This window comes from Cryptomeria japonica, chromosome 1 (assembly GCF_030272615.1).
Source record: "Cryptomeria japonica chromosome 1, Sugi_1.0, whole genome shotgun sequence".
NCBI lineage: Eukaryota > Viridiplantae > Streptophyta > Pinopsida > Cupressales > Cupressaceae > Cryptomeria > Cryptomeria japonica.
Window position 1 is genome coordinate 565294357 of NC_081405.1, and position 144179 is coordinate 565438535.

The following is a 144179-nucleotide window of genomic DNA, read 5'->3' on the forward strand; positions in this document are numbered from 1 at the left end:
TAGTTAAACATTAATTTAATGCAATAAAAGTTTTTATAATACAAAAACAAGTGGGAAATACTAAAATGAGTGCTAGGTGAGTGTGAATTTAGGCTCCATAATCAAAGGAGTATAATTTATGACACTAGATTTAGCCCTTACTTAAAGTGGTCATATTAGACTATGTGTAGATTCATGCTAAATTAAATAGGAAAGTAAAAAGTCTTATAAAAAGGATTTTTATAAATGTATCAATCGAAGCCCCTAATATAATATTACTTACAATACAATATTAGGAACCAAGTTCTATAAAACCACTTTATTAGTGAAAATAAAAAATCACATACAATGCTTAATAAGAGTGATTAAATTTGAGGATAGTTATATGCCTACCCTATTTTTTCTTTCTCATTAGGATGTAGACATAAGGTATAATGTTTACCACAACTAAATCACCAAACTATCAACAATACCAATTAACAATCAACATAGGCTAAAAATATTGAAATATGAATTTTTTTCATTCAAACTTCACAAATTTGGTAGAAATTTGCATAGAAAAAGCATAAAAATTTCACTATATTGTCTACATTAATAGTCGAACCCTTTCTTCAATCCAATGAAGGAAGGCTTTATATAGATTTCATAAGACCTAATTTCCAAACCTGAAACTAGGGTTTCTAAGAAAAATTTTATGTCACGATTTATTGACAAATAGAAATAAGAAGCTTAAAACTAGTCCAAAATGAAAGGCAAAACTGACGGATTTATGTGGCCAAACCTAAAGAAAATGAACCATTATTACATTGTACTATCTCTTACTTAGCTGCTATTTTATGTCTGACAAGTTTTTTTTCCAAACATGGGCAATATCTTCTCCTTCTTTTCCTGCATTTAACTAGAATTTGTTGAAGCTTATTGTTAATCTTGAGCTTGTCATCTAATAATGTATATGTTAACCCCTCAATGAATTATTCTTCTTGATAAAATAATGTATTATTGGAATTTATTTGTTTAATTATCCAATTCTTTTCTTTCTTGTATTCTCTAATCACCATCTCAATTTATCTAATCTATTCCATGTCTATACTTCTAACTGCATCTTCTACCAAAACACCCTTCCCAATCAATAATTTTTCATATATATTTTTTATAATGCATAGTATATAAAGCTATTCATCTCACATAAGGATGGAATCCTCAATACTTATAGCTTCTTTCGCTTCTCTAGATAACATCAAAGAACACAAGTGATCACTAAAAAGGGGGGTGAATCAGTGATATTAAAAAAACTTTATAAATCAACAGTGTGCAAATGCTAAAGATACTGATAAGGTAGAAACACAAACACAAGTCAAACTACAAGACATAAGATATATGAGGAAAACCCAATGTGGGAAAAACCTCGATGAGAATAGCTGCTAGAGTCTACTACTCCAATCCATCCCCAAAATAAATTGTTTGATTACAATATGTTTAGGGCACCAACCCAAGGAGCACCAACATAATGAGCACCAACCCCTTCTCTGAGCACCCACTCAGAGAATTACAATAATATTAGATTAAAACAATGCAATGAGCACCCTTGTTACAAATGTGTTTTGTAACCCTTACAATTTCTTTCTACCTTAAAAATTTTGTTCTTCCTTTGTTGAAAACCCTATCGTTGCTAAATGCTCTATTTTTTGTTTTTCAGAACTACTTTTTTTATTCGCCAAGAACAACAATTTTTCTCACATTTAACTAGTTTTTTTTAGTCACTCTTTTCTTATTTTTCAAATCTTTGAATCCACAAGTTTTCCCTCCAAAAGGGAAAATTAAAAAATAATTAGTTCCAACAATTACAAATCTTGTCTCATTATTACAAATCTGCAGTTTTCCATACTAATAGCTCTTTTCATCTTTGCTCAACAAATCTCAACATTATTAGTGTGCACTAGATTTTTCCCTTTGTCACCTTTTTTTTTTTTCATATAGATTTTTATTTTTAACGATCTCCAGCTGACTGAAAAGATTTGGTACCCTTCCTTTCTACATTCAAGCTCTATTTATGTTCCATCCGAAAGGAATTGATTTTTCCCATATGTTCCACATCCTCAGCATCCTTCTATGTCATCACATCAAACTTGGTCAGCAGCCCACATGCACCATTCAACAATAAACACCCATTGGTGATGACGAAGACATGTTGATTTGTTAATTTCTTCTATTTGTATAATTTTGGCTAGGCTCATCTTCCATTATAGTGAATAGTTTTTTTATCGCTATATCAAGGATGATTTCTACTAGTGGATCATATACCCTTCATTCATTCAAATTGTAATTTAATGCACATGCCAAAACCAAGTTTGAAGATGGCAGGGATACAAAAAAATCTAGCTACTTGCACTAATTCAAAGTGTTCTATAGATGTATTCCAACAAGTCGACCTGTTAGGTTTAGTCATTATCATTAGGAAGTGCTAAAGGTCCACATTTCCTAGATCAATATTTTTAATATCTTGGTGCAAAGATTGCAACTTAGTGGGAGGAAGATATCCAATGAATATATATACTTCATTGGAATGACATTTTGTTGAGACATTACAAGTTCTACACAAAACATGCTAAATTATCAATCTTTATTGAACAAGAATAAATGTACTATTGATGATGAAATATCTTATTTAAAGAAAAAGAAAAAAATAATTCTAAAATAATAGATTCTAAATGCCTTTTACATCATCAAAAAAACCTTCTACATTTTGGCGGTTGGGGATGCAAAGATCCTTTGTACTTGCATTATAGTACTAAAAAGAATAATTGGAGGTCGGGGATGTCCATCCTTGATCCCCACCATACAATTTTTTCTAAGTGAATAGGGCTTTGGGGTGTTAGCATCTTCGATCACTGTAAACTTGACTATTGAGGGTCGAGGATAGCAACATCCTCAATTCCCACCATATGGCTTCAAGCATCATTAGTATTAGGTATTAGAGGTTTGGGATGTTTCCATCGTCAACCCAATATTGAGTATCAGGGATAGGAACATCCTCGATCCCCACAAGGATCCTCTAATTATTTTGATTCTATTAGTTAAGGGTCAGAGATGGAAATATCCCTTATCTCGACTCATCTTATCTTGTTGGAACCTTTGGTAACTTTGAAAAATACAATCTTTGCCTTTCAAATATTCACACATAGGGATTACTAGATAAATCTTCAAGGGCATAAACAAAGGGATAAAAACCCTCACTTATTGAAAGCAACCAAAATTCAATCTTAGGTAACCTAAAAATTATGGAACACACCAAACAAAAAATAATTTAAGTTAAATATTAAAAAAAAGATAGCTTGAGCATATGCTCCAAAAATTGTTGGGATGAAAAGGGTTCCACCCATACATCACACCCAAAATCCAAGGGTACAAAGGGCCTATGGGGCAAAAACCCTAACACAAGATAAAAATATGAAAGAAGAAAGCAAGCAACAAAAAAAAAGGACATTGCTAAAACCCTACTTATGGCAAGAAAACCCTACTTAAACCACCTCACTGTCCTAGCAAAATCACCTATAACCTATTCTAACATGCATGAAATATCTTTCTATACTAGGTATGCCAAAGTGTCAACATCAATAGGGACAAATTGATAAATGGCTCAAAAGTTAGGCTTATATAGTCTAATAGGGACATGTAATGCAATCATTGGGTATGTGGAGAGACAACTGATTTAGGGATGGGGGTTGGCCGTGTCAAGTTTTCCTTAGAAGGTGGACCTGCACCCTCGATCCTTGATCTCTTCAAGGGTGCCTTTTGGGTTGCAGGTCAAGGATCACCCAACTCCAAAATGGAAGGAGGATCTCTAAACTCGAATCCTTAGAATCTTGAAAAAGAAAGTACAAAAAAGAAGAGAAACAAAATAAATAAAGAAAAGGAGAAGGAAAGAGAAAAAAGGAAACATGGAGAGAAGCAAAAAAAGGAATAAGGTAAAAATAGAAGATGAAAATGAGAAAAAGAAGTGAGAAAGGAGGTGTGAGTTGTAGAGACAGAATTATCATTAGTTATAATATTTGGGAAAAATAAATGTCAATATGTAAAAGAAGTTCATCAAGCTTTGGTATAGAAGGAAAAAATTACATTACATGATATTATGCACAAATAAATCCAAATAAAGTTCAAGGAAGAAAAATTTCAAGAATCTCATGAATATTTTAACAATTAGTAAGAGTAAAAGAAAGAGAATCAAGATGTTTAGAAAAATTAAGAGATAAGTAATTATACTAAGGAATCACTAAAACAAGTGGTGGAAAATGGTGAAGAATTAGCTAACATTTTAGTGATAGCAAAGGGTTGAGTATATGGGCATCTACATCATTCTGAGAAGAAAGAACCACGAAGGAATAGTATTACAAGAAATCAACAAGCCAATAATTATGGACCCAAATTGAAAAATGAATAATTATAACATTTAATGGTATCACAAAAGGAGTGGCTACTCAAAGGCGCAAAGGAGGACTTAATACATGATAAGGAATGTAATTTAATCGGTATGAAAGAATATTGATCAAGGAAGGAATCCAAATTGTATTATAAAAAAATTCCATAAAAAGAATAAAGTATGGATGGTTTGTCATAACTTGTGATAATGATACTATTCAACTTGTTCTCATGTTTGGAGGATGAAACATATCAAGGAGGGATGACATGCTATATAATTAGGCATATGATATTATCAAGTATTAAGGTGGATGGAAATGTTGGCATGGGGCACATATTCCTTAAGTTAGTTATATTGGGTCGTGTAAATAATGTGTGTAATCAACTATATCATGTATCGTGTAGGCCTTAATTAGGATTTACCCTTCCATTGTATTATTAAGAGGGGGTATATATTATAAGGAAGGTGATTACCATTGTAGGATATGTGTGTGAAGTATTATATTGTATTTGGGATCTCTTGGAGATATAATATGGAGTGACTTCTTTCATAAGAAGTATTGTATGGTGTTACCTACTTCAAGCGTTACTATATATCTACATATATTAGATATTAGGGTATCTTGGCCTACAAACATTTCTTGTGTTGTGTGAGATCTATCTTCTGTACAAATTATTTGTATTATTATATGTGTGCTTCCTATCATCTTTTTCCTATAACACCTATAACTTGTAAGATTAAATTAACTAGGAAAACTTTATAATTAATTTAGTAACTATAAACCTCAACTAACATTTCAACTAAGGCCATAAATAAATTAAAATTTAGCGTGGATGGAAGTAAGATCTACTAGGGTTTTGGGTGGTGGCTCTGAGGTGAGCATCCTAGAGGATCAAGACAAGGAAGAGGTGGATGGGGTGCATAGGTTGGCCTTGGTTCTTGTGTGTTGGTTTGTTTCCCCCTTCTCTATGACTCTAGTGTAGGGTGAGGGGCAACAAACTTTACAGGCATTGAAGGAGTTGGGCTTTTGTGCTCAAGCTTTTGACCTTCCTCTGAGGGTGTTGTATTTTGTGGATTCCCACTTGTGGGCTGGATCTTCTATGTGTGGATTAAGGCTTGTTGTCTGTGTCGTGTTCCTGGGCTACATGTTGGGGACACGTTTTGTTTTAGTCGTTCCTCACCCTTTCTATGGGTGGGTTTGGTATGGGCACTAGGGTTTTGACCCCTATATTTTCTTTGGATGATAAGAGCTTGTGGGTTGATGTGGATGTGCTCTTCTCTATGGAAGACAAAATTCCCTTATAAGTCGAATCTTTGTAGTTAGTTGTGGGTTGACTTTGGATGTGTGCTGAGGGTTGGTTACCCTACGAGTGATTAATCAGAGAGGGCTTTGCTTCCAACATGCCTATTTCTATGGTGATCTCTAGTTTCCTTTGGTGGATGCATTTTTCTTCTTGGATCTTTGCACTTGGTCCTTTCTCACCCTGTCCTCTTGTGAATCCTCTTGCGGGAATGCCCTCTTAGTCTCCCTTTGTGAGGTGGGGTAGGGTTCTTTTAAGATCTGGAGTTCCGAAGTCTCTTTTACGGCTTGTGATCACTAGTGTTACTATTGCTAGTGGGCCTATTGAGGTGGTCCATGATGTCTTTCTAAGCTCTTTAATTTTTGTTGTGCTAGGCCATTCTTTGAGTAGTGTTTCTCTAGAATGGCTAGATGATTCTATAGTCACAGGGCTGCTAAATGTCTCCAAATGCTTGTGGTCTCTCTCATTGACTAAGAAATCCTTTGTTCAAGGGGATCCATCTGGTAAAAGGTTGTGAGAAGCCTTTCAAAATCCACAGTTAGTTTTTTGAATCCTTGGCTGGTTTGTTTTTAGTTGAAGGGTTTTTGTCTGGATGATGGTTTGGGGTTCCATCTTAAACCCCTCCTCTCTTCTGATTATGTGATTTTGTTGGGCCGAGACCCTTGACCCCACCGATTTGTTCAAAAAAGGGTCTATCTTTTATTTTGGTTTTTGTGGTCTTGGTAGCCTCATTACTTGTCAGTTCCATCTTTGTACACCTATGTGGTGGTTTTGTAATGGTCCAAACCATTCCTAGTTTTATCTAATTAGAAATATCAACTAAAAATAAATATAAAATTCGATTAATAAGTAAATAATAATAAAAATGAGAGAATTCATTAAAAAGAAAAAATTATTTAATTTTTGTAGCATCATTTTTATAAACAGATAGACACTTCAAAACTAAGAATCAATGACATCACAAAAGAAGGAACCCATCCCATTTAAACATTTCGCAATAGCATCACTTTATGAGGAAAGGAGGACCACGTGAAGAGGATAGAAGAGGTCAGGAAAGTCGGTGAGAGTATATATTAAAGAAATCTGTTCTAGTGGAGTACCATGACCGGAGGATATAAACAAAACTCTTTTGTTGAGAAACCTTTAGAAACTTAAGTTAATGCAATCAAAAGGCATAAAAGCTACAGTCCGCCACCTTTGATAGCATCCTTCTTACCTGCACCGAAAGAAGAGCTTTCCAATAGGCTATGGACGTCCATTAAGCATAAAGGAAAAAGGAATTTTGTCACAAAAGTAGTGGGCACAGTATTTGGCATAATTTTGACGAATTCAGGAGGAAAGAATGGTAATGACTGTAAAGTGGCAATGGCGAAGTGCATCGTGACGGTGTAAGGAGAAATGTACTTTCTTTACTTTCTTCCACCCATCCGAATTGACTGATCTGACACAAAGTGTATGGGAGGCCTTCGAGGGCATAACTCTTTCTTTTGTATCTCATTTTTTATGTTTCAGAAAACCAATGGCGAAAATGGCTTCTACAATCTGTTTTCGATGGAATTTGCCTGTGGGTCCATTCTTAATGCATCTGACTAGGAGCTCATGCAGCGCATGATTTGGCATGTGTTTGTTCATATTTCATCATATTATCAGTGGTTCATTTAGAGAAAGAAAATACGGACCAAGATTCTTATAAATTATTGTTATCTTTGATCTTTATGGAAGTGGCTAAATTTCATACAAAACAGTAAGTTTATAGTTTTCAAAAATTTTAAAATATCATGGATTTCTATAAAAATTTCATTAGTTGAATCTTCATGTTCTGTATTTTCATTTCTGTTAAACCACAAAAAATCTGACAAAAAACAGTGTTTTTGCAGATATGAGAAGTATTTTGAAGTATAATTTTATGTGGAGATTAGCCTGTACTAACTTTTATCACCTTGCTAGCATGTCGTGATTAATTAGACTACAAGAAAAATGGTGCCGGGTTGAGATATTATAAAATGGCAAGTATGAGATTATTCATTGTTATTAGCCTAGTAATTTGTAACTTTTATGTCATCAATTTCATGTTTTAAATTAAAATAGAAAGTTATCCTATGAATAATGTGCTTTGTTAATATTTTGACTATATGAAAGTTATAAAGTCATTATATCTATATGCAAGTGAATTAATCTTTATTGATTATTGGTTGATAGGTAAATTATAATTATTCTTGCATATCATTACAATTTTTTTACTCTTTGATTCTCTATGAGATCCTTGTTGAGATTAATCTTCTCTAATATCTTTACAATTTAAAATATCATTATTTGTCATTATATGGGTTGATAACCTGCAGGAATCTCTAAGTACTATGTTCTAATATACAAGGGCTAAAAGATTATCATGTAGCGATCATAATTATACAATGTGTGTACCTTTTTTATTTAAGTGACAAAAAAATCCCATTTATTTTTGGAAATTATTGTAAAATATTCCTCGAAACAAATTATTAGCACATCTTTGAAGATGTCTAGGAATGTAAATGAGGCATTTGTCTAAATCCTCTAGAAAGGAGAAATTATAGAATCCATCTACAATATGACTCCCACACATCGATTTAGGTAAATTAATTGTCAATGACTTTCATTTAGATCATATTTTCAAAACTTATCAATAGATAAGGTTGAAAAATATTTGAAATTTTTAAAAAAATATTATATAATTTATTTAGATAGAGAATATTATCTTTAGCATGGTGTTGTCATTTGTAACCAAAACCTAACAATAGATTCGAGATATAGTGCAATAAATGGGTAAATGAAAATTAAAATAATTTATGTGAGAAAAAAATTATGGTTTTATATGAGTTTTTAATAAGGATCATATATAAATATATTTACTAATCCCTTTAAGAATCATCATTAATTACAATAAATTTTTTGCATTTACCATTTATTTTTCTTTATGGATAGAGTAATAGATTGTTTATAATTATTTTCTATTTCTTACAAACATTTCAAAGTTAATAGAATGAGTTCAAAGGCAATCCTATCAAGCAATGTGTGGCAACATCATTTTCCATATCAGGAATAGTATCTATTATTATCTTTTTATATTTTTGTTATAAGACTTAGTATAAAAAAAATGAAGTGTTAGTTTCAATTCATATATATTAAATAAAATAAGGAGTGAAACATTAGAATAGAAGAAATTGAAGAATATAAAAATATCAAGGTTGGAAGAAATAAGAAATATAAAGACTATATCTTTTATATTATGTTAGTATGCATAAAAAATGATTATAATATTATTTAATTTAGATATAGATACTTAATTATAGAAATTTATCTCTATATATAATGAGAAAATCTATGTAAAATTTATCAAATACTCATGAATGATTAATCAGAAATTAATCACATTACGAAGGCTATAAATTGAAATGAATATAGTAATGGCATCGTCAATTAAGATTGTGATAGTAGAAAGAAATGAAACATTAGTATTGAATTCAATGGTGTTGAATAGAACAAAAGTATGGAAAGTAATAAGAGTATTTGATATGAGCGAAATAAGTGAAAATTTATTTAAAAAATTTATTTGACTTTTAATATTGACTTGATATTTGTGTTTGGCTATTTAGAGAAGACATTTAGTACCTAATTTGTATTTCTTACATCCTAAACTTTGATGAATTAAGCCTTCTAACAAGAGAATTTCTAAAAAAATAGTGCAATAAGGAATGAAACTTTTTAATTAAAAAAAAATCAAGAGTTCTAAAAATATTTTAGGTGATAAGTTAGGCTATTTAGATATAGAAAAAAGTTTAATCATTATAGTTTTTGAGAAAAATAGAGAAAAAAATATTGTATTTATAATTATGATGTTTTAATATATTTTTACTATAATAAATAACTTTATTCAATATATCAATTATAAAATATTCAAACTCAATCTTTTTAGACTTTTTATGTGCAAAGTTCACTATAATGCTAGTAGAGGTAGGATGTGTTGATCATATAGTAAGATTGAGAGGGGGGGTACCTCAAAATACTTTTGATCAATCAAAACTTAAATATGTCAATTAATTTATTACTGCAATATTCAAAGATGAAATAACAAAGAAGAGAAAATGTAAAACCAATTTTATGTGGCTAACCCTAAATAGGGAAAAACCATGGTGTGAATTACACTCACAATATGAAATAATTGATTAAAATGTTTAGGCTCAAGGAAAAGGAGCTCACAACACTTGATAGGATTTGCAAGACAAAGGCACATAACCTTAGGGAAAGATACAAAAGACTTGCAATGCTGAGACTCAATGTCCTAGGGTAAGATAGAAGTGAATGCACTGAAAACCAAAAGGAATGCAACATCTTTTGAAATGTGTAAAGGGTCAATAAAATTAAATAAACAAGGTCTCCTAATCATGAAATTATCCTTGAACAATTGTGTCAAGTTACCAATATCATGGAAAAAACATATAGCTTCAAATATTGTCTTAAATCTCTTCACACACTGTCGTTTGCACTTTAAATGTACGAAATATTCTTGCATATCATTCATATCCATCCCATGCTCAACTAATACCTCCATACTCATATATATACAAAATAATCCTTAATTAGCTCGGCCATAGATAGATTATACAACATTACATACATTTAGTCACCTTGACCTATAACATCTATTTATTTCCACTCCAAGAGATAAAGAAGACTCAAAAATATCATAGACATCCTTTGCAAATTATTTAAACAAACTGCACATGCTAACACATCCTCTAAGGTCATCAACAAATGAGACATGTAGATAGACAATGTAGCACTCCATCCAATCTACTGAAAAACAATTCAACAATGCACAAAACTGAATGTGTCTCTATAGATTCCATGGTGCTCAAGACTCATATCAACATCAAAATCCAACCAAAATAGTATATACAAACCATAAGAAAATTATCTAGACAGAATACAATACCTTAATCAACCAGAAACCAACTGAATTGACAACACTAAACTTAGAACACAATAACTTCACTTGCTAGACAAAAAATCACTCAAAAATTGAACTAGAATAGTGCACAAACCAAATGAACATGTCCTCGAACCTGCTACACTAAAAACTACACATGAGAGAACTACCAAGCATTCTCTAGGCCAGTTTTGATAGACACCCCATTTTCAGAAACAACATCAACTAACTTAACCATCTGAGAAACATAGGACCTGTAAAGTTGACAGTACAACATACACAGATCATAAACATGATTTCTAGAAGTGCACTCCATAATTTCCAGAAGTTCACTCCATGATTTCCAGAAGTGCTTTCTTCCATTGGGATATTAAAAACTCTTTCCTATATAAATACTATTTCCTGCATATTGAAGCTTCCACTACAACAACCTTCTAGAAACATCTCAAACTTACTCAATATCACTACCACAGGACACAACAACATCAAAAAATATATTTCCAAACTATTTATAACATATAGTTACATCAATGACAACACAATACAACAACTCAATCTTTCAGCATGCCCCACCTTTGTTATTGATTGTAACACCTATGAACCACTGAAAAAATAGAAAACTAAACTCACAATGGATCTCTCTCCCAACCTTTATCTCTCTTCCCCTTTTACATCGAGGACAAGGAGAACTCTAGTAAATTCTCTCTCCCTTTCTAATAATCTCTTGTAACTACAACACTCTTTGCTCCCCTTGAAAGTAGACACCACATCAATACAAGAATAAAAGATGAACTTTAGAGCTCCCCTTGGATAGGCTCACCATATGAATGTATCTAGTTTAAAGGACAAGGGGCAATAACCCCCAACTTTTCTTGGAGATGCTCAAAGGTATCCTTTGCCAAATCCTTAGTAAAATATCTACAATTTTTTATTTATTAGGTACATACTACAATCTATCTTCCTTATCTACAACCTTCTCTCTTAATGATATTATATTGTAATGTGTTAAGTCCTTGAATGCATTACTAGATTCTTTGTGAAGGAACATAAATGGACCACTGAGAGGGGGGCTGAATCAATGGTAACACAAAATTCCTAAACTAATCAAAGCTTTAATAACTTTAAAAATAAACTAAGAATAGATATATAAAACATATCCATACACATGAACCAAACACATAACACAATATGTATGAGGAAAACCTACAATGGGAAAAACCTCGGTGACAAATGATGCTAGAATTTACTGCTCTAATCCAACCTGACAATGAAAACATTTTGATTACGAAGTTTTTGGGCACCAACCCAAAGGAGCACCAATCCTTGAAGTTTATGGGCACTAAACCAATGGAGCACCAATCCTTGAAGTTTATGGGAACCAAACCAAAGGAGCACCTACCCCCAAATCTAAGCACCTACTCAAATGATTACAATAAAGATAAAGATTACAATTACAAATTGAGTACCTTGTTACAAATGATTTATTTGTAACTCACGGGGTTATTTGTGCCTAAGAATGATTCTTCTTTGTTCAACTCACATGCTTCATCCACTGCTCTCTGGTATATATTCTTCTACTTTTTGGTACCAACCTTTGATTTATGCCTTTTGTTCTCTTTATCCCTCTGTTCACTTCTCTGCTTTGTGTTGTGTATATCTTCTTTCACTTTTTTTTCTCTCCACTATTTCTATAACTCCATACGCACTACTTCCCTTCTAATATATCTATACTTTGTTTTCTATTTCACTCTTTCTTATGCTCACTCTGTTCTCTCTCATAGATCTTCTCTTTCTTTTTCCTATTATTAACCTTCTCACTAGGAGCTGAATTTAATGCACATCATGGCATATAGGTTGATTTGATCTTCTGTCAATTCCTTTCAGACAGATAGATGCCATCATTAAATGCATCCTTTTAGTAATCTTCTGTGTTCAGATTATTCTTTTGTGTACTGATTACTATTATTAGTAATCTTAGGTCGGATATCTCATTTGTAGATCTTCTTGAGCCTCACAAATGGTCTTCGACTTGCTCTACAACTATAGGGATTAAATGTATCCACCTTCTGAGCTTTAGTCACAACAATCAAATTGTATTGGACTGATAACCACTACTTTCAGCATATCAATATGACTCTTCTTTGTCAACAATTTGGTCTCATTTTTTGATAGGTGGAATTTGATTTGTCCTATATAGGCCACCTCTTTGAATTATCCTTCTTCGTCATCTGTTCATCTTCACTCAATGACTATGGTAGGGCTCAAAATCACTGGTTTGATGATCCCTAAGAGTATGCCACTTTCTATGATTAGGATCAACAATTAATGTTGGCCAAATAGTGGAATGATCGATTTGATCTAACTTCCCTTCACTTCTAGCTCTGCCAGACCAAGGCGGGTATACCTTATCACCAACTTTTCTTTATATATAATACAATTAGCTGGTAATACTTAGGCAAATTATATTACAATACTCCTATCTTAGGTCATTCTCAAATGGCATGAAAGTGAGAATGACTTTATATTTTATTTCTTCTACTTCTACTGTGCAAAACTTAAACTTAAATGAAATTTATTTTATCAAATGAAAATATTTTCTTGACTTGGTTTCGATGGATACAATGCTGAGCATGCAATATAGACTAGTGTCTTTCTTCTCAATGGGCACAAGTCTTATGGAACTTTATCTCGCTCGGTCTCCTTACTAGACAATCTTACAACTATGGTAAATTTAATCAATAAGTCTTAAGGAACTTTATCTCTTTCGGTCTCCTTACTAGACAGTCTTACAACTATGGCGAATTTAATCAAGCCCTTATAACAACTTATCCAAGAATAGATGTCTTCCTGTTCATGAACTGAAAATAACAAGATAGAAATAATATATAGAAAGTAATCTTACTATAGTCTCCAAATTTCTCAGTATTGAAATAGCAAGTAGATTCGAAATAATGAAGCACATTAATCTAAATATCACATATACACAGAAAAAATACTAATTTTGTATTGCTTAAAATAAAATTACACCACAATAGTAATAATGCCCTTACAATATGTTATATTACAAAAATCCAATATCTCCCCTTCTATCTTCTAATGTTTTACATATTTATATTACATTTTAGGGCCATGTCTCTTCACGTCATCCCCCTCTTATCACCTCCATGTAAAAATATTTACCTTTTGGGTAAAACTACGCTTATTATATCATTATGTATAAAATAATTTTATCCTTCCTCATGCCTGTCATTTTTATTTTCCTTTTAACTCCAACTTTCTTTGGGATACCTTTACCCTTGAACAATTAATATTCCAAAGAGTGTTCTCATTCACTTGGGTGAAAATATTTATTTAGATAATTATTTTGTCTAATCTTCAATCTAGTCATTCACTTTCATTTATCTTTGTTAAATATTTTCACCTATGTGATAAAAATAAAATCTTCAATTATATTGCGGATTTTTTAGCAAATAAGGTTGTTGTTGAGGGTGTTGATTTCCTAGAGGTTTCTCCCTCGAATATTCTTGTATCTTACATGAAGATTCTTTTTTAGTAGGTGGTCCTCCTTGGAAACCTACTTCACTATCTATGCTTCGTTTGGTTCTTTCGTTAGTATCTGTTGTAAAGGCATTGGTCTTCATGACAATATCTGTGTTATTGATATCTCATGTTAGATTTTCATCATAGAGGAGGAAGATTGTTGGGGTTTCTTCTTTTGGATTGAGATGCCTATTGTGTTAGTGCCTTCTCATGTCTCTTTGCTTTATGTGGTTGTTAGTTCCCTATATGGCTATAGGGGGGATGATGTCCTACCTTATGGCAGCATTTCTATTGTAGTCATATTAGGTAGTACATCTGCACAAAGTTTGGGGGTAGGAGGGGTATCTTTTGGATTGGATGGTGTAGTTGTTTTTTCTCGATTACATGGTCAACTTTTGGTTATCCTGGTTGGTGGGCATTTTGAACTTCTTTCTTAAGTTTGGAATCTCTTTGGATTTCAGCAATTATTACATATTAGTCAGTATCTATATGGCAGGGGTACTTGAATAGTATCTATTTGATCCTCCATTTTTAGTAATATTTTTTTGTTGCAATTGGTTGTTTGATGCCTTTCCATGGGGTTTTCGTACCTTAAGAATTTGATTTTCTCTTCATTTCATATGGCATCATGGTTGATCTATGACTCAGGGAGTTGTTTTAATGATTGGGGTTATTTTGGTAACAACTATCTCTATCATTGCGTGATCAATTTTATGTTAGAAAATTTCTCTTATGATGGGATAATTATGATATGGTGATCTCGCTCTCTGTTATATTGTTGTTGGTGGGCACTTATGGCTTTCATTCGATCTTTGTCTTGCTTTTCACTCTAACATCATGTTCTATTTTCTATGGAGAATCCTTGCCAAATTCAGTGGATGGTGGCTTTTTCTGAGGAATTGGGAAGAGCCGTTAATGTGGTAGTGCAGAGGGTTTCTTATTCTGTTATTACTCCTTTGGTTTTTGCTTTGGATTATTCTTTGGATCGGTCTCATCTTTCTTCCTGAGGGTCTTCAATATCCTTCTCTGCTTCTTATTTGGATCAGTTTATGTTTGCTCACCATATTTGTGATGGCAGGATCTCTTATTCTTGGTTCTCTCATGGCTCTGAGTTTTGTTTTCTTAGAGCTTTGGATTCTTGTGGTGTTTAGATAGGTTGGACTTTGGGGTGATGGAACTAAATTTTGTTGGACAGTCTTGGCTCCATCTTCAGATGCTCTCTTCTAGACTGATTCCTACAACTTCCTTTATATCTAATGCGGATGGCAATGTATTGCAATGTATCTGGGGAGTTTGGTATGCCTATGGGCTTTTTGTAATGGGAAGATAGGCTTATGTTCTTTTGAGCAATACTGAAGGGTTTTCTTACTAGTTCTTTCCCTTCAGTGTTCTTTGACCCAGACACATGTAAAAAATATATATAATCAATATAATTTTAGTGGTCTCATCCACTTTTATCAAAAAAAATTTAAAAAAATCTTCAATTATTTTTCATTGGGGATAACTACTTTCGTTAGGGATAACTACTTTCTCATTTAACCCTCTTCTTTAATTCACTTGGCCCTTTATTCCTTTTTTAATCTTTAACTCTAAATCTTGCTTGTGTGTATAAGTAAGTTAGCTTGGTGAAATTATTATTATACATTCTTTATTTCACTCATCTCTATTTTATGTGAAGGTATTTCTCCCTCAACCATAAAAAGATAGAGATACTTACTCAATTACAACATTCAATCTTTAAATCTCTTTCTGATGAAAATAATCTCATTGTAATGACCTTTCATTTCAACAATATCTTATCTGCTTTTAAGTGCCTTGCTCGGCACTTTCACTTTTAACGTGAATCATTGATTTTGTTGTTCACAATATTTACCCTGTCGGTAAAAAATTAGCTCCCCTTCATATGGCATGTAATCAAAACTAATTCATTCTGAAAATATTTACCCTTTAGTGAAGATTCACCTGCATGGTAGTTTAGTGAAACAGATGATGTGCCTTCTACATTTCGCATGCATGACTAGTGAAATGTCTTGAATCACAATATGGAGGACTCTTTTGTTTTCTCCCTGTAGACCCTTCTTTCATTATATCGCATAAGGTTTTGTGGTAAAACTATGTTTGACTATGAAACTACGATAATCTTTCCCCTTTTTGTCCTTTTCTCTATGTCACAGTCAATTTTAGAGAAGTGGGGTTCACACTTGTGGGATGGCGATAAAAATTTTCATCTCATCATACTACCATCGATAAGTTGGTGATCATCAAATTTGCTGCCATATCTCAAGCAATTGGGTAGTCAATTGACCGTTGATTGCGAAATTGGGATAAGAATTTCTCTTATCTCTATATTGCAGGTGGCTTAGGCTAGGTGGGGACCATACTAGCAAAATAACAATAGCCTTCTTATCATAGCTAACTAATCTCCTTTCATGATATCGTAGCAACCCTAGCGACAACAAATGTTACACTCACGAAACTATGAAAACCTTAACGATCGCCTCTATTTAAAGTCGTAGTATCGCATAAGGCATGATGGTGAAATAGAGATGTATAGTGGAAAATTGGAAGCTTAGAAAAGTCTTCACATGGAAGGGAGCATTCACTTAGCTCAATTTTCAATTGGGGGACTTTACATTCAAAAGAGGGGGATGGATCTACTAGAGCCAATCCTAAATGAATGCAAGGATTGAATGCTAAGTAGATTGCTTGTGTTTGGAATGTAATTGACCCTCTTTTGTAAGTTGATTAGTTGAATTAAGAATAAGTGCTGGAAATGAAGACAAAGTATGAGAAAATAATGAGCTACAAATTCAGGATTTAGTCATGCATCTGGATTTGAGAAGTTTGAGATGATTCAGAGTTTCTCTCTGAAATCTGTCAAAAGTTGCAAGGACTGTGTCCAGACTAGGTGGCCCCAAATTTCGTCCTCCATACTATTTGTGCATCAAAAATGGGTTTTTCATCTCTACAAATAAAGCTCAATTGCAGAAGTACAGTAGTGCACCTGCTTCTTGCACACAAAAGGAAAAGGAAATATGTTGGGAATAGGGGTTTGCCTTCAAGTCAGACCCTAGTTTTAGAATTAACCAAGTGGTTAAAATAATGTAATTGAAATGACTAAAAGTAGAAATGCTCCTCTTTGAGGGGATGTTGAATTGACTGAAAATGAAATGCTTATACCTCCTTGCGAATTTTTTCTTGCCTCCACATGCAATTATGATTTCATGAATTAGAATGATGATCTCCTCTTCAATGCTTGAAATCTTGACTCTATTGTTTCTCCAAAGCTTGAAGGAAGACTGAAAATGCTCAATTTCTCTTGAATTCTTGAATGATTGATCTCATGAGTGCTCAGATGCTTGATTAAATTTCATTAGATGTCAAATGAGAGGGGAAATCCCTCTTATATACTTTCGCATAGGATTAATTGACTGATTTTTTGACTTGAGCTCACATAGGGGAGATTTTCCCACTTCAACTTTGAGTTAGGAAAGAGAGAGGGGTGCAAGATAGGTCTCCATTAAGGGGGACTAGAGCATCGCGCCCTAGTCCTAGTGAGGGCTAGGGTGCCATGCCCTAGTACTGCCCTAATTTGGGGTAGGATCAAGGTGCAGGCATGGTGCATCAATGAATTAAATAAATATTTTGATATGTATTAGCATAATTAGGTCTGTGATTAGGTTGAGGGGCATAAACACTAAGGAGAAGACCCAAATACAGTCAAAAATTGCAAAGGATGCAATTTTGGGATGTTACATTTAGCCCCCACTTTAGCGGGAGTATGAGCTTATGCAAATACTATTGGTAAAGTATAAGGAATACAGATTGAAAGACTTTGACCACAACAAAAATGTAAGATTCACCAAGCCCCCATTGGACTTTAGGATCTTACGATTTAAATGACAAGGTAAATGGGAAGATAATGAGAGAGAAATAGAGAACCATGACTTACAACTTGTAAGGTTCTCTTACTATGAGTCATGAAAAGGAGATACTAAAAATCACAAGGCAAAGGCAAAGTTCGCTAAGTAACTTTTAAGTATCAAGAGAGAGAACCATGAGCAGAGTGTATGCCCCCAAGTTAAAGTGATTGCATACGCCTTGCTAGGAGCAATTTCTTTAAGGTACGATATCACAATAATTTATCCCCCAAGAGAGGATAAATCAAAGGATAATGAATAGAAAACACAAGGTGGTTTCACCTAACTTTGGAGTCAGTATGCTTTTTATGATAACTCATGTATATCATGTATATATATGTATGCTTAGAATCATCCTCATCCCCCAAACATAAGAAAACATGATGGAGGAAGGGAACACATGTGTCTTTTGAGTCAACATGGGAGAGACAAAAAGAGATCTCAACACTTTGCATCATCCTCAAGTAGACAACACTAGGGACAACAAATAGAAGAATAGGGGAAACAAATAGAAGAATGTCACAAATAAGAAAGGGAGGAGAGTGAGAGAGAATCTACGGTGCTAATGAAGCTAATCAAGAATGTCATCCTCCCCCCAATCTTGCTAATCATTATTTTGGGAAGGTGGAAAACATGCAAGGGGAGCCACATCAAGCACAGTAGATGGATCTATCACAAGTTCCAAACAAGGACCATTCTCTAATGATAAGTTACTTTGTTCGTTACTAGGAGCCAGGATTAATTCTTTTGAAAATTTTGTAGATAAATAATTGTCAACATCAATATATTCATATTCATCATTAGAAATATTAGGATCAACATTTTCATCATTATCAACATTCTCACCTATTTCCTCATCAAGATTTATAAGAATAGGTGCTCTAATAGGAATAGAACTTGGACCATCGTTTGTTTTAATCATTTTGCGTCTTGGAGAATTAGGATGAACATCTTGTTTAGGAGAAAATGGAATCATGTCAACAGTTGGTGTTTTAGGAGAAGAAATGATTTCAGAAGAAGCTTCATGAGCTCTAGCATGACGTCTCCCTCTGCGTTCTCTCACACAACAGTTTTATCTAGTTTTGGCTAAAGGTTGAGGAGGGTTAGTTTTTTTAGGTATAGGCCTTGTCTCTTCTTTTAGGGAAGGATCAATGGGTTGATGTCTTTTAGGTTGGACAATAGGAGAGGGCAGTCATTTCTCTCTATAAGTTAAAGGAGGAGGAACCACACCATATAAAGGAGGAATGGGAGGTGTAGGAAGGAGATCGGGTCCATCATGAGGAGGAGGGCTAGGTCTAGCCTTAGGAGGAATAGTTTTATGTTTAGGAGGAAAATATTTTCTACCTTTAGGAGGAGGAGTGGACTCATCCATAGGAGAAGGAATAGATTCTTCTTTAGGAAGAAGAATACCTCTTTTCTTAGGAGAAAGGATACTTCTCTTTTTAGGAGAAGGAATAGGTGCCTCTTTGGGAAGAACAATATTTCTTTCCTTAGGAGGAAGAACAATCTTATCCTTGAGAAGGGATATATCATCATTATGAGGAATGCTAAGAGTGGTATTTATAGGTTTACTCAATGAAAAAATCATCTCATTTTTCCAATTATGATATGATCTAAAGAGAGCATCATTTCTAGGTTGAAGAGGATGGAATCATTCAGACCAAAAGTAATCAAGACAAACATCTCCATGCCTAATTGTAGGTTGAAATATGCTATGATTAACAATTATGATTTTATCATTATGAGTAAATTTCAAACATGTGTGAACAGTAAAAGCGATTGCTTTCATGGAAGATTTCCAAGGATATCCCAACTTCACACGAAATTGATCGGATGTATGAATGATAGAAAATTGAACATCTAAGAATTTAGTGCCAACATCAATAGGTGTTATATAACCAATAGTAGGACAAGAAAAATCATGAAAGACTTTAACTATCATATCAGTATCATCATATATCACTCAATGCAATTGTAAAGTATAAAGAAATTCTTCAGTTATCACATTAACCATGCAAGAAGGATCAATAAGAACTCCTCTAGCGGGTATGCCTTTGACTTTTGTACATTTGTATAATTGGCCATCAGGTGCTTTAATTGTCTCACTAGGATCAAATGTTATGCACAAGTCCTTAGGAGGTTCTTGTTGATCTACAAGATTCACCACATTATTAGATCCAAGGCCAACATCATTGGGAGAGAAAGTAAGATGATCAGTCTCAATCACATTAGTAGAATGGGATGGTAAAGGATCAATGAAAATTTGAAGGTTTTGATTAGGAGGAGCTACAGATTTATTTCCTTTATCATTCACACTTGCCACAAATATGGTATTGTTATCAATCAATTCTTGAATCTTACTTCTCAATGACATTTTTTTTAGTACCATGACCATGCTAATGATGGTATCGACAAAAGGATTTAGCATGAAAGTAAGGTTAAGCTATTTTATATGGATCAATCGATTTGATTTGAGGAAGTTTTAAGACATTCCTTTGTATTAACTAAGACATAATTCTATGCAATGATTCATTCAAACAAGTAAATTCTTTTTCTTATTTAAAGTATCTAGATAAAGGAGGCACACCTGTAGCGCCTACCAGTTGACTGTTGTTGAACTATTGTCATTGAATTTGATGAATCCTTTGTTTGTCTTGAACTTCGCAAATGGTTGTTGAGCACTATCACCCTTATCACTCAGAGCCATGGAAGGAGATGATTGTTCCAATTGAATCACAGTTAGTTGATAATTGTGAAGGACTATGCACAACTACGGAAAGGAAGTAAACTCAATCACGAGAAGTTTATCTCTAATGTATTTTTGTAAATTAGCAATAAAAATATTTTGAATCTCTTGATTAGGCACAAGAAAAGAAATCTGAGAATACAAATCCTTATATCTACCAATAAAACCAGTCACTTTTTCTGTAACACCTAGTTTACAATGCATCGAATTAGACAAAGTAACTTTAGGACCAATATTATTGTGGAATTGTTAAATAAAAGCATTAGCCAATTGTTGAAAAGAAGTAATAGAATAAGGAACAAAGAACAATACCATTTCAAATCTCTATCCCTTAATGTTCTAGTAAACAATTTTGCTAACAATCTTTGATCATGAGCAAAGTCACTACACAAAGTTTGGAATGCTTTAACATGAGCTAAGGGATCACCTTTTCCATTATAAAGCTCCAATTCAGGGACTTCTACATGTTTAGGAGGTATGACTCTAACAATTTCATTGGATAATGGGCTCTCTACATCAAATGTGGGCACATTATACTTGAATTCATTCATAGAAGCTATTTGTTTTTGTAAGGAAGACATTGTTTAGGATAGACTATTGATTGTAGCTTTAGTAGAAGGATTGAAATTAGACATTTTGGACTTAGAGGGAGGAGTAACATTGCTGAATGAGGGAAGAGATTATGAATAAGGTGGTTGGACACTATGATAAGTAGGTAATGGAGAAGATTGGGTAGCACATGGAAGACTTATGGGAGGGATAAAGGAATTGTTATTGAAGGAGTTGCCCCCTTGACTAACATTTATTGGTGATGAGTGTGATTGGGTAACGAGGGGAACTTCCATGGTAGGAGGAATGAAATAAGAGGTATTGTCCCCATGACAAACATTTGTAGGTATGAAATTTTGTGTAGAGGTAGCAATGATATTTAATGTGAAGGTAGGGACATTAGCCATGGAATGATTAACTTGACTAGGAGGTTGTGTATAACCTAGGTTTTCAGCACAACTCTTCATAGGATGATATTAGAATCACCAATATAAGTAATACCATACAAGATATCAAACCCATGTTTATCACTTTGAATCATTCTTTTTAATCCTTCAATAAATGGGAGAGCCTCACTTTCTAGGTATTCTTGACTCATCCATTGTTGAAGATTGTCAAATTGATTGTCCATGTTCGCCAATTGATCAACGGATACCCTAGTTAGTTATTCCTTCACATGATCAAAGTTATCAAGAGGATAAATGAGAATATATGTAGGATTGGAAGAAACACCAATATCCTCATTGAAAAAGCTAGCCAAATTAGGCTCCATCTCCTTGGTAATTAAACCTTTGGCAACCTTAATTCTACAACTTCTCCTAATGGGGATACTATAGGTAAGACTAATAGTAGTAAAACTCATGCAGTAAGGGAGGGAAATTTAAAATTAGGGTTTTGTCAAATAGCCTCTTAATTTAAATTTGAAATTATCCCCTAGAAAATAGAAATTCAAAATTAGGGCTAAAAATGACCTCTTAATTTTAGAAATTTGAAAGTTGAAAGAAGGGAAAATTAATATTTAGAATTAGAGTTGTCCAAATCTAACCTCTTAATTTTAAAATTTTGAAATTTTGGAATGTTGAAGAAATCAATTTAATTTTAAAAATTAGGGTATATGCAATTAACAACTTAATTTTGAAATTTAAATTGAAAGTTGAAATGTTGAAATTCACATTTGTTTTCAACTTTAGGGAGACCTAAAATCAATAAAATTTGACAAATCTTTGGAGTTGTGTAGTAAAATACAGTCGGATATGGTAATTGGAGATGTCGAGATATGTGAAAATAAACCTTGAAGGTCGAAATAAAACACACTTAGGATGTTTGATAATATGATAAACTGAAAGAACAATGAAAAGAGCACACTAAAGGGCCGACTTTTATGATGTTTAGAAGTAAGAGAAGAGTCTTTAGATCAATTGAATTCTTAAAGAAAATTTTGAATTTGCACAAGATTAATTCAATTTTAAAAATTAGGGATTGTTGCATAAGTCGCTTAATTTTAAAATATTTAAATTTAAAAATTTGAATGTTGCAAGGAAGGAAATTGAATTTTGATATTGAAGAGAGGACCTAAATCTAAACATTGATTCAAGATCTACACAATCAACAAGTTCAATTTTAAAATTAAAAAAATAGGGTTTTGTGATTTAACCACTTAATTTTTTTTGAAAATTTTAAAAATTGAACGTGTAAATGAAAATTTGAATTGTAAAATTCAAGAGTTCTCAAATCTAAAAAAATGAATCCAATTTAGACAAATGACTTTCTCAAATTTGAATCTAAAAATTAGGGTTTTTGTGAATTTAACCTCTGAATTTTTTAAAATTGCAAAGAAATTAATCTTGTAATTGAAATTTTGAATTTTAAATTGCATACACTTAAATCTGAAAATAAAAATTAGAATTAAGGGTGTAAGGAGTTGGGTTTACCAAAATGTAAACTGGAAAATTGGGAGCTTAGCAAATTCTCCACACGGAAGGGAGGATTCACTAAGCTCAATTTTCACTTGGGGGACTTTACATTCAAAAGAGGGGGATGAGTCTACTAGATCAAATCCTAAATGAATGCAATGATTGAATTCCAAGTAGATTGGTTGTGTTTGGAATGTAATTGACCCTTGTTTATAATTTGATTAGTTTAACTAAGGCTAAGTGTTGAAAATGAAGACAAAGTATGAGAAAATAGCGAGCTACAGATTCAGGATTCCGAGCTGCTTTGCAAAATATGTCAAAAGTTACAGGGATCATCTGTCCGGACCAAGTCGCCCACAACTTGTTCCTCTAAACTTTCCACGCATCAAAAAGGGTTTTTCCATCTCTGCGAATAAAGCTCAATTCTAGAAGTACAGCTGTGCACCTGCTTCCTGCACACAAAAAGAAAGGGAAATGTGTTGGGTATAGATGTTTTCCTTCAGGTCAAACCCCGATTTTGGAATTAACCAAGTGGTTGAAATAATGTAATTGAAATGACTAAAAGTAGAAATCCTCCCCTTTGAGGGGATATTGAATTGACTGAAAATGAAAAGCTTATACCTCATTGTGAATGTTTGCTTGCCTCCACATTGAATTATGATTTCATGAATTAGAATTATGATCTCCTTTGTAATGCTTGAAATGTTGACTCTATTGTTGCTCCAAAGCTTGAAGGAAGAATGAAAAAACTTAATTGTTATTGAATGCCTGAATGCTTGATCTCTTGAATACTCAGATGTTTGATTAAATTTCAATAGATGTCAAATGAGAAGGAAAATCCCTCTTATATACTTGCCTGTAGGATTAATTGATTGATTTTTTGACTTCAATAGACATAGGGGGATTTTCCTATTTCAAATTTAAGTTAGGAAAGGGAGAGGGTTCCAAGATAGGTCCCCATTAATAGGGACCAGGGTGCCACACCCTAGTCCTAGTGAGTACCTCGACACCATGCCCTGGCCCTACCCTAATTTGGGACAGGTAACGTGCATCAATGAATTAAATGAATATTTTGATATGTATAAGCATAATCAGGTCTCCGATCAGGCTGAGGGGCGCAAACACTGAGAGGAACACCCAAATGCAGTAAAAAATTGAAAGGGATGGAATTTTAGGATGTTACAAGAAATAATAGAAAAACAACAAAAAAACTTGTCTTCTTCCAGAAAGCGATAAACAAAACATTTTATCTAATATGTTAAAATCAGTGTGTGGGCTAACTCCATGCATGTTTTGCCTACTCAGCTCTTCATCTGTGTATATTGACATCAATGACAACTCAATGCTAGTTGACACTTTGAAATGTTAATAATAATTGTATTATCACACATAATAGGACTTTCCTCATCATACTTCACCTTAATATCGATCTAAGAGTTTTCTTCATCCACATAACCTAAGTATAGTTTGATGTTGCTATAATGTACTATGTTTCTCTGGTATATAATGACACAAAATCATGTTTCTTAGTCAACCAAGAGACCAATCTCTCCCCCAATAAAAATACACCACTACTTGTACTTCTTCTATCATCTACACATCTAGCCTAATCAACATTAGCATATGCTTTCAGTGTGAAATCATCATCCTTCTTATACCATAATCCATAGTTCAGAGTTCATTTAAAATATATGAATATCATTTTCACTTCTTGATCATGATATTACTTAGGATTATCTTGATATATTGCAACCAAACAGATAACCTGCATAATATCCAGTCTTGAAGTCATCAAATACAATAATCCTTCAATCATATATCTATATTTTTTATCAAGATCTGTAGGTCCATCATCCTACTTTAACTTACAACCATTAGCCACAGGGGTTGCAATTGATTTAGAATTATCCATCTTAGAATTCTTCAATATTTATTTCATATACTTGGTTTGAAAAATGAAAATGCCTTTATTTTTATTGAGTAACTTGAAGACCAAGGAAAAATGACATCTCACCTATAATAGACATATCAAATTCCTTCTACATTTATTCTACAAACTTTCTACATACACCATCACCTCCTCCAAATATTATATCATCGGCATACACAACAACAATCAATAGTTTGTCTCCTTCAACTTGGAAATAAATATTATTGTCTGTAGTACCATTCTTGAAGTTCCGCTTCAACAAATATCTATCCTACCTTGCATACCAAGCTCGAGGAGCTTGCTTGAGTCTATAAAGCACCTTCTTGAGTTTGCACACCATATACAGATCTTCTAACAACTTGAATCCATTTGGTTGTTCAATGTATACTTCTTCTTTAAATTCTCCATTCAATTATACTAACTTGACATTCATTTGATATAATTTAAAGTTCTTGTGAGTAGAAAATGCAAGAAACATCCTTATGGCCTCCTTTTTTTCCATTGGAGCAAATGTCTCTTCAGAGTATATGCCTTCAACCTGTGAATAACCCTTACATACCATTCTTGCCTTGTTTTTGGTAACATTTTCATCTTCATTTAGGTTATTCTGTTACACCCACTTAGCTCTTATCACATTCTTGTCTGCTTGTCTAGGTACTAGTTACCACATTTGATTCTTCTCTATCTGATTCAACTTCTCTTCCATTTCCTTAATTCATAATTCATTCTTGCTAGCTTCCACATAGGTCTTTGGTTCCATTTGAGATAAGAAATAATAGTTTGCTTGTTCATTGGTTTCTCAAGTCTTCTTCTTGTCTGAACTCCTTTATTCTTGTCTCCAATAATTTGTTATTCTAAATGATTCTTTCTCACATACTTTGATGGTGACTTAGGATTTTTATAATTTTCCTTTTCTTTTGCACTTGTCTTTTCTTTCTCTTGTAGATCAAGCTTCTCTTTCATAGCCACTGGAATAACCTCTACCTCAATCTCAAATTCAAGTACATAGTTTTACTTCGATTCCATTCATCACTAACTCTAACATTTGCACTTTTCACAATCTTGTTTATCCTTTTATTGTAATAATCGCAATCTTTACTCCTTATAGAATATCCCAATATTATTCCATCATATAATCTTTCATCAAACTTCCCTAGATCTTCCTCATCTATCCTTATGTAGAACTTGCTTCCAAAGATTTTGAAATAATAGACTTTAGGAGGTCTCTCATTCTATAGAACATAAGGTATTTTTGTGTGATTCACTCTTATTTGAATCTTATTATGAATATAAACTGCAATATGCACAACCTATTTCCAATACGCATTAGGTATGTTAGCATCCTTCGTCATAGATCTATCCATTTCAACAACAATCCTATTCTTTATTTATACTACTCCATTCTATTAAGGGGTCCTCGAAGAAAAATATATCTTCTAATACCATGCTCTTCACAAAATATATAATTTAAATTAAACTCTCCTCTTCTATTAGATCTTAAACAATTGATCCTAGCATCAACTTGATTCTCAAATATAGAATTGAAGATTTTAAACTTCTCTAATGATTCAAGATTTTTTGTTAATAAAGTAACCCACGTCATTCTAGAATGATCATATATAAGAAGCATTAAATACCTTTCACCATTAAGTCTTATTGTCCTTGTAGGTCCACATACATCTATGTGCACTAGCTCCAAAGGTTTTGAAGTTGAATACTCCTTGTCCTTGAATCTCCTCTTTGTTTGCTTTCCCAACTGACATTTCCTACACACGGTATCAAGAAGTTTGATAATCTTTGGTAAATCCCTTACAACATGAGTAGAACTAATCTTAACCATATTATCAAAATTGACATGTCAGATCCTCTTGTGCCACAACCAACATTCACTTCTCTGCACTAAAATACAACTGCTTCCACTGTCACCTTTCACATAGTAAACATTCCCATTAGTCCTTATACCTTCTGCAACTAATCTTTTAGAACATCATTTTCTAATCTCACATATAGACCCATTACTTATAAGCTTATAGCTCATACTGAACATCTAACTCACACTCAAAAGATTACATCTTAAACCCTTAGCGTAATAAACATCATAAGTCTTATGCTTACCATGTTAATTTAAATAGTACCTTTACCACATAGGTGCAAATTATATTGATACACCATCACGAATCTCAAAATCAATGGAATTTCCTTTATCACCTATCATGTGATTTGAGCATCCAAAATCAATTATCCATGCCTTAGGCTCAACTTTCACATGTAGTGTAGTCTTCACTTTCACTAGCTTTTCACTATTCTTCACTCCTTTTGGATTATCGAGTCTTTCATCACTCTTCTCTTGTATAGCTAAAAACAATAATTCTTCATTTAAGTTATTACCATCTTCTTCTTTAGACAAATAGGTCTTCTTTGAGAATAAGTTCTTCTTAGGTTTTTCTCTGTCATCTTTTCTCCGATGTTTATTATTCCATCTGTGATTATGTTTTACCTTGTTATCATCATTAGGTCTTCTACCATAATCTTCTTTATAGGTACATCCAGAAGCATAAGGAACAATTCTTCCATAGTTGAAAGATTTGAAGGATAACTTATCTTTGTACTTTCTAAGTTATTTCTTTAATCTTGTTACAAATTTTGCTTCTATCTCATCCATGTCATTACTTGATTCAAGTTCATCTTCAATTTTTCTACTAGATTTGAATCCAACATATTTTTTTACTTTCTGCAAATCATCTAGCTTAGCAATCTCAAAGGAAGAGAGCTAACCATATAATTGATCCAAGGTTTATTTGTCCATATCATGGATTTATTCAATAGAATACTTCTTAGGTCTATAGCATTTAGGCAATGTCAAGGTCACTTTTCTCACAACTTAACTTTCTTCTAACTTACCACCAATGCCCTTAATTGAACTCACAATCTCATTTACTCAATGTATTTATCTTTCAATTTTCTCATCATCCAACATTCTTAGATTTGTGAATTTGGAGTTCTTTGTCTTCTCATCACCTTCATATAGAGTACTCAATTTATCCTAAACCTCTGTAGCAGACTTCAACCCTATAGCCTTAGTAAATATGAAATCACTTAAACAGATGATGGTCGCAACTTTAGCCTTCACATTGTTCTCACGTGCCTTAATCTCATCTAGAATTTGAGGACCATTTAGTAGAGCACTATACCCATTCTTGAAACTTTCCCCTTATTAGATAGTCTATAGAGATTCCAAATGGCATTCCATCCTTTCCTTCAACTAAGAGTAACTTGTGCCATCAAACTTTGGTACTTTGAAATTAATTTCTTGCATCATTTTAGATCTTCCTCAAGTAGTTAATCTTCACAAAGATTAACCAATCTCTGATACTGATTGTTGAACACACCACAAGACTTGGAGGGAGTGAATCAATATAGACCTCAAAATACTTTACTTTTGATCAATCAAACCTTAAACACCAATTAACTTATTACCGCAATATTGGAAAATGAAAGCATAAAGCACAAAAAATACATGAACACCAAATTTATGTTGAAAACTCTAAATAGAGAAAAACCTTTGTGAGAACCACACTCACAATATAAAATAACTAATTAAAATGTTTAGGATCAAAGCCAAGGATCTCATGACACTTGAAAGGACTTGCAAGAATAGGGCGCACAACCATAGGGAAAGATACAAAAGACTTGCAATATGTATTGCAACTCATTATCTTAGGGAAAGATACTAATAAATGCATCGACTATCAAAAGGAACACACATTCTTTTAGCAATTTCAGAGGATAAAAGAGTCAAAATGATCAAGCTCTCCTAATTATGAAATAGTTCATGAACTACTATTTGAAGTGACCAATATCATGACAAACATATCTGACTTTAAATATTGTCTCAAGCTCTTCACACACTTCCTTTCATACTTCTTCTATACCAAATCTACTTGTGTATCATTCATATACACTTAAAAACAATGGACATCCATCCCATTCTCAAATCATGAATCCACACTCATATATATATATATATATATATATATATATATATATATATATTTCATTGAAATTCTTAACTAGGCTGACCATAGACAAAGTATACAATATTACATAAGTTAGGCGACCAGGACATATAACATCCATGGTGGTCCACTCTAGGAGACAAAGGGGACTAAAAAATATCACCACACATCCTTTCGAAATAATTCCAACGAGATCCACATGCTAACACATCCTCCAAGGTCATCAAGAAATGAAACATGTAGATAGACAATGTAGCGTGTCATCTAGTCGGCCCAAAACCATTCTCCAATGCACAAAACTTAATGCAAATCTACACATGCCATGGTATGACCCATATAAACATCAAAGATCAACCAACAAAGTATATCCAAATTAAAAGGTTGTGAACCAAATATAATTCATTGCCTTAGTCAACCAAAACCAACCCTGTTGACAGCGTTGAACTGAAAAACCATAACTTTACTTGCTAGACAAACAATCACTCAAAATTTGAATCAAAACTATGTAAAAACCAAATGAACATGTCTTCCAAGATACAATCACTAAAAACCACATACTAGAGAACTGACAAGCATTCTCCATGCCAGTTCTAATAGACACCCCTCTATTAGAAACAACAACAACTAATAAGAAACCATTTGAGGGAGATGAACAATAAACTTGATAGTAATGTTGGATATTAGAGTTGTTGGAATGTGTTGTCATTGATGTCAACATATTCCTGTGTTGTAGAAAATTGGTTTGTTGCATAGAGTTGGATTGGGTGATCTGTTGCAGATGTGCTGATGCAAATTAATGAGTTTTGAGATACTTATCTCTAGTTGATTTCGTACGAGTTTTAGTGTTTCGAAAGGTGATTTGGTTGAGTAATGTGATCTGGTGTGATGATTGTTTTTCTATTGGTTTTGTATTGCAGAGTTGTGATTTCTAGATTGTATTCCTCCAGAATTGATTTTTTATGTTGTGCATTTTTTGGAGAATGTTTGGGACATTCATGTGTGTCCTCAGTTCAGATGGTTCATGATTTTGAACTTCACAAGTTATTTAAGCACAAAATTGTGACACATTTCAAGCCAACTTATCAGTACAAGTAAATTTAATTAATTCTAACTATTTTTTTTTTTCAAACATATGGTCTATATAGATTCATAATAGTTAATTTATATACGGGCCACAACTTTTTCAATTGGAAGTGTCTACTAATTGTATATTTTATACCACTTTGGATCTAATTACCAAAAAAAACAAAAAATTTGAAAAAACTCGATGTTTCAACAACTCCTACTCTTATAAATAATATTTATTTTGAAATGTAAAAATAACCTTTTGTGGACATAGGAGTGAATTTTTCAAAATATATATCTTTTAATATTTTAATTATTTTTTTTTATATATATATATTTTTTTGAAAGTAGCTCATCAACACTAAAATATAAGGTTGATTATCTTGTCAAGGAAAAATATTAAAATTTATTTAAATTTTTTGAAAAAATATGATGTAGTAGAGAAAAGAATCTATGACAAAATGATATAATTGTTTTCTAATTTGGATAAATAATTAAGAAAAATTGTGGTGAGAATTAGAAAGAGTTATATTTCAGCATAGACAACTTTTCAAATTTATTGAAAAATATATATTTATAAACAATAGTAAAGAATATATTCATGCACTAAAGTTTCAAGTTATCATTATACACAAAAAAATTGAAGAAAAAAAGTTAAAATTTACTAAATAAAGTGTGGTGGCTTGCATAACTTCAACTTCAGCATTTTATCAGCAACTAAATTATAGTGTTTACTTTATAAAAAACTACATTCAAATAATTTTTTAATATTTTGTTAAAATTACAAACCTAAAATAGACAAAAGAATATAATTTTATTACTTTACATCATTTTAAAATTCAAGACATATATTTCACTTTCTATTGATTTAATTTAAAAAGTTGAATCAACATTGACCATTTCCTTTATAAAAGTGTGACACAACTTTGTATCTTTCAGTTTGTTAGTTGGTATTCTTGAGCTCCGGTGATGAAATTTTTTTGATTATTATTATCCAAAAGGTTGCGGTTATTGTGGTGGAATTCACGTTGCTTGTTGAAGTTCTTCGATGGTATCCAATGCATTTTGGTGGTGCGCGTTATTGAAGATTTAATTGGTTCGATAGTATTCATTGTGTTATGCGACATTTTCAGTGATTTAGCGAATTGTGGATGATCTTGGAAAAGTATTTGGTGGTGATGTGTATTCAAGGATTTAATTTGGGTCCATGCTATGTCCTTTCCGACATTGTATTGGTTTAGTTATTAATTTATGTATCATGTGGTATAATTTTGTGATATAATCATGTAAGTTGTGTGTCTGTAGTTGTATCTATGATCAGTGAGAGTATTGTATATGCAAACAAGTGAATTAATCTTTAGATAGTGGAAAAGAGCAGAGAAGTGATGCTGTGAAAATAGTGTGCTTATCTAGAATTGTGATCAGGTATTTGGAGATGTTATTCTTTCAGTTCATGTAATCTGGATTGGTGTCCGATCTTTGTAAGGCAGTGAGCCTTCCCTAGGTTGTTTCCCTTTGTTATTTTGAGAAGTGATCTCTAGACAGTGTGCCTGAATGCATGTGCATTCCCCATTGTAATATTTACACATACTATTGTAGAGTATCATCTTATTGTGGATAGGTTCCCACTGTGGTTTTTCCCTTAACAGGGTTTTCCATGCCCAAAATTTGTGTTATGTGTTTTTTTGATGTGGTGTTTGTGTTTACTATTGTTGTTCCTGATCAGATTTGAAAGTTGAGATTAATTTGTTTGAACTTGGTTAAAATTGATTCACCCCCCCCCCTCTCAGTTTTCCTGCATTGTTGCTGCTAACAATTGGTATCAGAGATAGATCCTCTAGAAGGAGCATGATCGCTTGAGGATATTTGGGATGGTAGTTGTTGTTTTCAAAAAGGAGAGTCCAATATTTGATGGAACTAATTACTCTATATGGAAGAACTGGATGGAAGTTCACTTCAATTGTCTTGGAGAAGATTATTGGAAGATTACAAAGTATGCATACATTGTTCCTCCAAATGATCATGTTATTGCAATTTAGATAAAAGATGTTGAACGTAATCTAAGAGATAAAGAAGCATTATTGAGTGTCATGACTGATGCAGAGATGACTAATGTGATGGGATTGTAGACTGCTCATGAGATTTGGGAGAAGCTAGAAACCCTGTATGAAGGAGATAAACATGTGAAGGTTGCTAAATTGAAAAGCTTGAAAGGAAAGTATGAGTTGCTAAGAATGGGAGAAGATGAGAATGTTTCATCCTTTATGGCTAAAGTGAATGATCTTATGTTGAACATCAGATGTGCCGGTGGAGATCTTGAAGAATATGAGATTGTAGCTAAAGTGTTGAGATCTTTGCCTCCTGCTCATAAACACAAAGTTGCTGCTATTGATGAGATCCTAATTGTGACAACTATGACAAGAGATATGTTGGTTGGTAAGATTTTTTCTTTTGAATTGAGAAAATTTGGTTAATCACATGGCAAAATTGAGATTGCATTTAAAGCTACTGTATCTGGGAAGCAAAAGTATGATTCAGGAGAGAGTTCAACTAGGGTGTCCAGATATGAAAGAGAAATGTGAGAGATGGAAGAATAGGAAAGAGAATTGGAAGAGCATGAAGCAATTAATTCCAAAATATTGCCTAAGGGAGCCGGTAAGTATGAAGAGAATTTACCTTTGAAATGTTTTTCATACAATAGGATTGGTCATTTTGCTTCTAGGTGTCCTGAAAGAGCAAAAAGAGTGTCAAAGTATGATAAGCCTTACAAGCCTAGTATAGATATCGGAAGGAGTGTTATTATGCAGTTGATGGAGGTGTAATAAATGATTAGTCTAAGAAAGAGAATTCAGAAGATGGATTTGTGTTCATTGCTATCAAGGAAGATGATCTAGTATATATTGATTCTACAAGCTGCATTGTTGAAGAGAAACCTTTGGCTACTAAAATTGATGAGAAAGAGGAATGGGTGATTGACATTGATTGTTCACATCACATGACAAGTGATAAAGGTAAATTTATGAATATGGAGAAGTATGATGGGGGTGTAGTGATATTTCGAGACAACAAAGCTTGTATAATCCATAGTAGAGGTTCTATTTCTCTTGATGATAAGCATAATGCTGATGATGTTTTATATGTTGAAGGAATGAAGCATAATCTTTTTCAAGTGTTAGATAAATGGTTGATAAGGGATATTATTTACAATTCAAGAATGGGAAATGTAATATATTGTAGCTCTGGTATAGAGATTGCATCAGGTACTAAAACTAAAGGTAATATCTTTCATCTGAATGCTGGTGAGAAAAGTTGTTTGATTGCTCAGATTGATGAGAGTTGGTTGTGGCATAGAAGAATGTGTCATGTTAACTTTGACTGCATGATTAAGATTAGTTGTACTCAAGTTGTTAGAGATCTTCTTAAGATAGTTTAGCCTACTAATCCGGTATGTAAAGAATGTCATTTGGGAAAGCAAACAAGAATTTTATTCAAGAGAAAACTGTAGACATCTAATAGCTTATTAGATCTTATTCATATTGATTTATGTGGTCCTTCTAGAGTGAGAATCTTGTAGGGAGATATATACTTTATGTTGCTAATTGATGACTATTCTAGGATGATGTGGGTCACTTTTCTAAGGGAGAAATCTAAAGCACTCGATAAATTCAAAATATTCAAAGCTAAAGTGGAGATAGAAATAGCATTGAAGCTGGAGTGTCTAAGGTCTAATAGAGGAGGATAATTCACCTCCGGTGAGTTTAATTCTTTTTGTGAGGAGCATGGAACTAGGAGACAGTTATCTGCTCTAAGAACCCCTCAACAGAATGGAGTTGTTGAAAGGAAGAACATAATTGTTTTGGATGCTGCTAGAACTATGATGATTGAAGAAAATGTTCCACATATATATTGGAGAGAATTTGTTAGTTCTACTGTATACACATTCAACTGAGTGTGCATTTAAAAGGTGATTCTGATAAGACCCCTTATGAGCTATGATTTGATCATGTTCCTATAGTTAGATATTTTAGAATCTCTGAAAGAATATATTATATCAAAAGAGATGAGGATAAAGGAAAATTTGATACAAAATGTGATGAAGGAATCTTTTTGGGATATTTTACTAAGAGCAAATCCTATCGGTGTTACAATAAAAGACTGAGGAAATTAGTCGAAAGTGTGAATGTGAAAGTTGATGAGAGTCATGAGAAGAGAATCGGAGCATGCAGATATGAATCTCATGATTGAGATGTTACTTCAAAGCAAGTATAGACTCCTAGCATGAAGCAAGTGATCCGAAAGAGTTAGTAAATCCAGATATTGCTAGCGGTGAAGAAGTTCAAGAGACATAAAATGAGAACAATCAAAAGACCCCTAGGTATGTAAGACTAAATCATTCAGAGAATCAAATTATTACTGATAAAATAAAGGTGTGATGACTCAGAGAAGAATTGTTGCTGAAGAGACATGTTTAATTTTCAATATTGAGCCTAAAAATGTTGCTAAAGCTTGTAAAGATGAAAATTGGGTAAAAGCTATGGAAGAAGAGTTACATCAGATTGAGCATAACAAAACATGGAAACTTGTTTCGAGACCTAAGGACAAGAATCCAATTGGTACTAAATGGGTAATCAGGAATAAGTTGAACGAAGATGGAGAAGTTGTTAGAAACAAAGCAAGACAAGTATGTAAGAGATATTCACAAATGGAAGGTATTATTTTGAAGATACTTCTGCTCCGGTAGCTATAATTGAAGTTGTTAGAATATTTCTTGCATAAGTTGTTCATAAGAAATTCAAGGTATATCAGATGGATGTGAAGTCAGCCTTTTTGAATGGCGAATTAGAAGAGAAAGTATATATTAAGAAACCAGATGGATTTTAATTGACATATGAAGAAGACATGGTATGGAGATTGAAGAAAGAAGTATATGGACTTAAACAAGCCCCTAGAGCTTGGTATGCTAGATTCGACATGTATTTGATGAATTTAGGATTTTATAAAGGTACTGGTGATAGTAATTTGTACTTCAAAATTGATAATGATAACATTTTGATTGTTTAAGTCTTTGTTGATGACATTATTTTTGGAGGAGATGATGATTTGAGTAAGAAGTTTGCTGATGACATGCAAAAAGAATTTGAGATGTATATGATAAGTGAGATAAAATTATTTATGGGATTGGAAATTACGTAGACTGATAAAAGCATTTTCATATCTCAATCTAAGTATGTGAAGGAATTTCTAAAGAAGTTTGGGTTAGATGAATCCAAACCTATTGGAACTCCTATGGTGACTGGATGTGAGATAACAAAAGATGATGAATCTTTGAAGGCCAACTAGACCCTGTATAGATCTATGATTAGTGGACTGCTATATATTTGACTCAAACTAAACCTGACATTATAAATGATGTATGTCTTGTTGCAAGATTTCAAGTTGATCCTAAGGAGAGTCATGTTACTGTTGTGAAGAGGATATTCAAATACTTGAAGGGAAACATTGATTATGGTCTATCATATCCAAAGGATGATGATTTCACTTTAAATGCTTATACTGATGTTGATTGGGTAGGTAATGTTGATGGCTGGAAGAGCACTATCGGTGGAGCATTCTTTTTGGGAAATAAGTTGATTTCTTGGACAAGTAAGAAGCAAGATGCTATTTCTTTATCTACTACAACAGTTGAATACATTGTTGTTGCTAGCAATTGTACTCAGGTACTTTGGATTCAAAGAAGATTGTGAAGGATATTAGAGTTGTTTATAATGAGCCTACTATTATATACTGTGATAATTCTAGTGCTATCAATATTTCTACAAGAATTTGATGTTGCATTCTAAGACAAAACATATATCAATAAAGCTTTATTTTTTGAGAAAGAAGGTGAATGAGAAAGAAGTTAGATTGGAGTATGTACCTACAAAGGAATAGATTTTATATATATTTACAAATCTTTACCTGCTGATACATTTGTATATCTAAGAGAGAACTTAGGGTTGATTGCCCCTCCTTTTGGGAACTAGATGCATTGAGTTGCATCTAGTGGACTTCATTGTCTTATCCTATTATCTGGATTGATGACTGGGTGTTGCTTCTCTGCGAGAGTAGTTAGTGTGTGGTTTTGTTGATCAAATTTGTGAATGTTTTTTCTAAAGGGGAGAGATTATCTGTAAGGGAGAAAATAATGACTTGTATGTGTCTTTGGCATTGTTGTCAAAGGAAGAGAGATGCATGTGAAAAATAGTCTTATCTATTTAAGGTAGTGAGCTATGTGTGTATGATCTTAGGCAGATATTGTTGGAGTTGATGTCTTTCTTTGAATTGATTGTTTTTTACATTCATATATTACTATCAATGTTGAAGGGGGAGATTGTTGGATTTTAGAGTTGTTGGAATGTGTTGTTGTCATTGATGTCAACATATTCCTGTGTTGCAGAGAGTTGGTTTGGGTGATCTGTTGTAGATGTGCTCATGTGGATTAATGGGTTTTGATATACTTATCTTTAGTTAATTTAGTATGAGTTTCAGTGTTCTGAAAGGTGATTTGGTTGAGTTATGTGATCCAGTGTGATGATTTGTTTTTTTGTTGGTTCTGTATTGCAAAGTTGTGATTTCTGGATTGTATTACTCCAAAATTGATTCTTTATGTTGTGTGGTTTTTGGAGAGTGATTGGGATGTTCATGTGTGTCCTCCTTTCGGATGGTTCATGATTTTGAACTTCACAAGCGTATCGTTCAGTTTGTCAGTTGGTGTTCTTAAGCTCTGGTGATGAAATAATGTTGATTCTTATTATTCGAGTTGTTGTGGTTATTGTGGTGGAATTCACATTGCTTGTTGATGTTCTTTGATTGTGTCCTATGTGTTTTGGTGGTCTGTGTTGATCTTGGTCCATGTTATTGAATATTTTATTGGTCTGGTGGTATTATTCATGTTATGTGACATATTCGGTGGTTTAACATGTTGCGGATGATCTTGGCAAATTATTTAGTGGTGTTGTGTGTTCGAGGATTTAATTTGGGTCCATGATATGTCCTTGTCGACATTGTATTGGTCTGATTATTAATTTATGTATCATGTGGTGTAATTTTATAATTAGGTCTTATGTGTTGAGTCGACCTTGAGTTCAAGGTTGATGATTTGTATAAATTAGTGTTGTAATAATATCAGAAGTGTGTCTACAGTTGAAACTATGATCTGTGAGAGTATTGTATGTGCAAATAAGAGAATTACTCTTTTGGTAGTGGAAAAGAGTAGAGAAGTGTTGTTGTGTGGACAATGTGCTTAACCGAAACTGTGATCACTCATTTGGAGATGCTATTCTTTCAATGCATGTAATTTGGATTGGTGTCCGTTCTTTGTAAGGTAGTGAGCCTTCCTAGGGTTGTTGCCCTTTATTGTTTTGAGTAGTGAGCTCTAGGCTGTGTACCTGAATGCATTTGTGTTCCCCATTGTAATTTTTACGCATACTACTGCAGAGTATCATGTTATTGTGGGTAGGTTCCCAGTGTGGTTTCTCCCTTAACTGAGTTTCTCCCTTAATCGAGTTTTCTAGATCAAAAAATTGTGTGTTGTTGATGTGGTGTTTGTCTTTAATATTGTTGTTCCTGATTAGATTTGAAAGTTGAGATTAATTTGTTTAAACTTGGTGAAAACTGATCCATCCCCCTCTTAGTTTTCCTGCATTGTTGCTACCATCAAGTAAAACATACAAGGATGATAAACATTATATCAAGAACTACACCACATAATCTTTACATACTAAAGGAATACAAAGTTGTCTTTCACTAGGACATTTAAAACTCTTTCCTCCATAGATATTGTTTCTTGCATATTGAATCTTCCTCTACACCAACCTTCCAGAAACACCTCAAAATTACTCAATATCACTACCAGACAACACCAAAATATTTGAACATTCATTTTTGTACCATCTATAACACGTAGCTCAATACCAATGACAACACAACACAACTCATGTTTGCAACATGATGTGCATGCAAGTACTCTTTAACTACCTCCTCGGTTATACTTGGAGAATTACGACAACCAAAAGGTATGTCACCTATCATAAATGGTTTCTATAGTTTGATTTTTTTGTCCACTTACTTACATATCTAGTTTTATTTGATTAAGTAATATTGCTATGGTTTCAACATTGAGAGCCAATTGTATTCAATTTTATTGTTAGTTTGTTTTGATTAATAAAAGAGAGATAGGCCCATACCATTGCATATTTTCAAAGTGACACCAAGAGCATATGAGGGATATGCAACTAGCAAAAAGAAACCCCACCAAAGCACAACAAAAACCTAGTAGGGAAAATAGAGAGCCAACAACTAAACTAAAGACCACCAAATAGAGAAAAACCAAGCACTCTGTGAATCTTCGTTTTTTTGCCCTTCTCCTTTCCATCTCATCACAAATGACCTTTAGGGAGGCATTGTGCTTGCTAGACACATTTTTGTAGGCAAAATTGACCTCCTCAATTTTATTTTTTAAGGTTCTCCTTGTTGAAAGGTGTGCGCCTTTGGTCTCCTTGTGTTGTAGAGTGCAATGCTCAAGTTTGTGACATGGCTTAACCACCTTTTGTGGATTCTATAAGTATAGTGGTTGTATAGGGCATTAACAAGTCAATCTTTTGGTGCAATGGCAACCACACTTCTAACAAGTGGTATCAAAGCTTGGTCACAAGTTCAAACCCCTCGCTTGCATTATGGGGGGATTTTTCCAAGGTGTGCGCCCTTGGTCTCCTTATGCTATGCAGTGCAACGCTCAGGTATGTGACATGGCTTAGCTACCTCCTATGGATTTTATAAGTCTAGTGGTTGTATCGAGCATTAACAAGTCAATCTTTTGGTGCAATGGCAACCACACTTCTAACAATCCTAGGTTTTATTGACCTCTTTTAGCTCAAGCTTGCTACCCGCCATCTTGATCCTCGAGTCCATATCATCAATCTTTCTAACCACCATTTCCCACTACCCCATCATGCCAACAAGATCATTGGTAGTTTTAAAAACCTTGTCCTCATCCAAGTCACCCACCCAAGTGTTAGCCTTGGCCTCAGCCTCGACCACCACGTCCAGCCAATTGATCTTCTTAATGCCCACATTCATCTATTTAAAGAGCCATTTAATCAATTCTTCCTGTCTTTGAATGTCTGCATGAGGGTCCTTTACAATCTGTTTTAGCAGGGGACCAATCTGACCCTAAAGTATCTAAGTATTATGAATCCTTCAAGGAAAAAGACTCTGATCTAGAATCATCAACAATCTCATTAACCACATTCTGTTACATTTTAGACTAAACACCCACATCTTTATCCTTTTTGGTTGCAGCAATGGCCTTCAATTTGGCCATTGTAGTAGAGTTTTTCATAGTGGGCATTTTAGAACTCAAGTGAGGCATAATTCTTTTCCTAGAATTAGAGGGAGTAATAATAAGGTGAACAAACAGATTGGGATCATAGGTATCCCCAACCACAATAGAAGGGACCCAACTAGAGGGGAATAAAGCTAGGTGGAAGTTATACATTATTTATATGAGACCGTAGTGGAGAGGGGGTTTACCCTTTTCAATGGCTTTGGAAATAGACTAATAAAAAGAAGACATAATCTAGAAGGGGAAATTCATTCTTACCCCATGTCAGAGATCATTCAACATGGAAAAAATATATATATGGAACCTTCTTTTCCTGCCATCCAAGGTGAAGTACCTCATTATCAACAAAGTTGCATTCTTCCAAATACTAGGGAGCTCCTCCCTATTGTGTCCACTTTGAAGCTTGTAAACTCCTTCTCCTGGTTGAAAAAACTATTCAAATTCATCCTTGTAATTCCCTTTGGGTTTTTTGGGAAAGGACACAGCATCAAGGGCTAGCCCTATCACCTTCACAATAGTCTCTACTGAAACCGTGCGTAAGTAGCATTGCCAATCTTCAAATTCCCATTGTCCCACGCATGAACGAAATTAGCAAAGAGCTTAGGATCATGTTTGATCATTCCTTCCACATAATTATCCAAATTTCCTTTAATCATCTTATCGCACAGCTCCCCATTATTCTTAAATTCAGAGCATTCGTCTGGTTCAGTTTGAATCAAATGACCACCCATAACCACAAAATAGGAAATTGGGTTGAGAAAGTGACAAGCCTATGGAATACAATGGTAGGTAGTCCCAACAATAATATTTAAGTTTCGTCACCTTAACCAGCAAGGAAAGGAAAGGGCGAGAAAGGCAAGTACAAAAAGGCTAATATTGGGATTTTTAATTTGTTTGATCTATTTACTTGTTGTAATTTCCCTAGCTCTAATTTGCCCATGTGTGGACACAGAGAAATAATATGCTTTAGTTAAATAGATATAAAAATATTTCTAATATGTTACCAAAGAAAAACTGTGGAAATTTTCAAACGAAAGGTGTAGAAATAAAAAAAAAAGAAAACAAAAGGAATCAGAAAAATAGAACAAGGTGCCTAACTTATGAGTTGCCCTAAAATTTTAAACCTTGGAATGAGTTGGGATATTAGGGTCTAGATGTGTGGGGACATCGATGATATGAGAATGAAAGACTAAAGAGTCGGGGTTTTCTGGTTTTGAGGAAAAATAGAACCATATGCACAATGTTCCTCAAAATCTAAAGTCTATAAAATAGAGTAACTTAGAGGGATGAATATTGAGGACTCGAGATTAAGAGTTGGAAGGGGTTAGCATTTTGGGACATGACGAAAGTTGGAAACTTTCGACAAATTGAAAATTTTATGAGTTCACTTAAATCATAAGATTTTAAGGGGGGTTGGGAATTGTCACGTTAGAGTTAGAAGCAAATGTTGACAATATATTTGAGGATTTATGATTTTGAGAGACATGAAATCATTGGACAAAGTGCAAAGGTTCTTAAACCCCATAAATTTTGGAGTTTAAGGAAACAATAACTAAGGTTCAAAGACATGGAGGAACTTTGAGATAGAGAGTATGAAGGCCAGGGTTCAAGGTTTTAAAATCCAATTTCAATACATAGGTGCCAAGTACCTCTAAAAGCATAAAACCTAACAGGGAAGACATATAATCCTCTCAAATACAAATACATATACAAACAAATATTTTTCCCACACCCAACCCAATCCAACTCCACTATGATGAATGTTCACCATGAATAATATGACCACCAAGGACTACTATAAGCTACACAAAAATATTTTCCACCTTTTGTAAGGACTTGAAAATTGAAGGGATTAGGAAACTAATGACGGGTTCCAATGTCCTTGAAAAGTTTGAAAATCCTAAAAGGCCTAATAATACCTAGGCAAGGGCCATATAATAGTTCTAATGGGTAAAGCTTGTCTTATATGCATCTCCATTTGTCCCAAAAGACCTCTAGGCACTAACCACTAAACTACCTACAAACAAGCTTTACAAATGATTTTTACAATTAAAACATTTTGAATATACATTTTCAGATAATATTTGAACACAAAGAAACCAACTAGAGATTTCTTAGATTGGTTATCAATAATAGGTAAATGGGTCAAATGCACTAAATGAAAATAGAACGTGGTGAAACAAAACACGTTAAAACAAGGTGCCAACAAGGCTGATACTATGTTCTTTGATACCATGCACCAAAATTCAAACCACAAGAAATGAGGCGAGATTATACTTCAAGAATTGATACCCTCACTCTTATTCTCTTAAACAAAGAGCTATCACATAGACTCATCCTCATGTATTGCATAAATTTAACAGAATAGATCTCTCTCTTTGAAGATCTTAACTTGTACTCTTATAACAAATAAGAGAACCATCTAGAAGAGAGTACCCAGCAGTTGTTGGGGGATCGCAGGAAATCACAAGATCTTAACTTGTACTGTTATAACAAATAAGAGAACCATCTAGGATCGCAGGAAATCACAAGATCTTAACTTGTACTCTTATAACAAATAAGAGAACCATCTAGAAGAGAGTACCCAGTAGTTGTTGGGGGATCGCAGGAAATCACACAGGACACGGCCAAGATATCGCTGGAGCAGATGAGGGATCCCATGATTGTTGTTTATATTTAATAATAATACACGTTTCAGTGTCTACAAATATCGAGCATTAAACTCGTAGGCAAGTGGGTTACATAATTGAACAGTTCCAAGGATATGATATATAATTAGATTAGGTTGTGTGGGTGTGATAGAGATTTTCGTGCGTAGGATCCGCATTACTAAATTTCTTCTGAGCCAGAGTGCAAATGATTCCTTCCTGTATATTCTGAAATGCCTTCCAGAGGTTTATTATATGGTAAGCTGCAGGGATGGCTAAATGCACGAGGTTGTAGAGAACGCATAAAAAACTCTCATCTTAGAAGCTTTCTTTTAAGAGAAACACTTAATAATAATTAAGAACTAACGTTCAAGACTCAGAAAACTGGCTTTTCTTTGTTAAGACTTCAAATCATAAGTGTAATACTAATCTAAAAACTTAATAAATTATATCTTATTATTTAGTATTGAACATTTTATGTGATTTTGGAGTTGTAAATTTGAGATGTTTGAATAGCTATTTTCTTTTGCAGGGCTAAGTAGTTGTTAAAAGTGACAACAGAGCTTATTATCAAGATTACAATCAAACCCTTCTTACTAGTTAAATGGTGTTTAAACAAGTTTGAATCATGCAAATAGAATGCAAATTTTTATTTATATGTCCTTATGATTGCTAGTGCTCTTGCAATGCTCTATAAATTCATGGGATAAAGGATATCTAAATGACCTAGGGCTTTATCCATCAAGTTACGCTTATAGTACCAAACTATGTAGAGAGCACAACTACTATCACGAGTCAACACTAAAAATAGGTAGATTAAGGATGAGATATAGATCTACTAGGGAATGAGACTTAGGTTCTTGTAGAGGATCAACCCTTGCATTAAGTGTCATATGAGGATTACAGTATTACACTAGGGGCAAAAGATTAAAAAAAGTAAAAATTATGTAGCAGAAAGTGTGAATATGTTTTACCCCAATGTGTGTTGTATGTGAGTTGACCATGAATCATGCATTTCAAAGTAAGTAGTTAGCAAACACAATTAAAGGACAAGGATAAATAAAAATGATATGGATATGAATGATCAAATTTTTGCACTCCAATTAATAATATATATATCCATAAATTAGCACATATAAATTCCCCTTGATAGAATTTGATAAAAATATTCAAATAATCAAGACCAACAATTACTAAGTAATGTAAAAGAGGGTGTGCTTGTGGAAGGGGGAAATGTTGTTGCAGAGGGATTTGTTCACTTTAGCTCTCATCTTGACCTTGTATTGAACAATGGTTGTTTCAAGGGGATTCAATGATCTTGTGTTTCTTTGTGTCATTGTGTTTAGGGTTGCCTCTGCCTAGATCTATCTCATTTGTACTTTTGGTGGGCTTGCTATGGTTCTTACCCTTCTTGAAACTATTATTTCTAACACTTGGCTGGCTATTTGTATCATTAGTTCTAGGGCTTTTGAGGTTGTTTGGGTGCTTGTTACTAGGCTCTTGGCCTTGTTATAGTAGGGGCATCCCTCCTCTACTTTTAGGTCCCCATTTGGCCTCTCCCCTATTTTTTGTTGGGAATTTTATGGAATTAGATGATGATGTTCCTATTTTTGCACTTGGTTTCAGTGCTTTTAAGGTGGTTGAGTTCCAACTTGGTGTGATTTTTTATTTCTATGATTTTTGTAGCTAGATGTTCTTTATGGGGTGTACAGCTTGCACTAGTTTTTAACCCTCCATGTCTTCATGGCTGATAATGGTTTTTTTGTTCCTAGAAAGAACGGTGACACTACCTAGACCATCTCTTGCCTATTTATCCTTGTTATTTTTGTGAGCCTTGATAAGGTTGACCTTGGAGAGGGTTGTGTCCTGCTCAAGATTGTGGCTAGGATGGGTTTTCTCTTATTATTTACACATTTTGCTACACCCATGTTCAACTTCATTTGGTTTCATCTAATTGTTGCCCACCACCGCCCCCCCCCACCCAAATTTGTATTTATTTTCATGATTTGGTGGAGTTCTTTGAGGTTGCTAATTTCTTAGGAGCTATTTGTGTTGTTTGTTTTTTATTAGAGGTTATTAATATTTATATACCTACTCCTAAGTTGTGGTTCTACTTAGAGGTGGTTATTTTTTCCATTTCAAGTATCCATACCACTTCTTATCCTATTGAGGTGTGTTATACACAACAAAATACTAAGAGGGGGGGTGAATTAATATTTAAGTAAAATTAAAACCCTATAGTATAAATAGTTGTCCAAACCTTCCCTAAAATAGATTTGTGGTAATGAAGTAGAGCATTCATCATAATTACACAAGTTTATGCTAGATTAATGAGGAAAACCCAAAAAGGGAAAAACCATGGTGAGCAAGGTGCTTGGAGCTACTTTCCAAATCTAGTCTCACAAGTAAAATAATAGGATTACACTGTTTTATGGGTTACAACCTAAAGAAAGCTACAACTCCCTAAAATACTATTTTCTGGCAATAACGAAAGGAATTTCAATAGTCCCTATAAATCAAAACACTTTCAAAAGGAGGCTATAGCTTCCAAATGGTGTGAATGTTGATTAAATTCCTCTACAAAACCTCTACAAAATAATATTAGTTGCCTTTGTCTCACTACCTCCATCACACTTCCTTATCCATGTGAACGATGCTACCTTTAGCTCACTGCTTCTAGTATATTGAAATTATTTATTCACAGTTCTCCTTTTACTCCCCCCATTTAAAATTATTTTATCTTTCATTTGTATCATTTATAAGCACCGAAAACATTTTTCCTAGTCTACAAAGATGAAATGTGTAGACATGAAACATGCACCATATAAAAGTTTAACCCAAATAATATTTAGGAAAGGGAAATAGTTGCAGTTGAATCCAAGAGTAAACAAGACCAAAATCACTTTAGCACTCATTACTATCCAGGTCCATACATCAAAGTAATTATGTAGAAGTTCCAAGTTGACCTAGAAAACATCTATCCTTATATTTTCTCCAGACCATAAATAGTATTGGAGATAATAGGAAACAATATGTGGAGCACATACAATCATTATATGAAATCAAAAAATGCTTCAAAGTGCCCCCTTTTACACTATCAAACAAAATTGAGTTGGTGCAAGGTAGAAATTATAAAAACCTATTAGCACGTCCATAGAAAACACAGTCTTGAGATAAATTATTTAAATCCATACTTTTTGTTCACTTGAACCCCTTAAACATGTTTAAGGTAATATACAGTCAATGTGAACAAGTCACTTGACCCACAAGAACAAATATTGAAGTGTTGATAAACAATGCAAAATATTATTCTAACCTGTACTATTAGGAAAGAATACTAGCTTCATTCTACAAACTCTAAAACTTATACCAAGTAAATTTTATGACCTAAAATAAGAATCATGCAAAATTAACATCTTCCTCTATCTTGTTTCTAAATTGTGAAGATATAGCTTCAAAAGTGAAGGAACATGGTACACTCTTTAGAACTTATGTGACACCTTTCGTGATTTAATCTTAACAAAATTTCTTCAATTTTATCTTCAAACTTCTTGGTAGCTTTGAATTCTTCTTCTTACTTTACTTTTCAAAAATCATCTGGCTCAACAATCTCAAAGGTAGAGAGCAAGTCATAGTGTTGATCCAATGTGTATTTTTCTATATCATGACTTTCTTCCATGGTATACTTCTTAGCTTTGTAGCATTTTGGTAGTGTTAACATCACTTTCCTAGCCACTTGACTTTCTTCTAATTTTCCACCAATGGCCCTAATAACACTCACAATCTCATTTACCGAGTGTAGTTAGCTTTCAATGTTCTCATCATCAAACATCCTTAGGTTTTTAAATTTGTGATTTAGATTTGTCAACTTGGCTTTCTTTGTCTTCAAATCACCTTCATACACACTACTCAGCTTCTCCTGGATTTATTTAGAGGGCTTCAACCCCATAACTTTGAAATTTTTTGAATCACTTAAGAAACTAATAACTACAATTATAGCCTTTGCATTATTCTAATGTTCCCTAACCTCATCCAAAGTCTGAGGACCATTTGTTAGAGAGGTATACCGAGCATTGATAATATCTCATATTTCAATTGGTAGAGACTCCAAATGATATTTCATCCTTTCCTTTCAATAGGAGTAATTTATGCTGACAAACTTCATTGCATTGTAATTAACTTCATGCATCATTCCAAATCTTCCTCAAGTGGTGAAACTTCTCTAAGAGAAACCAAGATTTGGTACCAATCATTGAACATGCCACAAGACTAAGAGGGGTGTGAATCAGTCTAGGCCTTAAATTACCTTAGTTTTGATCTATAAAACTTCAAACCATAATTGAATAATTACTGAAATTATGAAAAATGAAATGACAAAAAACAATGAACTCGTGAACATTAGATTTATGTAGAAAACCAAAAATAAGGAAAAACCACAGTGAGAATCACACTCACAATATGAACAACTGATTACAATGTTTTAGGCTCAAGGTCAAGGATCTCACTGCACCTAATAGAACTTGTAAGACTAAGGTGCACAACCTTAGAATAATATGCAAAGGACTATAACAACTCCCAAAGGAACACACCTTCTTCCAGTAGGTATAGGGAATAGATTAATTGAAATGAACAAAGATCTCTTGATCATGAAATTTTCCTTGAACCACTATTTCAAGTGAGCAACATTATGGAAAACACATCTAACATCAATCACTATCTTGAAACACTATTACCATGAAATCTCTTTACAAACTAACTTTCACACCAAATTTTCTTCCATTCCATTGACATTTTCTTCACATAAATTCATGCACATTCCATACATCAACTCATAAAACTGCACATCTCTATATACAAGATCATTCATTAAAACCCTCAACTAGGCCGACTATAGATAGAATATACAATAATACATAAATTAGGTGACCTGAACCAAAATTTTCAAATTTGGTCCACTCCAAGAGATAAAGGGGACCCTAATACATCACAAAACATCCTTCTAAAATGATCACAATGATCTACACATGCTAACAAATCCTCAAACGTTGGCATGAAACAAAACATGTAGATAAATAATAAAGCACATTAACTGGTTGACCCAAAAGTATCCTCCAATGCAAAATATGCAATGTGGATCTACACACGCAATAGTGATACCCATATCAATATCCAAATTCAACCTCCAATGCATATCCAAACCAAAAAATCATGATCCAAATAAGATACACCACTTTGAAATCAATCGAAAATCAAACAAACTGATGGTACTAAACTTAGAAAAACATAACTTCACTTGCCGATCAAACTAGCACTAGAAAATTGAACTAGAACACTAGAAAACCAAATGAACATCTCCGCCAAGATGCAATACTTGAATCAAAGAACCACCAATCATTAAATCTAGTCTAGTTTTGATGGACATCTCATTGCAAAAATAAACAATGACTAATTCTACCATCCAAATAACAAAGGACCTATAAATTTGATAGTGCAACATGTTGGATATTGTTGCTGCTAGGATATGTTGTTTTCATTGATGTCAACATGTTCCTATGTTTTGGTGTTGTGAAGAGTTGCTTTGATGATCTGGTGATTGCATTGAGTTGAACTCATTGGTTTATCTATTTGCTATGCTGAATCAACTAGAGATATTTCATTCTTTATTGATTTAATGATGCTATGTGGTAAATGGATTGAGTTGTGGATTCTGGTGTGAGGATTGGTTTTCAGTGTTCAATGTTGCAGTGTTCTTACTAGTACATTTGGAGCAGCTTTCCGATGAGCGTTCATCAGAACTCAAACAACTAAACGTCAAAATTTGGACGTATTCGGTGAGAAAATCCTCATCGCTATTTTTTTGTCGTTGATTCCGACGATGGGATTCACGTTGAAATTACGATGACCCCACGTCGGAAATTTTTATGCACCCGCAACATGTTTTTTTAACGAGGAGATGTCAAAATTCTGACCTTATTGAATCTTTTATCGTTGTAACCTTTTTCGATGACCCTTTATCACCGTAACCTTTGCCAATGCATTTTACTATTACCGGTGTCTATCAGGATAAGTCTTATCGATAGCCTCATCAGCTATCGGCAAGACATGATTTCTCCATTGTCGCTAGTGTGTGTTCTGCTGATGGACCGTCTTCAAGGAGATGTCAGAATTTTGATGATTACGACGACGGACGAGGCTGCATCATGCAACATTTTTGACATCATAGGTATGGAAACATCGTCGGTTATCTTGTGGTGTTCATCAAAATTTTGACCTTCCCCAACATTTAAAAAGTAATAATCTCGATTGCTTTTGTCTTCATTGATGACCCTTTATCACTGTAACCTTTGCCGATACATTTTACTTTTTGTTAGTGTCCACCAGGATAAGTCTTACCGATAGCCTCATCGGCTATCGGTAAGACAAGATTTCTCCATTGCTACTAGTATGTGTTCTATCGATGGACTTAAATGGTGTATGATATCCTAATCACATGCTTCTACTTGTCAGTGTTACCATCGGGTTGATTTTTTCCGATTACAAGGGATTAATAACAATAGCATTAATATTAGTGAGCTTAAAAAGGATTAAGCACAGTAGGTACTTCATTATCAAGAAGATAAAGATGAAATAGCTACAAGAATGCATGAAAAGACTTATCATAAGGAATCATAATAGTAAATCCCAAAAATATCTTGCAGCCAGTACATAAAGTATTCATAATTATTCATACAGATGGTCATATTGTTGTTTAAAAATACTATCAAAGGAGGATATTATAAAGATAGAGACCTAGAACTCAATATGCAGTCATGTATAGCAGTGTAGGGTTAGGTATAGTCCTAGACCTTGTTTAAAGGGAAACATGTGATAGTGCACATGCCTAAGGAAAACTACAAAATAGTGATCAGCAAGACTATCAAGAACAATATTTCAGTCTTAGGCATACATAGCTCAAGGAGATAATTATTAACAAAGAAAGAACTTACAAAGATATATCTAGTCATAAAATATAACCATCTAAGTTGGAGACATGAGAATATTGTAGAACACAAAGTAGACAGTGCCATCATAAGGCGTACACTCCATTTCAAGGCTCCAAACTTAAGGGAAATACAAGAAGATTCCATCAATGCCAATTGTAGTTCATAAAAGCCTTGTGGAAAAGCAAATCAAAGATAAAGTGCAGTCATAGAGAGATAAGAAGGTCAAGTCTATCAAAGAAAAAACAAAACTCAAAGGCATTCAAAGATGTAATAGTCATAAGGCATGAATAGAGGCTCGGTAAAATGGTGATACAGTGTTGCAGACCAGTAATGAGGAGTGAAGAATAAGGATTGTGATAGAAATCAGGTTCTAAATAAAGAGGCATGTGACAGTAAGTTTGAGATTAGACAATGCAACATGGAGATAAGATCACCTTCTATGAGAAATGAAAGTGTAGTGATGATAGTATTTTTTAGTAGATAGGACTACCATAAACATGCACATGGAAATGACTAAAGGGTGGGATATTCAGTTAAGTGAACTTCAAGTTAGAATGCAATTTCTTAGTATCATTCATTAGTTCAGACATTAGTTTTTAGAGAAAATGTGGATTTCTAAGTTCATCATCAGTTTGAGGCCTGAAAAGATGGAGTTTTGAGGACAATTTCATCAGTTCTACATTAGTTAGAAGCCCCTCATAGGTCATACATGAGACAAGATGGCTTTTAGATAATTTAATAGCTAAGTTACTGATTCGGGTACGCATACAGATACAAAATTGGGTATAGATTCACAAAATTGGAAAAAAAAAATCCTTGGGTATGGGTACGAGTACATCCATACACACACACACACACACATATATATGACATAAAATCTACTCCAATGATATTAAAGCAACTGAGAGAAAATTTAATCTTGAATTTATTTAGTTTTTGATAGACTGAAATGAAATCAAGTAAACACTCATACAGTGAATTGCATAGATGCAGAAACTGATTTGATTAATGATGCTCAATTAGGTCTTGAAACCCTAAGAAAAAATATTGACGATACCAAATCTAGTCATCAAGATAGTAGGATGGAAAAAATTAGTAATAAATAATGCCACTATAACTATTGGAAGATCTCAGAGCTGATTACTAATCACTATGATAACTAGTTGACCAATAAGAAATCACTAATAGCAGTTTTAGATCCTTATGACATTATGAAGAAATCAACAAAAATAGAAATATCGATCAGATTGCACCAATGATGACAGGCTGTGTATTTATGACAATTGCAATTTGAATAGTAGTTTGGGTCAGATCACACCCCTTACAAAAGGTTGCAGCGTATATGAGATAGCAATTTAAATTGTACACTTTGCAGCCATCACTACTTTATTAATTTGCCCCAAAATTAGGCACAATAGATGATGAATAATCACTAAGGACCCAACCACCTAAGAAGGACCTTGAAGGAATCCAAGGGGAATCAGGCTTAGACTAGCACCCAAGCAGAATCAGAATCAGGATCCAAAGGTTTTAGTGAAGAATTAGTAACTTAGTTTAATAGTCAGTTTCCAGTAGTTCCACCTCCTTTTATGCATGCTCTTTCTTCAAATTCGACCCAAAATAAATCCAAATGAACAGTGAATGAACAAAATGAGGCAGTGTATCTATTCCAAAACAAAATGAACAAATGTTAAGGAATGAATAGAGAAAGTATGTCTATTCTAGAACAATAAAAAGTCACAAAACCAATGAGGCATGCATTCACTTGTAATGGGGAATTGTCTCATAGAAGCATGTTCACAACCTGCAACACTGAATATGTAACCTACAAACAAGATGCTTAGCATCAATAAGATTAACAGTGGACATTAATGAAATATTGAAAAGTGCATTACCTTATTGAGCTTCTCTTAGTTTCAAGAATAGTTTAATATTTTGTACTTAACAGAGCCAACCACGCGAAGGTGGAAGCTCATTTGGCCCCTCCCAAACTAAGCAAAATGATATCGCAAGTACGAAAGTCTTCTTAGAACCAGTTATAAAGAAATTGAAATGTTAGTTATGAAATGATGTTTCAGTATAATATACCAATTTGAAATACTTAAACGTAGAAAAATTACACAACAAACCAAAACCATTGAACATTCAACACAGTAACATCATGAACAAGCGCCATTGACAAATCACAAGAGTAACAACTATATTACAACAATGTCAAAGCACTTTGATAAGATCAAAGTAGTAATAAGGTCAGGAAGGTTCACAAAGATTTGAGGGATCCTATAGCCTCTCTGCATCACTAGGATTCTCTAGAGTTTGCAAACTAGGCCAAGCAGTAAGTCAAGAGTAGCAACATTTAAAGGAGCTTGAAGGTGACCAACTCCCATCCATCTGTGATTTGGCTCCTGTAAACCAACCATCAGCTGGGCAGCTTGAAGAAACTAAAAGAGGATATAGAAGCATAATTGGTCATAATGACTCTACGGAGAGGGAGACAATTACTTACAAAGGCTGGAGTAATTATTTTTCCAGGATGGGACTTGAGTGCCTCTTTTATTTTTGATAGTTTATTGCACTCTAATAATAAGGAATTCAAATTGGATATTTAGGGAGTTAATGACATTTTTATTGGGTCAAGGTTTGATCTAGATGTGGAAGAACTAATGTTATGGGCACTATATCCAAAAAACAGGAGACCAAAAATCATAGATATGGATAGGGCTTTTGGACACATGATGAAATTAAAGGTGGGAGATATTGATCCTATTGTCTCAGCAGATATAAGAGTAGATATTTCCAAATTCAATAGGGCATAGACGATTAGACTGGTAAGGGAAAGGAATCAGTACAAAGCTATGTATGAGGAGGCCATTAGAAGAAGTGGAAAGTTTGAACCCATATTGCTTTCTCTTGAAAATTCAAAATGGAACAAGAAATGTGAGGAATTGCAGCAGGAAAATCAAAGAATTCTCAAACATATGCAAAGTGTAAGAATTGATACTGCTTCTTTCTTATTGAATAAAAGATTTGAAAAGTTGCAGGGTCACTTGAAAGACTTTTGGGTTATGTTTTAGAAAAATGTGGACAATTCAGTAAAACATAACAAGATCAAAAATAGACTGGGGATCAAGCTGCATGAGAAGAATTTGGAGGGAGCAGATGCCAAAGAGATTGAGAAAATTGAAAGTCTACTTGCAAAGCATGATAAATTCGATGCAGAATTACAAAATGAATATGATGAGTGTAAAGATGTAATCCAACATGGTATTCTTATGTTAGTTGACCAGAAAGGTGAAATTAAGGATAAGGATAAATATATTGCTGAATGCTAGAGTCTCCTCAGTGTTTACCTTGATGTTGCCCAGACAGATGCAATAGAGTTAAAGGAAACTGATGCATAGATGGAGCGGTTTGTCACATTGGAGATTGTTGTTAGGGACGTGATTTATGATGTGGATACCTATAAGTCAAAAAACTATTTGGAGCATATTAAGAATTATGGCGAAGTGCTTGGCAATTAACTCTTGTTCTGAATGTTTCAAATTGTTGTCTTTTAAAGTCTTATATAATATGTTTGCTATGTTGGTAGTTGTGTTAGGGTTAGTTAGTTGGTTTTTTTTAGTTAAGATATTAGTTAGTGTAATTCTGAATGAAGGGGTATTCCCTTTCATTTTGAAACTGAATCATCTGTATATAAAGGATCTTTTGATGAAATGAGAGATAGATTTGGAGATGCAATTATATACAGTACTCTCGGTGTTTATTTTTTGAAAATGCCATACTAGTGAAAAGATATTGTGCTATATGTAATCAGTTCATTATCTTATGTTTATTTTAATACATAGATCAAGTGTTTTTCATCTCTGATGGTATTTATCTTTTTGATTATTTGATTAGTTCTCTGTGATAAATCTATTCATTTAGATTGTTTCAATGTGTTATCCTATGTTATTATAGTCTGGGTTAAGTTTTAGTTTGATTATCAGTTTGAAGGATTGGATGTCAAGCTTCATTTTGTCTTATTGGTCTTTCAGAGAAAAGTTAAATTCAGTAAGACTAACTGCAACATTATGTCTATGGTGAAGGCACTGGTCTACTATTGTTTGAAGATAATTTAATCAGGTGTTTTGAGAGCAATCTCAATTGAGAATTCTATAATGTCCCCACTTTGAAATGGATGAATTTACAATGCTAGTTCATGTTGGCCATTTGGTAGAATTGATTATGTATTGCATTAATGTTTTGTCATTGATGCCAATAGATGCTTTACCGACACCCTTATGGTCCCGGTAGGTTGAGTGGATTCTAGTTGTTTTGGACCCAGCATGATTCGGTAGGCTCTGGTATAGTTGGTGATGGAATTGGCTTGTTCATGATAATCATGCACATATTCAGTCACTTATTTTTGGTCTGGTGATCAGATGATATCCTTCTTGCTTAAAAGCTTAGTATCTAGTTTCGGTGAGGGTTTCACTGACAAAGCCTTTGATGAAGATCTTTGATGAATTGCATAAGTGGTGTTGGTGCATCTTCTAGTGGAGTTTCAGAATGTTGTTGGTGATCATGTTCGAGACTTGGCGGATGGAGATCATTACTGTAGCGTGTGGACCGATAGCGGGTCCCAAATGATCTAGGTTATGGATCAGCTTTAATGTAATGTGTGAATTGGACCTCTCGATGTGTTTCCATGATGTCTTATGTGTTGGATATTATTTGTTTGGTTTAAGGCCGACATGGTTTATAATTATATAATTGGTTTATTATCGAGTGGTTGACCAAATTGTTTATGGTTGAGGGTTTGTACATATAGATGTATGATCTCATTGTAGATCATCATGGTTATGTTAGAGGTCATGGTCAAGGAATGTAATGAGTGAATAATGTAATATCATTCAGGTAGAGGATTTGGTTGATCATTGGAGATCTAATTGGGTTTATGTAAGGGGATTTAGTCCTCTAGTATTGAGCTTAACCAGAGCTGTACTCAGGCATAGGAGATGTTATCTGCTACAGTTCAACACTTCTCCAGATTGTAGTATGGATTTATATGTAGTAAGTGAGGCTCCTTTTGTGATGAGTAGTGTGCTCTAGGTTATTGGACTTCTTGCAAGTGCAGGCCCTTCAATTGTAATTCACATACTTATTGCAAAAGTATTATCTGATTGTGGGTAGGCTTCCCACCGTGGTTTTTCCCTTTACTAGGTTTTCCATGTATAAATCTTGGTGTCATCTGGATGGTTTTTATTCTATGATTATTTTTTATGCTTAATTAGTTTAAATCCTATTCCTGTATTAATTTTTAGGGTTCGAGTATTAAATTTTTAAATTGCTAATAGTTCCAGTAATCTGGGACAAGATATTCAACCCCCCCCCCTGTCCAAATATTGGTATTATAGCCTTGGTCCTGTTTGCAGAGGATTTGATCGATCATTGGAGATCGAATTGGGTTTATGTAAGAGGATTCAGTCCTCCAGTATTGAGCTTAACCGAAACTGTACTCAAGCATAGGAGATGCTATCTTTTGCAGTTCAACACTTGTCTGGATTGTAGTCTGGATTTCTATGTAGTCAGTGAGGCTCCTTTTGTGATGAGCAGTGCGCTCTAGGTTGTTGGCCTTCCTACAAGTGCAGGCCCCTTATTTATAATTCACATACTTACTCGAGAAGTATTATTTGACTGTGGGTAGGTTTCCCACCGTGGTTTTTCCCTTTATCGGGTTTTCCACATATAAATCTTGGTGTCATGTGGATGGTTTTTTTATTATTGTTTATGTTGTATTGGTTTAACTACTATTTCGGTATTAATGTTTTGGGTTCCAGTATTAAAGTTTTAAATTGCTAATAGTTTTGGTAATCTGTGACAGTTGATTCACCCCCCTCCCTCTCAGTTGTCTTTCGGTTATTTGAACTGTCTAACAATTGGTATTTGAGCTTTGGTCCTCTCTCTAGAAATCTTAACCGCTTGAGGAAGATCCTATGGCAACTAATAGTTCAAGTTCATCCAGTTCTTCTGGAGCTATCTAGCGGAGGGATATTCTGAGGCTTTATTTGAATAAAATTACATACTATTGAAGATTTGGATGGAGACTCATCTTAGATGTCTTGGCAAGGACATTTGGGAGATCACACAGAATGGTGTCATACCTTATAATCTAGGATCTGGCAATCCTTGTTCAACAAACCTAGACAAGGAGCTTGAGAATGATTGTAGAGAAAGAGAAGCCCTCTTGTGTGCACTTTCTGATTAGCAAATAATGGGATTAATCGACAAATCATCTGGAAAGGTTATATGGGATAAGTTGGAGACTCTTAATGAAGGTGACCCTACAGTGAAGATTACTAAACTTCATGGTTGTTGGGTGAGATATGAAAACCTGAAGATGGAAGAAGATGAAAGGATTACTACATTCATGGAAAGGGTAAATGATATTGTTATGGGAGTTCAATGTTGTGTGGAACTCTGAGCGAAGATGAAATTATTTCTAGAGTTCTGAGAGTCCTACCACCGGCTTACAAAATGAAAGTTACTGCTATTAATGAGTTGAGAAAAATGGCTAATACATCTGTCAACAAAGATACTTTGGTTGGGAAACTATCTGCTTTTGAGCTTGAAGAATTTGGACCTTCTAGAGCTGTGAAGTCTGAACATGCTTTTCATGCATCTACATCTACAACCGGTAAGCAAGATTGGAAAGCTTTATATGCAAAGGAATTAGAAGATATGAAGAGAGAAGATGATGAGTTTGAGCAACTTGAAGCATTATTTTCTAGAACAGTACCTAAAGGACCGGTAGGAAGTAAGTATGAAGGAAAATCATCTTTTAAATGTTTTGCATGTAATAAGATTGGTCATTTTGCATCTAGATGTCCTAAAAGGAATTCAAGATTTGAAGAAAGAGCTAGAAGATCATTTAAGCCTAACTCTGGATATCAGAACAAGTACAAGTACAAGAAAAATAGAGACAAATCATGCTACATAGTATATGAGGAAGGCATTGCTGATTCTGATGATGAGCCAACAGAAGACTCTACTAGTGGTTCCAACAATGGGAAGGAATGGGTGTTCCTGGCTATCAAGGAAGATGTTCTGGCACTGGAAGAGAATGTACCTAAAGAGAAGGCACTTGCTACTAAAATTGAAGACAAGGATGAATGGCTAATTGATAATGGTTGTTCACATCATATGACTAGAGATAAAGGGAATTTTCTATCTTTGCAAGAATTTGATGGCCGTCTAGTTAGATTTGGAGATGACAAAGCATGTATGATCAAAGGAAAAGAAACTATATCATTGGATGGTAAGAAATATACTAAAAATATTTATTATGTTGAAGGTTTAAGGCATAATCTTTTGAGTGTAGGATAGTTGGTAGATAAGGGATTTCAATTACAGTTCAAGGATGGAAAATGTAAAATCATTAACAGATCTGGTTTTGAGATTGCAACTAGTACACAAACAAAAGGTAACATATTTCATTTGAATTCCAGTGAGTAGGCATGTTTGATTACATCGATTGATGAGAGTTGGCTATGGCATAAAAGGTTATTTCATGTGATTTTGATTACATTATAAAGATCAGCTCAACTAAGGCAGTTAGGGATATACCTAAGATTATGAAGCCCTATAATTTGGTATGTCAAGAATGTCAAATGGGTAAAAAGGTCAGAACTTTTTTTAGGAGTATACAAGATAAATCAAATGATGTTCTTGATCTTATTCACACTGATTTGTGTGATCCTGCTAGAGTTAAAAAATTTCAAGGTGATAGATATTTCATGCTAATCATTGATGATTATTCTAGAATTATGTGGGTTACTTTTCTAAAACAAAACTCTAAGGCATTTGAAAAGTTTAAAATATTTAAGGCTAAAGTGGAAACTGAGACAAGATTGAATATTAAATGTTTGAGGTCAAATCATGGTGGATAATTTACATCCGGTGAGTTTAATAACTTTTGTGAGAAGCATGGTATAAGAAGACAATTTTCTGCTCCCCGGACACCTCAGTAGAATGGACTTGTGGAAAGGAAGAACACAACTATCTTGGAAGCTGATAGAACAATGATGATGGAAGCTATTCTACCTCATATCTACTGGAGAGAAGCAGTGAGCACAACAGTTTATACATTCAACAGAGTACATATCAAAGGAGAAACCAGTAAGACACCTTATGAATTATGGTTTGGCAATACACCTACAGTTAAGTATTTTGGAATTTTTGGTAGTAAATGTTATATCAGGAGAGATGATATCATTGGGAAATTTTATCCTATATGTGATGAAGGAATATTTCTTGGTTATTCTAATGAAAGCAAAGCATATAGATATTATAATAAGAGATTGCAGAGAATTGTGGAGAGTGCTAATGTTGAGTTGAATAGAAGTCAAATCAGAGTTTATGAGAAGGAACCGACAGTGGAAATGATTATATATGAACAGGTAGCACCCTTACTAGAATAAAGTGTTGAACCAGTTATTCCGGTAGTGTCAAAGAATTTTGCAGTAACTAAAGAACGCAGAAGAGGAACAAAAATTCAGAAGACTCCTAGGTATGTGAGATTGAATCATTTAGAAGATTAGATCATCGGGGATAAGAGCAATGGAGTGATGACAAGAAGAAGACTGGCAACTAATGAGGTATGTTTAATTTCACAAGGTTGAACCGGTATCAGTAATTGAGGCATGTAAAGATGAATATTGGTTCAAATCTATGGAAGAAGAATTAGATCAAATTGAGAAAAACAACACATGGACCTTGGTTCACCGACCTATAAATAAAAATGTTATTGGAACTAAATGGGTTTTTAGGAAAAAATAGAGTGAGGATGGTTAAGTTATAAGGAATAAGGATAGATTGGTTTGTAAAGGATATTCTCAGAAGGAAGGAATTAATTATGGAGAGAATTTTGCACCTATAGCTAGCATTGAAGCTGTAAGATTATTTCTTGCCCATGCTGCTTATAAAAACTACAAGGTTTATCAGATGGATTCTAAATGTGCATTTTTGAATGGGGATCTTGATGATGAAGTTTATATTGAGCAACCTGATAGTATTTCACTATCAGATGATACAAATATGGTTTGCAGGTTAAGGAAAGCTTTATATGGATTGAAACAAGCACCTAGAGCTTGGTATGCAAGGTTTGATAAATATCTTTTGAATCTTGATTTTACTAAGAGTAGTGCTGATAGTAATTTATATTATAAGATCATTGATGATGATATACTAATTATTGAGGTATTTGTTGATGACATTATTTTTGGAGGTGAAGATAAGTTATGCATATAGAGTTTTATAAGAATATGGAGAAAGAATTTGAGATGTCTATGATTGGTGAGATGAATTTTTTCTTAGGTTTATAGATTACTCAGACTGACAAAGGTATTTTCATCTGTCAAACTAAATATGCTAAGGAATTGTTGAAGAAATCTAGTATGGGAGATTCTAAACCGGTAAGTACTCCTATGGTTACAAGTGAGAAATTGACAAGAAAAGATGTCTCTACACCAGTAAATCCTACAAGATACAAATCTATGATTGGAGGTCTCCTTTATTTGACTCAGACTAGGCCTAACACTATGAATGTGGTTTATATTGTTTCAATATTTTAGAGTGATCCTAGAGAAAATCATGAGATTGTAGTGAAAATGATTTTTAGATACTTGCAAGGTACATCAAAATATGGTTTGTGGTACCCTAAGGATGATAACTTTACATTATGTGCATATACAGATGCTGATTAGGTTGGAGATATTGATGACCGAAAAAGCACTTCCGATGGAGCTTTCTTTCTTGGAAAGAAATTGGTTTCATGGATCAGCAAGAAACATCCATGTACTTCTTTATCTACTGCTAAAACTGAGTATGTTGTTGTTGCTACTAACTGTACACAAGTTTTATGGACGAAGCAAATGTTGAAGGATATAAAGGTGGATTTCTATACACCGGTAGTTATTCACTGTGATAACTCTACTGCTATTGATATATCAAAGAATCTGGTATTTCATTCTAAAAAAAAGGACATATCTATCAAGTATAACTTTTTGAAGGAAAAGGTGGAACCAAATGAAGTTAGACTGGTTTATGTGAACACTAAAGAGAAGATTGCAGATATTTTCACTAAATCTTTGCCTAAGGAATCATTTGAGTACCCGAGAGATAGATTGGGAGTTTTTGCCCCTCTGGTAGAGACCTGATTGATGTGGTTTGGCATCAGTCCAACATGCATTATCAGAGATACTATTCATTCTAGCGCTAATATGGGGTGCTACTGCTCAGGAGGGGTAGTCAGCTTTGTGATTCAGTGGTTTATGTTTATTCTTTAATATTTTTGTCATATTTCTGGCATTGATGTCAAAAGGAGAGAGATATTGATGTGAAAAAGACAAAGAAAGAAAAATAAAAAGTCAAAGGGGGAGATATATGAATAAGAAAAGTAAAGGGGAGAGATATTGACATTTAGAGATGTATATGGGAGATTTTTGGTTTTCTTCCATTGGGGGAGACTTGTTTGGCATTTCTTGGTACTTAGATGTTTTTCACATCTAGTGTTGCAATCAATGCCAAAGGGGGGTATTGTTGGCCATTTAGTGGAATTGACTATGTATTGCATTGATTATTTGTCATTGATGCCAACACTAGTTGTTTGGATGCTTTACCGACACCCTTCTAGTCCTGGTAGGTTGAGTGGATTCTAGTTGTTTTAGATCTGACATGATCTGGTAGTCTCCGGTATAGTTTTTGGTTGAGTGGATTCGGTCAGTTGTTTTTGGTCTGGTGATCGGATGCTATCCTCCTTGCTTAGAAGCTTAGTTTCTAGTTCCAGAAAGGGTTTCACCGATAGAGGTTTTGATGAAGATTTTTGAATGAATTGCATAAGTGGTGTTGGTGCTTCTTCTAGTGGATTTTTAGGATGTTGTTGGTGATCATGTTCAAGACTTGGCAGATGGAGATCATTTCTATAGCGTGTGGACCTATACTGGGTCCCGATTGATCTAGGTTATGGACTAGCTTTAATGTAATGTGTGAATTGGACCTCTCAATGTGTTTCCAGGATGTATTATATGTTGGATATTATTTATTTTGTATAAGGCTGACATGGTTTGTAAATATGTAATTGGTTTATTATCTGGTGGCCGACCTAATTGTTTATGGTCGACAGTTTGTATATATAGATGTAAGATCTCATTGTATATCATCATGGTTATGTTAGAGCTCATGGTCAAGGAATGTAATGTGAGAATAATGTAATATCATCTAGGGAGAGGATTTGGTCAATCATTGGAGATCGAATTGGGTTTATGTAAGAGGATTCAGTCCTTCGGTATTGAGCTTAACCAGGACTATACTTAGGAATAGGAGATGTTATCTTTTGCAGTTCAACACTTCTCTGGATTGTAGTCTGGATTTCTATGTAGTCAGTGAGGTTCCTTTTGTGATGAGCAGTGCACTCTAGGTTGTTGGCCTTCCTGTAAGTGCAGGCCCTTCAATTGTAGTTTACATGCTAACTACAAAAGTATTATCTGACTATGGGTAGGTTTACCATTGTGGTTTTTCCCTTTAACGGGTTTTCCACATATAAATCTTGGTGTCATGTGGATGGTTTTTATTTTGTGATTATTGTTTATTCTTAATTGGTTCAACTGCTATTCTGGTATTAATGTTTTGGGTTCTGGTATTAAATTTTTAAATTTTTAATAGTTCTGGTAATTCGTGACAACTGATTTAGCTTCCCCCCCTCTCAGTTGTCTTTTAGTTTTTTGAACTGTCTAATAGTTCCCACTTTTTGGTACATCCTGTTTTCTGCTGAAATCATACATTTTCAAGAGAATATAATGATTTAAGCTTTAAGAGGTCCCATTTGAAGTAATTAATTGAAGAGATTTATATCCAAGGCTCTTCGATCAATTTTTTTGGGGATTGAACCTCTCTACTTATAAATCATACATGCAATGGAGTCTCCTTTGCATCTATCAAATGTTGATAAAAAACCAATTTTAAATTAGCTTTTGGGGGGTCAAATGAAATCATTTAGAAGTTTTATTTTTTTAAGTATTTTGTCCTTATTATAAGCTTTCCAAATAGTATAATTTCTAATATATTTAATTTCATCAATATATTTTTATTTTATTTCTTATGAATCTAAGTTTTTCATCGAACATGAACTTCTTTGTTCGATGCATTGGGAAAAATAGTAAACTAATTCAAAAAAATTGTAAAAAATATCTATGCCCTAGGTATTGATGTCTTTTTTCTAACCAAAAAGTAAAAAAACTAATTTAGATATATATAGAACAAGTCGTGTTCAAACGTACACCTATATCTAAATTATAATTAGTCCAACTTCAATACTTAAGAAAATGAAAAATATACAACATATCACTATCAAACCAATTGCATGCCCTTGTTATTGATGCTACAAACCAAAATTCAAAATAATTAAGTTTTTATCATTTAGAGGAAAAAAGTTATGTGTTTCGGGATGCATATCACTCTTAAAAAACGTTGTTTGCTGTAGAAATCTACTTTTTGAGGGAGATGGAAAAATCAATAAAATTTTATTTAAAAAAAACTAGAAAAAATATATTTAGAATCTAAAAACAAGATGTTACAAATCAATAGTCTACATCATGTTCAAATTCTTAACAATTTAAAAGTTATATGTGTCGGAAAGTGAAGGTTTTTTTCAAAATGTTCATCTAAGTGTCAAAGTTGGTCAAAAAGTGGAAACTAGTATTGTGAGTTCACCCAAATAGGATTCAATAATATATAATAATAATAAAATTAAAATATAAAAGATTAAAAAAATAACATTTAAATAAAAATATAAATTAAATATAATTAAAATTTAATATTAAGTTAATGAATGATCAAAAGACATAAAATGAAAAGGTGTGACTCCCTCAAACATGAGATATAAAAGGGAGAAGAGACCCTCATTTGAAAGGGGCATAATTGGGAAATGAGAGGTGCAGATCTTATTTAAATAAGAAGTGCAGATCTGATTGTGAAAGGTTGTGTCCCTTTCAAAGGGCAGAAAGAATGAAGAGGTGTACTCTTTCAAAGGGTGCTAATGGTGAAAGGGTGTGTCTCTTGCCAAAAGGCATAAATGAATAGTATTTGATAGTAATATTAATATAGAACATGGAGGAAACTATAGGCAATTGCAATTTGGTCCGTGCACATGATAATTACATCCAAGCTTCCGCCCTTTTTCTGGTATGTATTTATGTTTAGCACTTGCATATACTACAACCCTCGTATTAATCTATGTATATTATTGGTTCAATACTTCTACAATAATAAGTTATTACAATTATAATAATAATAAACTTTATATATACATATATATTAGAACAATCATTGATATTCAGTGGTCAATATCACTTGAAGATAAAACTGGAAATAATCTAAAAAATTACAAATTCTCTGAAATTGTAAGTGTTGACAAATAAACTAGAATTTAATAACCATTCTAATTGTTGGTAATAGTTTAGATAACTGGTGATATTTTGAGCATTGGTAACAAAGTAAATAACTGGTAATAATTTGAGTATTGATAATAACTTCAACAATTGATAATAATTCAAACAACTAATAATAAATCTGAATGTTGGTTATGATTCAAATATAGATAATCTGAATAAACTAAATCAATTCATGTGGAGTAGGGAGAACTACTAAAGGGAACCCTACATGGTAATATGGGTAGGGAGAACTGCTAAAGGGCACCCTATAGGATCATTAAGTGGGGAGAACTGTTGAAGGGAACCCTACCTGATAAAAGGGTAGGGAGAACTACTATAGTGCACCCTATAGGATCACTAAGTCAGGAGAATCACTGAAGGAAACCCTACCTGATAAACGGGCAGGGAGAACTAATATATAGGGCACCCTACAAGATCATTGGGTAGGGATAAATGCAATAAGGCATCCTACATGACAATATTGGGTAGGGAGAAGTGTTGTGTAAGGCACCCTACATGGTTATATTGGATAAGGGGAAATGCTCAATCAAGACACCCCACCAAATCCTGTCTTTATAAATTTTGGTGGTTTATTAAGGGTTAGAGGGACCAGGCAAGTAGCTTCTAGGAACCATGTTATGGATCCATTGGATGATACTAGAATTCATCCAGTCATATGAACTAGCTAAGAAAATGGCTTAGGATGTATACTATGAAGATGTAGGATATGATATAGATGATATGAATGAGGAAGCACAAGAAATGGCAGTTCAACATGTCAAAAAATAGCCCCATGTGTTAAAGGTCGTTGATATTTATGAATATGCTATAAGTGTGGAACAACGGACATCCAATAAAAGTGGGAAACTCTTGCTGACATAAAGATTGAATTGGTACATGGATATAAGGATTGGCAAACCCTATATAAAGAGCCATCTTAGGATGAGGAATTTTATCTGCTAACTAGAGAAAATGAAGAGAAACTTTCAGTGGGTAAAATTGTACAAGCAACTGCCAGTAGAGTCCTAAATAATCGTATAAAAGTTGCTTCCATACAAAGGGCTATTTTGAGGAATGGAAGGGTTTATAGTTGCAAGGAATTGTTGAACCCTCTAGAAATTATGAAGCGACTTGTCTTTATAACTGGTAGCCACAAAATGGAGAGGTTAAGGAGGTTGAGGATCCATACCTTGCCAAAGTGGATACCATTAAAAAAGTGAACAAGAGAATGCAAGGAAAGAAAAGCAACCTGCAAAAAAATCTTGATGACAAGAACAAAATGACCAATCTCTTGTATAGTTGTTTCCGAGCATCTATCTATAGCAATTGTGCCTGCTTCCTCCCAATTTTTGCACCTTGAGCCCACGTATAATGATGGCATGTAATTACTCTTTTTTTTTTAAATACCATGTGTTCGTCGGAATTTCGACGTGAAATACAAAATCTACACTATCGACAAAAGTCAACCCGATGATAACACACAAGTAGAAGAATGTGATCAGGATAGAATACACCGATGAAGTCCATTGGCAGAATGCACACTAGAGGTAATGGAGAAATCTTGTATTGCCGATAGTCGATGATGCTATCGGTAAGACTTATCCCGCTGGACATTGGCACAAGTAAAACACATTAGCAAAGGTTACGACGATAAAGGGTCAAAACTTATGTTGAGGACACATAATGAATCGGGAGGAACTACACCGAGGGAAAAGACATCAGAGAAATTATGCCCATCACTTGAACATGTTTTAAGATATCCCGATTCTCGATGAAACTAGTGGGATAACTCGCACCGATCAACAGGAAAAGAGGTCATCGGCTTTTATTATCTCGATGAGTAAGAAGAAATCAAGAGGCTATGAAAATCATCGGCCCAACATATGTTGAACAATAGGTAAAATGCTTGTGTAATGCCCCTACCCTAATCGGACTTGTAAAACCCATTTGACCTTGATTGACTTCCTATGTGGCATTCTTGAATGGTAGGTTAACCATGATGCAATGTGTAGTTTAGATAATATAAATAATTGTGCATACGTATTATTGTGCTCTCGCATCGATTCTTGTGTAAATGTAATTGTTTCCTAACTCTTGTGATAAATCTTGAGCTAACACCCTTATTGAATATGTATATGTATATGTATGCTTGCGTGATTCATGGGTGCAGGAGATTGCAGGTACAACACCGCTTAGGGCGAGGTTCATCTCCTTTGGGATTTGCAAGGTTAAGTATGCCTCCTTCATCCTTAGAATTCGGATTTGGTGGTCATAAAACTCTTGTCTTGCCTTAGACATGGTTAGGTGAGCATCGCGAGTGTGGTTCGTGGGGCTTTCTTTTCATTGGGTTGCATGTCATGTGATTTGGTGGACTTCCTTGGTTTGCGTGCCTAGCGCAGGGTAAGTGGAGTTTGTTATCCCAAATATTCAATTCAATTTAATGTGTGGATGTGCGCATTTGTAATTTAGAAATTTAAAATAGGTAGTTTTCTTTTATACGATTAATCGTTAATTTAAAGAGATTGCTTTAATTATTATTGTAGCAAGCTTAAGGTATTTAACTTGGATTAATGTGCTCATTTACGCATTTGTAGTTGAGAAATTAGAATAAATAGGACTCTTTCATTAGATTAGTCATTTATTTAAAAAGATCGCTTTATTATGTGATAGCGAGTCAATCTAATAGTTAATTTTAATAATAACGAATTTAATGAGTTATGAGTTTTAGAAAGGAAAGATTTAAAGTCATTTGGGAAGTAGAAATAAATTAATCATTTTCGCATTTTGGAAGAGAAAGGGAGAAATTTATTATTTAAAGGAAATTATTCTTTTTTTTAAAGTTGATAAAGTATAACGGATTGATTTTTTAAATTTAAATTAATTTAAATATCCTAACCCTTATTAGTAATTCAAAATATAAAGTGTTGGCTAAAGTAATATGAAGAAATTTAAAATTAGAGTTAAATAAGAAAATGGAAGCTTTTTAATTTTAAAAGAAAAACGAAAAAAAAGAAGTATTGAATAATGGAAAGGAATGAATTCCATTTTTCATTTTCTTTATTTAAAAAAAAAATAAATGCCTAAATTCGAAATTGAAAAATTAGGTCAAAAATAGGGTTTCTCATTTTTAACCGAGTTTTTGAAATGTTTTGGGGGGGTTCTTTCTGGAGGGCTTTTTGATAAAAAAATGGAGATGGGGAAAATTTTGGAAAGAAGGGAGATTTGCTTTGAGTTGCAGGTGGAGCTCTTCATCAAAATTCTTGCCCAGAATGCGTTATGAGGTAGGATTCAAATCCACCCTTTTATTTATTTGTTGAATAAAAAAAAATGGTGTTTGAATGTTCTCCATGAAATGTTGAAGAAAAGAAAAGGAAGAAATGATATTAGCCATGAATGTTTTTGAGGTTTAGTTTCAGTTTTTCTTTAAAAAGCTTGGTTGTCCTTGAATCAAATTTTTGTTTCTTAATAGATTTTGTGGTTTTAAACTTGATGTGGAAATATTTTTCCCGTACTGGAGTTTTTGGTAAAATCTGGAAAATGAATGGGTCTATGAAATAAAATAAAAAACAAAAAAAACTAATGATGCAATAATGAGGGATTTCGTTTCTTGTCAAATCTTTATGCAAAAAATTTATGGTTTATTCGGACTGTAAATCGGATCAAAAAAAATAAAATAAAATTTAGGGTTTCTGGGGGGGAGCCGAAGCTCAACCCGTCCCCTTCCCCGCGGCGCCGCCGTAGTTCGCAGTTCTCCCCGTGACCACATTGTGGGCCGCAGGGACTGCGACCACAATGTGGGCCGCAGGCTGCGTCCACAATGTGGGCCGTAGGGCCTACGTCCACAGTGTGGGTCGCAGAACCTGCGTCCACATTGTGGGTCGCAGGGTCCTGCATCATAGTTTAGGGTTTACAAAAAAAAAGAAAATATAAAGTTTGTTTAATATTTTTTTTATATATTTTATTTGTTGTTAAAAAAAATATATATATATATATAATATTGACATATATAAAGTGAAAGAAAAATGTCATGGGGAAGTATAAAAGAAGTTGTAATAAATTTGTAGGAAGACCTATTTTATTTGAAATTAGATTTTAAATGTCATATATATATATATATATATGTATATACACGTTATATACATAGTTGCGTATATTTAAATTTGTGGATAAAAGAAAAAAGGGGGTATTCATTAATCATGGATTTTTAGATTTATATTAGTTAACATTAAATTTTGGGGACCAATTCTAATCGGGGAGTATTCTTTGGAAAAGAGAATAAATATGGTCTTACTTGGAGATCTTTGAAATAATTATACTCTGGTTAACGTTTGGTAACACATGTGAATGAGAAGTTTTCATGGAATATGAAAAAAAATTTATCTTCGTATATTTTGTTATTACTTCAACGATATGCTAGTAGGATGCATGTAAATTTAATATTGCATCAATTTAAAAAGAAAATGTTGTAAGTTTAAGTTCCGTATTTGCCTTGTTTAGGGTGGCGGCATACCTTGATGTATTTGTTTCAGACCCTGTCATCTAGTTACTTGTGTTGGCCATAGCCGGATTACACCCCTAGTCAGAGTATCGTCAGTCATTAGAACCTGTATTTGTTTTGAAGAGTTCAATTGGATCCGCTTTAGAAAGGGATCATTATGTAAATTCTGACCGAGGTGCCTATTGTATAATGGTTGTGTTCGCCTAAGAGGCAAAGATGTAAAAGTCTTATAAATCATGTATTCCTAACGATATAATATGAAAGGGGTCTTGCAGTTGAGCAGACCCGGAGATGTAGCCCTTTAGGGGTGAACTCCGAGATCATATCTGTGTTATGCGATGTTTTAGCTTCCTTTGTTTCATGCTTTAAGTTATCATGTATGGTGGATATCTTGTATAAGTGTATGGTGTGAATTTAATGAATTTAAATCAAAGTGCATAAAATTATTCATCTTGACAAATGTGGTAATCAGGTTCATAAAAGATTGTAATTAAGAATATGGAAAAGCATTTTGATAATGTTAATTAAAAGTAGTAATAGTGGAAAGAATCTTGTTGGGTTACAACATTGGATTAACTTGTTATTAAGCATGTAAATTGAACGAGTGTGAATGGAAAACAAAGTTAGAATTAATGTTATACTTCCTAGATTGAAACCTAATGGATGAACATCATGTAGTTATTTACTTTTTATCCTCTTAAATGAGTATCGCCATGTTAATCATACTTCACTATATTGGATAAATTTGTTTAGTTATTTATGTTTTAATCTTAACAAATAATCCTTACCAAAAAGATTGGGTTAACTCGCCATTTATCCATAATTGTAACCTTAATAAAAGAATCTCTTATGATTGCTAAAATTGAACTAAAAAGGGAAGTGTTTTTATAGTTGTTTACATCTCAATCTCAGTAAATGTATATTTTCATACTAACTTCATTTAACTAAAAGGAGCGGCATGCAATAAGATAGTTACATTCTAATCCTAATGAAAGAACGTCACTATGAAACTATATTTTAACCTTGTAATGATGAATAGCATCTTGCTAACTATATTTTAATTTAAAGTATGAACTCATGTGTCTTAATACATTTCCACCTTATTAAGTTGAGCTCCTTCTATTTGCATTATTAAAACTTCAATGAATGAACTCTATGGCTACTTGCATTCTATCCTCCATAAAGGAACTACGAATCTCTAGTTTGGTTATGCTTAAACCTTAATGAGGGAACTACACTCAATTAATGGGAGTTTAATCCTTAACGAACGAATCTCTTCTTATTAGCCGTACTTTTAATCATAAAGAAAGATATCAGTTTTGGGTGATTATCTTAAAACCAATGAATGAACTTCGTTATATTAATTGCATTGAACCTTAAGGGAGGCCTCTTAAATTAATTAGGTGCTAATGTGCATTGAGTAAATAACCTCACGACGGCCTCCTAATCACCCAAAGTAAATGAACGCTTCCTAACTATTATAAGACATCAATTCATTGAACATATATATAATCATGTCTAATGCATTATCTCACAATTAAGATATCCAGATTAATGGATCAATTGACACAAGTTGAGTTAGGTGTTAGGTTATGTAATCGCGTTGGGAAACTCCTTAGGATCATTTAGCCATCCGCTGTGCTACCTAAGTTTCAGATAACTCCAAATTATCTTAATGTTGTAACTTATCAATAATACTCTTAACTATTATTATAAAAAGAAAAATTCTATTTGAGTGTTTTTAACTTATACCCTTAGGGGTTTCCTGGCAGGGTATTACACTTGGTATCAGAGCCCATGTTGCAACACTGGGATCTCTTTTTTTGCTTGTGCCCTTAGTTGGTGTGTGTGTGTGTCTACCTTATGTTGTATGCTTGTCCACCTTGATGTGAGGGTGTGATTTAACAAAACCTACTTGTGTGTAATGTGTGTGTTCACACCTTGTTTTCACCTTATTGATGTGGGTGTTTTGGGAATAATTATAGGTGTTTTGTCTACTTATTGAGGCCTTGGTCTATGATTTCTCTTACTTTGAAAGGGAGTCGTATGTACCTTCGTTCTTAATTTGTTTTACTCTTTTGACTGATCCATTTGGGTTGGTTGTTAATGTCTTGAATCTAAAAGTACGGTATGTGCTTGTTTATGGTATTGATCGATTTTAATGATTGTCCACTTGAAAGACTAGTATGGCAAATGTTAATGCTTATTATGTAGTACATTGAGTGATTATGACTCGTCTTCTTCTCTCTCTCTAGTAAATTAAAAGGAATTGATATGTGTAGTTATCTCTTATTTAAGTTTCCTTATTGCAAGAGAAAGGATGATGTTTCTTGAGCCCTTGTGTGAGCCTCATAACGTTTTTGTGTTTTATATTGTGAAAGGGAATGATTTGGAAGTTAATTTCTGGTTAATGATAGAAAATTGTATGTTTGCATTAAGGACTCTCCATGTGCTTGGTAGGAGTAATATAATTAAATTCCATCTTAAGTAAGGTGCATTAAAATGTGCATAGTGATTTTGGGATAATTGCTTGATGTGAAAGGAATACCAAAAGACGACACGTTGTAGTAGCCTCAGGAGTGTATTAAGGTGCTCCTTGAAAGATTGTTTTATGTGCTTATTCAACTAGTGTGATTTAGGACCTATTAAGTGACGCACCATTTAACTTGCCTTGGATATGGGTAATTGTCTTATTATGATTCGAAAAGAGGAAATGAAAGACTTGTTAATTTGTATGCATTAAATGTGTAATATCTAGTAGATAGCTCTTCATTTACCTCCTTGTCGTATTATGAATTTTCAATGTTAGATTTGATGTGTTATTGTATTGTATTGTATTACGAATAGTGATTGTTCTCAAGAAGACTTGTATTACAAAAGAAAATTTGGTTGTCTTAAATTCTTGTTCGGAAAACTAGAACATTATAGTGCAACAATAATGATTAGAAATGTCATGTTAGGATGCTTTGGCACCTTCCTCAAAGATAGCGAAATGAAAACCATGCAACTAAAATGATAGACTTATATCCGAGCATATGGTGTGATCTTGAAAAAATTCTTGTGTATTCGTAGGAAATAATTGATTTTCCAACTCTCTCCCTCCTCTTGTCTAAAATATAGGAATTGTTGTTTTTGAAATACTATTTGGGATACAGTGGTTTAAGAAGAAATTTTGTTATAACGCATATGAAATGGTATGTTGCCTTGGGGCTTCTAATTAAAAAGGGGAAAAATTTTCGTCTTGAAAAGGGAAAATTGCATAGTTAGTAATGTGAATGAAAATGCTTAGGGGAAATTGAGAAAGATATCAGAATGATGCTAATTCTTTGTGTAAATTTGATTTGTTGAGAATTTCAGTATGTGGATCTAGAGTAAACTTTATTTAGTGATTCATGTGTAAAGCATAATTAAAACTTCCCTTAAGTATATGTTAGCATAATGTAAAGTACTCCCCGTAAATGTGACTAAACCAGTAATGGTGCTATTCTATGTGTGTTGTGAGAAAACCTGTTCTTGCTATGTGTGACCATGGGATGGTGAAGTAATCAACCATGGGGAATATGTTTGCTTATGGGTATGGGAAACCATACCTATCTATGTGATGTTGCTTATTTGTTTCCTTACTGAGTGCCAACCCACGGGTTGTTGATAAGTCAGTATGTGAAGGGGTAGTAGTAGAAGTCACCATTCCTTGAATAGTATGAACAGCGTACGAGTAATGTCGACGCGAAGCGACTTTAGCTTCCCTATTTTGAGGAAAAATATAGTTTTGTAATGAAGCTGTAACATAGGTGTACTCAATACTTCCCCTTATGATGAACCGATCTATGAGGTTCATGTGTGCCAACCTAATTCCTATCCTTTATTTTGAGCATATCGATGACAGTTCTTGAGCATATTGATGGATTTTATTGGAGCATCTTTTGCCTTGTCTTCAGGAGAGGCGTGTTATTTTTCTTACATAAGTTGCCAACTGACTAGTGTTGGTAGACTTGTGGGTAGACCTTAGCCATGTATACCTCTAGCTTACGGTGAGTATCCTGAGAGGAACATCGCTATGCGGAGTGTGACCGACGCGTGCCTTATCCGCGGGGTACACTGCCATGCGGGATACGTCCATTGCGTGCCCTGTCCGCTTGGAGTATTGCCATGTCGTGCTGAGACACGATGTGGGATGTAGTAGACATTTCCATGCAGCCTACTGCTAGGTATAGGGTAGAGCCATGCCACGTGACGACGTGATGCGGGGTGATGCCGAGGTGCACACTGCCATGCCATGCGGATGTGTGACTTGGCCACACCACATGATGAGCTACTAGGATAGCTAGACGATTGTTCCTTCCTTCCTCATTGGTGGCTAACTACTAGTCACGTAGTGATGTAATGTGCACTTATGAATTTCTTTTATTTATTTATTTATTTTCTTGTGGGCCAGCAATTTATTTTACCTTGACCTTGACAGTTTAGCCACGATCTTGCAATCTTGATTTTACTTGTTTTGATGTTGCAAATCCGGAAATTATTTTCTTGTCTTATTGTTGGAATTGATAATTATTACCTTTATTCTTTTGTACTTTGGTGGCTAAACCAGTTTATCATTGTTGTTTTTGTATGCTGGTCTTGTGTTGCAATGTGAATTCCTCTCCAAGAACGTAGGAGACGGTCTTGGATGAGTGTATATGAGGTAGTAGACGCAGGGAACCTTGAGGTTGGAGGTATGTGAGGCTGTGAGACAGCTAGGATCCACTACCTACCTATGAGTGGTGACTATCTCTTGGAGGCTAAACACCTTACACAACAAGGGATATTCACAAGGGACTTGTATGGAAGGTAGCACCGCTATGGTGTACCCTAGCACCATCAAGCCCTTGAGTGAGATGTTGGATATTTGTTGATCATGTATTTATTCTGTGAGCAGGCATAGAGATGTTGATCATATATGTTACCTTTGACCGAGCATTAGACATGCTCACATGTGGCCTATTGTGTTGTGCAAACGAGTCTTGTGAATGGATATTATGTGCAATCATGGAATAAATGGTATTAACTTGTCACTATGCTATGGGGCATAGTCATTGGAAAGGTTCTTGTATGTCTGAAAAGTGTAAACAATTGAGTTCTTACGTTGCTCTTATTTGTCGAAAGTAACTTGGTTGTAAAAAAAATTGATATTTGAAGCTAGTTCTATGCGATAAAGTTTTGTGAAAGAGATGAATTGGTGAAAGAAATTGACCTTGAGAGCATATTTTCTTGTCATGTTTGATAAATGAGTATGATAACTATGTCTATATATTTTAAATTGCTTTAATTTGGTGTAATAAAAAGGGAAAAAGTCTCGTTTCTCTACTATGATTGTGTAAATTATAGAATATTTGAAGATGTGAATGATGTTAGATGCATTTTTGTAAATGGATGACGAAACTCGTAGAGGATTTATGAATAATGATCTAAGATGATGACAAAATAGTTGGTTGTGCAAATTGGTAATTGTTAATTGAGTTTAAGGGCTAATGAGTGTTGCAGGATTTCCGTTTAGCTTTGCGACTTCTAGGAGTAAGTCAGAGCCTAGGGGGGGAGAATGTAATGCCCCTACCCTAGTCGGACTTGTAAAACCCATTTGACCTTGATTGACTTCCTATGTGGCATTCTTGAATGGTAGGTTAACCATGATGCAATGTGTAGTTTAGATAATATAAATACTTGTGCATACGTATTATTGTGCTCTCGCATCGATTCTTGTGTAAATGTAATTGTTTCCTAACTCTTGTGATAAATCTCGAGCTAACGCCCTCATTGAATATGTATATGTATATGTATATGTATGCTTGCGTGATTCATGGGTGCAGGAGATTGCAGGTACAACACCACTTAGGGCGAGGTTCATCTCCTTTGGGATTTGCAAGGTTGAGTATGCCTCCTTCATCCTTAGAATTCAGATTTGGAGGTCAAAAAACTCTTGTCTTGCCTTAGCCATGGTCAGGTGAGCATCGCGAGTGTGGTTCATGAGGCTTTATTTTTGTTGGGTTGCGTGTCATGTGATTTGGTGGACTTCATCGGTTTGCGTGCCTAGCGCGGGGTAAGTGGAGTTTGTTATCCCAAATATTCAATTCAATTTAATGTGTGGATGTGCGCATTTGTAATTCAGAAATTTAAAATAGGTAGTTTTCTTTTATATGATTAATTGTTAATTTAAAGAGATTGCTTTAATTATTATTGTAGCAAGCTTAAGGTATTTAACTTGGATTAATGTGCTCATTTACGCATTTGTAGTTGAGAAATTAGAATAAATAGGACTCTTTCATTAGATTAGTCATTTATTTAAAAAGATCGCTTTATTATGTGATAGCGAGTCAATCTAATAGTTAATTTTAATAATAACGAATTTAATGAGTTATGCATTTTAGAAAGGAAAGATTTAAAGTCATTTGGGAAGTAGAAATAAATTAATCATTTTCGCATTTTGGAAGAGAAAGGGAGAAATTTATTATTTAAAGGAAATTATTCTTTTTTTTAAAGTTGATAAAGTATAAAGGATTGATTTTTGAAATTTAAATTAATTTAAATATCCTAACCCTTGTTAGTAATTCAAAATATATAGTGTTGGCTAAAGTAATATGAAGAAATTTAAAATTAGAGTTAAATAAGAAAATGGAAGCTTTTTAATTTTAAAAGAAAAACGAAAAAAAAGAAGTATTGAATAATGGAAAGGAATGAATTCCATTTTTCGTTTTCTTTATTTTAAAAAAAAATAAATGCCTAAATTCAAAATTGAAAATTAGGTCAAAAATAGGGTTTCTCATTTTTAACCGAGTTTTTGAAATGTTTTGGGGGGGTTCTTTCTGGAGGGCTTTTTGGAAAAAAAATGGAGATGGGGAAAATTTTGGAAAGAAGGGAGATTTGCTTTGAGTTGCAGGTGGAGCTCTTCATCAAAATTCTTGCGCGGAATGCGTTATGAGGTAGGATTCAAATCCACCCTTTTATTTATTTGTTGAATAAAAAAAAATGGTGTTTGAATGTTCTCCATGAAATGCTGAAGAAAAGAAAAGGAAGAAATGATATTAGCCATGAATGTTTTTGAGGTTTAGTTTCAGTTTTTCTTTAAAAAGCTTGGTTGTTCTTGAATCAAATTTTTGTTTCTTAATAGATTTTGTGGTTTTAAACTTGATGTGGAAATATTTTTCCCGTACTGGAGTTTTTGGTAAAATCTGGAAAATGAATGGGTCTATGAAATAAAAATAAAAATAAAAAAAACTAATGATGCAATAATGAGGGATTTCATTTCTTGTCAAATCTTTATGCAAAAAATTCATGGTTTATTAAGACTGTAAATCAGATCAAAATAAAATAAAATAAAATTTAGGGTTTTGGGGGGGGAGCCGAAGCTCAACCCGTCCCCTTCCCCGCGGCGCCGCCGTAGTTCGCAGTTCTCCCCGCGACCACGTTGTGGGCCGCAGGGACTGCGACCACAATGTGGGCCATAGACTGCGACCACAATGTGGGCCGCAGGGACTGCGACCACAATGTGGGCCGCAGGCTGCGTCCACAATGTGGGCCGCAGCGCCTGCGTCCACTGTGTGGGCCGCGGAACCTGCGTCCACATTGTGGGTCGCAGGGTCCTGCGTCATAGTTTAGGTTTACAAAAAAAAAGAAAATATAAAGTTTGTTTTATATTTTATTTGTTGTTAAAAAAAAAAAAATAATATATAATAATTACATATATAAAGTGAAAGAAAAATGTCATGGGGAAGTATAAAAGAAGTTGTAATAAATTTGTAGGAAGACCTATTTTATTTGAAATTAGATTTTAAATGTCAAATATATATATATATATATATATATATATATATATATATATACACGTTAAATACATAGTTGCGTATATTTAAATTTGTGGATAAAAAAAAAGGGGGGTATTCATTAATCATGGATTTTTAGATTTATATTAGTTAACATTAAATTTTGGGGACCAATTCTAATCAGGGAGTATTCTTTGGAAAAGAGATTAAATATGGTCTTACTTGGAGATCTTTGAATTAATTATACTCTGGTTAACGTTTGGTAACACATGTGAATGAGAAGTTTTCATGGAATATGAATCTAAATTTATCTTCATATATTTTGTTATTACTTCAACGATATGCTAGTAGGATGCATGTAAATTTAATATCGCATCGATCTAAAAAGAAAATGTTGTAAGTTTAAGTTCTGTATGTGCCTTGTTTAGGGTGGCGGCATACCTTGATGTATTTGTTTCAGACCCTGTCATCTAGTTACTTGTGTTGGCCATAGCCGGATTACGCCCCTAGTCAGAGTATCGTCAGTCATTAGAACCTGTATTTGTTTTGAAGAGTTCAGTTGGATCCGCTTTAGAAAGGGATCATTATGTAAATTCTGACCGAGGTGCCTATTGTATAATGGTTGTGTTCGCCTAAGAGGCAAAGATGTAAAAGTCTTATAAATCATGTATTCCTAACGATATAATACCAAAGGGGTCTTGCAGTTGAGGAGACCCGGAGATGTAGCCCTTTAGGGGTGAACTCCGAGATCATATCTGTGTTATGCGATGTTTTAGCTTCCTTTGTTTCATGCTTTAAGTTATCATGTATGGTGGATATCTTGTATAAGTGTATGGTGTGAATTTAATGAATTTAAATCAAACTGCATAAAATTATTCATGTTGACAAATGTAGTAATCAGGTTCATAAAAGATTGTAATTAAGAATATGGAAAAGCATTTTGATAATGTTAATTAAAAGTAGTAATAGTGGAAAGAATCTCTTTGGGTTACAGCATTGGATTAACTTGTTATTAAGCATGTAAATTGAATGAGTGTGAATGGAAAACAAAGTTAGAATTAATGTTATACTTCCTAGATTGAAACCTAATGGATGAACATCATGTAGTTATTTACTTTTTATCCTCTTAAATGAGTATCGCCATGTTAATCATACTTCACTATATTGGATAAATTTGTTTAGTTATTTATGTTTTAATCTTAACAAATAATCCTTACCAAAAAGATTGGGTTAACTTGACCATTTATCCATAATTGTAACCGTAATAAAAGAATCTCTTATGATTGCTAAAATTGAACTAAAAAGGGAAGTGTTTGTATAGTTGTTTACATCTCAATCTTAGTAAATGTATATTTTCATACTAACTTCATTTAACTAAAAGGAGCGGCATGCAATAAGAGTTACATTCTAATCCTAATGAAAGAACGTCACTATGAAACTATATTTTAACCCTGTAATGATGAATAGCATCTTGCTAACTATATTTTAATTTAAAGGATGAACTCATGTGTCGTAATACATTTCCACCTTATTAAGTTGAGCTCCTTCTATTTGCATTATTAAAACTTCAATGAATGAACTCTATGGCTACTTGCATTCTATCCTCCATAAAGGAACTACGAATCTCTAGTTTGCTTATGCTTAAACCTTAATGAGGGAACTACACTCAATTAATGGGAGTTTAATCCTTAACGAACGAATCTCTTCTTATTAGCCATACTTTTAATTATAAAGAAAGATATCAGTTGTGGGTGATTATCTTAAAACCAATGAATGAACTTCGTTATATTAATTGCATTGAACCTTAAGGGAGGCCTCTTAAATTAATTAGGTGCTAATGTGCATTGAGTAAATAACCTCACAACGACCTCCTAATCACCCAAAGTAAATGAACGCTTCCTAACTATTCTAAGACATCAATTCATTGAACATATATATAATCATGTCTTATACGTTATCTCACAATTAAGATATCCAGATTAATGGATCAATTGACGCAAGTTGAGTTAGCTGTTAGGTTATGTAATCGCATTGGGAAACTCCTTAGGATCATTTAACCAATCGCTATGCTACCTAAGTTTCAGATAACTCCAAATTATCTTAATGTTGTAACTTATCAATAATACTCTTAACTATTATTATAAAAAAATAAATATTTACACTATATTTGAGTGTTTTTTACTAATACCCTTAGGGGTTTCTTGGCAGGGTATTATAGCCTGTTCATCGAGATGCACTACCGACAAAAGTCAACCTAATGGTAACACACAAGTAGAAGCATGTGATCAGGATAGAATGCACCGATGAAGTCCATCGGCAGAACGCACACTAGCGGCAATGGAGAAATTTTGTATTATCGATAGGGGATGATGCTATCATTAAGACTTATCCCACTAGACACTAGCAAAAGTAAAACGCATCAGCAAAGGTTACGGCGATAAAGGGTCAAAGCTTATGCTGAGGAGACCTAACGTATCGGGAGGACCTACGCCAAGGGAAAAGACATCGGGGAAATTATGCCCATCGCCTGAACACATTTTAAGCTATCCTGATGCCTGATGAGATTAGCCAGATAACTCGCACCAATCAACAGGAAGAGAGGTCATCGTCTTTTGTTATCCCGACGAGTAAGAAGAAATCAATAGGCTATGAAAATCATCGAACCAACATATGCTGATCAACAGGTAAAATCCATGTTTGTCAGGATGCCAATGTGAAATTTCAACACGTGTGAATTTTGACGAACACGGGGTATACTTTAAAAAAAAAAATTAATCCGACAAAGAAAAAGAAATCCCATAGCCAGTTGGAAATGTTCGTCAATTTTTCGTCTGAATTCTAACGTGAAATTTTAACATGTCAGAATTCCGACGAACATGGGGTAATTTTTGAGAAAAAAGACAAATTAATCTGACAAAACAAAAGAAATCCTATAGCTCATCGAAAAACCACTCCAAATGTACTAGTGTCTGATGTTTGATCCATTGTGCTCCAGTATGATCATATCTTTCGTTGTGGATTTGGGAGAATTTTTTTATGTTCATGTGTATCTTCAATTCATATGGTTAATGATTTGGTTCTCCTCAAGTTATCTTTCTTATCCGAGTTGTTGTTGTTGAGTTTTCTTGAGTGCCAGCGTGTTGGTCGATGAAGATTTGATTAAGTGGTGTTGGTACAGCTATTGTAGATAGTTTAAGATGCTTGTTAGTGTTTCTTGATCGTGTCCTATTTGTTTTGGTGGTCTGCATTGATCATTGTGTGTGTTATTGAAGATCTTATGGGTCTAGTGATATTCTTCATGTTATGCGGCATTTTTCGGTGATGTAACATGTTGTAGTTGATCTTGGCAAGATTCTTGGTGGTGTTGTGCGTTCGAGGAGTTGATTTTGGTCCATGCTATGTCACCTATGGAATTGTATTGGTTAAGTAGTTTATTTATGTATTGTGTGATGTAATTTTGTAATTAGGTGTTGAGGGTTGAGCCGACCTTGTAGTCAAGGTTGATGATTTGTATAAATAGGTGTTATGTTCATGTAATATGGGTATTGGTGTCATTTTTCCATTATCAGAAAGTGGTGTATGTGCGAATAAGTGAATTAATCTTTTTGGTGTGGTGTATTAAGCATAGATTGTTGCAGGGCAGATAATTGTGCTTAACCAAAATTGTCATCAGCGATTAGGAGATGTTATTCTTTCAATTTATCTTAACCAAACTATAGTCTAAATATCATTGTAAGGTAGTGAACCTTCCTTGAGGGTTGTAGCCTTCTAGGTCATTGTAATTTGAGTAGCAATCTCTAGGCAGTGTGCCTAAATGCATGTGCATTCCCCATTGTAATATTTACACATACTACTGCAAAGTATTATCTTATTGTGGGTAGGTTCCCACCATGGTATTCCCCTTAAATAGGTTTTCCATGTCAAAATATTGGTGCTATGTGTGTTGTTGTTGTTGTGTTTATCTTTATTCTTGTGGCAGTTGATCATATCTAAGATTGTGCTTAAATTGTTTAATCTGATGAAAATTGACTCACCCCTCCCCCCTTAGCTTTCCTTCCCTTTTGTTTCCAACACAACTTACACAGATCATAAATATTATATCCATAATATTCTTAAAAACCAGAGGAATGCAAAATATTCTTCCACTAAGACATTAAATACTATGTTGTGCATATAAATATTTTTCCATGTATATTGACTCTTCCACTACACCAACCATTTGCAAAGACCTCAACATCATCACAAGACCACTTAACAATACTAGTAAATTCACTTCCAAACCATCTACAACACATAGTGACATCAATGACAACACCGGATAGGTTGACATCGATGACAAAATAACACAACTCAACAACTCAAGTTCCAAACAAATTTTCCCATTCTCAAGACAAGGATACTATGATCTTGTACTTTATCACTAAGGATAGAGGCAATTATACCCTCTTATGTGGTCATCATAGTGAGCTCATTATGACAAAGGGTTAAGAATTATAATTGTGTCATCATTGTTTGTGCTTTGATGTCACGAGTGCGTCATTATGTTGCTTCAGGGCATCTCTAGTGCATAAAGTGTGCATGATTGCATGTTGGTATTATATTTGTATTATGTATTTTTTTATTATTATTTGACCATTAATTTATTAGTAATAAATCTTTGGGCATTATACATTCATTCTTGATATAAAAAAATACAAGACTTTCATTGTGTGAACAATCAAGGTCAAAATAATCATAATTATACAAATGTGTCTCTCATTGGTGCCAACAGTCAAACAAGATGTTAAAATATTTTGATGCTTTAGAATTAATGGACCATACACTTAATTTGTGTTCATAAAGAAAAATAGGATATAATTTGTCATTGAATATTGGCTGTATTAAGAAGAGACATTTTGGTACGGATCCTAATTGATTATTATTAGTGATCCAATTTGTAAAATTTGAAATATGTATGACATTATATAATATTAGAGCATATTTAGCTATTAGTTAATACTTTATAACTAGTTATTCTTTTGTGTTTAAGTTCACTTAGGAGTGTTTATTTTAGTTGTGGACCTAATTTTTCTCTATGCATCTAGTTTATCTAGAGTTGAGCTTTATTTAGCTCCCCATGCTTGCACTTTAGTTCTCCTAAATTTAGCTATGTTCTTCTTTATAAGAATCTCATTATACAATTTTAATTCATTTTGTATTCTTTGCTTTGGAGTAATATAAGATTCATTTGTGCAACTCTCATTTATGGAAGTTCTTTTGTTTGTTCAAATTTTAATTCAACGTGGTATTGGAGCACGGATTTGACAAACCCCTTCTCAATTTTTGAGGGTTTTCTTTAGTCAAAAGTGTTGTAGGGTCCTAGATTATTTTCTCCAATCGATTTGGAAGTGGACAATTTTTTATCAGCTTTGGAAAAAAATAGGCATCACCATTTCATTTGTAGTTTCCAAGAACTTTAAGATTAGGTGTTGTTTCATCAAAATTAAAGGAGTTGAATTTTAGGGTCAAATTGGTTGAGGGTACAAAAATTGAGCCAAAATCTAGGGGTATCTATAAAATCTAGGTACTTTGGAGGAAAACAGAGCTCACCATCATGCTCAGAAGGCCTAAAACTCTAAGATCACTTGTTAAATTGTGAAAATCAAGGACTTATTTTGGGAAGTTTTCATTTTCTATAAGTTTTCAATTTCAACAAGTTTCTAGTTTTGACAAGTTTCAATTTTCAAAAGTTTCAATGTTTAGGAACTTACTATTTTTGGAGACTCCATTTTTGAGAAGTTGCTCATTTTGGAAATTTTCCCATTTTGGGAACCCTTCAAGTCTTCCAAGCTCTAAAAACAAATCGTCAGTGTTCTAGCTATAACTTTGTCATAGATAATTGAAATCGAAAAAATAAGATATCATTGGAAAGTTGGTTCTACTACCAATCTATACAGGGTGGTATTTTTATCATATATTTTCTCTAATTGTTTGGCATAGGAATCCAAATACATACTTATTTTTTATGCTTTCGGGGCCATACCTTGGTCATACAAGCTCCATTTTTGGACTTCCACATATTGTCAAAAATTTCTTAGAAATCATTTTTTCCATATTTTTTCCTAGGTAACTTTTAGTTTGTCTTTTGTTTTTTCACTTCATGACTGATTACTTGGTCATTCATGTTCCTAGAATCTTTTTGTTTGCAGTGGATGGATTCTATTGGGCTATTCTCCATGTATTTTCAGCACTCTTCCCTATTTGAGCACTTTTTAGCATCCCTTTTAGGCACTTCTTTTCTTGTAGACACCCTGAGATAAAAGTTCCTCTCTTGGTTATAGTTTCTAGAGATTTTGCATATTCTATTGTACATCATTTTCTAAATGCATTGCATTATAAAGCGTCATGGGGGGTTGTGTATTGCTTTTTGTTTTTCCATCACACCTTTGTCTAGTGAGTGTCCCTTCATGACAACGTTGAATCCTAGAGATTCTTGTCCCATGCATGTGTTCATTATTTGCACACCCTTTTCCAATTGCAAGTACTTTCTTAAGCACATTCAGATTCTCATTCATGCACTTCATGATGACACTTCATTTCAGTAGAACTCTCATCCCACCCCCTTGTTAGCATTATGGGGTAGTTTCTACTCTTTGTGCTAATCCTTCCTTGGTTTTTCTTTAGAGTTAGAAACTCTTGCACTCCAATTCTATGGAGAAAACCTTCCATCTTCAGTTGATAAAAGTTCTTTAGGCAATTGGCACCTATTTGTTTTACTAGCAGATGTTCTTGCCTTTGTTTTCCATCTGATTGTTCAAGTAGTGTTGTTGGGGGCACTCATGCAAATTGTTGTCTTCTTGAACTTGATCATCATCTTGGTTTTAGGGGAGGTTCTTCATTCAAAACTATAGTAGTAATGATTTGATAGTTGTCCATGGATTCTTTGTTCTTTGAGGATGTTCTCTATATTATTTTTCTTTTGGGACATTTTTTTGGAGGCTTCATAGTCCTACATTCCTTCCTTTTTTATCAGTTCATATTTCTTTTTCATGTATTACATCTCTTTCTTTTGGAGTTATTTTTTCTCACATGGTTTGTCTCCTTTTCTTTGCTTAGAGAGACTTCATTGGTTTGTACATGGGTACCTAAATAGGCCTTTAATTGTCGAGATCCATTTTTTCATTCATGCATTTAGATTTTTTCTACTCACCTTAAGTTTCACTTAGAGGGGTGTTAGAGCATATTTAGCTATTAGTTGCTTTTATACAACTATTTACGCTTCTTTGCTTAAGTTCGATTAGGAGTGCTTATTTTAGTTGATCACCTAGTTTAGCCTTATGCATATAGTATATCTAGAGTTGACCTTAATTTAGCTCCTCGTGCACTTTAGTTCTCCTAAATTTATCTTTGTGCTTTCTTAATAAGCACCTCATTGTATAATTGTAATCCATTTTGTATTTTTTATTTTTGAGTAATATATAATTCATTTGTGTAACTCTCTCTTGTGGAACGTGTTCTTGTTTGTTGTTTGATATTGTAGGCTTGTGTTGCAATCTTTTTTGTTGTAAAAATCAATATATATGTTATTTTTTAGTGAACACTTTTTAAAATATTGACTTACTATTTATAATAAGCTAGAATTACACCATGGAATAAAAATATATCATAGTATGTTGGAACTCCATGTCTATAGAAAATTTTAATCAAAACAAATTCATATTTATTAATACTATTCCACATCAAATAATTTTTTGATTAATAGAACATTAAAGAGTCACCTAGGGTACATGAGAAGTGCACACCTAGCAAAAAGAGTCCAAAATAGAACACAGTAAAAGACCACTAAACATAAGAAGGACCAAAGACAAAACCAGTAGCAAAAATTACCAAGAACTAATCCATAACCAACCAATTGCTATAGACACAAATATATAGCCTACAGGTCGATGGCATTACTTTCTTGCCAATCCTTACATAAACTAAGGACTTTGTCAAAAAAAGAAATTCTTTTATTGGAATTATTAGCAGATTTTGGGATACCCAAGTCAGGAGTATCTTTAAACATGTACACAAGGGGCTCTATAAAAACAGAAGGGGAAAGAGCATGTCTTTTTTGTTTATCTTTCCTATTGTCAATCTCCTCCTATATGGCCTTCAGGGAGGACAATTTTTTTAGGACCATATCTTGGCTTCGATTGTACATTTCCTCAATTTTGTCTTTCAAGATCCACTGATTTTCCTTTAAATCCAGAACCATCTTGTTCTCATTATTTTGCAACATCCTTTCTTAGACCTCCTTTATCTTCTCTTCCACTTTCTCCCAATTTTTGAGTTTCTCAGCCATATTACTCGCCATTTTCTGAAAATGTTCATCTTGTAAGTCCATGATCCATTTATTCACTCTAGCCCCTACCTCAGCAATACCCTCAAGCCTATTTATCATCATAATGGCCACATCAAACTATGAGAGGCGACACTTGATAATCAATTCCTACCACTCCACATTCACTTTTAGATTTAAGACAATGGTTTCAAAATTAAAAGGGTTCTTTTCATGGTCAAGAACCTCTAATATAAGGGGAATAGGGCTCTTTTCATGGGTAGCTTCCTCATAATCCTTCGGGGACTATTGAAATTATGAATCATATGAAGACTCTAGGCCCTGCACCTCTTCCTTCTTAGAAGTTGGAATACAGAGCTTTTTCTTCACTTCTCTTAAGGGATTAAAATAGGTGGGGAAAGCTTTGATTTATAAAAGGAATCAACATAGGTATTTTTAGCGATGGGGGCCCCATCAATCTCAATCATGAAATTTGGGTTCGGTATAGGGTTAGAAAAATTTGGCAAACACCTAATAAGAGGGGTTTAAGCAGGGTGAAAATTATAAAGCCTAAGAGTAAAATCCTAATGAAGGGGCAGACAGTTTTTAGCCTTAGCCCTAGCCACAAATTGTGATAAAGAGGAGAAAACCCAATAAGAAAAGTTCATCCAGATACCATACCTTAGATGGTTTAGCATAGGGAAAATCTTGGTGTGAAATCTTTTGACGCACCTATTGAAAGTAAAATACTTCATTAATAGTAGGGTTGCATCATTCCACTTGCCATGGAGCTCATGCTGATTGTATCCACTTTGCAATCTCAACACTCCTTCACCCACCTTGAAGAAATGTTTGAATTCCTCCTTATAAGATCCCTTCAACTTCTTAGGGAAGGTAATATCATCTTGCATAAGCCTAGTAATGGTGGCAATTAAGTCACAGGTGATTTTGAAGGCAACCTTCCCAATCTTCACTTCCCCTTTTTGCCAAGCTTGAGAAAAGTTCTCTAAAAGCTCTAGGTCCAAACCCTACATAGCCTTTTCTGATTCCCTTTAACAACCCTCTGCCAAAGTTTCAACTTACTTTTAAACTATATGCATGTATTTGGTTTCCTTTGAATTAAATCTCTTGCCCCCCCCCCCTCCCCCACACACACATTTCAAGCATATAGAGATTTTTAGAAAAAACTAGGTAGGAAGGGTGAAAACCAACTGTTTGAAAATAACAATGTTCTTGAGGAAGAAGGATAGTGACATTATTTTTTGAGAGGGATGACTGCTACCTTAGCAAAAAATGACTAGCCAAAAAGACAACTAAAAGGTAATAAAGGTAATTTTTAATTATGCTCCATCATTAACCTTTTTGTCCTCAAAGATCACCACGTGAACCAAATCTGGTAATTCATGTATATTCTCCCATATTTTAAAATCCTTGGAAAATAGACCTATAGATGCCAGCCGGTCTGCAACTTTGTTGTCCCCAAATCAAATAATGTGATAATAATTGGAAAATAATTTTTAGATTTTTACAAATTTTTCAACATTTTTGAACTACATGTAATTTATGAAAAATATATCAAAATTAGTTGATAGTCTTATGATACATATCCTTATTGTTTTTTACTATAAAGCTATAATATTCTATGTTCACATTGTAAGGAATAATCTAGATTATTTTAAATTGTATTTTAAGAAAAGAAAAAAATTTGAAATCGTCCACCTTAACCTCATGCATTCTAAGCTCCTAAGTGATACATTCGATTTTGATGATTTTTTTTAGTTTCCTTATACATCACACAGAGAATAAAGTTATTGGTTTACCTTCTAGATAGTTATGATCATTATGTACACAAAGGTCAAAAAGTGGTCATTTAGATATGATGCTAAATGCCTAGTCATAAATGCTCCAATAATTGTGTACTAAAACCACCTCAAAAATTTGCACAATTAATCCATTACATTTTCTTCTAATAATTGTTTCGACATATACCTATGCACAAATTCCTAACTAACTGTGTCGTATGGGTACCAATAAATTTACACAACTCCTTGAATTAAATATTCAAATTTTAACTAATGGATGTATAACTTGTGGACAACTATTGATAGATGTGGAATCTTTTAGTGGACTTTTAATTGCTATGTATTGATTGTTTTTTAGTGATTGGAGGGTTACGTGGACAAAGAATCTCTAGGTTAGGGAGAATAGGGCTTTTTTAATGGGCAACCTCCTCAAAAGCCTTTGGGGACCATTAGGATTTCAAATCATAGGAAGCCTTCAAGCCCTCCCTCTCCTCCTAATCACCTAACTCCAACACCTCCACCTTCTTAGAAGGTGGATTAGAGGGATTTTTCTTCACTTGTCTTAAGGGATTAAAATATGTGGGGAAAAGATTTGGTTTAAAAGAGGAACCAATAGAGGTATTTTTAGCTATGGGAGCCCCAAAAATATCAATCACCAAATTTTAGTCCAGCAAAGGCTTAAGAAGATTTGGCAAGGACCCACTCGGAGGGGTTAAAGCAAGTTGAAAATTATAAATCCTAAGAATCAAACACTAATGAAGGGGCAGAGAATTTTAGCCTTAGCCCTAGATATAGATTGCAATAAAGAGAAAAGTCAGTAAGAAAAGTCCATCTAGATATCATACCTTAGATGGTTTAGCATAGGGAAAATCTTGGTGTGAAATCATTTGAAGCACTTGTCCAAAGTAAATATTTCACTAACAGGAGGGTTGCATCTTTCCACTTTCCAGGGAGCTCCTCCTGATTGTATCCACTTTTCAATCTCGACACTCTTTCACTCACCTTGAAGAAACATTTGAATTCCTCCTTATAAGATATCTTCGGCTTCTTAGCGAAGGTAATACCATCATGTGAAAGCCTAGTAATGCGGCAATCAAGTTCGAGGTGACTTTGAAGGCAACATTTCCAATCTTCACTTCCTCTTTTTGCCAAGCTTGAGCAATTTCTTTGAAAGCTCTAAGTCGAAACCGTGTTCACCTTCAACATAGTTGTCCAAATTCCCTTTAATAATCTTTTGCCAAAGCTTTGGCTTACTTCTAAACTCTTTGTAGGTATCTAATTTCATTTGAATGAAATCCCCTCCCCTTGCCCCCTACCTTATTTCAAACATAGTGAGCTTTGGGCGAAAAAATAGTTATTTGAAAATAACAATGCTTTCAAGGAAGAAGGATAGTAGTGACACTATTTTTTGACATGGATGGCCGCCACCTTAGCAAAAAATGGCTAAAAGGGTGATAAAGGCGATTTTTGAATTATGCTACATCATTAACCTTTCTGTACTTAAAGATGGTCACACGAACCAAATCTGGTAATTCATAGATATTCTCCCAGTTTTTCAAGAAAATGAACCTATAGATGCTAGTTTGTCCGCAACTTTGTCACCCCCAAATCAAATAATGTTATAATATAATTCTTAAAAAGAATTTATATGTTTACATTTTTTTCAACTTTTTTGAAAATACATCTAATTTTAAAAACATATCAAAATTAGTTGACAGTCTTATAATACATATCCTTATTTTATTTTTTTCTATAAAACTATAATGTTCTACATTCACATTGTAAACCATAATCTAGATTATTTGAAATTGTATTTTGAAGAAGGGTCTCTAGAAGTCATCCACCCTAACTTTGTGCACTCTAAGCTCCTAAATGATACGTTCGATTTTGACGATTTTTTTTAGTTTCTTGGTAAGTGACATAGAGCATACAACTATTGTTTTAGCTTCTAGGTAGTTAAGACAAATGTGAGAGGATTCGTTATGTGCACAAAGGTCAAAAAGTGGGACCACTTAGAGTTGATCATCAATGCCTATTCATAAACACTCCAAGAATTGTGTGCTGCAACCACCTCAAAAATTTGCACAACTAATCTAGTACATATTCCTCTAATAACCGTTTTGACCTATACCTATGCACAAATTCCTAACTAACGGTGTGTTATGGGTACCAATAAAGTTGCACAGTTCTTTGAGTTAAATATTCAAACTTTAACTACTAGATGTACAAGTGAACGACTATTAATAGATGTGGAGTCTTCTAGTGAACTTTTAATTATAATTTATTCTATTTTTAAGTAATTAAAAGGTTAGATGGACAAAGAAAAAACAATTATTGAAACATAGACGACAACTAAGACCTTTCCAATATACTTTAAATAAAAACTTCTCCAAAATTCATAGATCCATATAACCTATAAAAATCATATTTGAAAAGTTGGCCCATTACCTAGACTTTGAGGACTTTGAATGTGTAGGTTCCCACATCGACATATGGTCAAACTTGTTCATGTGTTTGTTCGCATGGAGCTTATCTTCTCCATTGGGGCACTCCTAATGCCTTGGTGGGGAGCTCGTGCATCAAATCAAATGGTTGATAGGACCGGCTAATTGCAATTTGACAGGAATCTGGTCCATCAAACAGTTTGTTTTGGATGGGCAGACATTGTTTTCCAATTTATTACGAATTTACCACCCAACTTCCAACCTACCAACAGTTTGCGTCACGTCGTACGCTAGCCAGGCCGACACCTTATGGAAAACTTGTGGAACTGAGTCATCCATAGCCGCAGATAGGCCCCATTGCAGAGTTGGCCAACAGCCTTTGTTGAATTATTTTAAACGGCATATGCGTGGGTACACCGGACAACTGGAAAGGTGTAGAACAATCGCCCATTAGATAAGATCAAGGTGACAATCTCAAACAGATACGATTCCTCACTTGTGACGGCCCACCATGGGGAATTTGCCGGTGAGACTGAAGAAAGATAATCCCTCGTGCTACGGAGTTAGATCAAATTGTGACCATGGCCGTTTACCCGGAAATCTAGCTAACTTTGATGGGCCCCTCTCAGAAGTTTGCCCTAAACTCATCTACCCCGAATGTCCAAACCTGCAAAAATTCTTTTCAATGCTGACGTTGAAAGAGCACTCCGAAAATCTCTGGAGCAAGGCAGATTATATATATATATTCAGAGTCTTTTAGTGGGATATCATGAAGTACTTGCTTACCTACACCTGTTGTTTGCAGCCTTGTGTATATATTGTTCATTATCTTTTGTTTCTCTGCGTCTTGGCTTGTGGGTTTTATAAAGAGAGATCTGTTAATTCAGAATAGTTTCATAATGTCTGGTCAGTTGAAGAAACGCAGCCGTGAAGAAGAGTTTCTGCCGGATTCTCCAAAGCGTTTTCACTGTGAAGCAGAGCTGCAAATCTTAGACTTGTTGGAAGACAAAATCCAACAAGAAGAGAAGTACAAACCCAGTGAGGAGATGGTTAATGGGGTCATGAGAAGTCTGGAGAAAGAGATTGGTGTAAAGATTTGCTCTGGATTAACGAAAAACGATTCTGTGGCCTCTGATCTCACCAGCAGATATGAAATTGAGGGTGGAGATTGTGGTAAAATCGATCTGGATTACTTGCTCGCTGCCTCCGATGATGAACTTGGTATTCCGCCCAGCCCGCTTAGGATTTCAGAGGAGAAACAGTATCATTCTACTCTTCTTTCTTCAGATTTTAAAGAGAATCTGGAGCCTAAGGGTTTTGTTGATAACTGGAACTTTAATGACGATTGGGTGGACAGCAAGCAGTTCTCAGAGTTTGTGGATCCTCTTGCCTGGGACGCTTTGACCCCAGGGCCGTCTATAGAGGGCAACTTTTCCGTGCCGTGGAGATTGGAATATTGAATTTTAAAAATTCAATATGGAATTGTAGATTGTATTTATACATATGATGTTGAATACATGGTTTCAGCTCTTTTCAATCAAGTTTGTTCTTTTGTTTTTTTAAAGAAGGTAAACGTTTTGATCTGGAGTTATGAATTGACGAGTTTATAAATGGGAGATCTCATTTCATTTAAACATTCAATAATAGCACTTCAATACAATTTGAATTTTAATAGCAAGAGCCACAGCACTTCAAATTAACCATCACAACATATCAATACTAAGTTTGTTCTCTTATTATCAATAAAAAAATATATTAAAAAAACTCGTCCTAAACATTGGAAATCTTTAGTTCAACCTTAATCTGTTTCAGGCCTGAATAATTTTAATGTTGTTATTTTCAAACTTAAAAGAGCTCTCCAATTGAGAGAAACAATAAATCTAATCATGATTTATTTTCCAAATGATACAACATATTCAGATTTTTAAATTAAAGTAAAATAACAAATTGATACGTCGAATTCATAATGTATATATTTTTCTCAACATTGTAAATCAAACTCCAGAATGAGATTCGCTCTATTAAATATCAAAAGAGACAGACAATACTGATATTGCCAATACCAGTTAACCAGAACCTTTGAAAGTGGGAAATCGCTCTATTTTCCACTAGAAAGTGTGAAACATAATATACGGGAAGAAGTTCTAGTTAGGAATCTGTGAGTCCCATGTTCTTTTCAAGTTCCATCATAGAGATCGAAATGTATACCAGCTTAGCTATTGATATAAACTCCTCAAGATTTTAATCCATTATATGATACCATTGTCTTAGTCGTGGCTCTACTAATCCAGATAAGAAAGTGTAAACACAAGGAATACCAAAAAGATGGTGAGTGCTGTCATATCAATACCAAAGAAGAGGTAAAAGGATTCCAGTTGGACCGTACAAATATAATTGGGGAGAACATCATTAACCTGGTTTTCTCGAGAGGGAAAATGTACTTTCTCAAGTGCCGTGTGAAACAAGTTTAATAGACATTTTAGAGCACTTTCAAATTATGTAGTTCTACCTTCAGAGTGGCAGGTATTATAGTGAAAAGGACGATTACATTCATTACTATTTTCTAATTATTATAAAACATTTGGTATAATTTTCCACTACAATGTTTTGAAATGGATGATAACATTTTTAAAATGTTATGGAATATATTGATGTAGGGTTTTTATATAATTTAGAAAGGTTGAGGTTCTTTTGTCTGAAAGTATTCATTCTATTAAAGTTGTAAAAACTTAAAAATTCTAATTTCATATTTTATGATATCATTATATTTAACAAATTTTGATTCTTGATAGGCTGGTTTTAAACCATTCAATTTTAACAAGAAACCAAAGATTCATTGACTATATATGTGTTTTTTAGTAAAATAATAAATTATTTGATTTAAATATATTTTCATTCCTCCAAATTTATTAATGGTTCATTAAAATAAAGTTATGATAGACCGAGCCACTTACCCAGAATTCTTGCCATATATATTGAATTTTTTTATTTTTTTAAATTTAATTTCAAAGAATGATTTAATATATGTATATCTATAAAAGATACTGAACTATTCATAAAGTTGAAGTATTTTTTAAATTTTCCACCTATCTCTAGTTATACTCATTTGACCTCATCTCATCCATTTCTTAATATATTTCTATATATTTAACATTTATTACACTTCTATACATTAGCATTCATTCCATGAATATAAATATTATTGTTCTCTTATCTTTAGGCATTTCATTAGGTAAGATTGATCTTTTGTAATTTAGAATTGATCCTCAATATCTAAATTCTTTCAAAATTTATTGATTGTCACGAAATTGACCACTAGCATCAAAAAATTCAAATTTAAATTTTATGAACTCTTAGCTATTTTATCATAGCCCCGCATTAACTCTATACATGTTTTGACTATAATGGTATAGACAACTTCATTTGAATATTTATTCAGATCATATCTAGTTGAATAGGTATTCATAGATAACAATCATGAATTTGTAAAAATGCTTTATTCAAAGCATTAAAATAAATTTATTAACATTACAAATTATAGTTTAGGATATTTATACTCTTGCTTGGTGTTAACCAACATTCACCAAGATTGTATAATTGACATTTCATTAGGGTTGACCTTAGAGAATCTAAGGGTAGTAATTTGAGAGTCTCCACAAGGTGATTTATATACCATTAACCTTAAAATTCAATGAGGAAAAGAATTTGAGACAACTTGAATAAGAGATGCACAAAATTTGTCCAAAAATAATTGTACCTACGTAAGATGAAAGGGATTTATATGAAATAAGACGTTACAATTCATAAATAACAAGAATCAAAGAAATAACAGTACAACCATACAAGAGGAGATATTAATATAGCATAAGAGTTTAAAAATTTGTTGATAATTGATATATTGTGGATGTTTAGGTGGACAATAAATAGTTCTTAGAATGTGTGGACCCTATTTTATGATATATTATCAGTTAATCTTAAATAACCATTATAATGTGCTAAGCATGTTAATTGTTTATATTGGGTTGGATCCCACATTAACAACCAATATATTGTACTAGGTGTATATAGAAAGTCTTGGCATCACAAAGCCATCTATTGATGGTCAACCATCCAAATTATATAGAGACTATATTATTGAATATAAAGAAGTCAATATGCAAATAGAATATATTTAGATGTAAAATTGAATATATGAATTGAGATAATTACTATCGGCTCCTTAACCAATGAAAAGTGTTGGGAAAAGAGCTTTGTGTGTAAATATATTTTTTTGTTTTAATGATATCTTATTTGAAGCATGCATTTTTTTAAAGGTTAATTTACCAAATTTAAGATCTTTAAATTTTAAGAAACATATGTTCATTGTTAGTCACACTTAATAGTTAGATTAGATTTAGATATAAAAATAAGAAAATAAATTTTTTAAATGATTGTTTTATTTGATTATTCGTAAAAATTAAATTGAATGATCAAAATTAAATTCAATCTATTAAAAATAAAACAAAAAATTTATCACAGCTTTGTTTCTAGATTCTATTGTGTAGGTTTTTGTTTGTATCGATGTTTCAAATTACACTCACTGATCCATCATCAAATAAGAGAGTTGCACGTATCGACGTTTCAAATTAGACTCATTGATCCATCATCAAATAAGAGAGTTGCATGAGCTTTGTGTCTGGATTCCAATGTGTAGGCTCTTGTTTTCCTCAATGTTTCAGATCACCTCTCAATAATTACTCTTATAGTTGTCTCATCCTGATGATAGATCATTGAGTGTGTCTGAAACATTGATGCAAAAAAAAGCCTACACAATAGAATCCAAAAGCCAGATGGTGATCTCAATAGACTGTAAATATCATTCACTTTTTAATAATATAATATAAAATTATTATTAACCCAAAAATATGATGTTTAAATACAATAACTTTGTTGCATATAATATACTTACAATCTACTTTAATAAAGTCGCATATAGTTCGTTTTTCTAGGGCGTTCTCACAAATCCTAGTGAGACGTCGAGTGTTGAAACAAAATCCAACAATTTACAAGACAGATAAAGTATGAAATTCGCATCTTGAATTATCAAAGAGAGACAAAACTAGTATTCGCCTATAGCTGTTAACCATGATGGTTCAAAGTGGGGAATCGTTCTGTTTTCCATTACAGAAGAAATTTTGTCCGTGTTTCTTAGCAACCAGAATATGCGGAAGGAAATATTACGTAGGAATATGTGAGTCTCGTGCTCTTTTTAAATTCCATGAAAGAGATCGAATCGTATACGAAGGGCCATTCATATAAACAACTCAATTTTTTATATTCATTAGATGATGATTGTGGTCGTAGTCGTGCACATAATGCAGATAAAGAAAGTGGAAACACAAGGAATACCAAAAACGATGGTGATATACCTTTAGTTTTTATGATATTCTCAGAAATTATATTTTCATTTTCTTTCTTTTTTCATGTTTAGGTGAGCTATATCATGGTCACCCCTGATTCTTTAACGCGTGAGCGCTGTCATCTCAACACCTAACATGCAAAGTATACAATGCAATTTGTGCCGTCCAATAACAAATGGAGGTATTGTCATTCAACTGATTCGTCCATTATTGTGCTCAATCACAGTTGCGTGGCGTTTGGTTTGGTGCATCTACTCCTTGTCGATCATTTTCAAGCCTTTCAAATTATGTTGTTCTAGCCCGGAGGGGCAACTGTTTCAATTCCAACTCTATTTTTTGCTATTGCCATTGGCTATAAATTGTGACCTGCTTCAAGTTTTTGTTTTTAATGGTATATTGATTTTTCTAAGATTTTGACACTTTTTTTTTGGAATTAGGTGAGTGTTTAGAATTATTCATGGGAATGTAGGATGGCAGATATGTGAATAATGGTTTTTAAATGGTCATTTGGAAATGATGACCCATATTTATATAAAGAGTGATTCAATAATCTATGTGTTAAATCTATATAAAGAATTTAATTTATAATCTAATTTTTTATTTATTTTTTCTCTTATTTTATTAAGAAAAAAATAGTTTAAAAAATCAATTTTTATATATATTATTTTAATATTCAATTCACTTGAATATCATTTTAGCATTCACTAAATTTTACAATCATTACACAAAACTTAATCTTCCGCATCATTCTACTTCCCACTTCATTCTCCCTCTTCCATAAACAATAACAAGGGTTAGTGTTCATGAAGTTGGATTAGGATAGCATATACCACCAACTCTTTTGAATAGGACTTCTAGTATTATTTCTTGATAGTTGGCTTTTGTGATTGAGTAGATTTCATGTCTGGTTCCTAATTTTGGTACCATTTGTTTAGTTCATATTTCTAGGGAATGAAATAATGTTGTTAACTGTTTGGCTAAATGAGATTATGATAATATTGATAATGGAATGTAAAGGATTAGAGGTCACCCATAGACAAAACCCAAGAGCTTTTCCAATTTCTTCATCACAATCAAGATTAATTTATTCATCATGACTGATGATATTTTGTGAAATCCCCTTGGATTGTTCTACTATTAACTTTATGTTTTGATTAAGGTAAGCAGGGAAAGGGCCTTGACCTGATACAGAAAAAAGAAGGAAAGATTCCAGCCAAACAAAGTAGAACGACTTCTAGACATGGGTTTTCAAAGGACCCAAAACCTTCACTCCCAGAAATAAACATCTAGAAAGACAAGGAAAGGATGGTAACTAGACCACCCTACATCTGAACCCCAACCAGCCAGGTGCAACAAGGGGGGGCTTTTTCCAAGGTTCCCCTAACCTTCATTGACAAAGTTGGATTAACAACATGAACCAACCAGCAACTTCGTGCTTGGAGCCATCCCCTATGAATCATCCTCTCACCAACAACACTCCTTTCCACATCAATAGAGAAGGATCCCACCTCAATAGGATCCATATAGAAGAAGATCAAGCAAAGAATGACCCAAATAGATCACCTCCCAGCATTTGAGCAGTAAAAGTTGAAAGAAAGCCATATAGAGCACCCTTCATTCTTCTTCCACAAGAAAATCTCCACCTCAATAGGATATGCTCCCACCTTGATTAGGAACAAGAAAGAGAATAGATGGATCCAAATACACCCTCCCCACAACAATGCCACCACTAGGGACCCCACCTCAATAGGGCTTGGCTTCACCTCCATAGAAGCCAAGCGAGAAGGAGTCTAGCTAAGAGAAAAAGCTCAATCAAAAAAAGAGGGGAAAATAAGTTCTCAACAAAACCATACATTAACCATAAATAGATCACTAGGAAAATGGGCCCTTTAAAACTGCTAGCATCCATCTTGCCAAAAAGAGAGACAAAACCAATGCAAAAACCATCATAAAATAGAGAAACAATAAAATGGAGAATAGAAGAGACTCTGGAGCACAAAAGACTCAAGAGGTGAGTCTCCACAAAAAGCTCCCACATAGTACCCAATAAAAAGTATTCCCCATAAAGAACATGAGGAGAGCAGTAGAACTCCACAAGAAACCTTCGTCCGGACACCTACAAGAATAATAAGAGCCTAAAGGGAAGCTTATAGAGCCACAACAAACAAAATCCACCATACAGATGGGACAACCAAGCTGTCACACTAGAGATATTGGACAACGCCACAACAACTTGCAAAACCCACATGGGATTTGACCCACACCGAAATAGTCTAGGGTCTCTCTTCACCAGAGCCTTACTACCAAAAATAGAGTAGGCACAAGACAACAAATAGAGATACCAAGAGGTCCAAAAATACCCAACACAACCACCAATGATAGGGGACAGAGAATCCCCTCCCTAGGAGTCGTTACCTAAGGAAACACGCTTCCAAAGACAGCACCCATCGCTCACCCATAAACCATCCTATCTTTGTTAGGAGATATACACCACAAAGGCAAGCTATAAGGAGAAGAGGCTAAGCCCCCCCACCTTCTACACAAATAGGACATCCATAAGAAGATCTGCCTACACATCAAACCAAATCCATCAACAAGGAGGTCATCCATGACAAAATCCATGTAGAAAATAGGGTCTTGCACCACAAGAATAGCCAACCAAACATATAAATCTGGCTTGAATAATTAATTGGATACAAAGGTTATTTAAATATTCCTCTATTATATAGTTGAATTCCCCAATTTAATTATATAATTCACTTTTCCAAAATTCCTCTAAAATCCTATTCACCCTTATCCACTTGCATTTTCCTACAAATCCACATCCTCACTCCTTTTCCACCTCATCAAACACATCAACATGTGATGAGTGAAAATAGCTATTTTGCAAATAAAATTGGTTAAAAATACTCACATCATCTAGGTGCTTGGACCATACTTCTTAGTACTTGGACCTAGCATCATAGGTACTTGAACCTTACATTTGGGTACTTGGACGTTGCTTGTCTCCATGCTCATTTAATCTAGGTTGTTTCCTTTACCCATGAGTTGGCAATAAATTCTCAACCTTCGTCTACTTGGCCTTCCATAATAAATGATCTTTGCATTGTCACCATTCGATTATCCAAATTGAATCTCAACCCTTGATTCGATGCCACCTCACTCTTGGCCTTGGAAATTCTATAAATAGAGCCATTCCGAACATGTAAATCATCTCTTGTTTTTGCATCAAACTAATTCTCAATTTCATCTAGCTTATGCATCCATTTAGTCTATCTTATTTAGCATGCTTCTAACTTAAGATCTTGTTTATATCATGTTTATATCTTCATTTTAGCTCAATCTTAGCTTGTATATCTTGTATTTAATTCTCATCTTAGCTTAATTGCACATCATTGTAAAAATATAATTTCTAAGTTGTCATTTATTTGAATCATGTGCATAATCAGATAACACTAACATGGTAGATTCACTAAGTCCTTGGGAATAGAGAATAATGGGATACTTTTGAAAGGTTTTTGTATATTTGGTTATATTATTTTATTTGAATCTCTTGAATTAATGTCTCATTGGTACACTTAGGTGCTAACACCCTTTTCTTGTATACATTTTTGGCACCCACAAACATCTCATCTGCCTTTGACTCTCCCCCTCCCCCCATCTCCTTCATCCCCACCATGCCTCCTCCTCCTCCTACCCCAAGCTAGTTGTGGCTCATCATCCTCAAACAATGGCATCAGCTCCTATGAATATGTGAGACTAGGGAAAGGATGGTCTATAAAAACTTGAGCATTCTGTGGCATTAGCCCCCCATCTAGAACATGTGGCATGTACTCCCATGCCTACTCTCAAAGTGTCACTATCTCCCCGTATGTTGTATCAAAATCCAATGAAGACCTCCACTCTGGCCTCTCCTTGTGTGTCTGTGCATACTCAGTTGTGCGCTATGGCTATCCTTGTGCATAACTATACTTCCTGTAGACCCGTGTAACAATGAAGCACTCAATAATGTAGGAGGTCCTCCCGATTAGATATCTCAAGGTAAATATATAGGGAATATCCCTTCAGTCGTCTACCCACTACTCACAACCAATATACGGTCACCACACAACTGAAGTCGGGTCATTAAGTACTCTCCTCCAATACTCAAGTTTTCCAAGCCTACGTTGCATAACTACACTGGCATATGCATAAGCACAAGGCTTGCCTAGTAGACGTATCATGACTATGAGTGGCCATGCTACTGAGATGTTTTTCCAATCCTAGATCTATAATAAGATGACTCCTAAGGATAGATTCACCCCCTCATCATATACTACCTGGTGTAAGTCATGATATAGGTGTGCCAACATGCATGCACCCCAAGAAAACCTGGTCTACTCCTCCAACATCTATGCGAATATTCTACCCCACCCAACTGAGAATCCATGTCCCTGTCTATTTGAACATAAGAACCCCCCAATCAACCCTACCAGAATCGACAGAAGTGGATCATACTCATCCACATGTCTTGCCAAGCAATCGAATATCCACCTATCTTTGGATCTCCAAAGATTTGTCTCAAGACCTTGGTACCACCCTTCTCCTCTAAATCATATGTGACAATCTCACCCATCACTAGAATGAGAAGAATCCTATATACATCATCTAGGGTGACTGTCATCTCTCTGGTCAACAGGCAAAAAGTGTTGTAGTCACTATGCCATCACTCTACCAGTGTTGTCAACAGACCATAGTTCACTCGGTACCGTGGCATATCTAGCAAGAATCCTAGCCCACATGCATCAATCACTTCTCAGACATCCTTGGTCAACTATGGAATCATGCTAAATGTCCCAGGATACTTTCCTTGCATCTACAAGACTAACAACATAGCCTATAATACAATGATAGACCCAAGTCAAGAACTATTCTATATCTATCCAATCAAACATTAATCAAACATCAGACAAGCATCCAAATATCAAAATTGCTTGTATGAGCTCATCTATCAACATTTTAAGTCTCTATGTAGCATCTTTAATTGTAAATTTCTACTATTTTTTAAATTCTTCCATGTTTTAATAAGTTTCTTAATATTGTTTTACCTTAGATTTAGAAATAGTAAGTTAAAGAAAATATAGTTTTTAAAAAAAATTTCTTAGTAATATTTATGTACAATTTTTTGTATTCGTGATTAATATATTTTGATCTCTTTTTCAAAAAATATAAATATGAAACTTTAAATTGAATAAATATAAATATGTGTTGTATACAAACTTATATACGTACCTATGGATAATTTTATGTATATATTTATACATGTATACATACATACATACTATATATAAAACTATAGATCATACACCCTAATGATTTCATTCTCTACTTGCTAACTTGCTATAGTGTGCATTACCCTAGTTCATTTCAAGACCTTTTATTCTCTATGCTACTCTAAAACTTTATCCATGGTACTATACCTATATCTTCATATATCACAAAATTTGAGACTAGGTCCTATATTAAGGACCTTGATACTTGGTTCTTTCTTTTAGAGGATCTTTTTCAAATGGACCCAAGTGCCAAATCCCGCAGTCATGCCAAAATTGATTAAATTTTATGGTGTTCCTAGAGTCAGCCTTTGTCTTTGGTGTTTTGGTCTTGATTTTAGTATTTGATCATCATTTATTGGCCTATACTTAAAATAAAAAAAATTGATCCATATATATAGAGCATCTTTTATCCTTCATAAAATCTTAAGATAAATAATCCAAGGAATGAGCCATCAATTTATAGAGTAGAAAAATACAAGCACTTTACATATGCAATTTCATCACAACAAAGCTACACTCAAGTATTGATTCATGTTTCTTATTTAGTATCATTATATACACTAATATTTTTTAGAAATTCAATTGAAAAGTACATCAATCCTTTATGTGGATCTCCTTGAGAGGGTTTCATAGCTAATGTAATATTATCATTTTGGCATTAATCAATTATTCAACATTTTTCCTTGCAAGGGAACATACTTTATCTTGTCATTTATATTATGAAGGTGAAAAAAAAAACCCAGGGTTTCACTTAGGCAAGCCCCCATACAACCCAGCCATTTTTCCCTATTTTATATGTGTGTTGGCTTATATCCAACTATGAGAGAGGTAAAAATGGATAGAGAAAACAATGATAATTATTTTCGGGCTTTGGATCATGCAAAACTTCAAGAACGAGGTGCCCAGTACCCCTATCATACTAGTTGAATCTAAATTTTTAGGAGATGGATGTGCATAGCTTCCTGGTCTCATATTTATCCATCTCTCAAACATCCATAGCTATAAGGCATGAGAATGCAATTATTTTATATTCCATAGTTAACTCCAATTTATAGATTTAGATTCTCTCCTTGTCTACACCTCAAATCCTTCCATTTTTCTACATTTTCATTTTGTATCAATTGCATTTTGTCAAACTTAGTCATTTTATCATTACTAGCCTAGTTCATTTACACATACTTCACTATCTCAATCTTTCACAACAAATGAATATAATTACAATGCCAAGATACTCCTTAGGGATAGTAACTAACCCTATTCATGTTCTAATGTTATGAAGGGATTGAGATGTTTTAGATGTTAATACACATGCATGCATATGCATATACATATATACATATACATAAAAGAATGCATACATGTATGTAAGTATGTATATGTATTTGTATGTATATATATATCTATAAAGTATGTATTAATCTATATACTAATGTATATATGTATGTCTATATATATACATGTATACATCAATACACATCTACATTTATGTGTACATGAATACATCCATAGACATGTATTTACTTATGTATATATATATATATATGTGTGTGTGTGTGTGTGTATATGTGTATATATATATATATATATATATATATATATATATATATATATGTCTCTCTCTTGTGTACACTGTGTATGTGTGCGCGTGCGTGCATCTACGTGCATATATGTAAAATACGTATGTATATCTATTAAATTCATTAATTTAATTTATTAAATTATATTCATTTTTTAATATTTTAAATAAATAATTATATTTTTTTAAATTGCACAACCATAAAAAAAGAACTTTTGAGAAACAAGACTATTTAGAGACTCATAAATTCCCCATTACACACTAACAAAATAATTAATAAGAAACCTAGTCTATGCACTAAAGGAAAATTGATATGTATTAGGGTGAAAATTTAGTGTTAGTTTAATATGGTTTGATTATATATAAGAACAATATTTTTGATATGTTGTATTTTCAGTTTCTTTCTTTTTTCATGTTTAGGTAAGCTATCTCATGGTCATCCCTGATTCTTTAACGCGTGAGCGCTGTCATCTCAACACCTAACATGCAAAGTATACAATGCAATTTGTGCCGTCCAATAACAAATGGAGGTATTGTCATTCAACTGATTCGTCCATTATTGTGCTCAATCACAGTTGCGTGGCGTTTGGTTTGGTGCATCTACTCTGTGTCGATCATTTTCAAGCCTTTCAAATTATGTTGTTTTAGCTTTGAGGGGCACCTGTTTCATTTCCAACTATAATCTTTTCTATTGCCATTGGCTATAAATTGTGACCTGCTTCAAGTTTTTGTTTTTAATGGTATATTCAATTTTTAAAGATTTTGACAGTTTTTTTGACTTAGGTAAGAAATTTAAAATTATTATTGGGAATTTTAAGTTGTTTTATGTCAATAATGGTTATTAAATGGTCATTTGACAATGATGATTCATATATTTACATAAAGGGAGCTTCAATAATCATGTGTTAAATTTATAAAAGAAATAGATTAATTGTCTTCTTGTCATTATTAGATCAATATGTAATGTGGATTTTATCTTTTCAATTATTTAGTTTATAATTTAAATTTTTATTGACTTTTGTTTTTCATTTATTAAGAAACAAAGATATAATAAAAACCAATTTTTATATGCATTATTTAAACACTCAACTCAATTAAATATCATTTTTATATCTACCAATGTTTGCAATCAATACACAAAACATAATCTTCCACATCAATCTATCCCCTACTTCATTCTCCCTCTTCCATAAACAATGACAAGGGTTAGTATACATGAGGCGGATTAGGATACCATATACCACCAACTCTTTTGAATATAACAACTTCTAGTAATATTTCTTAATAGTTGGCTTTTCTTATTGAGTAGATTTTTTGTTTGGTTCCTAATTTTGATACCATTTCTTTTGTTCATTTTTCTGGGGAATGGAATAATGTTGTTAACTATTTATCTAAATGAGATTATGATAATATTGATAATGGAATGTAAATGATTAGGGGTCATCACCCATAGCAAAAACCAAAGAGCTTCCCCAATTGCTTCATCACAATCAAGATTAATTTCTTCATTATGACTCTTATTGTGAGTTTGCTTCATGTATGGGTTATGAGCTATTTTTCTTTTAGTGACTAATGATATTTTGTGAGATCCCCTTGGACTGTTCTACTATTAAGTTTATGTTGTAAATAGATTTTTCTTTTCTTAAGAAAGATTTTTAAGGCAAATGGAATAAGATGGAGAACAAATTCTAGAAAGTTAATGAGAACCTGATATCTTTGGTTACCTTCAATCATAAAGTGGTGAAGAACTCTGCTGAGAGTTTAAATGCCATAGTTGGAAATCTTGAAGCCATCCATCAGGAAGGATCTATAGTGGATGTGGAGGCGTTGGACAAACAGTCGAAGGAAATGGTGGGACCTTGCAAGAAAACCAGAGCTAAACTGAAGAAGAAAACTACCAACCAGGATATTCAAGAGCTTAAGAATATTGCTCTATATATGACTCAACTAGAACCTAAGGCTGCAAAGGCCCTTAAAAATTTCTTGTCTTTGGGTTGTTGTGGTAATGGTATATCTTAATGTATCTTTTTGATATAGCTCTTTGTTAAAGGGTTTCAAGTCCCTTCAAATCCCGGTTGTTTCGTAATTAAAATATTTTCTTTTCTTAATATATTATTCTCCTTTCTTGTTAAAAAAATATTTTATTAAAAACCACTAAAGACAAAATTAATCAATATATAATAAAATAGAGTATGAAACCATTTAAAACTTATTAAATATAATATACTAAGATGCCTACATGAATAATTAAGGTGTTTTGGTTGCAACTATTTTGATTAGAAATGTTTTCAACCAAAATATGACGGTGTCTATGTAGATGTTAATATTTTTGTGAAAATAAATATTTTCATTCTCCTCATTTCATTCAATTCTTCTTCATAACTCCTTAAGAGTTTTACTTCAAAATGATGTTGCAAGTGTTTGACACTTGTGCAAGTATCTTTAGAAAATCACCTACGAACATTTCAAGTCTCTGTGTACCATTCTTAATTGTTATTTTCAACTATTTTTTAAATTATTCCATTTTTCAATAGGCTTTTTACTATTGTTTCACCCTAAATTTAGAAATAGTAAATTAATGAAAATATGGTTTTTTAATATTTTTGTTTAGAATTATTTTATGAATGTTTTTTATAATTCTTGATAAATATATTTTAATCCTTTTTTAATTTTAAAAAAAGTAAATAGAATTTTTTTAATTAAATATATATAGATATGTGTTGTATATACATACATACATACATACATACATACATATAAATATATACATGCATATATATGTATTATCTATATATATGACATGTATATACATATATACAAATATATGTATATGCATCTATATATACTTATATACATATATACATACATATATACATACTATATATAGCATTATAAATCATTCATCCTAACAATTTCATGCTCTACTTAGCACTTGCTATAGTGTGCATTACGCTAGTTCATTTCAAGACCATTTATTTCCTATGCTACCCCAAAACTTTATCAATGAGCCAATGCCTAAATCTTCATCAAGCACAAAATTTGGTCCTAGTTTCTACATTAAGGGCCTTGATGCTAGGTTCTCCCTTTTAGAGGAATTTTTTTGGGTGGACCCTAGTGCCTAAAGCCATAGTGCTACCAAAATGGATTAAAATTTAGGGTGCTAGTAGTGTCGGCCTTTGACTTTCTTGTTTTGGTCTTGATTTCAATAATTGATCATCACTTATCGGCCTATTCATAAAATAACAACTTTGATCCATGTATATAGAGCTTCTTTTATCCTTAATAAAATATAAAGAGAAATTATACAATGAATGAGCCATAAATTTATATAGTAGAAAAATACAAGCACATTACATATGCAATTTCATCACAACAAAACTACACTAACATTATTTTATGCACTAATATTTTTTAGTACTTTAAGGGAACAATACATCAAGACTTTATGTGAAAATCCTTGAGAGGGTTTCATACTTAATGTAATCTTATCATTTTAGCATTTACAATTGATCTAGCCTTTGAAAAGGCAAAGGAACACACTTTATGTCATGATTTCTATTATAGATATGAAAAAATAAACACTAGATTTGACTTAAGCAAGACCCTATACAACACAACCATTTTTCCCTATTTTCTATGTCTGTTCAATGTTTAGATCCAAATTATGAGATAATTATAAATGGATAGAGAAAACATTGATAAGTTTTGTCAAGCCTTTGGGCATGAGCCCGCAATGCAGAGGTAGGTACGAACCATTATATCTCAGCGGTCTTGTGTTCAAATCCTCGCGATTGTCAGTTGTTGGCGGCTATGGTGATCGATGGAGGGGAGACTTGGCGGATCCAGCAGAGAAAGAAATGGAGCATAGTAGATGCGGAGTCTGCAGATGAACGATGAAGAGGGAGGTGTCAGGGGTCTTATCCCCGATAACAGATAGCCTGTGGTGGAGGAGCAAGGCAGTAGGTGTCGACGTGCATGGAGGTCGAGACAGATGGATGGAGCAATAGGAGAGTATGGCTGGTGAAGGAAGATAAAATGCGGAGAAAGGAGGTCATATGGAGGTTGGTGGTGGTAGATGGAGATAAATAAACGAGGTGTACATAGAAGCATAAATAGGAGAGGGAGTTGCAGTGAGAGATAGGAGGAAAGAGACGATGTATGGATGAGCAAGGTGGTAGGTGGTTGTAGTGTTAGGGGAGTCGATGAGCATGGAGGAAGAAAGGAGACAGGTGGGTGGAGTGGTAGGAGAGTATGGCTGGCAGAGGAGGGGGAGAAATGAAGTTAGAAGACAAGGAGGAGAAGAGAGGTGGAGGAGGAAAGGAGTTGGAAAGAAGGGAGGAGAGGTAGAGTTGGGAGGTAGGGAGGAGAATCCAAGGTGGATAATGAGGAGAGGTGGAGAGGTGGAGAGGTCGAGGAGGAGAGGTAGAGTTGGAAGGTAGGGAGGAGAATCCAAGGTGGAGAATGGAGGGTGGAGAATGGAGGAAGAAGGGTGGAGAGAATAAAAAAAGGTCAAGGGAGGAGAGGTGGAGTGCAAAGTGGAGAGAATAGGTAAGCCGAGTTAAAAATCTCTGTGATTTAACAATTTAAAAAAAAGTTTTGTCATGCCTTGCATCACACAAAACTCTAAGAACCAAGTGACCAATGCCCCTATCGTACTAGTTTGACCTAGATTTTTATGAGATAGATGTGCATATCCTCGTAATCCCATTTTCATCCATCTGTCAAACATCCACAATTATAAGACATGAGCTTAAAATCTTTTATCTTGCATAGTTAACTCCAATTTTCAGATTTAAATTGTCTCATTATCTACATCTCAAATTTTCCTTTTTTTTCTCTATTTGCACTATGTATATACTACCTTTTATCAAACTTGGTCATTTTACAATTAATATTTTAGTTCATTTACACACACTTCACTATCTCAATCTTTCACAACAAATGAATATATTTCCAATACTTAGCTAATCCTTAGGGAAAGTAGCTAGGCCTATTCATGTTCTAATGTTATGAAGGGATTGAGATCTTTTAGATTACATTGATCAGTCCAAGGATATCAATTCCTCCATTTTAATACACACATGCATATACATGTATTTTTAAACATAAAATAATACTTACATGTATATACAAATTCATATATATTTGTATGTGTGTTGTATGTATATATATCAATAGACTATGTATTAATCTATATACTAATGTATATATGTATTTAAATGTAAATATATACATATTTATGCATGTATGCATAATTCACATATCCATTTATTTACTTATGTATAAATGTATGTATACATATATGAATGCATATATGTGTGTTTATGTGTTCATGTATGCATCTATATACGTATCCACGTATATGAACATATATATTAAATATGTGTGCATATGTATTAAACTAGTTTTTTTAATTTATCAAATTATAGTCATTTTTTAATATTTTAGATAAATAATATATTTTTTATATTTTTAAATCCATAAAAAATAGTTTGAGAAATTTCACTATTTAAAAACTCATAAATGCCCCACAACACACTAACAAAATAATTCATATGAAATCTAATGTAATAAAGGCAAATTGATATCAACTAGGGTAAAAAAATAGTGTTTGTTTAAAGATATGTTCTATTTATCCCTTTTTAGTAGTATTAGAGGGTATATTCCATGGTTAGTAGATAATAATGTAGTTACCACATCACAAATTCATATCATGTTTGTAAGTGTACATGTACAGATAGTGGTAGAATATATTGAGACATTATATTTATGGGCATCTTTGTGTCTCCTCTTATTTACTCAAGATGGTGGTGGCTAGGAAAGGATAGAGCCAAATTTATATTCTTGTAAATAATTATATGCATCTAGATAAATTTACATATATTCTTAGATTACAATTCTTTTCCCCACTAATGTTGAACCTAGATATAAGCCTTTCAATTCTCTTCAAATGATTTTATTTGATACCAACTACGAAGCCAATTATTTAAATTTCAAGATGTAATCTATCAAATCATGGTTGCCATTTCAAATCCAGTGGATAATATACTAGTCAATAACTAAAACAAATAAATGTTAAGGCCACACACATTTATTAGATCACATTAAACATTAATGTCATATGATCCATTTATCATAGTAGACATAGTATCATCACTAGACATGGTATGCATGAGTTAAGAAGAGGAGATGCATAGAATGAGTACATGAATCATGTATGATTTGTTGTATGTGTGCTTATTTATTTGCTTGGAATATGTCATTCTTCTTGAGAATATAGCTAGATATGCTAGAAGAACATGATATAGGTGAATGAAACATGATCAATTACAACATTTGGGAGGCCATGTGAGTAATTATTTTGTAGGCCACACCATAGGTGTTGATGTAACAACTTCTCTCCTTAAATTTAATAAACTCTCGGAAGCCATGATTCTCTCTGTGTTTGTAATGATGTTAGAGGGTTTGTACCCAAGTGGTTTAGGTATCTTTTGTTGATGAAACTCTAATTATAGAAATTATCTTTGTGTTTTCGACTAATCATAGTAGCTTACATTAATTCATGGTGGCTACAAGTCAATTAATGACTATTTTTACAAAGATTTGAGGAAGGATAATAAATTTATCTTTAATTAGGTATAAACTAGGTTTTCCAATACTTATACAAATTTATAATTTAATTTATTTTATATTCAATTTAATATGGTTACACATAAATGAACTCTCTTACTAATTTATTCAAAATCTTTTGTCACAAACGTAGTCTATAATATCACAGTGTTGTTTTTCTTAGAGTGGCATTGAGCATGGTGTGATTCATGAGCATGCAATCATAGAAGTGTAATTTAATTTATTCATATCTAGGTCAATGCATGTAGATTATATGAATGTACATGTATATTTTTAATGAACTTATTTTTAATAACGTTTTATATTTGTAAATGTAGATTATCTTATATATGTTTTTGTGTGTACTTATATAAATTTAGGGCTCAATTCATCTAGTTCACATGACATTTTTGGATGGTTGAGGTTGTGATTAGGACATGGTTGAAGATCAAGAAATAATTGAAGGTGAAAGTTCAAAGTTATCATAGGTGATATGTATTATCACATTGGCATAAATTTATTAAAAAAAATTGAAAAGCTTAATTTTCTTGCCACTTCTACTTATGTTAATTTCATATTTTTAAAATCTAAAAATACATATTTTTTAGATATAAAATTGTAGCTTTCAAAAAATTTACTTTAAAGTGTTTCACTTGACAATTATATTTTATATTTTATTTATACTAAAAGTAGCTCATCAACATGAAATATAAGGGTTAGTATATTCTAAAGGAAGAAATTTAATTTGTTAATTGAAAAAATATGATGCATTCTGATGGGATAATCTGTCACAATGATATAGTTTTTCTATCTTACATTAATAGTTAAATCACAAAGTCGAGATACATCTAAAAGATGTAAGAAGTAGACTATCTAATTCCTTCATGCAATTTTTTAGGCCAAAGTAATTTGATCTAAAGATCGATTATGAGCATAATTGAGTTGACTGGTTTTTCTAGCAAGATAGAACAATCATTAGTGATTATGGAGCTAACATGAAACCATATACTCTTTAATTTTGGGTTTCTAATTGACTTACTTTGGTTGAAAAATATGGCAACTTAATGAAGGCACCAAAGTCCATATAAGGAAACACATAAGAGAATATTTTTTTCATACACTTTGAATTTCTTTAATTTCATTAATCACTATTAAGGAGGGCCTTGACCTTATTGAATAAAAAAACATAGAATATAGGATGCAAGTAGAGAAGCGGTAGGTTTGATCTAGAGCCCTTTATGACCACTAGGAAAGAAGTGGGAAGGTCAAGGTATGCGATTCAATTTGACTAATAAAAATATTTAACTAGAATTTTCCTAATCAAAGAGGACATTTTAAAAAAGAGAGACAATTAGAAGAATATTTGCATTGGTGAGATAAAAATATTGATGTTTGATACAAGTTATAAAGAAGCATTTGATGATATCAAGGACCCTATCACCAAAATGAGATTGATGCTAATAATGTGGGTACTTTAGGAACTATAGCCTTGTTGGTTGTTCTTGAAACTACTTCTAGAAATATTATCTTGAAAATTAGACATCTGGCTTGCTATCTCTAGGAGTGAGTGCTTTAATCAGTACAAAAGAAGGCCTAGGTCCCATAGAAGTTTTATCTTAGGAAAACATTCAATCACTAAATAAATTTGACATCACTAAGGCTAGTGGGGAAAATGAAGAAGAATATTAAATGATACTAATAATTGTTACTTCACCTTAGAGACCTACTCTTAGTGATATGCCTTTTGAGAGGACATTGCTGAACTTAGAAGGATTGAGATTTGTTGAAGTGCTAGAGATTTGGCCTCTAATTTTTTTATTTTAGATAATGAATTCCTTAAGTTTCATGAATTTAAAATTATATTATTTAAATGGAAGAATAATGTAGATGTATAGAGCTTAAGAGATAGTGGGAAAGGGGAAGAATGAAGTAGTGAAGAAGGTATAGACCAAACTATTAGAAGAAAATTTATTTTGATTAATCTAAAATGGCATCAAAGGAAGGAAGGAAAGTACTAAAACAAAGTAGTTGTGTATTGTTACCAAATGGGTATATAACCTTTGTCAACATTTGATATATAAATTATCTAGTTTCTAATAATAAACTATAAAAATTATAACACTGTTGTGCTTGAAAATATAAAATAATAACTAATTTGAGAATCACCATACTTTTTAAATTGGAGAAAAAAAATAAAGAATAAAGGCTTTTCTTTTTTTAAAACAAAACACACTATTTTTATCATGGAAATCCAAAGGGAAATGAAAAACTAATTAATAGTGGCAATTACTCATCTAACTTATCATTATTCCTTAGACCAAAGAAGGACAATTCAATAATTCATCCATTTTTTTTGTTAATTCATATTCTTGTAGTCACTTCAACATTCCATCTTGCCACCCTTGATGAGAAATTTACTATGGAATGTCTCCATGCCTTAATTCACCCTCTCCTTATCTTTAATAGGTGTTCAGTGAGGAAATTGACAAATAATTCATATTCCTGTAGTCACTTCAACATTCCAACTTGCCACCCTTGATGATAAATTTACTATGGAATACCTTCATTGTTAATTCACCCTCTCCTTATCTTTAATAGGTGTTCTTTGATGAAATTGACAAACATGTGTAGGATGCAATTGTGAAGGATCGTGAACATCATTTATAGAGAAAAAAAGATACATAGAGACATGAATAATTATATGTCAAATATGAAGCATCTTTTTGTCTTCTTTCGACGAAAGAGAAAATATGATGTTAAATTCCTTTCTCTATTATATATTAAAACCCCCTCATTTCTTATGAATCAATAATATAAAACCATCTTGTAATTATTTCCGCCAATTTCATACATTGATAACATTATAATTTTTAAAAAGTAAAATCATTTATTTTCAAAATTATAATACTAAAAAATCATATAAAATACAAAAACTAAAATATAAAAGAATTTTTTTTACAATAGAAACAACATCCACCAAAATAAGATTTCTTCTGTTAATCTTAACTATCTTAAACACCATAAAATATATACAAGTACAAATCCAACTAAACTAGATTAAAACCAGATCATGTTATTGAGGATTATCTGCCATAGGAAATGTGTTAATTAGGGAATTATAAGGCAAGGAAAGTGCAGTGAAGCTATACATAATTACTTAAATGGATTGGTGTGAACACTGTGCCGCTTCACCTTTCACCCAGGTAATCATCACAAATATAAATAGAGGGCAATAACTCATCTTTTCCCAAGACATGTTATTCACAAAGAGCATTTGGTATTGCAGGCTTCGGTGTTAGTGAAGTGGGAGAAGAGTAACCAGAAGAAATAGTAATCAGACAAGCGTCAAGAAATCATGTTAAAAGAAAAAGAAGAGAAGGAAGCTGGTAACTATCTGGCTGGGGCTTTTGAATATGTGTTAAATGAAATTGCTACGCTTCTGCATGTGGGGAATGCAACTGAAAACAAAGAAAGGAATACAAGTACAGAAAGGAGAGTGAGCGAAATAGAGATGGTAGAGTTGAGAGATAAAGAGATGGTAGATTTTAAGAGAAGGACATCGACTGCTAGCGAAATAGTCCATACATTCAACACAGGAGAAGCGTCCATCTTATAAATGCTAACAAGTAGAAGAAAAACCCTAATAAGGTTCTTAATAAGAATATTTAGGTTAATAAAAAATCTTATTACTATAAGATTTATAACAATGTATGTAATAATAATATAATAAATTTTTTCAAAGAAATAAAGAGTTTTAGAAAATTAATTGAAATGAATGAATTAATTTATATATTTTTTAAGTGTGTGTTTGGTAAATTTTTTAAGGTGAATTTTAAATCTATAAGCAGTTGGATATAATTAACAAGAACACCACCACCACTTATGTATATTAGGCATCAATTCTTTATCATGCATACAATCTAAACATCAAACATTCAATATTTTTTTATGAAGATTACAATGAGGAAAAATATTGAGAAGGGGCTAATAAGTTTCCCAAATTTTGAATCTTTTCATTTTGAAGATATTTGTGGAAGCTCTTATAGCCCCATGTCAACTTTCTATGTCTTATGGTGTTGAATCGTTATTTGAAATACATAACTATGAGGAAAGGAATGAAGAAATGCACGATCTTAAGAATAATTCAAATGGAGTTAGTAATGATGTGCACTCTCATGATGTCCATATTTGTTTTTGTCCATTTACTTTTATTGATGAAGTTTTTTTAATAGAGAAAGAGTACTTTCATTGTCTCGACCTTTAATGCAAGGAGATTCTTCAACCGATGAAACTAATAATACACATATGCCACCTACAACTCTTGTTATATTCTTATTGAACAAGTAGGTTTATAATTTAATTATGGTCAAAATAGAACAAGTTTCTTTGAGCCATGATGATAAAGAAAATTTGCAAGCCAAATCAAGTGATGATTTCTTTGATGGTGAAGATACTTTTCCTTATGTTTTGATAGCTATAGATGAAAAGAATTCTTTAGGTAATATCTTGCATTCACACAAAAAAAGCTACATAGATAAATGTATATTTTGAATAATGGATCCTATTTTTCTCAATCTATTAATTGATTTCAATGACTATTCTAGAGTAGTTTGAGATAGGGGTACATACAATGTAACAAATTTTAATATTGTTTGTGGGTGTCTCATTTTGGCTTGTATCAAGTCTCTCCAATCAATATTCTGCATTGATTCACCAAGAGAACCATCAGAAAAAATATTTGGCAGTGCTGAGACCATTGAGAGTGATGTAAATCTGTTGAAGAAAAGAAAGAAAAGAGAAAAATACATTAGAGATGCTTCTAAGAAAGTAAAGGAAATCAAAGAAAATGTCATGAACCTTAGTGGCATATTGGCTAGTGATCTTGAAGGACTTCAACCGGAGGCACATATTTCACCGGTTGACACATCTTTTGGAACTGACAATAATAAGGCAGCAAAATTTAAAAGAGTTGAAAGGAGGAAGAGAAAACCTTTACCGGTACCCTCTCCTTCACCTAAGAGAACAAGGACCTTGAGAAAGAAACATCAGGCGGTAACGGGACCACCCAAGAAACTAACACCAAAGAAGAAAGAACAACCGGTTACCCCTTCTTTGAATGATTTGTTGAATGAAATAACTGAAGATGACAATTTGGCTAATGTGCATAAACTGTATAATACATTTAATGAATCTGACAGGGAGAGTATTAAGAATAGCATTATTTTACACTTGGACATATATAAGAAGGTTCTGATTGAAGTTGTGGATGATTTATCAAGTGAAATTTATAGAAGAATGGAAGCAAAAAGGAAAGCAGTAATGGAGCTGGATAAGAAACAGAAAATTGAAAAACTTCTAGCTATATACCCTGTTAATTCAAAAGAAGAAATTGATGAATTGATATCTGAAGAAAACTAATTTGTTTTTGCCAGTGGGCACCGACAAGTATGCTTGATGGTAGGAAGAGTGAAAGAGATTGAAGATGAGACTGCAGATAATTGAGATATATTTTTTGTGGAGAAAGAAAAACAAGAGGAAATGAACAGACCTAAAAAGGCATTCAAAGTGTATCAGAAAGACAAGGACAAGGGAAAAGGAAAAATTGGTGGATTTCCAAACATTAAGATTGCTGACAATCTACCACCAACAGCTTTGGATACTGCACCAGTACACTCAAAAGATCCACCGGTTATTAACACTGAAGGTATTACACATGATGATACTAATCTTGAATTAGAGATACTCTTTACCATGAATGTGGATACTCAAGAGGTAAACATTGTTGTGGATAAAGATAATTCAGAGGTTAAAGTAGACATTGTTGATAATGAAAAGATTTCAGAGGAACCGGTACAAATAGTTGACTCTCAGGAAGCTGAGATCCCAACCCAAACAGAGCAACTATCAAAGACTAAAAAACCTACTGAAGATAAAGGTACTTCTACAGGGCCACCAGAGATAGAGATATCGACAGTTAAACTTTTAGAGAAACAAACTAAGGAAGAGGTACACACAAAAACAATGAAACCGGCAATCACAAAGACATTAAAACAGTCTGAGAAACCTTTGCAGGTTGAGATGCAAACCCAGACTGATCCACCTGAGGAAAATACAACCCAAATGGATACACCTGATGGAAGCAAAGAAGTAATAAAGATAATTGGTCTGACATCCAACACATCTACAGGTGAATTCAGACCTACCAATGTTACAGAGGTACTTTTGGATTCAAACAAGAAGATAACACTATAAGGAAATTGATAACACTTTACCAGTTGTTAAGTTGATTGCACCAAATTGTAACATAGATCATATTAAGGATTCTTTAGGTAAATTGGACACATTGTCCGAATTTATTACTAATAATATAATAACTATTGACAAGGTGAATGAGGACACAATTAAGGAGAGAGTTGAAAAAGAGAAAAAAAAATTCTTTGAAGACACCATAAAGAAGTGTACAGATCACTTGAATACATTTTTACTGGTACTTAATTGTATAATTTTGGAGTACAAGGAGCTATATAGGGAAACATGCAAACCTCACCTTTTGATAGAGGGCATAGATAAGGAGATTAGTAAAACATAGAAAGAAATTGATGACATAGCTGATAATATAATTGGTTCATCTGGACATATATCAGTTATTCAGTAGGAAACGACAAGTTTTGAGGAGAAATTAGAGAAACTTGAGAAAGAGAAGGCAAGGACAAGGTCAAATGCCCAGGAACTTAAAGATAAAATTGGTCCTAAGTTGGACAACCTTATCTCTTTGAGAATTGAAATCTCTAAGGCATTACTTCAAGGAGAGCGATCACCGGAAGAACACATGCACTATCCCACTAGCATGATCCAACAGACTAAGGCAAACTTGAATGATAGCAAAAGGTTTATGCAGAGTCTAAATTTAATTTTGGCAGATATTTTTCAGATTGTAACCAACCAGTTACAGACCTTGAGGTGAAATTCTTACACTCATTTGACTGTTTTTGACAATCTTTGTCATTGATGTCAAAGGGGGAGTAGTGGAGGAGAAAAATGCTTATTCAGAGGAGACCATTTCCTCAGGGGGAGCACATCTATTTGGATATCAAATTTTGGATAATAGTTTTTTATTTTTCTCATGAGTGTTGCCATCAATGCCAAAGGGGGAGATTGTTGGCATTCTACACTCTTATGAGAATGGTTTATGAATGGTTGTGTTGTCATTGATAGCAAACTAATTAGCAAATAGATAGGCAACTGACAAGCATACACCGGCAAGCACCGACACTGATAGACAATTACACCGACACTCAAGCCGACATGGAAATATCTTTTATTGTAATAAAATTATCTTTTTGTAAGCCAACTTGGTATATTGTAAAAGACTCATATATGTATGAAGTCTTGTAGGTCATTTTGGTAGGAGATGTGTGTGATGAAAGAAGAATGATATGATGCGAAGAATTTTTTATAAGGACAACAAGGTTTTGGTTATAGATTGAGCTTAAACCAGTACTGAACCTGGGATAGTTGATGTTGATTTAGCAGTACATTATATTGAATTTAATTATCCATTTTGTAAGTTAGTGAGACTTCTATTTTGTATTTGAGCAGTGAGCTCTAGGTTGCTAGCCTTCCTGCATGTGCAAGCCCCTCATGTAAGTAATATTTATTCATTGGTCAGTGAGTGAATATTGTGGGTCACAAATCCCACTGAGGTTTTTCCCACACCGGGTTTCCTCATTAAATATCTTGTGTTATGGTGTGTTATCTATGTTGTCTCTGCTATTCTTATTTGTTTCATTAATTCTTATTTACTGGTACACAATTTTGAGATACAAAGTTTTAAATAAGTATAAATATTCCATCAACTAGTTAGACACTGATTCACCCCCCCTCTCAGTGTCTTCGGGACTGTCATTGATTCTAACACTAACCAAACACCAAGTTTTTATCTACACCCTTTATAGTTCTTATTCCTAATCAAAGCCAACTATTAGCCTCATTTTAAAAATTGCCCAAATTTTAAAATTTTGCATCAAATCCCTTATATTGAGTATATCCTTGTTAAAAAGTTTGTTAATTATCATCAAACACTAATTCTCTTATCATTTCATATTAAAATTACCCATTCTGTCAATGAAAATCAAAGAAACAATCATCTAATTTATCAAGATTTCTAATATGCATGTGTGTGTAAGATTGGGCTACGAAGGCATTGGCCACCCAAGATCTAGAGACCTAATAAAAAAATAAAAATAAAAGAGAGAAACAATGTGAGAAGAATAAAATATATTCTCATTAATGATGCAAAGGAATCAATCAAACGTACATAGGAGACCCCTTGGTTGTATAGGCCAAGGTGAAAACATAAGAGTGAATAAGATTATGACAAGTCTTGTAATCCTATGACATGATAACCAACATGAAAAGATATCATCCGACCTAAAGTGGAAAAGTGCAACCATGATTCAAGGTGGATGTGATAATGTGATAAAATCACTAAAATTGGAGAAACCACATAAAGTGGAAATGATAACATGATAACACCACCTAAAGTGGATATTATCCTAAAATATCCTATGCGGTCCCTAAGTAAGATTAAGTGATTTGTAATTAGAACTTAGTACAAGGTATAACACCTTAATTACACTTACAACCCCCCCCCCCCCCCCCCCCTCAAACAAAATTTAGGGAGAATGTACACAAGAGATAACAATAGAAGATGGGTGCCAACTACTACAACATATTAAGTACCCATATTTGCAATGTTATCTCTCACAAATAGAGAAAAGGATAAAACCCAATGGGAAAATAATCCTCCCCAAAAAGAGAGATGAAAATACAAAGGAACACTCAAAGAAGAATGAGAAGGACAAAACCCCATGTGAGGAAAAAGTCCACATAAGAGAAAAGATGATAGACCATGTAGCTCCTAGTCAATGTAGAGTATGAACCAGTTGTAGATGTTCCAAACTAGATGTAGAAGATGGTCCATAATCATTGAACAACATTCCTACCCTTAGGAAGAAACAAAACCAAAGGTGTATGTATGAAGAAACTACAATCCTAAAAGGAATATGTAGGAATAAATGTCAAAATATATATAGTCTCAAAAATATACTCAAGCGTTGATGTTAAAATTTTCCTTTCCAAATTAGGTGTACTAGGCTACACTACTAAAAAAGGCAATATAGGATCTAGTGAAGATGAATGTAGAACATGATCTAAAGATTCAAGTATCTCCTCTAAAGATAAAGAGACCTCCAAATGTTGTACATAAGTATCTACAATCACATAAAACTCAAAAGTATGATCATGTAGAGAATGAATAAGGGTTCAGAGTGCTCCTTTGCAACAATTGAATAAGGATCATCTCCATCAAACATAAGACGTATGTCACCAATGGTGCCTCCCAAATCTACAATGTAGGACTCCATAGGAAAACCTACAATTTCTTCCAATTGATCATCCCATGAAGCCATGTTTGGAGGGCAAAATGTCTCCTACTGCAATAAATCACAAGGATCCAAAGTTGTAGAAACACAAAGATAATAAAATAAAATAGTTGATGAAGGAGATGGAATATCAACACTGTATGTATCAGGAACCTCAGTAGAGAGAACTCCAAGATTCAAATGACCATTCTAAATTTTCTCAAATATGTACACACTAGATGTCATAGTGTGTACATCAATTGAATAAAAAATAGGAGCAAAATATGAGAAGGTATAGACTTGAGAATGATGACCAACCTCCCCAACTACAACAATATCTCTGCTCTACAAATCCTAAATGGTGATAAAATATTTTGTGACCTAGACACTCTTTCCTTCTCCACCATGTGTGATCTAATAGATAGAAAGCATATTGGTTGACAATGAAGGCATATAGAGAATATCATTGAATGTTATGTGATCCATTTCAATTGTTCCCTTACCACAAACATGAATATATGTATTGCTAGCCATTATGATGTGTGGTGATGAACAAGACTCAAATGAAGAGAACATGCTCTTTGAATAAACCATATGATGTGAAGCTCCTAAATCAAGTATCCACATATTTGAATTAGGATATGAAATTTCAACAAGTTCTTACCCCTTACATTTCTCTATATTAAGTGATGAAGAAGAAGAATAGGACAAATCCCTTGACATTGTTGAAGGAAAATTGATTTTACTCTTCTTAAGAAGATGCTTCAACTCATCAACTTATTTCAAATAATAATGGTGTTCATCATGTGCTAATTTATTGATATGCACAAGTAAGGTTATCCTTAGATGATTCCCCTTAGTAGAGAATATATAATCTCTTTTTCTAGGAGAGGAAGACTGTGGTCTATCCTTTTGTGGCTTTGGCTTTGATTTTTTCTTTTTATTGTTGGAAACGTTCTCATGACTAGCTACCAAATCATGTGACTTGGATTACTTGAGAATACCCATTGTGAAACTTTTCTTGTTCAAGCATCAATATTTATTTGAATGAATCAAATGATGGTGTAGTGTAGGCACTACCCATAGTCAACTAATGGGTGTGGAAAATAGAATCAAAAGATACATACTTTGAAGGAAGTTTGTGCAACAAATTGAAGACCAGTTGTGCATCCTTCTTGTTAACGCCACAATCTTTGACTTATGCTCTTAGCTCATTTTCATAGTTATGTAGTGTTGGATTGAACCAAAATTCTTAGGATATAAATTTGTGAGATCATTGTCAGGCTTATAAACCCTTATCTCCTCAACTTTTTCATATAATTGAGAAAGTTTATCCTAACCTTCCTTAATTCTCTTACACTTATCAATGTAACATATAAGATCAGCTGATACACATTTCTTTAATTTTCCAAGAGCCATAGTAATTTTAATGTGTCAGTCCAGTTTCAAATTAGCATTTGATGGTTTTGAAATTGTTCCATCAATTTAATGTTTGAATCCTTTTTCCATGAGATTACTCCATGCATTTATTTTCCATTTTTTATAATTGTGTGGAGTGAAAAGTGGAAATTTACATGCGAATGGGATATTTTAGAATGGTGGCAATTGACTATGGTGAAATATTCTCTCATGTAGCTAAGTTGACATACATTCATTTTTTGTTATCACTTGCAGCAGCTTATGACTTGGAAGTCAAGCAAATGGATGTGAAGACACTATTCATTCATGATTACTTGAAGGAGGAAATTTACATGGCACAACCAAAGCATTTCATTGAGAAAGGTAAAGAAAAACCTTGTTTGTAAGATGAAGAAAACTTTGTATGGTTTGAAACAGTCCCCTAGAATTTGGTATCAAAATTTTGACACCTATGTGTTGCCTTTTGGATATTAGAGATCTAAATTTGACCATTGTGTGTATTATAAATCTAAAAATGGTCGCATTCTCATCATAATCCTATATGTGGATTCTATGCTATTTATTGGGGTTGGTAAAAGAATGATTTTAGATTTTAGAAACACAATTTAAAATGAAAGATTTATGTGCAACAAGATATATTCTTAGGATTGAGATCATTGGAGATAGAGCTGGCAAAAATATTTGGATGAGCCAGAGTAAATATATTAACTATATGTTTGAGAGATTTAACATAACAACTTGTAGGCAATTAGTTGTTCCAGTGTTACAAGGGATGAATCTTTCTATGGAGGATTGTCTAAAATATTCTATTGAGATGGAGGACAAGTCTAGAGTACCTTATGTAAATCTTGTTGGCACTTTGATGTATGTTATAGTTTTCCATTCGGAGGAATTGATTGTGTTGCATTGATGTTTTGTCATTGATGTCAACACTAGTTGTTTTGGTTGCTTTACCAGTATCCTTTTGGTCCCAGTAAGTTGTTTGGTTTCTGGTTGGATTAGATCATGATGATCTGGTATACTATGGTATGCTTTGGCTTATGGAATTGGCTTAGATCTGCTATTCATGCTACTGAGATTCATGTTAAATCAATTGGTTTTGATTTGGTAATCGGATGTTATTTTATATGCTGGTAAGCTTGGTTTGTTGATTCGGTGAGGTTTTTACCAACAGAGCTTGATTGAAGATCTTTTGATGTTATGCATAAGTGGTGTTGGTGGGGCTTCTAGTAGAGATTCAGGATGTTGATAGTGATCGTGTTCAAGGCTTGGTTGATTAGGATCATTTCTTTAGCATGTGTCGACCTAAATTGGGTTCGGTACTATCTAGGTTATGGACCAGCTTAATGTAACGTGTTGTTTGATCTTCTCGATGTGTTTCTGGGATGTCTTATAGGTTGGACATTATTTGTTTGGTCTCAAGACAACATCTTTTAAAATTATGTAATTTCTTTATTGTCTAGTGGCCGACCTTATTGTTTATGGTTAAGGGTTTGTATATATATGATGTATAGAAGAAAATGATGTATAGGAGCGAAAAATGTAATAATCATTCATGCAGAGGATTTGGTCGATCTTTAGTGATCGAGTTGGGTTTATGTAAGAGGATTAAGTCCTGCGGTATTGAGCTTAACTGGAACTATATTTAGGCATAGGAGATGCTATCATTGTAGTTCATTCTTTCTTCTAGATTGTAGTCTAGATTTTTATGTAGTTAGTGAGACTCCTTTTCTAATGAGCAGTCTGCTCTAGGCTGTTGGCCTTCCTGAAAGTGCAGGACCCTCAATTTGTAAATACATACTAACTGCAGATGTATTATCTAATTGCGGGTAGGATTCCCATCGTGGTTTTCCCTTAACTGGGTTTTCCACGTACAAATCTTGGTGTCATGTGGATGGTGTTTATTTTCTAATTGTTGCTTGTCCTTAATTGGTATATCTACTATTTCAGTAATTGGTTTATGCATTCTGGTATTAAAGTTTTAATGGCCTAAGGTTCTGGTAATCTGGTGACAACTGATTCACCCCCTCCCCCTCTCAGTTGTCTTCCAGTTATTTGAACTGTCTAACAATTGGTATCAGAGCACTGGTCCTCTTTGCAAAAGCTTAACCACTTGAGGAAGATCCAATGGCAACTAACAGTTCAAGTTCATCTAGTTCATCTGTTGTTGTCTTTCAAAGAGAAATTTGTAGGCTTGATGGAACAAATTATAGAGTTTGGAAGATTCGGATGGAGATTCATCTAAGATGTTCTGGTAAGGAAATTTGGGAGATCATAGAGAATGGGGTTACTCCTTTTAATCTGACATCTGACAATTCTCCTCTGGAAAACTTGAATAAGGAGCTTGAGAATGATTGTAGAGCTAGAGAAGCCCTCTTGTGTGCACTTTATGATCAGCAAATAATGGGATTGACTGACAAATAATCAGCAAAGGCTATATGGAACAAGTTGGAGACTCTTAATGAAGGTGACCCTACTATTAAGATTGCTAAACTTGATGGTTACCAGGTGAAATATGAAAATTTGAAGATGGAAGAAGATGAAAGTATTACTGCATTCATGGAAAGGGTAAATGAAATTATTATGGGAAATCAATGTTGAGGGGTATCTATGAGTGAAGATGAAATAGTTTCTAAAGTTCTGAAATCTTTACCACCGACTTATAAGATGACGGCTACTACAATTAATGAATTGAGAACAATGGCTAATACCTTTGTCAATAGAGATACCTTGGTTGGGAAATTATCTGCTTTTGAGATTAAAGAAGTTGGACCTTCTAGAGCTGTGAAGTTTGAACCTTCTTTTCATGCCTTTACATCATCAACCGGCAATAAAGATTGGAAAGCTTGGTATGCGAGGGAATTGGATGATATGAAGAGAGAAGATGAAGAATTTGAGCAACTTGAAGCCCTATTTGCTAGAAGAGTACCTAAAGGACTGGTAGGAAATAAGTATGAAGGCAAATGTCTTGAAAGGAATTCAATATTTCAAGAAATAGCTAGAAGATATTATAAGCCTAACTCTGGATATCAGAACAAGCATAAGAACATGAAAAACAGAGATAAATCATGTTACTTTGTGGATGAGGAAGGTGTGACTGATTCTGATGATGAACTGGCATAAGACTTAGCTAGTGGTTCTAGCAATGGAAAGTAATGGGTGTTCTTGGCTATCAAGGAAGATGATCTGACATTGCAAGAGAACGTACCTAAAGAGAAGACCCTTGCTATGAAAATTGAAGATAAGGATGAATGGGTAATAGATAGTGGATGTTCACATCATATGACTAGAGATAAAAGGAAGTTTCTATCATTGCAAGAAATTGATGGTGGTCTGGTTAGATTTGAAGATGACAAAGAATGCATGATCAAAGGAAAAGGAACTATATCATTAGATGGTAAGAACAATACTAATAATGTCTATTATGTTGAAGGTTTAAGGCATAATATTTTGAGTGTAGGATAGTTGGTGGATAAGGAATTTCAATTACCATTCAAGGATGGAAAATGCAAAATTATTAATAGATCTAGATTGGAGATTGTAACTGGTACTCAGACAAAAGGTAATATATTTCATTTGAATTCTGGTGAGAAGACATGTTTGATTGCACAAATTGATGAGAGTTGGTTTTGGCATAAAAGGCTATGTCATGTGAATTTTGATTGCATGGTAAAGATTGGTTCAACTAAGGTAGGTAGAGATATACCTAAGATTGTGAAGCCCTATAATCTAGTATGTAAGGAATGTCAAATGAGAAAACAGGTCAGAGCCTATTTTAAGAGTATACAAGACAAATCTAATTATGTTATTGATCTTATTCATACTGATTTGTGTGGCCCTGCTAGAATTAAAATTTTTCAAGGTGATAGATATTTTATGCTAATCATTGATGATTATTCTAGAATGATGTTGGTTACTTTCCTAAGGGAGAAATCTGAGGCTTTTGAAAATTTTAAAATCTTTAAAGCTAAATTTGAAACTGAGACAGGATTGAAGATTAAGTGCTTAAGGTCAAATAATGGTGGAGAATCCACATCTAGTGAGTTTAATAACTTTTGTGAGAAGCATGGCATAAGGAGACAATTTTCTGCTCCCCAGACACCTCAGCAAAATGGAGTTGTGGAAAGAAAGAACATACCTATCTTGGATGCTACTAAAACCATGATGATGGAAGCTAATCTAACTCATATCTACCTAAGAGAAGCAATGAGGACAATAGTTTATACATTCAATAGAGTTCATATCAAAGGGGAAACCGGTAAGACACCTTATGAATTATAGTTTGGCAATACACCTACAGTTAAGTATTTCAGAATCTTTGGTAGAAAATGTTATATCAGGAGAGATTATTTCATTGGCAAATTTGATCCTATATGTGATGAAGGAATATTTATTGGTTATTCTAATGAAAACAAAGGATATAGATGTTATAACAAGACATTGTAGAGAATTGTGGAGAGTGCTAATGTCAACATGGATGATAAAAATAGAAGACAAATCAGAATTTATGAGCAAGAACCAGTAGTGGAAATGATCATAATTGAACTGGTAACACCTTTACCAGAACATAATATTGAACCTATTACTCTAACAGTATCAGAAAATTCAAAAGTAACTAAAGAAAAAGAAAGAGGAATAGAGAGTTAGAAGACTCCTAGGTATGCAAGGTTGAATCATTCAGAAGATCAGATCATTGGGGACAAGAATAATGGAGTGATGACAAGAATAAGATTAGCAGCTCATGAGGTATGTTTAATTTCTAAAGTTGAACTAGTATCAGTAATTGAAGCATGTAAGGATGAATGTTGGATGAAAGCTATGGAAGAAGAATTAGATCAGATAGAAAAGAATAACACATGGAAATTAGTTCCCCGGCCTAAAAATAAGAATGTTATTGGAACTAAATGGGTATTTAAAGGAATAAATTAAATGAAGATGGAAAAGTTGTAAGGAATAAATCTACATCAGTTTGTAAAGGATATTCTTAGAAGGAAGGAATTGATTATGGTGAAACTTTTGCACCTGTAGCTAGGATTGAAGCTATAAGATTATTTCTTGCCTATGTTGCACATAAAAACTATAAGGTTTACCAAATGGATGTTAAGTGTTTTTTTCTGAATGGGGATCTTGCTGAGGAAGTTTATATTGACAAACCTTACGGTTTTTCACTTTCATATGATAAAAACATGGTTTGCAGGTTAAAGAAAGCCTTATATGGATTGAAATAGGCACCTAGAGCTTGGTATGCAAGGCTAGACAAATATATTTTAAAGCTTGGTTTCACTAAAGCTAATGCTTACAGTAATCTATATTATAAAGTCATTGTTGATGATATACTGATAATTGAGGTCTTTGTTGACGACATCATTTTTGGAGGTGAAGATAACTTGTGCATGGATTTTTCTAACAATATGGAGAAAGAATTTGAGATGTCTATGATTGGGGAAATGAATTTTTCTTAGGTTTGTATATTACTCAGACTAATAAAGGTATTTTCAGCTGTCAAACTATGTATGCTAGGGAGATGTTGAAGAAATTTGTTATGGAAAATTCTAAACCAGTGAGTACTCCTATGGTTACTAGTGAGAAATTGACAAGGAAAAATGAATTTGCACCGATAAATCCTACAAGATACAAGTCTATGATTGGAGGTCTGCTATACTTGACTTAGACTAGACTGGATATAATGAATGATGTTTGCATTGCATCAAGATATCAAAGTGATCCTAGAGAAAATCATGAGAGTGGGGTGAAAAGGATTTTTAGATACTTACAAGGAACATCTGAATATGGTTTGTGGTACCCTAAAGATGATGACTTTAGTTTATGTGCATATACAAATGGAGACTGGGAAGGTGATGTTGATGACCAAAAAAGTACTTCCGGTGCAACTTTCTTTCTTGGAAAGAAACTTATTTCATGGATCAACAAGAAACAGTCATGTACTTGTCTATCTAGTGTTGAACCTGAGTATGTTGCTACTGCTACTAACTATACACAAGTTATATGGATGAAGCAAATGTTGAAGGACATAAAAGTGCATTGCAATGGACCAGTAGTTATTCACCATGATAACTCTGTTGCTATAGACATATCAAAGAATCTTGTATTTCACTCTAAGATAAAGCACATATCTATGAAGTATAACTTTTTGAAGGAGAAGGTGAAAGAAAATGAAGTTAGACTGGTTTATGTGAACACTAAAGAGTAGATTGCAGACATCTTTACTAAACCTTTGCCTAAAGAATCATTTGAGTACTTCAGAGATAGATTAGGGGTTTATGCCCCTCCGACAGAAAACTAATTGATTCTATTTGGCATCAATCCAGTATGAATTGAAAGAGATATTATTCATTCTAGATTGATGTGGTGATGCTACTATTTAGGAGAGTAGTTACTTTTGAGATTCAGTGGTTTATGATTTTGCTTTGATATTTTTGTCAGATTTCTGGCATTGATGTCAAAGGGGGAGAGATATTCTATGTGAAAAACTTGACATATATACATTAAGGGGAGAAATTTGCAAAACTTAACTGAGATATCATCTACAGGGAGAGTATGGATTAGAACTTCATTGCTATATTCTTGTGTGGGAGATTTGATTGGCTTTTCTTGGCACTTGGATGTTTTTCACATCTAGTGTAACCATCAATGCCAAAGGGGGAGATTGTTGGCCATTTGGAGGAATTGATTATGTGTTGTATTTATGTTTTGTCATTGATGTTAACACTAGCTATTTGGGTTTCTTTACCGGTATCCTTTTGGTCCCCATAAGTTGTTTGGTTTATGGTTGGATTAGATCATGATGATCCAGAATACTCTAATATGCTTTGGATTATGGAATTGGCTTAGATATTATATTCATGCTACTTAGATTCATGTTCAGTCAGTTGGTTTTGATTTGGTGATCGGATGCTATCTTATATGCTGGTAAGCTTGGTTTGTTGATCCGGTGAGGGTTTCATTGGCAGAGCTTGATTGAAGATGTTTTGATGTTATGAATAAGTCATGTTAGTACGGCTTCTAGTAGAGATTCGGGATGTTGATGGTGATCATGTTCGAGGCTTGGCTAATTGGGATCATTCCTTTAGCGTGTGTGGACCTAAATTGGGTCCGGTACTATCTAGGTTATGGAGTGGCTTAATGTAACATGTTTTTTTATATTCTTCATGTGTTTCCAGGATGTCTTATGGGTTGGATATTATCTGTTTGGTCTCAGACTGAAATGTTTTGTAATTATGTAATTTCTTTATTGTCTGGTGGCTGACCTTATTGTTTATGGTCGAGGGTTTGTATATATATGATGTAAGATCTCATTGTAGATCATTATGTATAGAAGGAAAGGATGTATAGGAGTGAATAATGTAATCATCATTCATGCAGAGAATTTGGTTGATCATTGGTGATCAAGTTGGGTTTATGTAAGAGGATTAAGTCCTTTGATATTGAGCTTAACCAGAACTATATTCAGGCATAGGAGATGCTATCATTGTAGTTCAATCTTTCTTCTGAAATGTAGTCTATATTTCTATGTAGTCATTGAGACTCCTTTTATAATGAGCAGTGTGCTCTAGGTGTTGGCCTTCTACAAGCCCCTCAATTTGTAATCACATAGTTATTGCAAGAAGTATTATTTGACTGTGGATAGGCTTCCCACCGTGGTTTTTTCCTTTACCATGTTTTCCACGTACAAATCTTGGTGTCATGTGGATGGTGTTTATTCTCTAATTGTTGCTTGTGCTTAATTGGTATCAAAACCAATATCCAAACATAATCTCTTAAGACAAATGGTTTCCTTAGAAGCATGAGTAGTTGTCATGTACTATGCTTCTATAGTTGTCATTGCAAGAAAAAAAATTTCTTGTATCAAAACCAATATCCAAGTATAATATCTTAAGACAAATGGTTTCCTTAGAAGCATGAGTAGTTGTCATGTACTATGCTTCTATAGTTGTCATTGCAGGAAAAAAATTTCCTGTATCAAAACCAATATCCAAGCATAATATCTTAAGACAAATGGTTTCCTTAGAAGCATGAGTGGTTGTCATGTACTATGCTTCTATAGTGGACAAAAAGACTACAACTTGTCGCTTTCTTATCCAACTCACTGCACCACCAAACATCATGAAAACATACCCACTAAGGGTGAACTCACAAAGCTGGTTCCCACTTTTTGGTACGTCCTGATTTTTGCTGAAATCATACATTTTTAAAAAAATATAATGATTTAAGCTTTAAAAGGTCCCATTTTAAGTAATTAATTGAAGAGAGTTAAATCAAAGGCTCTTAGATCAAAATTTCTTGGATAGAACCTCTCTACTTCTAAATCATACTTGCAATGGAGTCTCCTTTGCCTCTATCAAATGCTGATAAAAAACCAATTTTACATTAGCTTTTGGGGGGTCAAATTAATTCATTTAAAAGTTTTTTTTTTTCAAGTATTTAGTCCTTATTATAAGCTTTCCAAATAGTATAACTTTTAATATATTTAATTTCATTAATATAATTTTATTTTATTTCTTATGAATGTAGGTTTTTCACCGAACCTGAACTTCATTGTTCAATGCATTGGGAAAAATAGTAAACTAATTCAAAAAAAATCTGAAAAATATCTATGCCCTAGGTATTGATGTTTTCTTTCTAACCAAAAAAATAAAATTCAATTTTGATATATATAGAACAAGTTATGTGTTCAAACGTACACCTATATCTAAATTATAATTAGTTGAACTTCAAAACTTAATAAAATGAAAAATATTCAACATATCACTATCAAACCAACTGCATGCCCTAGGTATTGATGTTACAAACCAAAATTCAAAAGAATTAAGTATTGATCATTTATAGAAAAAAAATTATGCATTTTGGGATACACATCACTCTTAAGAAATGTTGTTTGCTGTAAAAATTTACTTTTTGAGGGAGATGGAAAAATCAATAAAAACTTATTAAAAAAAATTTGAAAAAAATATATTTAGAATCTACAAACAAGATGTTAAAAATTCTTAATGGTTTAAAAGTTATAGGTGTCAAAAAGTGAAGGTTTTTTTCAAAATATTCATATAAGTGTCAAAGCTGGTCAAAAAGTGGGAACCAGTATTGTGAGTTCACCCCTAATGGATCTCCTACTGTCAATGTCACCAGCCCAGTCTAAATCCACATATCCACGAATGCAAACTAAATGTTGAGGTCCGATAGGAGAACCATGAAAACATAAGGAATACTTTGAAGTACCCCTCAAATACCTAAACACTCTCTTAACTGCATCTTAATGTACCCTATCAAGATTAGTCATATACCAGCTAAGGAATCTCAATGCTTGGGTAATGTCTAGCCTTATAGAGACTATTGTTAGACAGTTCAAATAACTGGAAGAAAACTAAGAGGGGGGGGGAATGAATCAGTTGTCACCTGATTGCCGAAACCTTAGGCAATTAAAAATTTAATACCGGAACACATAAGATAAATATCGGAATGCATAAACCAATTACTGAAATAGAAGATATACTAATTAAGCACAAGCAACAATTAGAGAATAAACACCACCCACATGACACCAAGATTTTTACGTGGAAAACATGGTAAAGGGAAAAACCACGGTGGGAAGCCTACCCATAGTCAGATGTGTCATGGGTTTAGTATGCTGTTGCATTGGAAATCACTATGTGCAATGTGTTTTCCATGTACAAATCTTGGTGTCATGTGGATGGTGTTTATTCTCTAATTGGTTCTTGTTCTTAATTAGTGTATCTTCTATTTTGGTAATTGGTTTATGCATTCCGGTATTTATCTTATGTGTTCTAGTATTAAAGTTTTAATTGCCTAAGGTTTCGGTAATCTGGTGACAACTGATTCATTCCCCCCCCCTCTCAGTTGTCTTCCTATTATTTGAACTGTCTAACAATAGTCTCTATAAGGCCAAACATTACCCAAGCATTGGGATTGCTTAGTCGGTATATGACTAATCTTGATAGGGTACATTAAGATGCAGTTAAGAGAGTGTTTAGGTATTTGAGGGTTACTTCAAAGTATTCCTTGTGTTTTCACGCTTCTCCTACTGGACCTCAACATTTAGTTTGCATTCGTGGATATGTGGATTTAGACTGGGCTGGTGACATTGACAGTAGGAGATCGATTAGTGGGTATGTTTTCATGATGTTTGGTGGTGCAGTGAGTTGGATAAGAAAGTGACAAGTTGTGGTCTTTTTGTCCACTATAGAAGCATAGTACATGACAACTACTCATGCTTCTAAGGAAACCATTTTTCTTAAGAGATTATTCTTGGATATTGGTTTTGATACAGGAAAAATTACTATTTGCTGTGATAGCTAGAGTGTTATATATTTAGTGAAAAATCCTACTTTCCATGCTAGAACAAAGAATATTGGTGTACAGTTTCATTTTTCTTATGATATGGTGGACGATGGAAAGGTGAAGTTGGAGAAAGATGACACTTTAGTGAATGTTGCAAATGCACTAACGAAGCCAGTGTGCCAAAGAATTTTAGATGGTGTGTCGGTTCTATGGGCCTTGGGGCCTTCAATAGAAGACAAAATTTTCACTCTTGATAGGTCTTCGACAAGTGGGAGAACTTTTGGATTCAAGTGTCTCAACCTTACATTCCAAGCATGCTTAAATTTAATTTTTTATTTTATTTTTCACTCACTCTAGAAGTTCTAAAAAGAGGGGACTACTGTCATAGGTTGCTATGTTGAAACTATGACAATTTCTTTTAATTACTATGACGATTACTAGTTTGGTGGAAGAGGCACGAAGAGTAATTATTTGGAAATTGGTGTTAATGGTGGAGTTCACTTTCGACAAGTAGTATGAGGTAGGTATTGCATATAGTAAGGTGATCGTTATGGATGTGTTATGCATTGTTGCATTGGAAATTGCTATGTGCAATGTGTCATGGGTTTAGTATGTTGTTGTTTATGATGCCACATGCCTCTTTAGCATTGGAGTTGCTTTTGGAAACCATGTGAACTCTCTTCTTGTGTTGAGCTCTATAAATATGTGGCTTCTTTGTATAGTTTGTATGATAAGTTGGATAACTTCTAAGAAGCTTTGGCATGCCAGATATTCTCTCGATTTATTTTCTATTATATATACTCTTGAAGAGCATTGGATCTAGGCATTGTATTATAATTATTGGTGTTGATGATAATACAATTGGATCTAGCTTTTGGACTGTGGGTTTTTTCTGGAAAGGTTTTTCCCCCATATAACAGGTATTGTGGTTTTATTTTTTTAAATATGATTTTATGTGTTTATCTAATCTTTAATATTTTAAGAATTTGTAATAAATTTATTCTTCATCTCTCCTATTAGTTTTAGCATTTGGAAGCGTTATTCCATACTTTGGCTTCCTTTCACTTTTATCTGTAGGCCACATAGAGTTAATATTTGATTCCTCTAAAAATGAAAGTCTCATTTGATATTTCTTAAATAAAATGTTTAAATATAGACTTACAAAATATTGACATGCCAAACTAGAAAATCCCACTCAATCATGATGGATAATTTTTTTTAATTTTGTAAGGAAAATTAACAAGAGACATAACTACACTTCAAATGTGATTGCCTTTATAATATGATATATAATGTACCTAGGTTCTACCATTTAAATATGTCATCCATAGAGTTAAAGACACTAGTGTACAAAGATAAACTCAAGAACACATAGATTCTATATAGCACTCTCAAATATTAAGTCTCCTTGACACTTAAATGTGACTCACCACTAGGTTTCAATGTAAAGGAGGGTTCAATTACATGCAAGAACTCTTCACTTTATTTTAAAGAAAATTACTATACATGAGCCACTAACCAAATTGTGATAAATAGAAAAGTGGATCCAAGAAAAATAAAACATAAGATATGACAAATCCTACAAAGAATTGAAAAAACTAAGAAAAAACACATTGACATGAGAGATGGGAGACCAAGTTACCATGACTATAATACCAAACCCCGGAAAGATAAGATATACATTAATATATAAAGGGATTAAGGGATAAGCATATATATTAGAAGGGCATGATTTAAGAAAATAAGATTGGGATTAATAAAGGACTTAATTGGGTTCATTAAGGAAAATTTATTAGATTTATTATAAACAAAGAGTTATTAAAATAAATAAAAAAGTTGGGAATTGTTTTGATTAATAAAAGTGGCATAGGCCCGTACCATTACATAACCACAAGGTGGTATCAAGAGTGCATAAGAGATGTGTAACCATAAAGAAAAAACCCTGCTATAACACAACAAAAAACCAACAGGGCAGCCTAAAAGGCAACAACAAAACTAAAAATCCAACAAAAATAGAAAGAGATTGAACCACAAAAAACAAGAATAGCTACCCAGTAAAGGCACAAAGAAATGGCCAGGTACATGGGGGAACCTTTTAACTACCAATCCTAGCGTAAACATAAAACTTTATCAGAAAAGGATACCTTTTTGCTTGAACTGATCCCAGAGCCAAAGGAAACCAACGCGAAGTTAGGGGTGGCTTTAACCAAGGATTTTGTGGGGCTTGAACCTACAACCAAGGCCTATGTGCGTTTATGTTTCTTTAACCTTTTCCTGTCCATCTTAGCTTGGATAGCTTGCAAGGTAGGATTATACATACTGGCCACATTCCTACAAGATAGATTAACCTCTTCCAGCTCAATTTCAGTCCCTACCATTTTGATTTTGGATTCGAAGTCTTAAATATTCCCACCCACCTTATCCCACTACTCCATAAGGCCAACAAGGCCATTGGCATACTTTCACACTCTATCTTTGTCAAGATCATCCTACCAGGTGTTAGTCTTGGCTTCATCCTCTACTGTCACCTCCAACCAATTAATTTTTATTATAAAAACATTTGTCTACCCAATAACCACTTTGACAGGTCATCCTACCTTTCCAAATCATCATAGAGGTCCTTTTCAATTTTAGTAAGGACCGAAATACTACTTGGGGGCTTGGTATTTATAGAGGGAGGAGGGTTTGTGGGGGCAATGCTAGGGTTATCATCAACATTAGTAGTTTTCAAAGGGGACCAATTTGACCCCATGGTTTCTAAGGAATCTGACTCATTCGATGAAATAGATTCAAAACTTGAATCCTAAATAATCTCAAAATTATTATGCATCTCAAGCTAGGTTTCCAAATATTGGTCCTTTTCAGTGGCAACAATGGCTTTAAATTTGGCCATACACGTAGGTTTTTTTCTAGTGGGAATTTTTGAACCCAAGTGTGACAGTTCACTAGAATTGGAAGGAGTGACAGTTAACTATAACTGGAAGGAGTGACAATGAGATCAACATATAATTTGGGGTCAAAAGAGGACCCAATCTCAACATTGGGGATCCCACCAGAGGGGGTCAAGGCCAAGTGAAAATTATATAACCTATCGATGAGGCCCTAGTGAATAGGGCGTTTACCCTTAGCAATATATTTAGAAACAGATTGTGACAAAGAGGACAAAACCCAGTAGGGAAAATTCATTCTTACCTCGTGGCGAAGGTGATTCAGCATAGGGAAAATATGCATGTGGAAATGCCTTTTTCCTTCCATCTAGAGTGAAATATTTAATTAGAAGAAGGGTCGCCTCCTTCCAGATACCAAGAAGCTCTTCCTTGTTGTAGTCGCTTTAAAGCCTGGAAACCACTTCCCTCGGTTCAAAGAAATAGTTGAAATCTTCCTTGTCAGTTGCCTTGGGCTTTTTAGGAAAGGAAACACTACCAAGGGCCATCCTACTCATTTTCACCATGTTCTCCTCAAAAACCACAAAGACAATGCTCCCAATCTTAATGGTATCACTATCCCAAGCCTGAAAAAAAGTAGTAGAAAGCTTAGGATCATGGCCAGTCATCCCCTCCACAAAGGAGTCCAAATTGCCTTGAATCACCTTATTCCAAAGCTCCTCATTATTTTTGAATTCAAATTATTCATCTAGTTCAACTTGGTTCAAATCACCACCCATCTCCAAATAAGAAGAGGCCAGATTGGGAAAGAAATAGGCTTGATAGATACAATGGTGGGTACTTACAAAATTGAAATCTAGCCACCTTATTTAGCAAGAAAAGGGAAAGGAGAGAATAGAAAGTTCGTAAAAGATAATCTTGGGATTATGCATCATTCATATGTAAGTCATTCAAGGTCATGGCACAAGCCACAATCGGTATTTAATGCATTTGAGACCATATTTCAAAATTATTAGGAAACACATCGAATGTTGCCAGCTTGTCCACCACATAGTTGCCCTCACATTGTAGGTGGTAAAAGATGATGTCATGAAGAGTAGAAAGGAGAGAAAGATACTTGGCGATGAGAGAGACCAAGCCTTCTAGTCCATTTTCGCCCCCCAATTAAGTAGCATGATTATATTATGAGAGTATACTTCAACAATGATTCGTCTTAGGCCCTTCTCCCTAGCGGCAACTAACCCATGAAAAACCACAACCACCTCAGCCACGCTAGAGATTTGGACACCAAATTTTTCCACATAGGAAAGGATGAGGCCACCATGTGAGTCTCTGATCATGCAGCCCCCTCCCGCCTGACCTAGGTTACCATAGGAAAACCTATCGGAATTCAGCTTAAGCCAAAAGTTAAGAATTGTTAATATAAGATTTTTAACCCAAAGATTTCCTACTATCATTGTAGTCACATAAATCTGTCCACTTAATTAAATGAATACTTAGTATTTATTTGATTATTTAACCATCAATTAATAATTAATTAAATTAATATTTAATTAATTCATCTTAACGCTCTTCTCCTATTAATTAAATAAATTATTCAATTTATTTGATTTAATTCACTTAACCAAATTCATACCATTAATTAAATAAATAAATCATATTTATTTAATTAAATATTCTCTCACATTTAAATAAATTAATATTTATTTAAATCCCCCAAAATCCCACCTAAATAAATTAACATTTATTTAAATCACCTTTATCCTCCACCCACTTGCATTTTCCTACAAATGCAAGTTGCACAATTATTTTAAATAAATCATTTATTTAAATCACCTTTATCCTCCACCCACTTGTATTTTCCTACAAAAGCAAGTTGCACAACTATTTTAAATAAATTATTTATTTAAAATCCTATTTATCCTCACCCACTTGAAACCTTTAATGGTTTCCCTTAAAGTATTCAAACTTGATGGCTTTAAAGTCTTCAAACTTGATGGCTTCCTTCTATAGTCTTCTTAAGACTTTAATGGTTTTCCTTAAAGTCTTCAAGCCTTTAATGGTTTCCCTCAAAGTCTTCAAGCATTTTAAATGCTTTATCTTCATTTTTCTCATTTAAATAAATTAATATTTATTTGAATATTTATCCAAATGCAAATTACACCATTTAATTGAAATAAATGATTTTATTTTAATTGAAAATACCAAAATTTCTCCCACTTGCATTTTCCTACAAAATCCACTTGTATGCCTAAATCCCCTTCTAGATTCTTCTAACCCCTTCCTAATTAACTTAATCCATCCCCTAATTATTGTCACATTCCTAAGCAAAATGGAGTCACTTCTCAAAGCCTAAAAGTCTTTGATAACCATTTAAGGCTTTCAACCTTCAACCACTAAATGTCTCAAAGTCTTGGATAACCTTTGAAAGCTTCCAACCTTCAACCACTAAATGGCTCAAAGTCTTTGATAACCATTGAAGGCTTTCAACCTTCAACCACTTAATCCCCAAAGTCTCCAATAACCATTAATGGTTACCTCAAACCCTCCCACATGGTTAAAACATTTGTTTCGACTCAACCTCTACCCAACTCAAAGGTCTCATCAAGCCTTTAATGCTTTGACCATGATTATCTCTTAATCATTTGCACAAAGGTTTATCCTTGCATTAACTCCTAATCCAGTGGGTAATCTTAATTTAGACTTGACCCTTACCTTCTAGATAACCATGAGGTCTTCTCAGGCCTTTAATGCCTCCAACCTCTTCTCTCAACCCAATCCTATGTTGACACTTGTCACCATTTTATTGGTGCCAATTGTGCACATGGATCCCCAACTTTCAAACTTGGCCCTTGATTAAACCACTCAATCTTAACCCTTCATTTCCCTATTTCTTCTATAAATAGAACCCTTCTCCTCAAGTAAAAAGAAGCATTTTAGAGTAGTGTTGTTATACTGGCATTAGCATAGAGCTTTTTCATAGCATCACTATCTACTCTTGCATAGTATTTTCTTATCATATTCAACCATCTTGAATCTCCATATGGCATCCATGGCTAGTGCTAAAAGCTGAGAGCTACACTCGTTTGGGACTTGGAGAGGAGAGGAACAAGGGAGGAGCAACTATGAGCATCTTGATTAGCTATTTCATTTTATGTTTATATGCTTTCTATTTCATGCTTAATATCTCTCTTGATATGCCTGTTTAGGATAATCTTTTGTTGCTAACACTAACGTTTGTTTCTTGTGCTCTTGTGTGTGTTGCCATCAAACAGATTTTCTAATCCTTTTTGCAGAGCATCAATCATTATACATAGACAAGTGATATAATCATGTTTAAGATGTTTTCATGACCGAATACCTTTCCATATCTACTTGGTCCCCATTTGCACTTATATCTATGTATCTAACATGCTCTCATTCTTATCTATAGTCATTTGAACAACTTTAATATTTACACACCCTTTGTTCTCCTTTATTCACACCCATATTCACATATTCAATTACCTCAAAACAAACACCTTCATGTCAGGTAAAACTTGACTAGCTCAAGATTGACCACAAAATATTATTTTTAAAATTTGAATTGCATAATTCATACCCCTTTTACTATTGATTACAAGCTAAGTGAAACATATTTTTTGTTATATTTTCCATGTCTTATAGTTAAAGACATCTATTTGTGCAATTACTTCATATATTATGTATCAAAAAAAATATGAGAGTACAAGGAGAAAAGTGTTATTGCATTTTGTTTCTAAGGGACATTTTTATTATTTTTATATTAGTATTGTACTATGCTATTTTTTTTTTTTTTTGTATGTTGTCTTCTATCATTTTTTCAAAGGAATAAGGTTGGGAAATTTGAACAAGGAATTATCTTAGGAGAATTCAACTGTAGTGATCTAAAAATATTCCCTTAGGTTTTTGTAAACATCATAATTCTTACAAGAAAATATAAACTTAGAGAAGGTTAAAGTGAAAGGATCATTGCTACAACTAACTACAATATCACTCTTATAACACATAGACAATTCTACGCATTAGGTCATTTTGATGGTACTTATGTTTGATTCTTACGGACAAGAATTCAATTTGCAAAGGTTTCTATAATTCTATAGAGACAAAAATATTTATTATATGAAGAGCACTAATTTTTTATACCTAACTATTACATTTTACATTGCATCAATATATATTTTAAATTTTTATTCTCAAGGCTAACCAAAAAACCTTCCTATTTGATTATTAAATTTATAATTATGTCGATAAACATCCTCCATTAGCAATAAGGAGAAAGGCATCAAATGTTGTAGCCATGATAGAAAAATTCTTAATTTTTATTTTAAGTTTTACAATCATCTATACATCAAAATACTGATATTTAATATTAAACATGATATTTTTTTTGCAAGTTAGGAAACAAACTTCGTTTTGGTGCTTAAAATCAACAAGGCAAATTTTATTTCTTGCATCAAGATAAAACTCACAATCCACACTTCCATTTTTGGTGCAAATAAAATTCACAATCAACTTGTCTCATTTTCAAAGCAATTTTCCTTCAAAGCAAAACGTGTTTTTCATTAAGTTGACCAGGATTTTCAAAATTCTAGATTGCAAAACACATTGCCTTTGAAGTTAAAAAGAACACCATGACTGTTGGAGCAACATCTCCAAATAGTTAGATCATATTGCCATGATGGATTAAAAAGAACAAGTGAATTTCATGTTTGGCACGCTTGTGCACAAAAGTCAGTCGAGTGGACCTACTTCTAACACACACTATCCTCTCCCTTGGCTCTCGTGGTCCTAGGTGCAAGAGAAAAGTGTTAGTAACACTCAAAATTTTATTTTTTTAAGAGAGGCCTGCCAAGGGATCGATACTCTTGGGAACGACCTCGAGCGGTAAATCCTTCGAGCCGCTATAGAAATCAGGTGAGAGCGAAAGCTGTAGCCTTGGGTATAGCTGTTCCTACAGTGTAACTGGCCGAAAGGACAAATGGGCCCCACCACCAGTTACAAGGCTCTTAAGTGAGTCACTGCAGAATGAACTTATGTCCAAAGCCATCGAACATGACTAAACACCTTTAAGTAGTAGCTCACCCGTTCTATTGATTGAGGATATTTGAGATACAATTTAGTGCAAGAGCATAGAAGGTTTTGCTCCCAAGATACTCACCATACATATTTCCTTGAGTAGAAACATAGCTTTTTGAAAAGTCACTTGTGACTTGATAAAAGTGGTGACTCCCCCATCATAGGGATCATCTATTTGTTATGCTCGTGCAAGACTTAGTATATCACATCCTTACCTGCCACGGCGGGATTCATAAGGTATGTAGTACCAAAGTCGAAGAAATATCAAGATGTGGGCTAAATTTATCACAACTGGCCACTTGACCTTAGGGATAAAGTGTTTGAAGTGTGTTCGTTTTACAGACCTAGTGCAAATTGAGCCGACTTCAGGCTTTGGAAATACACCTTAAAATAAATCTAAAGGAAGGGTCAAAAACAAGTCCAAGGATTGGGTTGATCTAGACCCATACTCATTTGTGCCTTTGAGGCTACAATTTTGTGTTTGTGTGCTTGCTTTGTTTTCTTGTCAAAGAAAAATCAGAAAATCAATCCCAAAAACAAAGTATTCATCCAAACATTTCTCAAACACAACCAAAAATACCAAAAACAAAGTGCAAACAACAAAGAGACAAAATTTTATGACCATTCTTCACATCTTGCGAAAGAAGAAGTGTCATCAGAATATCACCTTGAAAAGGAGACCACTAAGCTCAAAGGCTTTAATCAAAAGGAGGAAATTCTTCTATATCAATCGACAAATCTTTGTCTCCCATAGAGTCTTTCTACATCGCATGCGTCTATACCTTCAAGGTAAAACAAACGAGTTTGATTCAGAATCATTGAACCGCAGAGCTTTTATGCAATATAGAGCTCTGAGTTATCACAAAAATCAAGGAGGAAAGATAAATCCCCACTTCTTCCCAAACATCTGTATCACCTACAACACAGCTCGAGAAGTGCCACCAACACCTGAAAGGGAAGAAGAAGAGTTTGTCCCATTTGTGACACAAAGTTTTTATTGAAGTTGAAAACATTTTCATCCATCATTTCATTCATACATCATCACTTCATCATCAATCCATCCCAAAACTCTCAAAACATTAAGAGGTTCTTGTCCCAAGATTCCTTTTTAGATATTGCTTGAAATCAAAACACATCACATCACTTTTTAGATTGTTTCTACATCTAGGATAAGCTCATCCTAAGAGACACATCTACGCAGGTTAAAACTAGTTCATGAGTGAATCCTCTCATTACTAGGTAGTCAAAATCTGTAACACATCTCAGATTTCTCTACACCTTATCACATCCAAACTCATCAAAACAAACAAGCAATTCAAAGAAAGAATTCTGGTTACATTTACCTTTAGAGTGCTAGAGATCTACAATCCACTAATCATCCATCTTTCATCGAACAACTCATCATCATCTTCAATCAACTTCAACACAAACTTGCAAACAAAATGGCTCAAACCCGATCGCGATCAAGGCAACGAGAAATAGAAATTGAGGAAGAAGAGGACAACCTCAATGAATTTCAAGAAGCACTTGGAGGAAATGTAAATGATGAAAACCCAAGTAGTCCCACTCCTTCAACAATCGAAAGGGTTCAGCATAACCCTCACTTTAACAGATTATTTGATGAAATTCTCAGGAGCAATGCGGATGCTCACTTCTTAAGACTTGCTCAAGAAGGAGCCAAACTCCCCTCAGACTTTGATCTTGCCCAATTAAGACAAGCATCAGAAAGACAAAGTCGCCATGAGGAGGAAAGACGTAGAGATCCCATCAGATATAACATCCCTCGAGGTAACCCACCACCTCCTCCTCCAAATGAAATGGAGATGTTGCGGCAACAAGTCGCGAATCTCGCCCAACAACTTCATAGTGGTGTTAAGACCAATCAATTCTCACTTAACGACATCTGTCCCTATCCGTTTGATAGGAATCTTTATATGCCACCCTTTCCACGCGGATTCGAAACACCAAAATTCGAAAAATATAGAGGAAAGGGAGATCCCTGCGATCATGTCCGAGAATTTCATTCTGCTTGTCTCGAAGTTGCATATGAAGACACATACTTAATGCGCCTTTTTCCCCAAAGCTTGGGAGGAACAACCACATCATGGTTTTCCCGACTACCAGGTGGCATTAGAACATTTGAGGAACTCATCCAGAAGTTCCTATCTCATTACTCTTATAATATTGAACGCGACATCACCATGGCTGATTTGTGCAATACCAAACAAAAACCAGGTGAACTATTCTCAGTATTCCTGCAACGATGGCGCCAAATGTCTAGCAGACGTTCTCTTCAGTTACCTGAACGAGAACTAGTGGAAATTTTCATTTCCAACTTAAACGAAGAAATGGAATTTCACCTAGATGTCAAAGACACAGACTCCTTTAACGATATGATCACCAAGGGTATAAAATGTGAAAGGGCACTCATCAAGAAAGGACTCATCAAAATCTTTAATGAACCAAAAGATGGTCCTCGCCCGCGATTCAATAGTGATAAACCAAACTTCTGGAACAAGAATAAAAATATCGTCAACGATGGGGTTGTGGATGCTCGGACTGTCCAAAATGCACAACCTATGGTTCGGTTTGCAGGACAAAATCCTCCACCTCAAAATAACACAAATGTTCCTCTTAATCAAGGTCGCATCACATCTCATGATGAACCAAGACCTCATCCACAAAAACAAAAACGTACATACACTCCCTTAGGGGAACCCATTGAAACAGTGTTGCGACAACTCCTTTCTCATAATTTGATCACTCTACCTAAGCTATCCAACTATGAGCCTCAGGTCAAACCAGCATGGTGGAGAGATACTGAACATTGTGAGTTCCATCAAGGACGAGGACACAAGACAAGTAATTGTCATCGATTGAAAGATCTCATTCAAGATCTTATTGATCGAGGAGAAATTGAAATTGAAGGACATGACCCAAAAACAACCAATAATGATCATCAGATGTTCAAGAATCCACTTCCATCACAAGATCAAAGGGGTCCTTCCACTTCCAGACGAGGTCCTGATACCACTGATTATACGCAGGCTGCGTATAATTACACTGTCAATCACCTGTATGATGCCAGTGAACAAATTGCAACCATAACCTTCAAAAATCCCACCTCAAATTGCAATGTTGTTACACGTCGTGGCAAGGTCACCATCAAGGCAGCTCCACAAGGCACCACCTCCGTCCCAAAGCAGTACAATCTTGTGGAACAATTAGACAAAACCCCTGCACTTATATCCATTTTAGAACTATTGCGCCTATCGCCATCTCATAAAACAATCTTGGATCAAGCACTCCAAGAGGCGTCAGTCCCTGCAAACCTGAACACAGACCAATTTCAAGCCATGGTTGGAAATCTAAAGTCATCACCTTGTCTCACTTTTTCTGAAAGTGACAACTCTTCCTTCCAACAACCTCATAACGCTTCACTACACATTGAAGGCTTTGTCAACCAACACAGGATCAAGCGAGTCTTGATCGATAATGGAGCAGGCCTAAACATTTGCACACTTCAGTTGGTCACAGCATTGGGATATGCAATAGAATCAGTGGATCCTCGTAAGAAGATCACCATCAAAGCCTATGATGATGCAGAGCGTTCATCCAAAGGAGCTGTGGTACTACCAATCCGAGTGGGCCCTGTGGTAAAGCATATCATTTGTCAGGTTCTGGACCTTCCTCTGCCATATAATCTATTATTAGGGAGACCTTGGATACATGCCATGCAAGCTGTTCCATCTACCTACCATCAATGTATGAAGTTCCCACATAACAGGGTCGAGATCACAATCCTGGGAGATGCAAATCCCTTTGCATTTTGCCATAATATCAGCCATCAACCAGAGATTACTGTTCCTAATAATAGGGAAGCCATTTCCTCCACATCATATGTAAATCCCGCCTCTCTTGCCAGTTCGAACACCCCTATACCCAAGCAAGAAAAGCTTAAGATGAAAGTCGCAGAGGAAGGTCCTGGAGAATACAACTTGAGTCAGCTCTTTTGTGTGGGACAAATGCCCACTTCTCCTAGAACACATGGTAAACCACAACAGTTACTCCAGCAACCACTAATCACGCCTGCATGTGCCTTAACGCCTTTCATCCTTGGAAAGAGTCAAGAGGAAGAGACACAAGATGAGGACCTAGCGGAATGGATCTATAAAGATCCCATCACCACTGACAAACCGCAAGTTACACTTCCTACGGAACAGTATGGCAAAGGCCTCCTCATTATGCAAAGAATGGGATATGATGGTCAGAGTGCTTTGGGATACTGCAAACAAGGACGACATGAACCTCTGCTACCAGAATTAAAGCCCAAAGGTAATACAGGCCTAGGCTTTGAAAAAGAGATCCTTCCTAAACTCAGATTCAAAGGCAAACCCAGCAAACCATTTTGCCCACCTACTGCAAAGAGGACACCTTTCATAATCAAAGCACCATCAAAAACTATCCCCACTGCCCCATCGAGGCTCACAAACCCACCGCAACCATCTACAATACCAACCATCCCACCAAACGAACCAGTAATCCCATCAGCAACACCATTTGTAGCAACAACTGTATCAGAACCCGCAGCAGCATCTATGGCACCAGCCATTCCAATAGAAGCCACTAAATCAACACTGCCGATACTTCCAATGACAAATCCTTTAAACCCCATCACAATTCCTGCAGCACCGATCACTACAAGGATACATAAACCAATCACACCTGCCGTGTTTAACTCCAAAGACATCCCAGTATGGTATAGCAATCGGATGTTGGAGAGTGATTCAGAGACCGACTCACATGAGTGGGAATTCGATTCAGTGCAACTTAACACTTCAGATGAGGAAGACACATCACCACCTCCACCCCGCAAAGACATCCCTGTTTACGGAGAAGCACAGATAAAGACCACTTGGGTACCTGAGCTGGAAACATCTTCCACAGACCCTACGTCTCATCCTACGCCTGATTCTGACAGGGAGAGTACCATCAACGACCTTCACCACACTGTCTTAACCCTCACTGATACATCTCCCGCACTTAACTTAATCGATGAAGTAATGCCCATTATCCACCCTGAACTCATCGAATGGAACCAACCAAATCCCCCATGTCTTGACCTCTTCCAAAATGATGAGGCTATCATTGACTTTTTGGAATTAAGGGATAATCTACCAAGCGGGGATCACAAAGCTGGATTCGCCATTGAACTTAATAGCACAACATACTTCGGGGCGGATGCCAAACCCTTCAGCTGCAAAAATATAACATTAAAACATGGATCTTCTAGTGAAAACCACACTGTGGCACTGTTTGATCCAACAAAAGTAAAAAGAAAGAGCGTATCCAACGGTGAAAACCTCTCTGAGGCGCCTGAGGATGAAGGGTTTGACATTCTCCCTGCTAATACACAACAGGAACGATCAACGATCCTCATTGAGGAGACCAAAGAATACAATGTGGGGACTCCTGAAAACCCTCATATCATACATCTGGCATCTCTTCTCACTCCAGAGGAACAACCTCAATTTATAGAGTTCTTCCAACAGCGTCAGATCAACTTTGCATGGTCATATGCAGACATGCCTGGGCTTGATCCTGATTTAGTCATGCATCATCTCACAGTAGCAAAAGGAGCCAAACCTGTCAAGCAGAAGCTTCGTAAGATGCATCCTCAGATTGCCGTGCTAGTCAAAACAGAACTCAAGAAACTCCTGGATGTTGGTTTCATTAGACCAATTGATTATGCAGAATGGATCTCCAACATTGTACCAATTGGCAAACCAAAAGGGGGCATCCGCATTTGTACAGACTTCAGAGATCTGAATGAGGCATGTCCTAAGGATGACTTCCCTCTACCAAATATCGACATCATAGTAGATTTGACAGCAGGACATGCCATGCTTTCACTCATGGATGGCTTTTCAGGATACAATCAAATAAAGATCGCACCAGAGGACCAACATAAGACAGCCTTCACATGTCCATGGGGCACATACTGCTGGAATGTAATGCCTTTTGGTCTAAAGAATGCAGGAGCGACCTATCAAAGAGCAATGACCACCATCTTCCATGACATGATGCATACTATGATGGAAGATTATGTGGATGACTTACTAGCAAAATCACTCACTAGAGATGGGCATCTCCACATCTTAGATAAAATCTTTGATAGACTGGAACAATACCATGTTCGACTCAACCCAAAGAAATGTGTCTTTGGAGTGACCTCTGGGAAGCTTCTAGGATACATTGTCTCAAGCAAAGGTATTGAGGTCGATCCAGCAAAGGTTAAGGCAATCATGGACATGCCACCTCCAAGGAATATCAGTCAGCTAAGAACACTACAAGGACGTCTTCAATCTATCCGCAGATTCATTGCACAATTGGCTGATAAGTGTCACCCATTCACACACCTGCTACACAAGAACATCCGCTTTCAGTGGGATGCTCGATGCCAGCAAGCATTTCAGACGCTTAAAGACTATCTCATGAATCCACCATTGCTGATGCCACCAGATCCAAGTAGACCATTATTGCTCTATATCTCAGCAACAAGTACAGCATTGGGTGTACTACTGGCACAACATAATGCAGAAGGAAAAGAGTGTGCTATTTACTACATCTCTCGCACACTGGTGGGCTATGAACTCAATTACACACCTATTGAGCGAGCTTGCCTAGCAGTAATCTTGGCAGCCACTAAACTGAGGCACTATCTGTTAACACACAAGGTGCAACTCATTGCAAAGATTGATCCACTCAAGTATTTACTTAGTAAAGCAGCATTGACAGGTCGCTTAGCCAAATGGGTGATGATTCTAAGTGAATTTGATATTGAGTATGTGGATCGTAAAGCTATCAAAGGTCAGGTTATTGCAGATCAGTTGGCCGATGCACCACTCATAGGCGATCATCCCCTCATTTCCAATTTTCCAGATGAAGAGATATTCATGATCATAGAAGTACAACCATGGAAACTATATTTTGATGGTTCATACACTAGGCACGGCTCGGGGGCAGGCATTCTGTTTATCACACCTCAAGGTGATAGCATCCCGAAGTCTTACAGGCTCACATTTCCATGCACAAACAACATAGCAGAGTATGAGGCCTTGATCACAGGACTCAGGTTAGCCGTACAATGGAAATTAAAAGAATTGCAAGTATATGGCGATTCCCAACTAGTCATTCGACAAGCAACCGATGAATATCAGACCAAGGATGATAAACTCATGCCATACAAGCAAATGGTGGACAATCTAAAGACATCATTTACTACTATCACTTTTGAGCAGATACCAAGAGATCAGAATCGAGGTGCTGACGCTATGGCTACCATCGCATCTCTACTAGATCTTCCACAGAATTCAACACGCTACGAGTTCTTGGTAGAACAGCTTTGGATTCCCGCTTATGATATCCCCGAATCCAAAATGATATGTCGCCTTGTCAGTTCTGAATCCCCATGGTATGGTGAGTTCTACACCTATCTCCGTGATCACACCCTTCCTCCTAACCAATCAAATAACCAACGAAAAACCTTCATTCGCCAAACTGCTCGATATACCATTATTGCCGAAACCCTATACCGACGTAGTCTTGATGGTACTCTCCTTCGATGTCTGGAACAAGATGCGATAACAAAGGCTTTGGAAGAGGTACATGAAGGAATTTGCGGGACTCACTCAAGTGGTCCGTCACTAGCCAAGAAACTCATGCGAGCTGGATACTATTGGCCATCTATGGAAAAGGATTCCTACTACTTTGTCAGGAAATGCAAAAAATGTCAAGTTCATGGCGACCTAATACATGCACCAGCTCAAGAACTGCAACCAATCACAACACCATGGCCTTTTTGTCAATGGGGTCTTGATCTTGTGGGTAAAATCCATCCATCTTCATCCAATGGCCATAAATTCATTATTACCGCCACCGAATATTTCACCAAGTGGATCGAAGCTGTTCCACTTACCCAAGTCACCGGCAAGCAGATTGCCTCATTCATCCTCAATTACATCATCTGCCGGTATGGTGTGCCCATGTCCATTGTCACAGATAACGGTCTTCCTTTCAAAAATCAGAATGTTCGTGAGCTTTGTGAGAAATTTCATATCCAACACCGCTTTTCCACTCCCTATTACCCACAAGGCAATGGTCAGGCCGAAGCATCCAATAAAAACATATTGAGGATCCTAAAGAAGACAGTCAATGATGCCGGCCGTGATTGGCATGTTCAATTGAATCCAGCGCTATGGGCATATCGAACTAGCATTCGGACCCCTACAGGTGCAACTCCTTATTCATTGGTCTATGGTGCTGAAGCTATCTTACCTATTGAGGTCGAGATACCATCCTTACGAGTTTCATTGCACAATCTCATCGATGATGAAGCATACAGAGTATCTCGTCTTCAGGACTTAGAGTTACTAGATGAGAAGCGACAAGCTGCATACAATCACCTCAAAGCCTATCAGCAGCGCATG

General features: G+C 34.1%; 1 protein-coding gene across 1 annotated transcript; it reads left to right on the top strand.

Moving 5' to 3' along the window:
- Positions 1-88351: 88351 nt before the first annotated feature.
- LOC131039774 (uncharacterized) lies at positions 88352-89194 on the top strand. The gene has a single exon (XM_057972608.2). It carries the CDS (start codon positions 88557-88559, stop codon positions 89115-89117), a length of 561 nt encoding a protein of 186 aa, XP_057828591.2. The 5' UTR covers positions 88352-88556; the 3' UTR covers positions 89118-89194.
- Positions 89195-144179: the final 54985 nt, after the last annotated feature.

Excerpts from the sequence above, each read along its gene's own strand:
- LOC131039774 (XM_057972608.2), top strand. The coding sequence starts at position 88,557 with ATGTCTGGTCAGTTGAAGAAACGCAGCCGTGAAGAAGAGTTTCTGCCG.